Consider the following 144,179-nt stretch of genomic DNA (forward strand, 5'->3'; position numbering starts at 1 on the left):
GAAATTACAGGCCTGTTTGCTTAACATCTGTCACAGGGAAAATGTTAGAAGCCAGGGCAGCACGGTAGCATTGTGGATAGCACAATTGCTTCACAGCTCCAGGGTCCCAGGTTCGATTCGGGCTTGGGTCACTGTCTGTGCGGAGTCTGCACATCCTCCCCGTGTGTGCGTCGGTTTCCTCTGGGTGCTCCGGTTTCCTCCCACAGTCCAAAGATGTGCAGGTTAGGTGGATTGGCCATGATAAATTGCCCTTAGTGTCCAAAATTGCCCTTAGTGTTGGGTGGGGTTACTGGGTTATGGGGATAGGGTGGAGGTGTTAACCTTGGGTAGGGTGCTCTTCCCAAGAGCCGGTGCAGACTCGATGGGCTGAATGGCCTCCTTCTGCACTGTAAATTCTATGATCTATGATTAAAGAAGTTATAGTTGGGCACTTGGATAAACTCAAGCTCATCAGGCAGAATCAACATGGTTTTGTGAAAGGGAAATCTCATGTCTAAAAGTTATTTGAGGAAGTAACCTGGGCTGTGAATGAAGAACTAATGGATGTGCTATATTTAGATTTTGAGAAGGCATTTGATAATGTGCCAATCAAAGGTTATTGTGGGAAATAAAAGCTCAGGTTTCTGGGGGTAACATATTGGCATGCATAAAAGACTAGCTGGCTAACAGGAATCAGAGAATAGGCAGACATGGGTCTTTTTTCAGGTTGGCAAGATGTAATGTGTGGTGTGCCACCGGGATCAGTTCTGGGACCCCCCAAATATTTACAATTTATATAAATGACTTGGATGAAGAAATTGAAGGGATGATTGCTAAATTTGAAGATAACACCAAGACAGGTAGGAAGGTAAGTTGTGAAGTTGACATTCAGAAGCTACAAAAAAATATAAATAGGTTAAGTGAGCAGGCAAAGATATGGCAAATGGAACATAATGTGGGAAAATGTGAAGTTGAGCATTTTGATTTGAAAAATAAAAAATAAACATATTATCTAAACGGTGAGGGATTGCAGAACTCTGAGATGCAGAGGGATCTGGGTGTCTTCGTGTATGAATCACAAAGGCTAGTATGCAGGTACAGCAAGTGATTAGGAAAACTATTAGAATGCTATAATTTATTGCAAGAGGAATTGAATACAAAAAGAGGGAGGTTATGCTTCAGTTGTATAGGGTACTGGTGAGACTACATTTGGAGTACTGTATATAATATTGGTCACTTTATTTAAGGAAGGATGTAAATGTGTTGGAGGCGGTTCAGAGAAGTTTTTCCAGACTTATACCTGGAAAGGGTGGGCTGCCTTATAAGGAAAGGTTAGGCAGACTGGGTTTGTATCCACTGGAGTTTAGAAGAGCAAGAGGCAACTTGATTAAAACATACATCCTGAGGGGTCTTGACAGGATTAATGTGGACAGGATGTTTTCTCTTGGAGGAGAATCTAGAACTAGTGGTCACTGTTTAAAAATAAAGGGTCGCCCATTTAAGGCAGAGATGAAGAAAACATTTTTCTCTCAGAAGTCTTTGGAACGCTCTTCCTGAAAAGGTGGTGGAGGCAGAATCTTTAAGGTGGATAGATTCTTGGTAAGCAAGGGGTAATAGGTTATTGGGGATAGCGATTTGCAGATTTGCAGACTATTAGATCAGCCATGATCTTATTAATAGCGGAGCAGGCTTGAGGGTTTGCGTGGCCTACTCGGGCTACTTTTTGGAACATTCTTTACTCTGAGAAAAAGCTCACTCTGGTTTACTTAATTTTTAGTTTGGGGAAGGTGCAAGAAGGTTAGTCTGACGTGTGGGAATAATTAAGGTGCTTTGCTTTTGTTATAGGCAGAGTTCTGTGAGCTCTGGACTTAGATGATGAATTTCACATCGAGATGTCAAATGCAAAGGAGATCTCTTCATGGGATTACTTCTGGGCAGTAAAATACTTTCTTCTGGAAAATTTCCTTTTAAAGAAATGCATGACAATGTAATGAGGAACAGGTTGGCAAACAGCCAATTTAAATGCAATATAGGATTCTGTTATACTACACCTAGACATCATTTATTAAGCACCAGTGTTCTCGACAGGAGTTGAATACATGTAGGCAAAGCCAGTCGGAATAAACAGACAGCTTCATATGCAAGTGAACGGAAAGATGTTTGACAAATCTTTATGTGTTTATAGATGTAATACAGCTTTATCCCTGTGTCATTTTTGTCACTGAGGTAATGGTAACATAAATTTCAGCATAATTCACAGTAACGTGGAATGTATTTTCAGATGACCTTTCTCATGAACAGCAGGCTCATTTAAAGAGTGCCAAAATAACCTCACTGAATTTGCCATGTGGCAATAATGCAAATGCCATTTGACCCATAATACAACTTGTGGTATTTTGCTCTCACCAGGGAGTAAGTGGAAGGGGAACACTTAGCTCCTGGATTTTCTGTTTCAAATAGTAGTTCAAGTAAATGTATGAAATTCACATCAGCTGCAGGATTCTATTAGCATAATTCAATGAGTACAGAACAGATTTTTCATTTTTTTTATTGACTTCTCTCTTCCAGTCTGTCTGCAGTGCAGTTGAATATTCTTGCTTTACTCTCCAAGTTTAAAAACAATATATATATTCATTTTCAGAAAACACAGAAAATATTGTGCGTTTGGACAATAATGTTTTGCTCCGTGTCTGATGGCTTATTTTCAACTCCCATCAACTATCACTAAGGCATTTGAATAAAGCAAAATCTCATGTAATTCTTTGAACAAATGTACAAAGCGGACTGAGGCCAGCACTTGAACCATTTCTGTGGAAACTCCAGCTCGAATTAAGCAGAACAAGAAAGCCTGAGATTAACATATCATAACTACATTAGTCTTGGCAGTTAAAGCACTGCTATCTCCACAGCAGAATCTGTTAGACCAATAATCATTTTTCCTGTGTTATGGCATTCAGCTGACAGGACTTGTTCACAAATGAGTCCGTGTGGATGAGAAACGCAGTAGCCATGTGACTGCAGGGTGATCGATTGGTGGTTTGTTTACAGAAACACATCCTCATTGATGTTAGCCAGAACATTGGAAAAGAGCAGAAAGGAGGACTGCAGCTGTCATGCTGTCCCATGAGTCTCTGGGCTCAAGTTCTAATAGGCACCTAAGTAATCTGGTGCTACCTTGACATAAACAATATGGTCCAATTAACACACTGTGACTGAGGCCTAGCAGGTGTACAGTTGTAAGATGAGTGCAGAAGCAAAATCAGGACTCAACAGAAAAAGAAACATCGCTCCAACATCCATTCTAGCCTTTATCAATAGCCTTTTCCATTCTCTCCAGTTTTCTCTGAAGGCATGCTAGAATATGGTTCCATAGTACCAGCCATCTTGAACTACCTCACCACATGGCTCAGCAGAGAATTTCTGTCACGTTTTTAACCATGAGGCTTATTACAGCCAAGCTTGTTCCAGTTTATGGTAGTCACCACTAGCAGTATTATATGTATTACGGTAAGACATGTATAATAGAGGTACATGGGTAAATCCCTGCCTGCTGGCTCCGCCCAGTAGGTGGCGTATAAATGTGTGTGCTCGCCAGTGCTGCAGCCATTCTGGTGGCAGCTACAGGAGGCACAACACCTTTGCTCAATAAAACCTCGATTATTCCACTACTCTCGTCTTTGTGGGAATTGATGGTGCATCACAGTTGCCAGCCAATGCCTTGTTGACCCCTTTAAAGGGAGATTTTCTGAATGGTCATGGGACCCGCTCATCCAATCGGTAGTTGGTGCGCTGGATTCACTGGGCAGAGCGTGGGCTTTTGTTCAGTTCGATCCAGGAGGCTGATAGGCAGCTTTGACAAAGGGTCATCTGGACTCGAAACGTTAGCTCTTTTCTCTCCCCACAGATGATGCCAGATCTGCCGAGATTTTCCAGCATTTTCTCTTTTGATTTCAGATTCCAGCATCCGCAGTAATTTGCTTTGAGGCAGATTGGCAGCATCATGGGTACACCACTCTGTACAAAGCATGTTGTGTAAATAAACGTTCACTGTTTATACCTAACTGGTGGAGCCAAGTTACTACATTTGATGACGAGGTAAAAGAAACCAACAAGTGTGTTTTGTGAGGACCACGAAGAATCTAGCACGAGTTTGTAGCGTCAACAAGAAAGTAACTTGATTTACAACAATATGTGCACAGCCTCAGTAGTTCACCACTGCTTCCTTCTCTAGCCGCTACCACACTGGCCAGCTCTATTTATACAGCTGCAACTGCTAATGATTGCCCCTCCCCCTCATTGGGGGAGCTCATACACCAGAAGATAACCAATAGTCCCCAGCCAATAGGATTCAGGCAGGTTATAACAATGTGCTTGCGAGATCATCAGTTCAGAATCTGGTCCAGGTGAAATCAAGCTTGCTAAGTAGAATGTAGCTGTGGACATGCCTGTCTTCAGCTGAATGGATCCCTTGAGCACCTAAGGTGAAGATTGGTTCTGGTATGTTGAGCGATTGGAATTTTTCTTCAGAGCAAACAGAGTTGAGGAGGAGGAGAAGAAGAAGGAGATATTGTTAAGCACATATGGGACCCAAGCCTATCATTTGATCCATAGCCATACCTCCCCATACATGCCCGATGCAAGCTCGCTCATAGAGATCATGAATTTAATTAAAGGGCACGACCACAAAAAGCCCTGCATGATTTTGCAAAGATCCTAATTCAATTTGACAGGCAAAGCCCCAGGAGGCCTACGGGGACACCCATACGACATGTGGCACTAAATTAACAGTGGACAGTCAGCGGTGTTGCGCAGCCGCATGGCTGCCTTGCAGGCTGTGGCGATGGTGTTCTGTGCCTGTCCACCTCCTGGCTGCCCCCTGCTACTCCCCCTTGCCGTGACAGAAACCCCCGCCCAGCGGCATAACTCTCCGCACACTATGCTGTGGTGATGCTGGACACTTTTCATACCCCGCTCTCTCCCTCAGCAGCCATGGCACCTGTTTCTAGATTTTTGAAACCACAAATGAAACTCGCCATTGGTAATTCCTCCTGGTGAAGGCAGAGCATCAAGGAGGCCCCAGAGAATATTGGGTCATGCCTGCTAAAGAAATGCCAATGGCGTTTACTGTATGTGCCGAGTAGATCGCACTGACACCGCTGTCGAGGCACTGGAGCATGGCATTCTGTCGGGTGTTTGGTGCCGACCACGATTTTTTGCCTCATGCGCCATTCTCCGCCCAATCATATTTCTCGATTCCAGCATCGCCCGACGGAGAATCCCACCCATAGTCTCCCAAAAGGAGAATCCAGCCCATTGTGTTTATAAACTAGGTAAGCAGTTCACGAGATTTGAGTGTGATAAAGGTGAGGTAATTAATGGGACGTGCCGCGTCTGTAGCAGGAAGTTTAGCTTTTAGTTTTTCAAGGAGCTTTAAATTGAGCAGGAGCTTTTGCCAAAGGTTGCCAGTTTAAGCAGCAGTTTCCCAAAGGCAGCATGACTTGCAGCTGGTGTCTGAAAGACTTTCTCTCTCTCTCTCCAAGCAGTCTTTCCAAGAAATTTCTACCCAGGGAAGAGCAAGTATCCCTTCATTTGCTAACTTTATTTATATGTAGCTTTTGACCTGTGATGGACTTTGCTTAATCGGAGATCGAGAAGGTATTAGTTAGAAGTTAAAGTATTTCCTTTTATTTTAAGAATTGTTTAACTGTTAATTGTAAGCTAATTTCTGTGTTGTTAATGCAGTTTAATCCTGCATTCATAATAAAGTTTATTTTAATATAACACATCTCTATCTGTCAGTGGAATCGCTCCTGGAGTGAAGTATCCTTTCCTCACAGTTTTACAAATTTAGGAAAAGTGTGTGGCGCTTTTGTCCAGTTGGTGTCTGGTCCAGGATTTTAATACGCTCTGAATGGGAGGATGGTGAAGCCTAATTTCAAGAGTTGGGAGGCACCTTGATGGAGGTGGTGGCGGCACCCGAGAATGTTCTTGTTGCAGAGAAAGCACTGCCTCTGGTGGAAGCCTGCCTCTACACAGCCGGGTTCCTGTTGCATGGCGTATCGTCCATCCAGAGGTATTCGGGTGAGAACTAACGAGAGCCATTGAGAAGCTCGCTCATGTCTAGTGTCTCCGGCGAGGTGGTACAGATGTTCCCACCTGAATTTGAGAACTGGCTGCCATGTCTTGGTAGTCTTGACCTGGAAGCTGGGTACCTTGGATTCAATGGAGCTCACTTAATCCGAAGACTGGGGTTGGGTTGACCTTCCAGCCCTTGTTGGTCCAGTTCCTGGTGTTGGTCAAGAGGGATTGGAGTCGCCTGAGCTGGCCAGGTCACCCCCCCACAACCCCCGCCCCGCTCCAGCCTATATAGTTGACTGCCTGGGCTCGGTCAAGTTGGCATGTTGGAACTAATGAGGTTTGTGCTCTGTTTATTGAAATCCCTGGAAAATCCTGAAGATTTCTCTTTGTTTCAGAGGCTGCCTTATCCTTGATATGTGCTTTTGTCATGTCAGGAGTGGTCTTTGTCCTGATGACTGCCTCGTTGTTCAGTTGTTATCCTGAACTTTACTCCCTGATAATCATGTTGTTGTCTTATCAAAGATGAGACACAGGATATTAGTAGGTGGGCAGAATGAGAGGATTTTTAAAAAAAATGTTTTTATTAAGGATTTTTCATATTGTACAAAAGGGCAAGCGTGACCACACATTAAGAACAAAAAGAAAACGAGAAATATACACACATCGGTCGCCTTTAATTATTTCCTCAGTTGGCTTTTGTCATTTACAATGGCCACAGCTTCTGGCTTACTGTCTCCAGTCGGCATTCATTTCTAGCTGGGTCCCCTGCCTCCCTATCCCCCTTTTCTTCCTGAACCCCCTCCCCTTCTGATCTTCTGGCGTGAACTCTTCCGTCATCAGGTTTTAATGTCCTGCTTCTGTTTGGCTGGCATGATGCATGTATTATGATGTTTGCTGGGCATGGTTGGGCTCCATGCCTCTTTATTTCCCCCCCCCCACCCCCCCACCATCCCCTCCCTTTGTTTACATTCATTGTTGTACCGTGGCTTCCCTCTCCCTTCCTCTGGCTTATTAATTGTTGGCTACAAACAGGTCTTGGAACAACTGAGTGAATGGCTCCCATGTTTTGTGGAAGCCTTCTTCCGACCCCCGGATGGCGAATTTAATTTTCTCCATCTGGAGAAATTTCGATAGATTGGACAGCCAGTGTGTAGCTTTGGGTGGTGATGATGATTGCCAGCTGAGCAGGATCTTCCGGTGGGCAATTAGGGAGGCAAAGGCAAGGGACCAATGAATAGATCTGGCTGTTCAGAGACCCCCGAAGACTGCCACTCTCGGGCAAGGCTCCATCCTCATCCCCATGACCTTGGACATTGCCTCGAAGAAGGGTGTCTAGAACCTGACAATTCTGGGGCAAGACCAGAACATGTGGGCGTGGTTGGCTGGGCCTCCTTGACACCGTTCACATCTATCCTCAAGTGTTAGTTCCTCAAGTATTGTCAGTCTGTTGTCTGCGTAAAAATCCCGAACTATCAACTTCCCCTAACCTGTCTCCACCTTTTGAAGGTGGTGTCCATTCTGGCTGGCACGAACCTGCGGTTGTTGCAGTTGGGGGCTTTAATGGTCATTTTGGTTAATCTGAAGAGCTGTCGCAGTTGGTTCCACCACTGGGCCCGTTGAGTGTTTGTTTGGTGGGGATGGGAGCACAACCATGGCCAGGGCCGGAGGGAGGTCCCCGTGCAGGAACCTTCCTCCATAAGAACCCCCTTGGCTTCTGGCTCCTTAATCTACCCCTTTACCCTTTTTGGAGTTGCTGCCCAGTGATAATATTGCAGGTGTGGGAGGGCTTGGCCCCCCCATGGTTCCCATTCTCTACCGACCATTTTTGGGGATCCTCGGGTTCTTCCCCCCCCCCTCTCCTCCAACCCCCCTCTCCTCCAATCCCCCTCTCCTCTAATCCCCCCTCCTTCATTTGTGGATCCATGTCCAGTCATGGGCAATTTGGATCCCCAGGGAGCGGAATTTGTATCGGACTTGTTTGAATGACAGCGTCTTCAGCGCTGCCCCTCCCCATTCTTGCAATAAGCCTCATCGGCCAGGAGAGCCATGTCCAACCTTCATGGGGGAGCGATGGGCATAGTCCGTCTCCAAACTCACATCCACGCAATGTGGAGTATAGTCGGAGATTACAATCGCGGAATATTCCGCCCTTACTAACCCTGAATGCACTTCTTTTTCCCTGGGTGGTTGAACCGCCAGGGGTCCACTGACCCCAATTGCTCCATGAATAAGCCGAGTTCTTTTGCCAAAAGAGAAAATGCTGGAAAAGCTCAGCAGGTCTGGCAGCATCTGTGAGGAGAGAAAAGAGCTAACGTTTCGAGTCCAGGTGACCCATTATCAAAGCTAAAAGACATAGAAAGTGGGAAATATTTATACTGTGGAGTGAGGGAATGAAAGATGAGTCATAGGAGTTCTTTTGCTACGTTGGAGGTCTTTCCCGTTTTGGGGTTCGATCTGTCAGTCCATGGGTCCTGTACACAGTTAAATTCCCCCCCCCCCCCCCCACGATTAGTCGGTGCTTGTTGACATTGGGGATTTCCACCATGGGGCTGTCTTCTCCGATTTGGAGACTATGTCCCCATGCTGGCATGGGAACGTTGGTGTTACGCCACGAAAATTGGCACAAAACGGCCACCAATCCCTGTTTTGATGGGGGACAGCATAGGGCTCTAGCTGCCAATATGGCCTGGAGAATTGCCGAGTCCATGGCCGCGTATGCACATGGCGGTGGCCTGCAGCGGGCATGCCGTGCTTCATGGCGGATGCTGCTCGCAGACCCAGCCCGTGAAATAGTCCCCCCTTCGGCCTGCTCGCGTGCCCCGGACCGCCCCACCACAGTGCCCCCAGCCCCGAATAATGTCCCCCCTGCCTGCGGATCAGCCCTCCCCGACTGTGGCGGTGCTGGACTGAGTCCGCCCCGACGGGTGAGACCACACGTGACCCATGCTATCGAGAACTTGTCTGGTTGGGGGTGGAGCTTCGGGGAGGCGGGTGGATGCGTGGCGCGCCATACTCTGCGAGTAAGCCACTTTGGAGGGTGCGAAGCATTGCGAAAGCGGCGCTGTCCCTGATTCGTCAGGAATGTGGATTCTCCGGCCCGTCGCCGAACGCGATTTTGGCGTCGGCGACCGGAGAACCACCCTATGGTCTTCTTTATAAATTCAGTGTTGTCACGGTTGGGCGCGTACACGTTTACCAGGATTGCCGGTACCTCGTCCAGGACACTGCTGACCATGATGTACCGTCCCCCTGGGTCCGTAACTGTCCTCATCACAGCAAACATCATCTTCCTATTTAACAGGATGGCTACCCCCGGCCCTCATCCCATAGCAGGAATGGTAGGTCTGTCCCACCCAGCCCTTCCTGACCTGCAGTCAGTCCTTCTCCCTCAAGTGCATCCCCCCCACCCCTCCTCCCCCGGGGGTCAATCATAATTACCTGGTGGAGGTGCTGTTGGTTGCCCAGGAAATGAAATTTCTAATCAGTCTGTGACAGACTACAGTATTATTCCGACTGAATGAGAGAAGGTAGAAGCCTCAGTTCCAGAAGAGAGATCGACTGTGACAGTGTGTACAGGAAGTACCCCGACAGAAATATCCCAGTCGGGGCAGTTGCACTGGTTTACAAGGAAACGGAAGCCATGAAAAAGACTGGGTTTTTGATAGACAGATTAAAAAGATTCATTGTTGTACATTATGGGAACTTGTATAAGTTAGCTATCATTCTGTGTATTCGAGGTGGAGGGATGAAGTAGCTTGCCCCTTTAAGGAGGGGGTGATCGTCTGAAAGGTCATGTGACCCACTCACCCAATAGATATCGCGTGGGAATCGCTGAGCAGAACACGGGCTTTTGCTCAGTTCGATCCAGGAGGCAGACTGGCAGCATCGCGGCTACTCTGTACATAGCTTGTTGTGTAAATAACATTTGTTATTTGTACCTAACTGGTGGAGCCAAGTTACTACAGCCCATAAATGCTTTTCCAGCTGGAGTCATTAGCAAATCAGCCAGGATTCCCACCATGTATAATTACAATACGCACATCAGGTAGTTATTGTTAAGTTGACGGTGCATTCGGTGCATTGGGTAACATTGTTAGGATATGGGGCTTTTCATAGATTTCTTAATTGTGTAATCCAATCAAGTGTTTAAATGATCACTAAGTTGTTCTTATTCTTTTTCTAAAATTTGAACTACTGAATTCCTCGAGGACTTTCTTAAAATACATTGGTGTCACTGTGCAGTGCAATGTACTCTTCTTGTAAATAAACAGTTTTATTTTGAGCACAATCTGGGAAAATTCTTACACACATTTTCAAAATGAGCTTTCTTGGCATCAGAATGTTACTCGAATCAAAACAGACAAGAGATCCTTTTTCTCAAACCAGATGTTTATATAATTTACTTGGTCAACACATAGTGGCAATTTTACAAAATCACAATCCTGACACAAACCCTCGCCCACTGGGAGAACATGTCAAAGATTTGGACACTCAACAATATCACTCCCACCCATGATTTTCTGTCCAGGGAAACAATTTTGCAAAATTATTGGTAGAAATTGTGAAACTGCATGTCAGAACAGTTTTATAGTCTTCTTTCTCTACAACACTCAACTGTAACACTTAAAAGGTCAAATGTGTTATGAGGAAGGCTACAGAGTGAAAAAAGCAGACTTCCAGGTTACTTCCAAGTTTTCAAGACAATAAAGGGAATTAAATTGTTCATTTTGGAAAGGGGTTCAAACGTCAGGGGGCCTAAGCTAAAGATGAAGAATTTAGGGCTGAGAGGAGAGTCAGGTGGAATGTTTTGACAAGAGGCTTGCAGAGTAAATTACTGAGGGGAACCACAGAAGAAAATATGAAAGGGTTTATGAAGTAAGTCAAGGTGGATCTGGACAGACATAATATTGAGGGGTGCTAAAATAAAAGCTCACGTGGAGTGAGCTTGGGTAAAAAGAGATACCATTGTGGGTTTTATGACCTCTTTTGGCCCCTGATATCCTTTTTTATGTTTTTAATTTTTAGTATTCTGATTCAGGAACACATGGACGTGTAAATATTCCTGATTTTGTCAGCCTCACAAGTTATTTCAGTCCTTTTAAGTGTTTTTCTTCAAATTCTCTTGCGGCATCAAAAACACACAAGTCACACATTTATTTCTAATTTTACTGCATTTAAAATATTATATTTAAGTACTGTAGAGTGACATAATCAACGAGGAAGTGATCTGCACAGTGATCCAGCAAAAGAGTATTAGCATTTCCACATGGGACCCAGCGTTTGATGATGGAAGACATTTCTGAATTTTACTTAAAATCGCATGAAGCTTTTTTTTTTAGCTTTTGAGGTAACAAGTTACAGCTTTACACAGACAGTTAACAGGAAGATAGTCTCATAACAACAATTCTACCACACCTGGAATGCCGGGAACAGTTTTAGTCCCCTTTTCTAAGGAAAGATATACTGGCATTGGAGGCAGTCCAGAGAAGGTTCACTAGATTTCGGATATGGAGGGATTGTCGTTTGTGGCGTTCTTTGTGTTGTTAAATTCAGGATGGTTGGTGTAGTTCACAAAAGACCACAAAATAGCTTTAACTTAAACAAAGCTATAAATGTATTAACAATACTAAATTGGATTTGACTTGTACTCCTAAAGAATACACAGTTGATCATTTACATTTAAACTACATTCATCCACAGCTAATATCTGTACTGTTATAAACTATGATCGGCTCTTACTCACACTATCTTTCCTTCAGTCTGTACTCTAGCTAACTCTTTTACTTCTCTCCCCCACAAGGCTTAACATCAATGTACTTGCAACTCTAGCTCCCCCTCTGGTGGCCATTCTAGACATTTAATTAACCCTTGCAGTTCTTATATTTATGATAATACCACAACTTTGAATAAATTGGGCCTGCACTCATTGGAGTTTAGAAGAATGAGGCATTGACAAATATAGGATTCTTAGGGGACTTGGCAGGGTCGATGCTGAGAGATTGTTTTCCCTTGTGGGAGAGTCTAGGAGCAGAGGGTATAATCTCAGGGTAAGGGGTCACCCATTTAAGACAGAGATAAGGAGGAATTTCGTCTCACAGAGTGTAGTGAATCTGTGGAATTCTTTACCGCAGAGGGCTGTAGAGGTTGGGTCATTAAATATGTTTAAAGCTGAGACAGACAGATTTTTAATCAGTAAGGGAATCAAGGATTTGGGGGATAAGGTGGGGAAGTGGAGTTGAGGATTATCAGATCAGTCATGATGTCATTGAATGGCAGAGCAGACTTGATAGGCCAAATGGCCTACTTCTGCTCCACATCATATGGTCTATGGCTTTGCTTATAGATGAGCAACAATAATTAATAAACAACCATTAGGGCTGAAGTTTTCTGGTTTTGTCCTGGTTAGGTGATGTTTTCAGTCTATCAACTTAACGGGTGGAAAATTGCTGAGCAGATACCTCCTTGTAAATACATCCTACAACAATCAAGTAACTTTGTAGAGGGGTAACTATAGACCCAGCAGTTCAAGCCTATGACCAATGTCACAGAGTATACGCCCCTGGAGTCACAGTTGATCCTAAAAAATTGAAAGTAATCAGATAACTGAGTCTCAAAGATATCTCGGGATGATCACCCAAATAGGCGGGTTCCTATTAAATTTAGCAGAGATCAACAAGGCTTTAAGACAGCTGTCGAGACACGGTCAACAGTGACGCTGAAATGTGAACCAGCAAAATGCTTTCAAAAGGATTAAGCAACATTTGATCTCTTCTGAAAGCTTGGCATGTTATGACCCTGAATTACCAATTCTAGTAGCATCCATTACAGGTTTGGGGGCAGTTTTATTTCAAGTACAGAGAGACGGCAAGCATAGATCAGCCTAATATGCCTGTCACTAGCAGAAACAGAACAATCATACGCCAAGTCAGAAAGAGAAGCACTGGCAGTAATGTGGGTGTGCCATAAATTTTCAGACTATGATTATGTTTCAAAATCAAAACAGACCCCAAGCCACTTGTCACACTTCTGAACATGAAAGAAATTGTGAAGATTCCACCCGAATCCAGTGGTTCAGACTAAGATTGATGAGACATGACTCCATCACAGTGTATGTGCAAGGGAAATTTCAAACAATGGCAAACACATATTCATGAGTAGCATCAGAAGGAGCAAAACAAGAGGATGTATACTTCATCGAGAAGGTTACTTACTAGCTGCTGCAAAAAGCTGCAGGAAATAAAGCAAGCTCAACAATGAGATGAAGACCGTCAACAAGTCCGAGAATATTGTCTGGAAGAATGGCCAGACTATATCCCCACTGATCTGATTGTACAGAAGTACTTAGAACAGTGCATGCGCCTCATGGTCATTGATGACTTACTGGTCTTCAACGAGAGAATAGTCATACCGAGAACATTTTGACTTGATATTTTTCAAAGGCTTCACCAAGGCAACTGTTATAACCTGCCTGCTTACCATTGGCTGGGGACTAATGACAATCTCACAATCCTGTGGGACTTTGAGCTTCCCCAATGAGGGGGGCGGAGAAATCATTAGCAGACTCCCTGTATAAATAAAGCTGGCCAGTTTGGAACCAGCAAGGAAGGAGTTGCTGTTTTATATATATGTTATTGTAAATAAATGTATCCTTAAAACTCGTGCTGGATTCTTCGTGGCCCTCACAAAACTGGCGACGAGGGCTAAAGTGAATAGCTGTCTACACTGGTGAAGCCACCTCCCTGGATTTTTGTTGGATACAGGTTGGAAGTTGTTTTCTATCCATGCCTCTGTATGGACGTTTGGATGTTTTTGATGCTGCGCTGGAAAGCTGGAACCAGTATGCACAACGGATGCGTTACTATTTCCGGGCAAACAACATCACCAAAAACGAGTGCCAGGTGGTCATATTGCTCACCGCCTGCGGCCCGCATATGTTTGGGGTGATTAGGAGCCTTACGTACTCAGCTGCGCCAGACACCAAAACGTTTGATGAACTTGTGAACTTAGAGGGGCAACATTTTAACCCAACCCTGTCCACGATAGCCCAACGTTACCAGTTTAATACCGCTGAGAGGACCCCAGGAGAATCCCTTGCCGACTTTCTATCCAGGCTGCGCAGGATTGCAGAGTACTGTGACTATGGTGAGACCTTGTCAGTAATGTTACGCGACCGTTTGGTTTGCGGTATTAACAATGCGGCCACCCAGGGAAAGCTGTTAGCTGAGCCAACATTGATTTTACAACAGGCCATTCAAATAGTATTGTCCTGAGAGAGCGCAGAACGAGGAGTGCAGGAGCTACAGGGAATGGAGGTGCATGCCTTGGGGCGCAACCCCTTCCGTTCGAAAACGTCTCCCTGCGCTCCTGCGGTACCTTGGGCGAGGCGACGTCCGGATCAACGCCAGTGGCCATTGGACATTCCTCCCCGAAGGGAGCCTTCTCCAGAACCAATGGATGAGGAGCCATGTCCATGTCAGACTCATAGGCGCCGACCTCGTCGCAGACGCCAGTCCTGGGGGCGCCAGAGGCGCCGTCGTTCCGACCAAAACTGGGACCAGCCCAGGGGCCGTACCTTCCATGTGGATGAACCTGTAACGACTACTCCTGAGGACGTGGAGACGGAGGACAACTGCCTGCAGCTGCATTGTGTGGCAGCTCCCCGTGTGGCCCCCCATTAAGGTGACAGTACGGGTCAATGGTCACCCGCTTGAGATGGAGTTGGACACTGGTGCAGCGGTCTCCGTAATCGCCCTGAGGACATTCGACCGCATCAAGCAGGGTATACAGACCCTTACATTAACCGACACACAGGCCAGGTTGGCCACCTACACGGGGGAACCACTGGACATTGCAGGAACTACGATGACCCCTGTTGTTTATGGACGCCAGGAGGGGCGTTTCCCACTTATCCTGGTGCGCGGCCATGGGCCCAGCCTGTTGGGTCGGGACTGGTTGCGCCATTTGCGGCTGCAGTGGCAGCACATCCTCCAAACAGTTTATGGAGGGTTGACTGAGGTGCTAGGACGATACCCAGATGTATTCCAGCCCGGTTTGGGGAAAATAAAAGGGGCCGTAGCCCATATCCAAGTCGAACCAGGAGCCACGCCGCGCTATTTCCGGGCGCGCGCGGTGCCTTACGCCTTGCTCGAGAAGGTAGAAGGGGAGCTCACTCATTTGGAGACTTTGGGTATTATCAAGCCCGTCCGTTTCGCTGACTGGGCAACACCAATTGTACCTGTAATGAAGCCAGATGCCACAGTTCGCTTGTGCGGCGACTATAAACTTAGTGAATACGGCTTCCTGACTCGACCGATATCCAATGCCTCGCATAGAGGATCGCGACGCGAAGCTTGCAGGTGGACTCTCGTTTACAAAATTAGATATGAGTCACACCTACCTACAGTTAGAGCTGGACCCTGCCTCCTGACCATATGTAACGATTAATACACACCGGGGCCTGTACGTTTGCCCTTTGGAGTATCCTCTGCCTGCGCTATTTTTCAACGCGTTATGGAGGGCACTTTGAGAGGTATACCGCGTGTCGCTGTCTACTTAGATGATGTTTTGATCACAGGGACGTCGGAGCAAGAACATTTGGAAAATCTGGAGGCTGTCCTCAGACGCTTTTCGGAGGCTGGAGTCCGTTACGTCGCATAAAGTGCATCTTTCAGGCGAAGGAAGTAGTCTACCTGGGTTATCGGGTGGACCGCGAAGGTTTGCACCCCGTCGCAGAGAAGGTGCGTGCGATTCAACAGGCCCCCGCCCCGACTGACACTTCGCATCTTCGTTCTTTTCTCGCCCTCGTAAACTACTATGGGAAGTTCCTCCCCTATCTGGCTACTATGTTGGCTCCGTTGCACCTTCTGCTAAAGAAAAATCACACCTGGGTTTGGGGTCAGCCGCAAGAAACCGCTTTCCGGCAGGTAAAACAACAATTGTCATCGTCTAGGTTACTAACCCACTATGATCCTGGAAAGCCTTTGCTCGTCACATGGTATTGGGGCCATCCTGTCCCACAAGATGGAGAATGGGGCCGAGCGGCTGATAGCTTTCGCCTCCCGCACATTGACTGCAGCGGGAATAAAGTACATGCAGATCGCGAAGGAGGGCCTGGCAGTGGTCTTTGCGGTGAAACGTTTCCACCAGTATGTGTATGGCCGCCACTTCACTATCGTGACTGATCATAAGCCTCTGCTGGGGCTTTTCAGAAAGGATAAGCCAATACCGGCCATTGCTTCCGCACAGATCCAGCGCTGGGCTTTGTTGCTTGCTGCATACGAGTATTCTCTGGAGCACAAACCAGGAACGCAGATAGCGAATGCCGATGCACTGAGCTGATTGCCTTTATCGACTGGCCCCATGTCGACCCCCACGACCGGTGAGGTGGTTGCAACCCTATATTTTATGGACACCTTGCCTGACACAGCATCACAGATCCGTGAGTGGACCCAGACAGAGCCAGTCCTGTCAAAGGTTCGGCACATAGTCCTGTATGGTGGGCAGCATAGACAGCTCCCAGGCGAGTTGCGGGCATTTTCCTCCAAGCAGTCAGAATTCAGTGTGGAGACGGCATCCTCTTGTGGGGGACGCGTGTGACTGTCCCGGAAAAAGGCCAGGAGCTGATAATAAGAGACTTGTACAATGGGCATCCAGGTGTGACCAAAATGAAAATGTTGGCCCGGAGTTACGTCTGGTGGTCAGGCCTCAACACCGACATTGAGAAGGTGGCCCAAAACTGCTCCATTTGCCAGGAGCATCAGAAGCTTCCACCGGCCACACCCCTACATCACTGGGGATGGCCAGGGCGGCCTTGGGCGCGCTTGAATGCGGATTTTGCCGGCCCAAAAATCAGTCCTGGTCCACCCACGTCGACGCTACCACCAAGAAAGCACAACAGCGCCTATACTTCCTCAGGAAACTAAGGAAATTCAGCATGTCCACATTGACCCTTACCAACTTTTACAGATGCATCATAGAAAGCATCCTATCCGGCTGCATCACAGCCTGGTATGGCAACTGCTCGGCCCAGGACCACAAGAAACTTCAGAGAGTCGTGAACACCGCCCAGTCCATCACACGAACCTGCCTCCCATCCATTGACTCCATCTACACCTCCCGCTGCCTGGGGAAAGCGGGCAGCATAATCAAAGATCCCTCCCACCCGGCTTACTCACTCTTCCAACTTCTTCCATCGGTCAGGAGATACAGAAGTCTGAGAACACGCACGAACAGACTCAAAAACAGCTTCTTCCCCACTGTCACCAGACTCCTAAATTACCCTCTTATGGACTGACCTCATTAACACTACACCCCTGTATGCTTCATCCGATGCCAGTGCTTATGTTGTTACATTGTATATGTTGTGTTGCCCTATTATGTATTTTCTTTTATTACCTTTTCTTCTCATGTACTTAATGATCTGTTGAGCTGCTCGCAGAAAAATACTTTTCACTGTACCTCGGTACACGTGACAATAAACAAATCCAATCCAATCCAATCTATGTTCCTTCTATTAATCGATGCCCAGTCTAAATGGCTCGAGGTGCATAAGATGCTTGGCACAAAGTCCTGCGCAACAATTGAGAAGATGCGTTTGTCTTTCAGTACGCATGGCCTCCCAGAGGTGCTGGTCACGGATAACAGCACTCCATTCACTAGTGAGGAGTTTGCGAGGTTCACGAAGATGAACGGCATCCGCCATATCCGCGCTGCCCCTTACCACCCGGCTTCAAATGGGTTGGCAGAGCGCGCAGTGCAGACATTCAAATGAGGCCTAAAGAAGCAGTCTTCCGGATCAATGGACACGAGACTGGCTCGCTTTTTGTTTTCGTATAGGACCACCCCCTATGCGGCCACTGGGGTAGCTCCCGCAGAACTCCTAATGGGCTGGAGACTACGCACCCGCCTTAGCATGGTTTTCCCGGACATTGGCGCAAAAGTACGCCGCACACAAGAACGGCAGGGACATGGTTTTTCTCTGCATCGGCCGATTCGGCAGTTTGCGCCTGGTGACCCAGTGTTCGTTCGGAATTTTGCTGGTGGTGCCCTGTGGGTCCCTGGCGTAATCTTTCGCCAAATGGGCCCTATATCTTACCAGGTGCAAGCCCAGGGTCATCTTCAGCGCAAACATGTAGACCACGTTCTGTCCAGAAGACTATCCCTTCCAAAGATTCCCCACCCCCGGAGCTAATTTCTACAGCCACAGAGACCAGAGACAATGGAAAGTAGTCCTCACAATCTTCCTCTGCTGCCTCACTCAAAGCCTGTGCAGGTCATTACAGAACCGCGCGGAGATAGAGACGCCGAGATGACGGAGGCAGCAGACTCTGACTCCGAGATGGAGACACAGGACGCATCAGAGGGGGAATCCTCGGGCCCACGGGCCGTGGATGTACAACCGTTACGCCGTTCATCACAGAAGCGCCAGTCTCCGTCTCGTTACACGCCGCCCGATCCAGCGCCTCGTGCAAATGGTGTCTGGCCTGCGGCAAAACGAGACTGACGCCCTCCTTCGCCAGGGTCTTCGGTGGATTCCTTGGACTTTGCGGGGGGGGGGGGGGGGGGTGGTGGATGTTATAACCTGCCTGCTTACCATTGGCTGGGGACTAATGACAATCCCACAATCCTGTGGGAGAATGAGCTTCCCCAAAAAGGGGGCGGATAAATTATTTGCAGACTCCCTGTATAAATAAAGCTGGCCAGTTTGGAACCAGCCAGGAAGGAGTGAGGAACAAGCGAAGTTGCTGCTGCTGTTGTATATATGTTATTGTAAATAAATGTTATTTATTTATCAGTCTGGTGGCCAGGCCTTACTTGCTCTATAGAATAAATTATTTCTAACTGTCTTACTTGTGCTGCAAACCACTGCAAACCAGTATTACCATCCATTTTTCCATTCAGTATATCGGAGAGTCTGGAAATGGAATTATTTGTATTTAAGGGGGAAATCTTCCCTTATTATCATTGATCAGTATTCAGGGTAGATTGAAGTAAACAGGTTGCATTATATCACAGTAGAAGCAGACATCTAATCCTTCAGGGGAGTTTATGCATCATCTGGCATCCCAGACACTCAGAGTCCAACAATTGACTGCAATTTGCAAATAGGCCATTCTACAATATCTCAAATGAAATGGCTTCATTCATATAACCAGTTAATTTCCCTCCCTCAAGTGGAGGGCGAAGGTGAGAGGGATGTGAACTATTAAACATTTAGTGAAGAAATATAATTACCTTAATCTAGCTCTCCAAAGTTATCAAACCTCATCACTGAGATGTTCGGTGGAGGGAACGAGGTGATACTTTCAATTTCTACCTTTCCTCAGAAAGGCAAGCGACAAACTTGGTAAGGAGGACCTGCAAGGTGTGGAGACCAAGTCCTTGAACATTTTCAAGGCTGAGTGTGAAAGGCTTTTAACTTTCAGGAGCGGAGACAGCCAGACCTGCGAGGGACACCCTGTACTGCGGAGACAGCCAGTCCTGCGAGGGACACCCTGTACTGCAGAGACAGCCAGACCTGCGAGGGACACCCATTACTGCAGAGACAGCCAGTCCTGCGAGGGACACCGTGTACTGCAGAGACAGCCAGACCTGCGAGGGACACCCTGTACTGCGGAGACAGCCAGTCCTGCGAGGGTCACCCTGTACTGCGGAGACAGCCGGACCTGCGAGGGACACCCCATACTGCAGAGACAGCCCTGTACTGCTGAGACAGACCGACCTGCGAGGGACACCCTGTACTGCGGAGACAGCCAGACCTGCGAGGGACACCCTGTACTGCAGAGACAGCTGGACCTGCGTGGGACACCCTGTACTGCAGAGACAGCCAGACCTGCGAGGGACACCCTGTACTACAGAGACAGCCAGACCTGCGAAGGACACACCGTACTGCAGAGACAGCCAGAACTGTGAGGGACACCCCATACTGCAGAGACAGCCAGACCTGCGAGGGACACCCTGTACTGCAGAGACAGCCAGACGTGCGAGGGACACCGTGTACTGCAGAGACAGCCAGACCTGCGAGGGACACCCTGTACTGCGATGACAGCCAGACCTGCGAGGGACACCCTGTACTGCGGAGACAGCCAGTCCTGCGAGGGACACCCTGTACTGCAGAGACAGCCGGACATGCGAGGGAGACCCCATACTGCAGAGATAGCCCTGTACTGCGGAGTCAGCCGGATATGCGAGGGACACCCTGTACTTCAGAGACAGCCAGACCTGCGAGGGACACCTTGTACGGCGGAGACAGTCGGACCTGCGAGGGACACCCTGTACTGCGGAGACAGCCGGACCTGCGAGGGACACCCTGTACTGCGGAGACAGCCGGACCTGCGAGGGATACCCTGTTCTGCGGAGACAGCCAGACCTGCGAGGGACACTCTGTACTGCGGAGACAGCCAGACCTGTGAGGGACACCCTGTACTGCAGAGACAGCTGGACCTGAGAGGGACAACCTGTACTGTGGAGACAGCAAGACCTGCGAGGGACACCCTGTACTGCAGAGACAGCCGGACCTGCGAAGGACACCCTGTACTGCAGAGACAGCCAGACCTGTGAGTGACACCCCATACTGCAGAGACAGCCAGACCTGTGAGGGACACCCTGTACTGCAGAGACAGCCAAACCTGCGAGGGACACCCCATACTGCAGAGACAGCCGGACCTGCGAGGGACACCCTGTACTGCGGAGACAGCCAGACTTGCGAGGGACACCTTGTACTGCAGAGACAGCCGGACCTGCGAGGGACACCCTGTACTGCGGAGACAGCCAGTCCTGCGAGGGACACCCTGTACTGCGGAGACAGCCAGTCCTGCGAGGGACACCGTGTACTGCAGAGACAGCCAGGCCTGCGAGGGACACCCTGTACTGCGGAGACAGCCAGTCCTGCGAGGGTCACCCTGTACTGCGGAGACAGCTGGACCTGCGAGGGACACCCCATACTGCAGAGACAGCCCTGTACTGCTGAGACAGACCGACCTGCGAGGGACACCCTGTACTGCGGAGACAGCCAGACCTGCGAGGGACACCCTGTACTGCAGAGACAGCTGGACCTGCGTGGGACACCCTGTACTGCAGAGACAGCCAGACCTGCGAGGGACACCCTGTACTACAGAGACAGCCAGACCTGCGAAGGACACCCTGTACTGCAGAGACAGCCAGAACTGTGAGGGACACCCCATACTGCAGAGACAGCCAGACCTGCGAGGGACACCCTGTACTGCAGAGACAGCCAGACGTGCGAGGGACACCGTGTACTGCAGAGACAGCCAGACCTGCGAGGGACACCCTGTACTGCGGAGACAGCCAGACCTGCGAGGGACACCCTGTACTGCGGAGACAGCCAGTCCTGCGAGGGACACCCTGTACTGCAGAGACAGCCGGACATGCGAGGGAGACCCCATACTGCAGAGACAGCCCTGTACTGCGGAGTCAGCCGGATATGCGAGGGACACCCTGTACTTCAGAGACAGCCAGACCTGCGAGGGACACCTTGTACGGCGGAGACAGCCGGACCTGCGAGGGACACCCTGTACTGCGGAGACAGCCGGACCTGCGAGGGACACCCTGTACTGCGGAGACAGCCGGACCTGCGAGGGACACCCTGTTCTGCGGAGACAGCCAGACCTGCGAGGGACACTCTGTACTGCGGAGACAGCCAGACCTGTGAGGGACACCCTGTACTGCAGAGACAGCCGGACCTGAGAGGGACAACCTGTACTGTGGAGACAGCAAGACCTGCGAGGGACACCCTGTACTGCAGAGAAAGCCGGACCTGCGAAGGACACCCTGTACTGCAGAGACAGCCAGACCTGTGAGGGACACCCCATACTGCAGAGACAGCCAGTCCTGCGAGGGACACCCTGTACTGCAGAGACAGCCAAACCTGCGAGGGACACCCCATACTGCAGAGACAGCCGGACCTGCGAGGGACACCCTGTACTGCGGAGACAGCCAGACTTGCGAGGGACAACCTGTACTGCAGAGACAGCCGGACCTGCGAGGGACACCCTGTACTGCGGAGACAGCCAGACCTGTGAGGGACACCCCATACTGCAGAGACAGCCGGACCTGCGAGGGACACCCTGTACTGCGGAGACAGCCAGTCCTGCGAGGGACACCCTGTACTGCAGAGACAGCCGGACCTGCGAGGGACAACCTGTACTGCAGAGACAGCCAGACCTGTGAGGGACACCCCATACTGCAGAGACAGCCAGACCTGCGAGGGACACCCTGTACTGCAGAGACCGCCAGTCCTGCAAGGGACACCCTGAACTGCGGAGACAGCCAGACCTGCGAGGGACACCCTGTACTGTGGAGATGGCAAGACCTGTGAGGAACACCCTGTACTACAGAGGCAGCTAGACCTGTGAGGGATAACCTGTACTGCAGAGACAGCTGGACCTGGGTGGGACACCCTGTACTGCGGAGACTGCTGGTCCTGCAAGGGACACCTTGTATTGCGGAGACAGCTGGACCTGGGACACCCTGTACTGTAGAGACAGCCGGACCTGAGAGGAACACCCTATACTGTGGAGAAAGCCTGAAATGTGAGGGACACCCTGTACTGCGGAGACAGCCAGACCTGCGAGGGAGACCCTGTACTCCGGAGTCTGCCGGACCTTGGATAGACACATTGTATTGCGGAGACAGCCGGACCTGCGAGTGAGATCCTGTACTGCAGAGGCAGCCAGACCTGGAATGGACACCTTGTACTATGGAGACAGTCAAACCTGCGAGGGGCACTCTGTACTGTGAAGACAGCAAACCTTGCATGGGTCACCCTGTACTCTCTCATCTTCTGCGTGTTGTCTTTCTTGCTCCTTGACTGAGTACAACTCTTGATCTTCCAGTTCAATGACATTAACACCTGTTCCCATATCTAACATATGCACATTCAAAAATTTCTAGGCTCCTGAAATGGCTTTAGACCGACCTCAACCTCAACCTGTGCATTACTGCTACCTGCAGCTTTACTCCTGCATGTGAGCTGAATATGACAGACTTTCCTACAGGAATAACATTTTGACTGGAAATGAGCATAAGAATTATTAGTGGGAATAGACCTCCCTGAAGGGAAGAAATTGGTTTAAACTGACTTATTTACAGTAGGGATCAGTAAGGGTACATTTGACATTGAGAAAGTGTTAAGAGCACATGATGTGGTCTTCTGTTAAAAATATTTTTTATTGAATATTTTTTGAATATATAAATGCAAAAATACAAAACAGATAAGCAACCCCAAAAATAACCCTCCCCCCCCCCCCCTACCCTCCTCCAGCGTTTGGCGGTGACACGTTCCTTGAAATACATGACAAATGGCTGCCATCTTACATAAAACCTTCCAATCGAACCTCTCAACACTTATTTAATTTTCTCAAGTTATAAAATCTCCATGAGATCCCCCAGCCACGCAGAGGCACTGGGTGGACAAGCTGACCTCCACTCCAACAGAACCCACCTGCGAGCAATCAGTGAGGCGAAGGCGAAGATATCAGCCCCTACAACCGGCTGCAGCAAGTCCGACATCCGAAAGTGGCTTCTAGGGGACCAGGTTCCAATTCCCTTTGTAAGATCGGCAACATCGTGCTGACGAAGGAACCCCAGATGTTCTCCAGCTTAGACGTGCCCAAAACATATATGTACATGATTTGCTGGGCTCCTCCAACACTGCTCACCCCTGACCTCTACCCCCTCAAACACTCACCTCAACCTATCCAACAAAGAAGGAAAGTACAGCACAGGAAATGCCGTTCGGCCCTTCAAGCCTGCGCCGACCATGCTGCCCATCTAACCTACAACCTTCTACACTTCTGGAATATCCCTCTATTCCCATCCTATTCATGTCTTTGTCAAGACACCCCTTAAATGCTTCCACCACCTCCTCCGGCAGTGAGTTCCAGGCACCTTGTTAAATGTGCCTGATGTACCAGCTTTAATGGTATGAGCCCGAACCTTGCATATGATGAGGTGGCCTTCACCCTGCACAGGACTTCACAGCACACTTCCTCCTCCACTTCTCCCCTCCCATATCTTCCTCCCATTTGACCTTAATCACCCCCAGCTTCGCTACGCACTCCGCCAGCATCCTCCCATAAATTCCGGAAGTACCGTCCTCTTTGGTCCCGCCAACGACAGTACCCTCTCCAATGACGATGGCAACAACACTGGGAAAGTCACAAAAGTCCTTCCAGCAAAATTCTGAACCTGCAAGTAGCTGAACGCCTCCGACTGCTCTAACCCGTACTTCTCCACTAACTCCTCCAGACTTGCAAACAGCCCCTTGTTGCTCTTTCTAGCTTTAGTCTATTTGCTCTGTTTAGGTCACCTTTGCTCATGAGTCGCCAGGTATCTTTGTGATACCGCCACGTGGTTCAAGTTCAGGTTATGATTAATAACACAGCACACCGCTTCGTAAGGATTAAAACAACGGTCATTTATTATATACAACAAGCAATATTAATACCCTAATACTACTATTTATATAATAAACCTATCACTACTGGCCAATACTTAACTTAGGAAGAGCCCACCAGGTCAGGGAAACGAATGGCTTGTCCAATCAAATCTGGCCCGCGGGATTCAAAAGGCTGCTACAGGTCGGTGGCTAGGTGTCTCTACCGGATAGCGATCGTTGGATTCAAACTTACGATACACGGTGGCTGGTCTTGCGAAGGTCTCGAGCAGGCGAAGATGAGAGAGAGAGAGATCTGAACTTGGACCTTTACTTTTATAGGGCCCACGGGCTTCCCGCCTCCCGGGGCGGCCCTTGACCCTGAGTCCCAAGTGATTGGATTCTGTCCCCAGTCTCTGGGGTCGATGTGTCCAGTGGTGAGGCGATTCCTTGATCGGGGGGTGGTCGCTCACCTGTCTTTGTTTCGGCCACTGCAGGCGCCGACAGGTCTGGCCCGGTATTCAATTGCGAATATGTTGCAATTGTTCCCGGGGATAGCCGATTTAGCTGTGGATGTCTGAGTAGATTAGGTGTAAACAGTCCTGAATGAAACTGCGGATACCTGGGTTGATGGGCTGTTGATAGCCCTGAGTATCGATCTGGGCTACGTTCCCCGAGCTGAAGCTGCAAACCTGTCTGCAGCTGCCTGCTTGTGTCTTTTTGGCTGCTTTTCCCAGCAGTCTTTCGGGTTAGCCGTTTTAAACTGGGTTTTGGCCAGATTAATCGGAACACAGCCATTTTACATGGCTACACCCTCCAGGAATAAAACTCGTTTTGCTGCAACCCCCTTATCCTCCCAGCCTCTAAACCTAGCATCCAATTGATCCTCCCCCACCGTAAAATGCTGCCGTAACTGCCTCCATATGTTTAATGTGGCCAGAATCGCCGGATTTTCTGAAAACCTTCCAGGAGCAAACGGCAGGGGAGCCGTCACTAACATCCGCAGCCCTGTTCCCTTACACGACCCAGCCTCCACACTCACCCAGACTGCTCCTGATCCCCACACCAACCCAACACCTGCTCCACATTCACTGTCCAGTCATAGTACATCAGGTTCGGCAGCGCCAAATCCCCAGACTGTCAGTCCCTCTGCAGGACCCTTTTCTGAATCCTCACCACCTTACCCACCCATATAAAAGAGATCAAACCTTCCACCCCACAAAATATGCCTTTGGCAGGAACACCAGAAGGCACTGGAATAAAAACAAAAAACGTTGCAAAATATTCACCTTCACTGATTGCACTCAGCCGGCAAGAGACAGAGGGAGGCGTCCCACCTCTGTAAATCTGCCTTAACCCTACTCACTAAACCTGTAAAATGTAACTTCCAGAGCCACACCCGATCCTGAGCCACCTGCACCCCTAATAATCTAAAATGAGAGCTGTCAAACAAAATGGCAGTACTCCCACATTAAACCGGTCCTCGGCGGAGTGACTGGAAAACATTTGCTTTTTTCCCTCAAATTCAATTTGTAGCCGGAGAAAGCCCGAGAGTGCCTTAAGAGCCCCATTATGACCCCAGTAATGTGCACCGGGTTCGAAATGTACAACAAATGGCAATTGGTATAAAGAGACACCTGATGCTCCTCACCACCCCTCCATTATCCCCTCCACTTATCCAAACTTCTCAAAGCGATGGCCAATGGTTCAATCGCCAACGCAAATAGGAGGGGGGTTATGGGGCACCCTTGCCTCGTTCCCCTATGGAACTGAAAATAAACCAAGCTAACATTATTCATCCGAACACTAGCCCTTGGTTTCTTATACAACAGTTTGACCCACGCCACAAACTTAGACCCTATCCTGCACTGCTGAAACACCGTGAACAAGTACCTCCACTCTACCCTGTCAAATGCCTTCTGAACATCTAACGCCACGATCGCCTCTTGTTCCCCACCGCTGTCTAAGAGAGGAACACATTCAGTATGCGCCGCACATCGAAAGAAACATCTACCCTTAAGAAAACCCGTTTGATCCTCCCCGACCACCTGCGGGAGACACCCCTCCAATCTGAGCGCCATCACCTTTGCCAGACTTTTTGCATCCACATTTAACAATGAAATTGGCTGGTTTTTCATAGACCATAGAATTTACAGTGCAGAAGGAGGCCACTCGGCCCATCAAGTCCGCACTGGCTGCTGGAGAGTGCAGCCCACCCACGCCCACACTTCCACCCCATCCCCATAACCCCACCTCACCACTTTGGACACTAAGGGGCAATTTAGTATGGCCAATCCACCTAACCTGCACATTTTTCGACTGTGGGAGGAAACCAGAGTACCCGGAGGAAACCCACGCACACACGGGGAGAACGTGCAGACTCCACAGACAGTCACCCAAGACAGGAATCAAACCTGGGACCCTGGAGCTGCAAAGCAACCTCTGTGCTACTGTGCCACCCCTGTTTGACCACCCCAGTTTGACCCACAGTCCACCGGTTTCTTTTCCTTTTCCAACAGAAGTGAAATGGACGCCTGATTCATCATCTCTGGGAGCAACCCCTGGGCCACCAAGTCTTCAAATGCCTTTCTGCACTAATCAGTGCGCAAACTTTCAATAAAATTCCATTGGAAACCCATTCGGCCCGAGTGCTTTCCCCGACTGCATACTCCCCATCAACTTCCTAACTTCCTCCACCCCCAACAGCTCCTTCAACTCTTGTCGATCCTCTTCCTCCACCCTGGGACACTCCAAAAACTCCACCATGTCTGAATTATCCTCTGGCTGCCTCTGAACTGTACAACTTCTTATAAAAGGCTTCAAACATTCCGTACATTCCGGTGCTGATACCAGCTCCCCCTCCCTCCCGAACCTGGATACTTCCCCAGGAAGTCGCCCGCCACCTCAACTTGCACACCAGACAACGGCTGGCCTTCTCCCCGTACTCATAAACCGCCCTCTTCAACCGTCTCCACTGCTGAACCACCTAATCTGAGGACACCGGATCAAACTGTGTCTGCAACAGCTTCCTACTGGCCAAACGCTCTGGAGCAGGGTCCTTCAAATACTTCCCATTCCCCTCCAATATCTCATTCACCAGCTGCTCACATTCCTCCCTTTAACCCCTATCCACCTGCGCCTTGTGTGTAATTTCTTTCCTCCTTACCACCGCCTTCAGAGCCTCCCATACTACAGAGAGTGTAACCTCCCCATCCTTATTAAACCCTACATACTCATCCACCATCCATATACAAAATCCCAGGTCTGCTAGCAGCCCCACATCCAAACTCACGGCGGCCGTTGGCCTGGCCCCCACTCCAAAGCCACTTCTATCAGGTGCGGGTCATGGTTGGAAATCGCAACCAATACTCCGCTTTCCTAACCCCCGGCAACAACGACTTCCCCATTATTTAAAAAAAAATAGATCCAAGAGAGGACCTTGTGCATCAGTGAGAAAATAAACACCAGCCCCCCCCCCACCGGCAACCCCCGGTGCAAAGATCACCATGGGGCTGCCCTCCCCCATCTCATTCACCAATGCCCTCACACGGGTCAGCGACTTTAGTTTGGAGCAGTCCACTTTTGGGGTTAAGACCATATTCAGGTGTGTCCCCCCGTCCCCCCCCCCCCCCTCCCCAGGATCAACTGATGGGTGTCGGGATTGCCGCAACCATCTTCTTCATAAAATCTACGTCATCCCAATTTGGGGCACAAATGCTCACGAAAACTACCGATTTACCCTCCAGCACCCCTTAACCATAACATACCTCTGCCCCCGATCTGTCACCACCTTCTCCATCTGGAAACAAATTATTTTATTGATCAAGACTGCCAGCCCACGGGCCCTACTGTCAAACCCCGAGTGGAACGGCTGACTTACCCAATGTTTGCGAAACCGTACCTGGTCCTTCACTCGCAAATGGGCCTCCTGCAACAACACCACAGTGGCCCTCAGATTCATTTAACGCGTAAAAACTCTCGCCGTTTCACCGGGCCTCCCAACCCTCGGACATTCCATGTAATCAGCCAGATCGTGGGGCTCTCACCCCGCACCCTCTCCTGCTCTCAGCCATCACCTCTCCGGGGGATGCTGCCATTCCACCCCCCCCCACCCACATTCCACAGCCTGAAGCCCACACAAGATGGCACGATGCCCCACCCATGGAGACTCATCCCTCACCACCAGTCACCATCAACCCAATGCCCCCTCCCCTCCTCCACAACCACTTCCTCTTTAAATCACCCCATTAGGTTGATAGGGTTGTGAAGAAGGCCTATGGAGTGTTGGCCTTTTTTGGTAGAGGGATTGAGTTCCGGAGTCATGGGGTCATGTTGCAGCTGTACAAAACTCTGGTACGGCCGCATTTGGAGTATTGCGTACAGTTCTGGTCACCGCATTATAGGAAGGACGTGGAGGCTTTGGAGCGGGTGCAGAGGAGATTTACCAGGATGTTGCCTGGTATGGAGGGAAAATCTTATGAGGAAAGGCTGATGGACTTGAGGTTGTTTTCGTTGGAGAGAAGAAGGTTAAGAGGAGACTTAATAGAGGCATACAAAATGATCAGGGGGTTAGATAGGGTGGACAGTGAGAGCCTTCTCCCGCGGATGGAAATGGCTGGCATGAGGGGACATAGCTTTAAACTGAGGGGTAATAGATATAGCACAGAGGTCAGAGGTAGGTTCTTTACGCAAAGAGTGGTGAGGCCGTGGAATGCCCTACCTGCAACAGTAGTGAACTCGCCAACATTGAGGGCATTTAAAAGTTTATTGGATAAGCATATGGATGATAATGGCATAGTGTAGGTTAGATGGCTTTTGTTTCGGTGCAACATCGTGGGCCGAAGGGCCTGTCCTGCGCTGTATCATTCTATGTTCTATTACCCACAATCCCTTTCCCCACACCATTCACACCTCCTAGACTCACCAAAACCTGCCTAAACAGGTTCAGCGAGCCACAGCCCCTCCCCCACCTCGCTCCTGTTCACCAGCAAACTGCAGCAGGCTAGCGAGGGAGGGCCTGCACCAGAGTCCTCCTCCCCCACCCAAACCAAAAACTCTCCACCGCGCCCAACCACCCTGCCGCCAAGAAGCACCCCACCAAAACACAACCCCCACACTCTTCCACCCCCACCAAGCACCCATATTCAAAACAAGAGCATCCAACCACCGAGACTAACAGAAAAAAAACAGGAAAATACAACTTTGTCACAACATTTGTCCCCAACCAATCCCAACAGCAACAACGTCTCTCTTCCACCATACTCAATCCAGTCCCAGTCCTTCTGCTTTTATGAACCCCTCTTCCAACGCAAGGAAATGGTCCCTCGAGTTGTCCGCAACCCTAAATTTCACCGGGTGGACCACACCAAAGCGTACTCCATTCTTGTACAAAGCCGCCTTTGCCCTGTTAAATGCCGCCCGTCTCTTTGCCAGGTTCACTGTAAGATCCTGGTAAATAAGAATACCGGTGCCTTCCCACGTCACCTCTCATGTCTGCTTGGTCCACCTCAGCACCTTTTCCTCTGACTGATACCAATGGAAGCAGACTATTACTGCCCTCAATGGCTCGTTCGCCCGTGGGTTTGGCCGAAATAACCTGTGGACCCTCTCCAACTCCACGGGGGCCCTCCCCCATCAGCTTATTCAGCATCGTCACAATAAACTCTTTCGGCCTCTGGCCCTCTACTCCCTCGGGCAGACCCATGATCCTCAAATTCTGCCGCCAGTATCCATTCTCAAGGTCCTCCACCTTGGCTCTCAGGCCCTTGTTTGTCCTCCAGCGTGGCCAGTACAACTTCCAGCAAAGGAAGCTGGCCACTGTGCCTCGTCAATGTCTCCTCCATCCTTTCAACACCTCACCATGCTCCCGTACCCTTCCGCTGTGCTTCCAAGTGACTTCCTGATCGAGGCAAGCAGACCTTCCACCAACTGCTTGAGCGATTCCAGCATCTCTCTCCCATGCCTGTTGAAATGCTTGTTGAACTGTCATTCAAATTCTGCCACCATCACCTCCGCCCGTGTCTCAACCATTATAAAGGCAGCCCCACCTGGCGAGCTTGACTCCGGAATCTTCCCTGCCAATGCACACTTTGCTGTGCCCGAGCCTGCCTCTAGACTGGCATTCGAATCCTTCTTTCCAGTATTCGTTCGCTGGTTTTTGGACATTCTTTGTCAACTCAGTCTCACCTGGGACAAATATTTGTGAAGACTTTCCCCCCAAAAAGCAGGTGGAAAGGACCAAAAACCTAGGATTCTAGAGGGAGCTACCCAACATGCAACCTCCTCCTACATGTTGCCACATGAAGGAATACCACTCTCACCAGACTTATCCACACTGGCATTCCTAAGCCTCTATCTCACTCAGTCTTCGTCACTAAGGTAGGGTTAGACTGGAGCAACGAAGCGCATCCCTGGCAACATCGTCGTGGAGTAACGGAGCGCAGAGAGTAAGTCGCTCCTCCTGTTTACTGCAGTAGCTACCTTAAAATGAAATGAAATGAAAATTGCTTATTGTCACAATTAGGCTTCAAATGAAGATACTGTGAAAAGCCCCTAGTCGCCACATTCTGGTGCCTGTTCGGGGAGGCTGGTACGGGAATTGAACCGTGCTGCTGGCCTGCCTTGGTCTGCTTTAAAAGCCAGCAATTTAGCCCAGTGTGCTAAACCAGCCCCTATTCCCCTGGAAGGGGAAGTTTAAAGGGACACTTTACAGGGAGCAGGTAAGTTGTGGGGTTGGATTCTCCGCAGCCAGCGCCAAAATCACGAGGGCGGAGAATCAAATTAAGAAGGTGAAGAGCAGTGAATGGGCCACATTCAATATGGTGACTTAAGAAGCAAACTGGTTCATTCTGATTTGTGGAAACTATAAGCAATCAGTAAATAAGGTGACCGAGAATGATACCCACCAATGAAAATTTGTTTTCCAATTTAGCGAAAGGAGGGGTATTCATTAAGATCGATTTGTCAAATGCATATCTGCAGTTAGAGTTAACTGCCAATAGCAAGAAACTTAACTCATTCATGCACACAAATGTTGGACCAGTATGAAAGGGCGTAATCCTGCTCCCGTAATCCAGGGTGTCATGGATCAGGTACTAAGTGGGAGGAAAGGAGTGTGTTGCTTCAGATTGATGACTTGAACCATTTCAGATTGGTCGTTTGGGATTCTGCATCAAAATGAATTGAAGATTTTGATGGATGATTTCTACCTTCTGAAGTCAGCGGGTGCTGGGTTGATTTTTAAGATGCTGCCCACGGCCTGTTGCTGGTCAAACAACAGAGGAGGCAAAATTTGCAGGGTGGCTCGGGAGAGAGAATGAGGTTGCAGGCAAGTTCTGCTGCAGGGGGTTCAGATGTGAACTTTGAAGGACAGTGCACAGGAAGTGACTGAGGGGCATGCATACAAGAATGCTTGTTCTACTGGTAGACCTACCAGAGAGCTTATTGCCACTATCAAAGTGCATGGAGGGGTCTGGCTCCAACCTGGCATAGGGCTTGCACAAAGCTTGGAGTCTATCATTTCTAGTGTGGAAGTGATAACCAATTACATGAGAACCCTTGCAGACCCAATACAACATCTAATGGCCAATGCACATCTTCCATTGCAGCACAGACTAAAGGCACCCAATGTCTGAGTACTGCAGTAGAAGCTCAGACTAAGATCATGACATTTCTGTTTGGTGCCATGCAAGCTTACGGGGGGAGGGTGTGTGTGTGTGTGGTGGTGGGGGGGGGGGGGGGGGGGGGAGGCATAGGATTGGCATTGGTACACAACCCTACAATACTCTCTCAAGGTGACAGAGTTCATATTCCCATCACTGCCAACTTGACAGCGTCCTTCCTAATTATTGTCTATCAGCCAATCAGCCTCAAGGTTCAGGGCTGAGGGTGTCCTGCTGCAAGGCCATCTGCAGTCTCCTCCACTGAAAGTCAGCAGCCTTCCTCCATGTTGCAGGCGTGTGTGTAAATGGACGAGGCCATGCGATAGCACTGACAAGACAAGCACTAGAGAAATCACAAGGGTGAATGGTTGAACATTGTATGCATTTTTGGAAGTATTGGATAAAGTTGGTACAGAAAGGTACTTTGTGGTGTGTTTTATTTCAGGATTTTGGCCAAGAGCCTACAACAAAGTTTAAACGGTGCAGCAATATGATCTTGCATTTTCTTCAGGAAAATCGGAATCTCATCGGTCACTGATGGAAAGTCCGTTGAGTGTGATAATGGGCTGGATGATTCCTCCCTTCCCCGATATCCCTCAGCATTATCTCCCTCATACATTTGTTATGCTTGGGATTGTCTGTATAATGCAAGGTAAAATAGAATAGTGAAGGGGTCATGCAACCTACTCTGAATCCTTCTCAGCAACAAACCTGGGTGGCTTGGCTGCTACGAGAACAGTGAGGCTCAGATTGCTTTACTGAAAAGATGCAAGGAAGTCCACACATGTGGACAATGACATGGGCAGCTGAATCAGGTTAGGCTCAGATTTTTATTCTCGAATAAGGTGCACAGAGATGGGAAAATTCTGTAACTTTTAAAAATGGCGGCCTGGAGTTTTGATTTTCCTTCCAGAGGGGCAGGCTGGATTAGACGTTGGGCCCTCAGCCCCCAGAAAAGTATGAAGGCTACCAGGTGTAGAGAGGCAGGCTGAGCAGAATTCCCACCTCGCTGCTTCCGCACTTTGTTGAACTTAAAAAATTATTAAGACAAATAACATACCTTAGCCTCACTCCCCAGGCCCCACCCATGCCAACCTGTGCCATCTTATGCCTCCCTCCCACCATTCATGGCCCCTCATACCCCCATGCAAACACATTTCTCTACCTAACCAATGGTTAACCTCATAATCCCTATGCCCTCCGCATCACCATGCCCCTGCCAACTTTGTGCCAACTCAACTCAACCCATGGGCTTAACCCATGCCCTTCCCTTTCCATGCCAACTCATCTAGTACCCACCATGGGCAAACCTCAGGAGCCTTGCTAATATAAAATAAAGTTGTGTCTATGTATCTGTCACCATTTTAAAAAGTTCTCTTAGATAACAAAGACATTCAATATATATAAATTTCTCAATTAACCTGTTGTGAAAACAAATATTTATATTCTATAACCACTTAAGAGCTGTAAACCAAACTGCTCACTTAACTGGCACCCTACTGTGATAAAGTTAATTTATAAAAACAGCCCTTGCAGCACAACTCCTATAATGATAACCCTCAGGCTGTCAACAGAATGAAATATTAAACACTGATTTTTTTTGAACCCCAGATTTATTTTAAATTTAAAATCCAGCAGAATTAAATCCATTTGACAGCTCCAATGCGTTGACGTTCATTTGACAGTTCTTTAACAAATTCGACAATTCTCTGACAGCAATGACAGTTCCAATGAATTTATTCACTTTCACACACAATAATGTTTACTTTTAACAATCCCAAAAAGTGCCTTACCTTTTCTAAAGGATGCCTTACTTCTCCCAAAGATGTCCCGGATCCATATTCAAAGGAGTAACCTGCCAGTCCAGACTGGCTCTTACCTAGTCTAATCTGGACGACTGGGTTTCAATTCTGGGCTACCAAAATCCCACTTTAGTGGAGGCACCTGATCATCTAAATGGCCAGCCAGCTCCGTAAAATTCACATGCGAAATATCCAGCCCGACTACAGTCCACCCCTGTGAAAACAGGAAATTACGTCCGTTGGAGAAAATCTGGGCCTTAATAAGTCATAGGAAGGGGTGCTAAATGTCAGGTTTTGTGAACAGGTGTACTTTAAATTGGGTATGTAATTTCAAGACAGTATGGAGCTGGTCTAAAAAAGTTAATCAGCATTTCTACCTGGATACAAAGTCCATATGATTCACATTGCCATGGAGATAGGCTTTTAGGGGACAAGAGTCCATAGTAGACCTTTGTCATGTCATATTCCAGAGTTTATCTTCTGGTATCCCTGAACTTCAAAGACGGGTCAGTCTACAAGAATCTGAGAAACAGACAGAAAGAAAGGCAACCCATCTCCATTGGTCATCACAAGAATGCAGCGGGAGCTCGAGCTTGGATTGAAGAAATCATGTTCATGAAGATCTAGATAAGGCTGCCTAGTTTGCCTAGAGCAGGGGGTTCTGAAAATGGTGTCCACAGAACCCAGGGTTTCTATGGCAGCCTCCCAAGGGGTCCTGTGACAGGATTTCCTACTTCTGCGCTACAAAAATCCCTCTTTATTGGAGGTATCTGATGATCTAAATGGCCAACTATCTTTGTAAAATGCACATGAACGGCACCTCAACTCCAGTCCACCTCAACTCCAACTCCACCACTGTGAAAATAGGAAATGACTCTCATTTGTACAATGCTGCAGAGCTGGTGTTCAGTCAGAAGCTTGATTCTTCAGAAGCCAGACTCTGGATGAGCTGGGAACAGCACGAAACTCAAATCCCCACGTCAGGTCGATCATGGACAGCGGAGTTTTGGGAAGAGCAGGGGGTCAGAGCGAGGGTGCTAGAGCGAGCCTCATAGCGTGAGAGAGAGTGAGGCAGGGTGGAGTGTGTGTGTGAGAGAGAGATTAGCCTGTGTGTGAGAGAGGGAGGGTGCCTGTGTGTGAGAGAGGGGGTTGGGCATGTGTGTGAGGGAGAGGGGAGTTTGGGGCATGTCTAAGAGATGGAGTGGTGCCTGTGCGTGGGCGGGAGGGTGGTGGTGCCAGTGTCTGAGAGGGAGAGAGGGGGGTGCTGCCTGTGTGTGAGAGGGAGAGAGGAGGGTGGTGCATGTGTGCGCGTGAGAGGGAGTCGGGTGGGGCTGTGAGGGCCTCAAGAGATTGGGACGCCATGTAAAAATGGTGAGCGGATTATTGTAAAAATAGGGGCTATCTGCAGCCTCAGCTGCGCGTTCCCCGTTCAGAACCCTTATTCAACCCGAATTGCATTGAATAGGCACTGTGCGTGCCGGAAACTAGCGGCTAAATTCACTCACTCGGGGACTTTGTTCCCTTTTCGGAAGATCGCACCTTGAGAGAGAAGAGGTTGGGTGTGTGTGAGAGAGAAGAGGCTGTGTGTGTGTATGAGAAAGAGAGAAAAAAGTTAATTGGGGGTTCTTATTGGTGATTTAGACTATAAGTCGAATACTATTAGTGAATAGTGTCTAGACAATATTGCTTTTAGCTTATTACGGTAAAAGTATTAAAACTTGAAATCTTGTGTGATCCTTCAAGTCAGTTACTGGATATTTTAATATCTTTCTAAAAGTTATCGTTCTCTGGGGATAATGAGACTAGGACAGCCTGATACTAAACACAGTGCAAACAAAAACTGCATTCCCTAGAGTGATAAGATAATTCCTTCAAAGTTATATGTCTTTTTAATACATTTCCTGGATTTATTTCTGTTATCACTTTATACATATTGGAAAATAAGATATAATAGCTATCATAAAACATGCATTAGCACTGTTCTTCCTGTGCTCAATAAAATAAAGTGCAATTCAACAACATCAAGTTATTTTCTGCCTTTAACATAATAAAATACCCCAAGGTGCTTCACTGAAGCTCCAATAACAAACTGATATAGGGTTCAAAGGGAAGGGTATAAAAAAAACTATACAAATTATTTAGTCGCTTTGAGATAAAAATTAAGCTTGCATTTGCCGAGAAAGAATTAAAAATAGAAATCATGAGCCAATGCACAAGATTAAAGAATGAGTGGGTTATACAGTCACATCGTCACAATGGTGTTTATTTCCCAGTAAACCACTGCTCACAAATTGTTTATCTAGTCCATAATACAAAGAGTACATCCAGCACAGACTTCAGGGAGAAATAAGCTACTGCTGGAACCATTGATGGGCAGTATAAAAATACAACATTCATCAGGGAATAGTGCCTCTGACCAAAGAATATATGTACAGCACCAGCAGTACTGGACATGCACCCTTCATTAGAATCTCGGGTTCCTCATGTTTTTTTTTAAGTAGAAAATTCAAAAATATCCAAAGAATAAAAAATGCAAGTTTTTAAAAATAAATTTAGAGTACCCAATTCATTTTTTCAAATTAAGGGGCAATTTAGTGTGGCCAATCCACCTATCCTGCATATCTTTGGGATGTGGGGGTGAAACCCATGCAAACACGGGAAGAATGTGCAAACTCCACACGGACAGTGACCCAGAGCCGGGTTCGAACCTGGGACCTCAGCGCCGTGAGGCAGCAGTGCTAACCACTGTGGCCCCGTGCTGCCCAAAGTGCAAGTTTTTAAAAGGACTTGCAAAGGACTGTGGTTGCATGTCACTGACCTCAAGAGGAAGATTGGGAGGGGGGGAAAAGGCTTAAAGTCTTTGTAGAGTTGATTTCTAACTGTGAGGCAGTTGGAGGAAGGTGGTTGCTCAGCATTTAACCAACTGCTCAAGGTGTTCACAGAAACCTATTTTTCCAGAGAAACATTGGCAATAATAACAAATGAAATATCTCGGTACAGGTGGAACCTCCTACTTTTAAGGCTTATTTTCCCCTTTCACAGTTGGATACCACGGTATCAGCCATTTTCACTTTATTATAGAAATATCATCCCTCCCCCTACCCATTTCCAACTGTTAAGATACAGACACACAAGCATATAACCGTGCACGTGTGCTGTAAAGAATTGGAGAACACAATAGCTGGAATTGAATGCAATGATATGAAGCAGAATTAATATTGGCAGAGAGAAGTACTTCCGCGAATTGTCACGAGTTAGATTGGTTACATCAGCTCCTTCAGTCAGATGGGCTTTGGTAAACCCTCAAAGACAATTCCCCTATGAGATTGTCAAAATTTACTGTATATTTGTGAAAAATCTTATTAAGTACAGGCAGAGTAAAAATTTATCGTGTTAAAGTTACCATTTGTAACTTCTAAATAAAGAAGTCCTAACAACAATGTTCATTCCTTTACATGGACTAATTAAATGCTTCATGCCAATAAAGGTTTATAAAACTTTGTAAAAGTTTGGGCCACGATAATTTGCTACTTAATTTTTTTTAAAGAAAGTAAGTATTTTCAGCTATTTGGTTAAAGCAATGCACAGCTGGAAATATATCTCTAGTTTCATGTTAAATCCGCAATTTACTACTTTTACAAGCAATTAGTGACACAACAATCAAATGTGCTCCTCGAAGTAAAGACATTAAACTTTTTGCAGGCGAGACAGCACTCCAGGCTTTGTTCACTCCTTCTGCTCAACAATCATGTACACAGGGTCCCCTACTCGAATCACTCCGGGTTTTTCAATTCCATAGTGTGAACCAAACACAGGAACAGATTTGTAAATGTGTTTCTCAGCTGGGTCACACTGACGGTACCTGAAAAAACAAAACAGAGAGCTACTGACATAGGCAGTCCTCGCAAACTCTTTCATACTCCCCAAAAAATGAGTAACATAAATTACACGATCCATATTTAGATAGAACCCAAATTCATCCAGACAAGATTAATGTAAATAGTGACAGCAACTCATATGAACATCTGTTATAAGAACTAATTTTTAAGGCAAACCCATTTTTGGGATATAGTTTTAAATCCTAGAACTGCAACAATTAATGTATATACCAGATGTTTCTTTCTTCAACTCCACCACAGGAAAGTATTTGTGAATTTTCCATACTTGTTGCAATACTTCAGCTGTTCTGTGGATGGCAGGCTGGTACAGTCCTGAGTTCTGCAGCATTAAAATATCTACTTTATTTGGCAACATGAGGCAGACGTTAGTGCTACCAAATAAATATAGATAAAAATTAAATGCCTTTCCAACATGCAATCACCTGGGTACCACGTAAATCACAAACAACAGAAAGGAATAGTGCTGTGCTGCATGGGAAGTCAATAGGACTAATTTGTTCAGATTAAAGGGCTGTATTGTTACTTTTAATGCAACATGTCAGAATTAAGAGTCCACAGATAGATAGATAGACAGATACCACTTTCCCGGTACTTCTCTGTTAAAAAAGATCCATGACAGCGCTTCACATGCTCAAGTAATAGAGAACATCTTCTTGTTCCTAAACGCCTCCAAAGGTACTGCAAACATATATCACACGGGAAAGGGGAATAAATTACTAATTAAATCTTACCCCATAACCCCCAAGGTGTCACCAACCAGAAAACTCATTCTTGGTGTGCTTGCACTACTGGATAACCTCATTAATTCATGAGTTATCTGTGAACCAGCTGAAGTTCAACCGAGCCACCTACGATATTAGCCATGGTAAACATGACTCAATTTTCAACTAGTAAAAGAGTATCCTTTGATTCATGTTCAGGATCAAGTTATAAGATAAATTTGCGGCAGTTGCAGGAAGGAATGTATCCTCAGTATCTACCATTAATAGGTTGCAGAGAAGTGAGCAGTAATTGCTGAAGCTTAGTATTTCCAATGGGTGGAGCGTGTGATGTATAGTCTGCAAGTGCTGTGATGAGGAAGCATAGTTAAACATCTCATAGGTTATGTTGCTTACTAGAGCACTCGAAAAGTTCTTGGCTGCTGCTGCCCACTTAGTTATTACTCAACCCCCTTACAATTGATTAGTTGGAGTATTGCTGAGCAAAGAAGTGGTTGGAGGAAGGGAGACATAACTCCAAGACTTTCCATCTCACTTGGCTCCAGGTAGCCCAGAGAGGCCAGGTGGTCCTGACAGGACAAGTTGCGGTAAGCTGGGCAATATATTGTGATGGTGGGCTGCACAGTTTTATTTGGCCAAGTGTCATAAATGCCAGTAGTACTTCTGGTAGGGTCTAGTATCTGGATTCATGAGGGTTATGATAATACACACACTTCGCAGGTGAGCAGCTGTGATAATGACTATCTGCAGAGAAGTTTCCTGGCTTCTATCCAAAAAGAACTGCCAAAAGATGTCTAACCTTTTAGCACCTTGCATATCCTTACTGCTTTCTCCTCTCAGATCTTATTACCTGAGCAAAATCGGGTATAAGCCCAATGCCCACTTCTTCAAGGTGCACTTCCTTATGGGCGATTGGTCAGCTAAGGTTGAGGCAGGAGAATAAATCAGGAGGTGCCATCAATCCTTCGCTCTGCATAATTTCCATTATTGCACTTCTTGTAGGCACACGTAATCTGTACCACTCAAGGAATTCTCAGGAAATGACCAGGCCACATAAAAATAGGTAAAAAGCCAATAGCATAGTAATTTGTACCTTTCGTCTCCTTCTCAGTGTAGGGAATACTTGTTCTGGATTGCAAAACAAATGGAAAGCAGCCTTTTTTTTTTTACAGATTTAGAGTTCCCAATTATTTTTTTTCCTATTAAGGGGCAATTTAGCGTGCCCAATCCACCTAACCTGCACATCTTTTTTGGGTTGTGGGGGCGAAACCCATGCAAACACAGGGAGAATGAGCAAACTCCACACGGACAGTGACCCAGGGCCGGGATTCGAACCCAGGTCCTCAGCACTGTAGGCAGCAATGCTAACCACTGTGGCACCGTGCAGCCCTCGGAAAGCAGCCTTTTAATAGGAGAGACTATTCAAGGTATTTATCTTTTTAAAGTAAATCCAAGATTTTTTTTTGCCACAGTAAGTCAAGCTATTAGAATAGGAAATCAAAATAAGACTGATGAAGAACATGCTTTAATTTTGCTCAAAAGCTGCTTAAAGATGGAATTATCTGAAAGGTGGAAATGCAGAACTAAAAAATCAAAATGGATATTAGGTTGAGGAGAATTAGGAAATGGGGGGTGAATTCAATAGTCTAAATTACTTTTCTCGTGTTATGCTTTTATTCTGTGCTTCCAAATAGCTCCAATAATGACATCTAGTGGTAGAAGCATTAGCTGCTACTTGACCTAATTTTCCAGCTAGCACTTGGTATGGAGACAGACAAGTTCAGTTCACTTGTGTGACATAATCTCGGGCCTTTCTGGTTTCACAGACTTCCTCAATGCTCTGTGAGAGTGTATCCATAGCTAATTCTATTATATCATCAAACGCAACAATCCTTAAAATATATTTTGAATCATTAAGTGCCAGTTCACAAATGACATAAATGAATTATTCTTTGTGATTTATTTTAACAATTGGTGACGTGCAACCAACTACGGCCCATATTCATTAAAATTTTCTTTTGCTAATTTTCTGTCCCCTTCTGAAAATATAAACCGCTGGTACCTATCTGAATTGCTAATCTTCATGTGTGATACTAGACTACGGATGCTAACAGGGGGCGGGATTCTCTGATCCTGGGGCTAAGTGTTGACGCCGCCGTAAACGCCAGAACGTTTTATGCTGGCGTCAACAGCCCCCTAGGAGCAGCGATCCTGCGTCGCTCGCACAGAGGGCCAGCACGGCACTGGAGAGCCTAACACTGCTTCAGCTGCCGATACGGCCGTCAGAACGGGCGTCGCGGGTCCACGCATGCGCGCTACAGCCAACGCGAGTTCGCGTATGCGCACTAGGCCGGCGCGATTTTGCGCATGCGCATGGATTGTCTTCTCCGCGCCGACGCAACATGGCAGAGAGCTACAGGGGCCCGGCGTGGAGGAACATAGGCCCCCACCAGGATAAGCCCACCCACCAATCGGTGGGCGCGTTTAGCAGGGTGCTTTTTGACGCTGCAACTCCGCTATCAAACGGGAGAATGTTGAGAATAACCCCAGTATCAAATGGGACTCTTTTATTATGGCCTCAGTGAGGAAAGCCCCGCCGAGGCCACACTTACCTTCATTTGCAGGAAGAGATCATGCTGCTCCGATCTCTGGAAACCCTCCCCGTGGCCTCCGGACTCCCCCCCCCCCCCCCCCCCCCCCCGCAGCTCCCCCCCCCGCAGCTCCCCCCCCCCCAACACTCCAACTTACCTGCTAGGGAGTCCTCAGCCCCCCCCCCCCCCTCTCACAAGGGTAGTGGCACCCCCGGGCTCGATTCCCAGCAGTGCCAGGGTGAGACTGCAGACTCATCAGACAGCATAAACAGAAGCCAGGAAACTGTGATGTCAGTCACATTTTTAAACTTCAGTTGGTATTTTTTCCAGAGATCATCGGTGAAGTATTTTCAGCCGTCGGGTGCAATGGGGATGACGGAAAAATGAAAACTTTGTTACGGCCCATCTGCGAGCTCTGATCCACCTTCTTTTCCTATCAAAAACCTCAACAGTAGTTTAATCAGGATGCTGAATCCAGCATACAGACGGCAATTGTCAATTTTTAATTAAGGACAGTGTTCGAAAATAATTTGATAACGAGTTTGCAGTGCACCAAGTCCAAATAGTGAACAGAAAGGGTGACAATATATATAAGCTCAACTGAATTCAGCCAGTTAAAAAATCTTGAACGAGTAAAATCATGATATACATTAATGAACAGAACCAGAGTGTTGTGTGGACTCCTTCGTTGGCCTAAAAAACTAGCAGGCTTGACCATTGAAATATCACTCACCCATCTAACCTTCAATTTGCTGTTCATTTTGTTTAAGAAAGTATCACCAAGCTAACATCAATAGAAGTACATGGCAGTCTCTGAGTACTCTTCTGCACCGGTGGAGTCTGCAGTAGTGATCTTACACACATTATTGGAGATAAATAGGCATGGTGGTGAGTGCTTCCTCATGTGTCAAACAATGAGGGAAGATGTTACGTTGTGGTATTATTACTGGACTAATAATCCAGAAACCCAGGGTCATGCTCTGGGGACCAGGGTTCGAATCCCATCACAGCAGGTGGTGAAATTTGAATTCAATAAAAATCTGGAATTAATCTGGAAGGATGACCATGAAACCATTGTCAATTGTCGTAAAGGCCCACCTGGTGCACTAATGTCCTTCAGGGAAGGAAATCTGCCATCCTTACCCAGTCTGGTCTGCATGTGACTCCAGACCCACAACAACGTAGTTGACTCTTAAAGAAATGCACTCTGAAATGGCCTGGAAAGCCACGGAGTTCACGGGGCAATTGTGGAGGGCAATAAATGCTGGCCCAGCCAGTGAAGCCCACATCCAACTAAAGACTTTATTTAAAAATCAAGTAATGTTGTTCCCTGTAACTTTCTCTTCATTTTTTGTTCCCTTCCTTTCAGATCTTTATCTCAGATGTTTCTTTCTATGTATTCATTTTGACCTTTATTTATTCTAGTTTGGGAAATATAGAAATTCCAGTTTGATAATCCAGTACTCAAAAGAACGGGACAAAAGTAAGAAGACACTTATTGTTATAGCATTCCTTACTAATTTTTAAGCAAGGAGTTTGTGCACTCTTACTCTTTCTTGGAATGATGTTAATAGGTTGACCTTCTGAATGTACACTTCTATCTCTCTCCACATCAGCCCATTGAATTTCTCAGTCCTTCACATTGTAAGGGTTCTTCCTGTTTATTCCCTTATTTCTACTTTCTTTTATTTTGCCATTATCATTTTTGATCCATGGATGATTAATGGACACATATTTTTAAGTCAAGCAGCAGAAAAGAGTGAGGAATTCAGAAGTTACAGGAATGAATACTCTGCTGATCTGAACAGGAGATGTCAGACTTTTCGTCACAAGAGAGATGGGGTGGGACTCATTTGATTGATTGGCTGGTGGCCAATGAATTGGCCAAAAGGCCGCATTCCGCCCGATAACAGGTGGTCATTGGATCTTATCCCAGTGGTCCTCGGAGACCTCAGGGAGCAGTTGAGCCCTAGATGCACAAAGACACGGACTTACTTAGTCTCCTCCATGTTTTCTCCAGAAAGGCAGTGGGTGTTGTATTTTTGAAGCTGCAGACAACCTGAATGAATGAATCTACAGAGAAACCTTTACAGGCTGCAAACAAAAACAAGGACCTGCTTTCACTCTCACTCTCTCTCCAGAAAGGCTGTGAGTGCTGTATTTCTGAAACTACAGAGACCTGAAGGAATCTGTGTAGCCTGCATACAGTACATCCACTGGTTCCTTTTTATTCACAGCATGTGTTCCTTCTTCAAAGAACTACAATATATTAGTTAAATATGATTTCCCTCTCACAAAACCATGTTGACTCTGCCGGATAACCTTGAATTATCTAAGTGCCCTGTTATAATGTCTCTAATTATAGCTTCTAACATTTTGCCTATGACAGACATTAAGCTAGCTGGCCTGTAGTTTTCTGCTTTCTGTCTCTCTCCCTTCATGAATAAAGGAGTTACATTCGCTATTTTCAAAACTAATGGAACCTTCCCTGAATCTAGTGAATTTTGTTTCTTAATGCTTTCTTTCTGCTTTGCTTATTCCTGGCCTTAACTTCTTAAAGACCTGGTGAAATGTGCTGGATTTGTATTTTTTGAATACTTGCTTTTTACCAAACATGAAATTTCAACCAATCGGCACACTGTGACTTTGCAGATTCATTGGACACTTGTTTACACCTTATGGGCATATCGGACACACACTAGATAGACAGGCACATCAATAAATTGTGCGATGCCACAGCAAGTTAAAATCAGAAAGTTTTACAAGTGGTACTAAAATAAATGATAGATAATGATATATAATAAAATTCAGAGGATTAAGATCTTCTTGGAAACTAGCTCAATAAGTGACAAAGAAGTTCAATCTGGTCGATGCAAACTGATTAATATGTGGAAAGGAGTCAAAAGAGAGAGCATGAGAAAGTGGGAAAAGATTCAAATTGTAAAAGAAGATCTAGAGGTTTTAAAATCTATGAAACCACCATTGTAGTAAATAGCAGCAATAAAATTGCACTTAAAATCTTGAAATGATTTAGCAGCAGTGTAGATTATAGATCTAAAGAAGCTTTCATGATATTGTTCAATCTCCATCTGGAGTACCTTATACAGTTCTGATCGTAGAGGGGTCAATAACCAGGGTGGAGGGGGGGGTGAGGGGGGCATGGAGCTGGAGATTTAAAGGGGATTTAAGGGAAAACCTTTTCACCCAGAGGGTGGTGGGAATCTGGAACTCACTGCCTGAAAGGGTGGTGGAGGTGGGAACCCTCACACCATTTAAGAAACATTTAGATAACCACTTGAAACACGATAGCTATGGACCAAGTTCTAGAATGCTGTTTGATGACTGGGCCAGGCATATTGGGCCAAAGGGCCTCTTTGCTGTAAAACTCTTTTGACTCTATGAATGGTTTATAGTTTAACATTTTCCATGTAAAATCAATTCATCTCCTTAGTCACTGATTGCAGCTCAACTATGAATCTGGGATACGGATGGTTCTATTGAAACTCAGCGTTCTACAATTTCAACCGATTGTACTTTTCTATACTACAATGTACATCATGGTTATTGTATAACGTTTTTCATAATTTGTACATTGCTAGGTCAGGGCGAAAACCAGAAGCTTCTCACTTGTGCTTGATGCTGTCTAGAGATTAGTCAACTTCATCCAGCTTCTGGTCATCTGAATTTCCTTTGTGGTTCCGTAACCAAGAAGCATAATAAATTATTGCGCCTCATCAATGTGTGAGCTAGTCACTGATTGTGACTGCCCAAAATAACTGGTGTGTTTACACATAGTAAGCAGCAACTTTGTAATTTGACAAGAAATGAAAATGGCAAATGGTTAGCATTATTTCCCAAATTTAAACTGCAGCTAAATTCTAGCAGGGGTTATTGGATAACAATCAGGAGCATTTTACCTCCTTAATACAGAGGGTACAAAGGCTAGCTATAAAACTATCTGACACCAGCTAATTCAGCACAGAATCCACCCTGAAACTTGCTAGGCCACATGGTTCAGTTTCTCAAACTAAGCTCACTGAGACATCAAGAGCTTGTGCACTTTGTTAATAATTGACTGCATGAGTTTATCATATGTACCTCTTTAGTGTCTCCAGTGGCTCCTTCTTGTCTATGATTCCAGTATCCGGATCTACTGTTGTGAAAATGCATCTAAAAAGGAAGAAAGAAGTAAATATATTAGAATATCAAACATGGAAAAGAATGACAGTCGTAATTTGCAGCGATGCAATGACAATGCATTGGAGGATCAATGTCTAGCGTAAAGGATTGCTGAGACACAGATTAAATTGAAGAATGGTAGTTATCAAGAGGAGGGAAGAAAGACACTACATGTAATGGGCGGGATTCTCCGGCCTCGTTACGCACTCGCTCAAACGAGAGGAGGCTGGTGAATAGCGGAAGAGGCACAAAACGAGAACCGTGGACTTCTGGTGGCTGCCATGCGTTAAACGTCTGTTTACTTGGTGGCTCCCACATGGGGAAACCTTTACCTGCCCATAAGTTCCGATCGGACCTTCGAATGCAGTCCCGAAGTCTTGATTCTTGCTGGTGAGGGTGTCGGCTATTTTTTGTCCACGGTCCGGAAATGCACGCGATGACGAGTACCAGGGGTACAAAAAAGCAGCTGCAGGCAGGCCGCGCGGCACTGGAGAGCGTGGTTGAAGGCACGATGGCGGTGGGCTCAGAGTCGGCACTTCCGGCCCAATGGTCAACTGCTCAGTTCCAGGAGCAGAAGTTGGAAACCTTTGAAGATCTTTTAAGGGACGTTAAACCGATTAAGGCGGCAGTGGAGAGAGTTGAGCAGCGTCTAGAGGCTCAGGTCGCCTCACTCCAGAAAATGGAGGAGTCAAGAGGACCGGCTAGTCTCGGTAGAAGCAGAGCTTTCCTAGATTGCTGACAGCTTCAAAAAGGTACGTGACAAGGTTGACGAGCTGGAGAATCGAGAGCAGCGGCAAAATATCCGAAAGTGGGTCTGCCGGAGGGGTTGGAAGGCTCGCAATCCTCGGAGTACGTCGCACGGTTGCTGCAGAAGCTGGTAGGTGAGAACATTTTCAGTCGTTCCCCCCACCCGCCCCCCCAAAGATGGATCGTGCACACAGGGCTGAGGAGAAAACCAAAGGCGGGTGAGCAACCAAGGGCGATGGTGTGGTGCGATTGCACCATTTCCTGGACAAGGAAAATATTCCGAGGTGGGCCAGGCAGGTGAAGAAGAGCTCGTGAGAGGGAAGCGTAATCAGAATATACCATGGTTGGGGTACGGATCTGGCTAAATGCCACGCTGGATTCACAAAGTCAAGGCGGTCCTGCACAATGAAGGTGTGAGATTTGGAATACTGTTTCCGCCCAGTCTGTGGATCACCTTTCGTAAACAGGAGTACTTTTTAGACACCCTGGAGGAGGCAGGCAAGTTTCTTCGGGACCAGGGGATTGGGAATCTGTAAATAAGTTAAAATGTTGTTCTGTGCCGTTGAGGATTTTGTTGTTAGTTTGATTGCTGTGCATCCTTGTATCGTTGCTATGTTCTTCTGTCTAACACTCTCCCTCCTTTCGTTTTAATGAGGTGGGTCTGATGTTCGGGAGCTGGGGAGATATGGAGGATGGGATAGGGGTTATTTATTTATTTGTGGGGTTTTTTTATGATCGAGATTAGGGAAGTCGCAGGCCTCGTGCGGGGGCCAACATACTGGTGTGAGAACCAGTAAATGGAAGGGATGTGGTGGCTTACCAACTGCCCACCCATAAGGAATTCAGATACCTCCAGATAAGGGCCTTTTTGTGTAAAGAGGTGAGTTTGTTCCTAATGTTGCCGCTCTTGGGTCTACAGGACAGGCTCCTCTCGGAGGATGATATTGGGGACGGCAAGATCTCTCATGTGTAGGTGGAGTTGGTCAGGAGGAAGCAAGTTTCAATATGGCAATGCAGCAAAAATGGGAGGAGGAATTGGGAGGCACGGTGCGGGGTTGGATTTGGGAGGAAGCACTATGCAGGGTTAATGCATAGAGCACATATGATGCCGATAAGGCTGAACTGGTTCTTCCCAGGAGTGACCGATCAGTGTGTAGGATATGCCAAGTCCCCTATGAATCATGTCCACATGTTCTGGTCTTGTTCCAGAAGGGTGTTTTGGATGTATTGTCTCAAGTGGTGGGAATGGTGGTCACGCCTTCTCCATGGGTAGCTATTTTTGGAGTGTCTGAGGATCCGGGTGCCTTGGTGGGAAAGGAGGCCGTGTCATGGCTTTCGCCTCCCTATCAGCCCAAAGGAAATTTTGCTTAACTGACGGTCCTCGGATCCACCAATTATCAGGTCCTTGCTGAGTTTCTTCATTTGGACAGAATTAAGTTCGCCATAAGAGGTATGGATGAGGGAATCTTTGTGAGGTGGTGCAAGCTATTCATCGGCTTTTTCAAGAGGTATTAGAACATCAGCGGTGGGGGGGGGGGGGGGGGGGGGGGGGGGGGAGAGAGAGAGAGAGAGAGAGAGAGAGAGAGAGAGAGTAGGGGGGTGATGCAGTACAGTAACCATTGGTTGTTAAGGGATAGGGGGTACTCTATTTTGTTTTTTTAAAAATTCTTTGGGGGTGTGGCTGATGTACTTGTACATATGGGGCTTCTACTGTGTCACATTGCTATAGTGTTATATGCATTATTGATATGTAATGGAGTGTTCGGTATTGTTTTGTATTATAGACTATTCCTGTTTTTGTATATTTTGTATTTTCTGGATATACCTTCAATAAATTATCTTTTCAAAAAAACGAAAGCTGTACCGGGCGCCAAACCATTGGCAACGGCCCACTCCCCTCGGCGAAATCGGATCTCACCGGAGTGAGGCGAGAAACCAATTATCACCACTCAAGCCCAATTTCCATATAATTAACTGGAGTCACCCCATAACTAACGGCCTCCCGTGATTCAGCGGCCTCCTCAGCAAATGGCCACGCTGGCACCAATTCGTAGTCCTTTTGAAAAATGTGAACTTGGTGGATGGGCTGCTGCAGGGAGCAGAGGAGGTGAGCAGCCATCTTCGCTCACAGGCAATGAGCCCAGGGGCACTGCCCCTGTGCTCTGGGATGGGGGGGCAACCAGTGAGTGCAGCCCGGGTTGGGGGTGGGCACCATGGGGGTTGCGAGCATGCGCAGATCCGCCATGCCAACCACTGTACCGTGTTTTCCCGTACCGGGGGGAAGCCCTAGCCTCTGCCCCATTGACCAGCCACAACTCCCACTGACCATGGAGGCCTCTGGTCATGCGGCCGAAGACAATTGCTAATAGGGAATTGTGGTTAAGTGAGCACTTCACACATCCCAAGTGGATCCCCGTGGGTGGGCGGGACAGGTAGCACGTGCGGCTCATTGCCTTGCATCCCAATCACACCTTGATGCATGGACATTGTGCTTGAACACTGCGGGAGGCAGCACCACAGCCACAGCTGCCAACCTCGGAACGTCCAGGGGATGTGGCACAGCCGCGGGCAACATGTCTGTGACCGGGTGTGCGTGGGCAGGGTGTGACAGGGGGCAAGTCTGGGGGATGCTATTGGTGGTCGGCTTACATTGCAGAACAAAGAGCCAGAGGTGTCATACTGGTTGTGATGAGGGGTTATGATGGTGGCACTGTTGCTTCACAGCTCCAGGGTCCCAGGTTCAAATCCTGGCTTGGGTCATTGTGCTCTCCCCGTGTCTAAGTGGGTTTCCTCCGGGTGCTCCGATTTCCTCCCACACGTCCCGAAAGACATGCTGTTAGGTAATTTGGACATTCTGAATTCTCCCTCTGTGTACCCAAACAGGTGCCGGAATGTGACAACTAGGGGCTTTTCACAGTAACTTCATTGCAGTGTTAATGTAAGCCTACTTGTGACAATAAAGATTATTATTATTAATGTTCCTCGTCCAAGTGTACACCAGAGCCCCACTATCCTGATGGTGCTGCCCCACTATCCTCCCCCTCCCCGTCCTCCCCAAAAAGCCCCCTCCCCCAAACGCCCACGCCATTCCTTGCCCCCACCCACCCTCGCCAGTGCCCTCAGCGATCCTCAATATGCTTTGGCTTCCTACCTCTATCGCTACGTCTCGGTGTGCCCCAGGGTGCACATCAGAAGTGAAGCTGCTTACCTTGTCCCGTGGCCTTCAATGCCCCTGGCGGGCGTCCTCTGGGGCCAGAGGGCCCCAAGGCACTTGACGGCAGTACATGCACAGCCGTGTCGCCCTGTTCCGGGTGCTGGCTGTGAGACGCGGCCTCATCAGAGGGGTGGAAACCAGTGGAGCTGGTGGCCACTATTGCCGGTCCACAGGAATGGTCCGGGTTGCCACCCAGCACCCCTTCCTCCCATATGGTGTCCACAGGGATGGTGGGGCAGCTGAATTGATTCCCAGCTGCCCCTGCGTCATTTGGCTGTGCCAGGCCTGGTGGCTCCCCATTGTCTGCACCATGGTATCGACACCATCGGTGATGAAACTCAGTGATTAGGCCATGGTCTGTACTGACTCGGCAATGCCCACCTGCGACTGGGGCAAACTCTGCAGTGCCTCGGCCATTCCCGTCTGAGAGTGGAACATGTCCCGCAACACCTCAGCATCTCATTAAGGTCAGCCTGGTACTGGGTCATGTCCCCCAGCGGGTTGGACAGTCTGCCAAGGCCCTCAGCCATGGCCGGCACCGACTGCGCCAAGGCCTTGGACATCATACTGCCGACATCATGCACCAGGCTCTCCACTTCGGTCGCCACCAGTGTTGACCTTGGTGCCAAGCATTGCTGGCGACATCTCCTCCATATGTAACCTCTGGGTCTCCTCCAATCGGCTATGGACCTGCTGGAGTGCCACTGACATCTCCTTCTGAATGTCCTGGTCGCTCCCCAACATCTCCATCAGCCGGCACCCCGGATGGGCCGTCGCCGTCGGCAGGATGTCCTGCCAGAGAATGACCATGTGGTCAGTGGGAGGGATGGGTCAGTCTGTATGGCATTAAAACTCACGTGTGACAGTCCACCCAGGTGGGGCCCGGTGGATCCTCACCTCTGTGGTGTGTGCCGACCTCTCCATTGGTGGCCTCTCTGTTCTCGGCCACGCCATCACCTCCAGGACCCCTTCCTCAAATGTAGTGAGGATTCTTATGTCCAGCACCCCTCCACCACTCTGTGCCCTCTCCCAGCGATTCTGGGAGAGCTTCTGAGGAGATTCAGAGAGGGCATCATTAGCCACATGCGTGGATCACAGTGTGGGTGGGTGCGGGGGGCGGATGGGGGGTGCGAAGGGTACCGGGGGGGGGGGGGGGGTTGCTGTCAACTCACCCTTGCTGCCCGTTGTAGGTCGTTAACCAGTCCCCCTGGTCACACTACCCAATCTTACGGCCGCTGCCACTTTGTCCCAGGCGGCACTGGCTGCCCTGTGGCTCACCCTCCGGGACCCTCGGGGGAACAGGACATCACTGCTGGCCTCCACTGCATCTTGGAGCCTCCCCAGCTCCGCATCCCCAAATCTTGGTGCCGGTCTTCTTGGCTCCATGGCTACGAGCTGAGTGGGGCTGACCATGCAAGTGCTGCTTAAGTGCTGCTCAACCTTGATAGCTGTGGGGGGGGGTTGGATAGTGTTCTCGGTCTCACCGCATCGGACGGGAGGAAGCTCACAGCAGTTCCCGCTCGCTACCACGCTTCAAAATCTTTCTGGTGAATCACGCCAAGTGTTTGTTGCTGTTTTTGCACACTTCCTTACATTCAACCAAGAGTTTAACTCGCAGGAGGAGTCAGTCATCTTTTCCTTCCCATAAGCTACAGAAATTGTGCAGCAAGTACTGTTAAGACAAGAAAATCAGAAGAAATGGCTAAGTACAAACCTGGTGCAAGCCATTCTACGGTACAATTTTGTAGTCCCAATCTGTAAACCTTTCCATGTATCCTAAAAATTAAAAACATAGAAAGTAATTACAGTGAAAATGTTGGAGCATGTCTGTGTATAATTATTACCGAATCCCCTTCTACACCATTTCAGGCCAGGCATTCCAGATAACAAATTATAGGAACATAGAAACAGGGGGAACATAGGAACAGGAGTAGGTTGTTCAGCCCCTCAAGTCTGCTCTGCCATTCAATGATGGTTGATCTGTGGCCTAACTCCATATGCCTGATTTTGGCCCATATCCCTTAGTACCGTTGCTTTACAAAATTCATTGATCTCAGACTTAAAATTAACAACTGATCTAGCATCAATTGCAGTTTGTGACGAGAGTTCCAAACCTAGAAGTACTTCCTAACATCTTTCCTGAATGGTCTGACCCTAATATTTTTAACTAATAATATTCTTTATTATCACAAATAAGCTTACATTAACACTGCAATGAAGTTACTGTGAAAAGCGCCTAGTCACCACATTCCGGCGCCTGTTTGGGCACACGGAGGGGGAATTCAGAATGTCCAAATTACCTAACAGCACGTCTTTCTGGACTTGTGGGAGGAAACCAGAGCACCGGAGAAAACCCACAGAGACACGAGGAGAACGTGCAGACTCCGCACAAAGCCGGGAATCAAACCTGGGACCCTGGAGCAGTGAAGCAACAGTGCTACCACTATGTTGCCTGGTTCAGGAATCTACAACCAGTGGAAACAGTTTACCGGCTGTCTTTTCCTGTTACTATCTTGAAGATTTTGATCAGGTCCCCCCATAATCTTTAAATTCTAAAGACAGGCCTAATTTGTATAATTTCTCCTCATAGCTTAACACCTGAAAGTCCAGGAATCGCCCTTGTAAACCTACGTCATACACTCTCCCAGGCCAAAATATCCTTCCTAAGGTGTGGCCCAGATCTGTTCACGGTATTCCAAGTATAACCAGAGTTTTGTAAAGCTACAGCATAACTTCTGCATCCCTACACTCTAGATATAAAGGCCAGCGTTCCATTAGCCTTCTTCATTATTTTCTGCACTGGTTCGTGACATTTTAAATATCACCTGAACCTCCATGTCTCTTTGGCCACCCACTGAATTTAGCTTCATACCATCTGGAAAGTACCCTGATCTATTCTTTTTTGGTCCAAAATGGATAACCTCACACTTGCTCACAATGAAATCTATCTGCTACAGTTCTGCCCATTCACCTAGTCTATCAATAACCCTTTGTAATTTTATGCTATCATCTACACGGTGTTCAATGCCACCCAACTTTGCGTCATCAGCAAATCTGGATGTATGACTTTCTAAGCCATTGTCCAAGTCATTAATTAATGTGACAATTGAGGCCCTAACACAGATCCTTGTACAACACCACTAGTCACATCCTGCCAATTTGAGCACCTACCATTATCCCTACTTTCTGTTGCCTGCCGCTCAACCCAATTTCCCAGCCATGTCAATAACTTGTCCTCAATTCCATGGGCTTCTACCTTAATTGACAGTCTCTTATGTGAGACTTTATCCAATGCCTTCTGGAAGTCTATACAAACAACATTCTCCTGTTCACTACCTTAGTCACCTCTTCAAAAATTCAATGACGTTTGTCAGGCATGGCCTACCTGTCATGAATCCATGCTTCTAAGGTGTTCAGTTAGCCTATCCTTGCTTATAGATTCCAACAATTTCCCCACCACAGATGTTAGGCCAGCTGGTCTGTAATTCCCTAGTTTTCCTCTTTCACCCTTCTTAAAAAGCAGAGTGACATGAGCAATTTTCCAAACCAGAGGGATGACTCCTAAATCTAGGGAACTCTGAAAGATTATAGTTAGGGCATCGACAAATATTTTCTCCTATTTCCTTTAATATCTTCTGATGAAATCCAGCAAGTCCTGGGGATTTGTCACTCTTTCGTTCCAAGAATTTCCTCATTACCAATGCTTTGCTTAAGGTAATTTTATTCAGTCCATGTCCCAATCCCAATCAATGTCCTCAGGACCTCCGGCAAGCTTTCCTCATTTACTGCTGTTAAATACTGAGGCAAAATAATTATTCAACAAGTCTGCCATTTCCCCAGTCTTTAGCAGGCCAACATTGTTCCTGCTCACCTACTTTCCCTTTATGCAACTATAAAACATCTTCTTAATGATTTTGATGTCCCTTGTAAGTTTTCTTTAATAATCCTTCTAGTGGCTCTTATACATTGTTTTATGGACTTTTACTGGTCTCTGTATCTTTCCCATTCAACTAAAATCTGTGTTGTTTTTTATTTTCCAAGCCCTTTTTTTTAGTTTTATGCTTTCCCGTATCTCTTTAGTTGTCGATGTCTGTTTTTTCTGTGAAGTGGCGCTTTTCCCTCTCAGGGATATAAACTGGCTGTGTATTGTGTTAAATGTTTCTTTAAAGACTTCCACTGTTCTTCAGTTGCTTAACCCATTAGCAGATTTTCCCAGTTTACTGTGGACAGTCTCTGTCACATCTCTTTGTCACTGATAACACACGCAGAACCATACATTCAGCACGGTAGCACAGTTGATTCACAGCGCCAGGGTCTCAGGTTCGATTCCCGGCTTGGGTCACTGTCCGTGCGGAGTCTGCACGTTCTCCCTGTGTCTGTGTGGGTTTCCTCCGGATGCTTCGGTTTCCTCCCACAAGTCCCAAAAGATGTGCTGTTGGGAATTTGGCTATTCCGAATTCTCTCTCTGTGTACCGAACAGGCGCCGGAATGTGGCGACTAGGGGCTTTTCACAGTAACTTCATTGTAATGTTAATGTAAGCCTACTTGTGACAATAAATATTATTTTAAAAAATCTAAATTTCACTTTCAAACATTGCATTGTACTTGGTCATGTTATGATCACTATTTGATAATTAGGTTACTAATTAAATCCGGCTCATTACTAAATCCAATATTGCTTGCCCCGCCCCCCCTTGGACATACTGTCATCGGAAATTATCCCTGACACACTCCAGAAATTTACTACCTTTCCGATAGGTGCTTGACTACCTCTCCCATTGTATGTTAAAGTTAAAATCCCTCATTAATACTCCTTTGTCTTTGCAACACACTTGCGTCATTTCTGTATTTATACAATCTTACACTTCCAAACTGCTGCCAGAGGATCTGTACACAACACCCATTACAATTTAGATCCTTTACTCTTCCTGTATCCACACTATCTCACCTGGATACTTTCCCTTCCTCTCTTACTAATGAATTGATTCCGTTTCTAATCAGTAAGGCTACTCCCCACCAAACCACCCCTGTACCCTGCCATTTTCCCTACCATCCGTAAACTTTATAACCTGGTTTATTAAGTTCCCAGTCCTGACCATTCCGCAGCCATGTCTCAGTAATAGACACTATATTGTAATCTCCAATTTGCATTTGAGCCTGCAGCTCATTTAATTTATTCTTTACACTCCATACATTTGCATATTGAACTCTATACACTGTAACCGGTCCCTCAGCACTGATGCCTTATTCATCCATTTTATTATTTCTTTCTTCTGGTTTAATCGATATACTTATTATAGCTTTGCTATTACCTGCGACCTGAAGTAGGATTCCTGACTTTCTTTACTCTCGGTCCTGTGACTTGTTTTTGAAACGGTTATTGACTTCCCCAGAGGCCTCCCCCCATTTACTAAAGTCCCTGTGACCACCCTATTTGGTCTTTCTGCTAGGACATTGATCCCAGACCTGTCCCAATGGTACAGCTCCTTTCTGTCCCAATACTGATGCCAGTGTCCCATGAAATGGAACCCCCTCTTTTCCGCACCACTCCTATAGCAACGTGTTTACTTCCCTGATTTTCTTATCTCTATGCCAATTTTCACATGGCTCGGGTAATATTCCAGAGATTAAAACCCTTGAGGTCCTGGTCATTCATTTTGTTCCTAGTTCCTGATAATCTCTGTGGTGAATGTATTATACCAATAATCCACCATTGTATTTGTATCTGTGCTGTTGCCCTTGTATTTGTATCTGTGCTATGCTGTTGCCCTTGTGGGCTTCTCCTCTGGGCGATTGTATGGTATTATCCATAGGGGAACATGTTGGGGCATGTATGGGCTCCGCCCATGGCTCCTCCCCTTGAAGGGAGGTATAAAGAGCAGTCGACCTGTAGGTGGCTCTCAGTATTGGATCAGTCGCAGGCAGGCACTGTTCTAAGTTGATTAAAGCCACGGTTTACTTCTACTCATGTCTCGAGTGAATTGATGGTCGCATCAATTTAATCAACTTAAACGCAACTATGGAATCGGCCCTCAAACCTGACCGACTGGAACTCGATCCACCTGCCGCGGAGGCGAAAGAAATTTTTTCGCACTGGCTCCGCTGCTTCAAGGCCTATCTCGCAGCCACCTCCACGCCTTCCGTCACCGACGAACAGAAGCTGAGCCTCCTCCACACACGGGTGAGCCATCGAATCGCTGTTCAACTCGACGAGGCCTCCTCCTACGCAGACACCCTCGCGATGCTCGAACGCCTCTATGTATGGCCCGTGAATGAGGTCTAAGCGCGACACATCCTCACCACTCGCCGCCAGCGTCCCGGGGAATCGCTAGATGACTACCTACGCGACCTCAAAGTCCTCGCACGCAGCTGCAACTACCAGGCCATTACGGCCACTGAACATATGGAACTCGCCGTCCGAGACGTCTACGTGGCGGGGGTCTGGTCCAACTACGTGAGACAGCGCCTACTCGAAAAGGGCCCTGGACCTGGATCAGACGGTAAAGTTAGCCTGCTCCCTGGAAGTAGCATTCCAGAGCCTTAACGCGTTCCCGGCTGACCACGCGACCCCCTCGTGGACCCCCGACCAAAGACTACCCCAGGCCTGTGCCGCGCAGCCGTCCACCCACCATGGGGGGCTATCCTGCTATTTCTGCGACCAGTCCCAACACCCCCGGCAGCGCTGCCCGGCCTGTAACGTGAACTGCAGCAGCTGCGGGAGAAAAGGACATTTCACCAAAGTTTGCCTGGCCAGGTCCAAGAACTCTAACTCACAGGCCCGATCCTCAGACTCTCAGGCCCGCAGACCCCGCTGTGTGGCAGCGTGTCTGCCGACTCCACCCCCTGTAGACGCGTCATCAGCCTCGTGCTATCCGTGGGGGCGGCCATCTTCCAGGCCTCACAGCACGTGCGACACACGGAGGCCGCCATCCTGGCCATCCTCCCCCACGCGGCCGGCCACATGCGATCCATGGGGGCCGCCATCTTGGCCATCCTCCCCCACGCGGCCGGCCACATGCGATCCATGGGGGCCGCCATCTTGGACACCATCTTCCTCACTGCCCGCCACCCTCCACCAACGGGGGCTGTCACCTTGGCCGCCAGCTGCTACGCCGCTCGACGTGTACGATCAACAAGGGCAGCCATCGCGGAGCCACCCCAGCACCTCCGACCACCCCGGCTACCCGCAACTTAGCGTGGTCACCCTGGACCAGTCGCAACCCAAGCACCTCCGGAGCTCCATGATGACCGTTGGGGTAAACGGGCACGAGCCGCCTTGCCTTTTCGACTCCAGGAGCACAGAGAGCTTCATTCACCCGGACATGGTAAGACGCTACTCGCTCCCAATTTTCTCGGGCGCACCAAACCATCTCCCTCCCCTCTGGGTCGCACTCGGTGCAAATCCGAGGGTGCACTACCGCAACATTAGCAATACGCCAATTTTAAATTATATGTGCTCCCAGACCTCTGCTCTCCTCACCTATTGGGACTAGATTTCCAATGCAACCTCAGGAGCTTAACCCTGAAGTTCGGGGGGCCCCTACCCCCACTCATCATATGCAGCCTCGCGACCCTAAAAGTCGACCCTCCCTAACTCTTCGCAAACCTCACCGCAGACTGCAAACCAGTCGCCACCAGAAGCAGGCGGTATAGCATACAGGACAGGACTTTTATCAGGTCCGAGGTCCAGCGACTCTTGCGGGAGGGAGTCATCAAGGCCAGCAGTAGCCCCTGGAGAGCTTAGGTGGTGGTCATCAAACCCGGGGAAAAGAACCGGATGGTTGTAAATTACAGCCAAACCATAAACTCGATGCGTACCCCCTTCCCCGGATTGCAGACATGGTAAACCAGATCGCACACTACCACTACCACGGTGGATCTGAAGTCTGCATACCACCAGCTCCCAATCCACCCGGAGAACCGCCACGACACGTCTTTTGAGGCAAACGGCCGCCTCTTCCACTTCCTCCGGGTCCCCTTTGGCATCACGAACGGGGTTTCGGTGTTCCAAAGAACAATGGACCGAATGGTGGACCAGTACGGGCTGCGGGCCACATTTACGCACTTGGACAATGTCACCATCTGCGGCCATGATCAGCAGGACCACGACGCCAACCTCCACAGATTTCCCCAAACCGCCCAAAGCCTAAACCTCATGTACAACAAGGAGAAATGCATTTTCCGCACAACCAGACTCGCCATCCTCGGCTACATCGTGGAAAACGGGGTTCTAGGACCCGACCCTGACCGTATGCGCCCCCTCCTGCAACTTCCCCTCCCCCACTGCCCCAAGGCCCTGAAGAAGTGCCTCGGGTTCTTTTCATATTATGCCCAGTGGGTCCCCAACTATGCGGATAAAGCCCGCCCACTAATCAAGGCCACCATCTTTCCACTGGCAACTGAGGCTCGCCAGGCCTTCAGCTGCATCAAGGCAGACATCGCCAAAGACGCGATGCTCGCGGTGGACGAGTCCGTCCCCTTCCAGGTGGAGAGCGACGTATCAGAGGTCGTTCTCGCCGCTACCCTCAATCAAGCAGGCAGACCGGTGGCGTTTTTTCGCGCACCCTCACCACCTCTGAAATTCGGCACTCCTCAGTCGAGAAGGAGGCCCAAGCCATCGTGGAAGCCGTACGGCACTGGAGGCACTACCTCGCTGGTAGGAGGTTTATCCTCGTCACCGATCAACGATCGGTAGCCTTCATGTTTGACAATACGCAGTGGGGCAAAATCAAGAACGATAAGATCTGGAGGTGGAGGATCGAACTCTCCACCTATAATTACGATATAGTATATCGTCCTGGGAAGCTCAACGAGCTCCCAGATGCCCTGTCCCGTGGCACATGCGCCAGCGCGCAAGATGACCGACTACGGGCTATCCACGATGACCTCTGCCACCCGGAGGTCACACGGCTTCTCCACTACATCAAGGCCCGCAACCTGCCTTACTCCACTGAGGAGGTCAGAGCCATGACCAGGGACTGCCCGATCTGTGCGGAGTGTAAACCGCACTTCTATCGACCGGATAAAGCCCACCTGGTAAAGGCATCCCAGCCCTTTGAGCGCCTCAGTATCGATTTCAAAGGGCCCCTCCCCTCCAATAACCGCAGTACATATTTCCTCAATATTATTGATGAGTTCTCCCGCTTCCCCTTTGCAATCCCTTGCCCCGACATGATCACGTCCACCGTCATTAAAGCCCTACACAGTGTCTTCACCCTGTTTGGTTTCCCCAATTATGACCACAGTGACCGGGACTCGTCGTTCATGAGCGACGAACTGCGTCAGTACCTGCTCAGTAAGGACATCGCCTCGAGCAGGACTACCAGTTATAACCCCAGGAGAAACGGGCAGGTGGAGAGGGAGAACGCGACGGTCTGGAAGACTGTCCTACTGGCCCTGCGGTCCAGGAATCTCCCAGTTTCTCACTGGCAGGAGGTCCTCCCCGATGCACTCCACTCTATTAAGTCCCTATTTTGCACGGCCACAAACGAGACCCCTCATGACCTCCTATTTGTTTTCCCTCGGAGATCCACCTCAGGGGCCTCGCTTCCGTCCTGGCTGAAGACACCGGGGCCAGTCCTACTCCGAAAGCACGTCAGGAGCCAAAAGTCCGATCCTCTGGTAGAGGGTCCAGCTCCTACACTCCAACCCCCAGTACGCTTATATCGAATACCCTGATGGCCGACAGGATACTGTCTCCCTCCGGCACCTGGTACCCGCCGGTTCCACCACCACCACCGCCCCTCCACCATATCCCGCCCAACCTACCATGACCAGCGCCCCCGCCCCTACATGGCTCCCGCGCTCCCTCTCGCCCGCCATCCCCCCTTCACCGATCCACAGGAATGAAGCTCCAGAAGAGATGCTCCCGGAGTCCACGTCTGTACCCGCACCGGCGCCCTCACTACCAATGCCAGCACGGTCGAGTTCGACACCCGGGCCAGCAACAACGCCAGAGCTTCGGCGATCACAGCGCACAATCCGTGCGTCGGACCGGCTGAACTTATGAACCCGTCACCCCAGCCGGACTTCATTTTTTTAACAGGGGGTGAATGTATTATACCAATAATCCACCATTGTATTTGTATCTGTGCTGTTGCCCTTGTATTTGTATCTGTGCTATGCTGTTGCCCTTGTGGGCTTCTCCTATGGGCCATTGTATGCCATTATCCATAGGGGAACATGTTGGGGTCTGTATGGGCTCCGCCCATGGCGCCTCCCCTTGAAGGGAGGTATAAAGAGCAGTCGACCTGCAGGCGGTTCTCAGTATTGGATCAGTCGCAGGCAGGCAGGCACTGTTCTAAGTTGATTAAAGCCACGGTTTACTTCTACTCATGTCTCGAGTGAATTGATGGTGGCATCAATCCCCAAACAGGACTTTTGCCTACTCTTGCGTATGTTGATGGTCCCAGCATGGACCACAACAACTGGAACCTCCCCCTCCCTCTCCAAAAGCCTTTCAAGCCGGTTTGAGATGTCCCTCACCTTGACACCAGGTGGCAACACACCATGCGTACTCTCAATCCTGTTTACAAAAAATGCTATCTATACCCCTGTTAATAGAATCCATTACCACTTGTCTTTTTACTCCTCCCCTCTGGAATGGCCTCCTGTACCATGGTGCAATGGTCAGTTTGCCCATTCCCCCTGCAGTCTTTTTCTTCATCCACAGAGGGAGCACATACATTTTACCTGTTAAGACAAGATCAAGAGCTGAGGCTCCTCTAATGTTAAATTCAGGATCTCTCGACCAGACTCACTCGCAGTTACACCCTCCTGCCCCGAACCACTGGCCAAGTTTTAAGTACTTAACCTACAGGGCGTGACTGCCTGAACACAGCGTCAAGGTATCTCTCCCTCTTCCTGATATGCTGCCGTGTCCGCAGTTCGGACCCCAGCTCAACAGAGCCGAAGTTCCTCCATGCTAACACTGGTTCTCTTGCCAATTACTTTCAGCTTTTTTATTTTATTTACTGCATCAACACCCCTCATGATTTTGAATACCTCATCTTGTCTCCTCATCCAATGGACATCCCTTCAAACAGTGCAGCATTCCTGCAGCACTGCGGTGAACTGCCAGGCCAAATTCTGTTCACGAGTTTCCAGGAGAGGGATATGAACCTGCGAACTTCAGATTCAGAGGCAGGAATGCAACAAAGCTGATGCTGCTTTGGGAGCAACCCCAAAACAAAACGCATCATATAATTTGTTGCAAGATTCTCTGGTCAACACTGATTGGTTTTAAAAACATGAAGTCAGAGTACACATTAATTTTTATTCATTTCCATGCAAATGTAAGTAAACTCTTCACCTCTGCATACGGTTTGCAATCCTTCACTACTACCACAGGCCTGAAATTTTCCATTTTAACCTTAATCTCCAACTTGGTATTAAAATCTTCTACAGTCGCCTCAGACATCATCATGCAGGAACTGGTATCGTTGTAGACAGTCTACAATAGGGAGTGAAAAAGATTGACCTCATTACAGTGAAAGATTTCCACAGGGGTGACAATAGAGAAACAAGAGATTCAGAGGAGCAAGATATCAGTTTCACTCATGTTAATAATGCATCATTAAACCCTCGGATGAACAGCAAATATCCATTTGGAGCAATAAGAGACTCCTACGGCCTCGACCTTTACCCATTAAATTATTCATTTGTATTTCAAACTACCTAATCTCCCATTAGGGTTTCCCACAATTAGCTGCATTTAGCGGTGTTTAATCTGGCCTGCTCTTCCAAGTCCATTAGTTAGGAGATCCTCGAGTAAACTTTATTTTATTATATTTGTTCATTGGATGTGGGCGTTGCAGCAAGGCCAGCATTTAATTGCCCTTGTGAAGGTGGTGATGAAGTCTTCTTGAACTGCTGCAGTTCATGTGATGTAGGTGCACCCACAGTGGCACAATGGTTAGCACTGTTGCTTCACAGTGCCAGGGACCCGGGCTCGATTTCTGGCTTGGGTCACTGTCTTTGCAGAGTCTGCACGTTCTCCCCGTGCGGCATGGGTTTCCTCCGGGTGCTCCGGTTTCCTCCCACAAGTCCTAAAAGACGTGCTGTTAGGTGAATTGGACACTTTGAATTCTCCCTCGTGTACCCAAACAGTCTGTGGCAACGATGGAATTTTCACAGTAACTTCATGCAGTGTTAATTCATAGAAGTGTTCCTCAGTGTTGCTGTGACTGGAAGTTATTATTCATAGAACATACAGTGCAGAAGGAGGCCATTCGGCCCATCGAGTCTGCACCAACCCACTTAAGCCCTCACTTCCACCCTATCCCTGCAACCCAATAACCCCTAACCTTTTTGTTCACTAAGGGCAATTTGTCATGGCCAATCCACATAATCTGCACGTCTTTGGACTGTGGGAGGAAACCGGAACACCCGGAGGAAACCCACGCAGACACGGGGAGAATGTGCAGACTCCGCACAGACAGTGACCCAGCAGGGAATCGAACCTGGGACCCTGGTATAGAACCTTATAGAACCTTAGTTAGGCCACACTTGGAGTATAGTGTTCAATTCTCGTCGCCACACTACCAGAAGGATGTGGAGGCTTTAGAGAGGGTGCAGAAGAGATTTACCAGAATGTTGGCTGGTATGGAGGGCATTAGCTATGAGGAGCGGTTGAATAAACTCGGTTTGTTCTCACTGGAACGAAGGAGGTTGAGGGGAGACCTGATAGAGGTATACAAAATTATGAGGGGCATAGACAGAGTGGATAGTCAGAGGCTTTTCCCCAGGGTAGAGGGGTCAATTACTAGGGGGCATAGGTTTAAGGTGAGAGGGGCAAGGTTTAGAGTAGATGTACGAGGCAAGTTTTTTACGCAGAGGGTAGTGGGTGCCTGGAACTCGCTACCGGAGGAGGTGGTGGAAGCAGGGACGATAGTGACATTTAAGGGGCATCTTGACAAATACATGAATAGGATGGGAATAGAGGGATACGGACCCAGGAAGTGTAGAAGATTGTAGTTTAGTCGGGCAGCATGGTCGGCACGGGCTTGGAGGGCCGAAGGGCCTGTTCCTGTGCTGTACATTTCTTTGTTCTTTGTTCTTTGGTGCTGTGTAGCCACAGTGCTATCCACTTGTGCTATCGTGCTGCCCGTTAATGTAAGCCTACTTGTGAGACTAATAAAGATTATTGTTATTATTACGGGACGGAGGTTGTTGGTTACGCTCGCCCAGAGACTGAACATTTCCGCCAGAGGTCAACAGACCTTCAAATGGTCGTCAAATTATCATCCCGCCTGAAATGGTTCCCACGGCACGGGGGGTTGGGCGTGAAATGTATCGCACTACCTTGTTGTTTAGGGAGTTTCAAGTTCCAGGATTTTGATCCAGAAACGATAAAGGAAATACAACATAATAGGCATATTCTGCGGCGAACTAAAGGCTAACTGCAGATTATTTGTTTGATAAGGGAGCAGCATTAAGGGAAAGCTCCAGCGTTTTGGAAGCGGCCATGAGACGACGATATTAAGGGCTAAAATGAAAACAAGAGGGTGCATGAGTTTTACAGATTTTTTAAAACTCTCTCATTTCAGAAGTTATTTACTTGAAATATACTAGTTGGATACTGGATGCAAGTGTTTTTTTAATCTTAACAGATATTTCACGTTATTATTCATGGTGAAGGTCACAGGTTATACTGTTGCAAAGAGCTGTTTAGACATGGAAGGGGAAGAGGTTATAACTTCAAAGATTTGGAAAGAAGCCTGTAAGATATCAGTTTGAAAATGTGTGTGCTCTTTGACTGCTTTTAGCAAAATAACACTTCCCTTTCCCATTGTATACAGGTAGAAAAATAAATAAATGTATTACTCACATAATGGGAACAAAAAAGTTGTATAAATAAGCAAGTCTCTGTATATCTTATGGGTGTGGTTAGCAACACATCACCAAATTTGCACTCCATTTCATCTGCCCAAGAGTGTGGTCTTTATAGGAAGTGACAAAAAGTTTAAGCATCAAAATTTCATTCCCGAAAACGGGGGCCAGCAATTACTGCAGAATCATGTCCACTGATGGCCTCTGAACTGCCACAACAGGAGCTTCGGTTTCAGCAGGCACCAACATCACAATGGAGCCGGCCTCAGACACAAATCTGAAAGTCTAGCATAACTTGTCAGCTCCAGGGGACACAGGGCATTGAGACAACCACCCCGCCAACCACCATAAAAGCTCTACAGTGACCCTTGTGCAAAAGGTAAAGAGCTTGGAAAGGAGTGGCTGAAACATAACTATTTTTTAAATTTTAGCCTTCAACTAGCTGGTCCATTGTCACTCTTTTCGTCGCACATTGTCACTATTGAAAAGAGTGGAGCTCTCAGAGGGTCAGCAATAAAACAACTTTTGTTGTTGGGTGTCTCCTCCCTGAACACTGCACCAATAGGGGCCAGTAGAGGCTTAGCCTCCAAGGCCCTGCAAGAACCACAGTGCCTCGCTGAATTCCAGCAAACCAGATTCCTCCCCCCTATTTTAGAGCCCTCCTAATGCATTCTCAATGGAATTTCTGCATCAGTGTGCTGGAAGGGTGAAAGATTTTCTGCTGCTTTCTTATTTCTCAAGTATTCTTCGAAAGTACTTGTTAAAATCTTCTGCTCGAGTTGGAACCTGAATTCCTCCAATTTTCTCCAAATGTGAATAGCCAAACTGCCTTTGAGTATTTTCTGTTCTGTAAACTTGCTTCATGTTGTTTTGATGTCATAATATAAAAAAAGTTCCAATCACTGTAACTGCTTCTAATAATGGCTTTGAACAACAGATTAAAGCAAGCCATTTCATACTGCTACTAAGCTTTGTCTATGTGGGTGGTATTAACCACTAACACGATGTTGCCATCAGCCCAACAAGACATTCAGCCTTCCGTACAATTGGGAAATTAATTTTGGTTTTGGTGCAATATCAGGTACATAGGTCTCAGCAACTGGCTGGTCAAATCAAACAGCATGATCCTTTGGCTGTTCCCAATAGGCAGAGTACAGACTGTGCTTAACCAGTTCACACTTGCAAAACCCAAAGAAAACTCTCAGTGTGCAAATAGCTACACTAACACCCAATTCAGTTGAACCCAAGTAGCTCATTATGCTTGCTAGAAGGACATACATTCATACGTATTGACTTGTTCTCTGCAAACAAAGGAATATGTTCAAGCCTTGCATCTTTTCTGAATTAACAGGGTGCTTAGGGAGCCTACAGTTTCCTGTTGCTTTCTCAATGGTCAATCTAAGTCAACTTGCCAAACAATCAGCATGGTTTACTCCCGTAGCATACGTTTTGATCATTTGAAATTTAGCATTCTTACATTTGTGCTAACAAGTGCTAGATGAAAAGCTTCAGCAACATGTTCCACTTTTCAGCAATAATAGTGGCTTTATTAAATCTGTAAAGTTGACAGTGATGTCTCTGGTATCTCATGGCCTTTCAGGGAGGCACAAGTTGCAATAGAAAACATTGTTTATGTCATATTAATCACATACTGTTAATGGATAGGTTAGTTTAACAATTTCTTGGAATTTTATTGTGCCATAACCCATAATCTTATGATCCTTCTGGGATATGGGGGTGGTGCCTGAAGATTGGATGATTTCAAATTTTACACCCCTATACAAAAAAAGGGAGTGCAATCAGTGATTGCAGTTCAATCAGTGTATTGTCAGTGGTGAGAAGACTATTAGAGAATATTACCAAGGAAAAAAAAAATTTCTCTTGGGGAAACATGGGTCAAAGGGACAGCCAACACAAACTGCTAAAGGCAAAACATCTCCTAATAACTCTGGAGTTTTTTGATGAATGAACAGGGAAGGATAATAATGGTAGTGTAGTAGATGCATATATGAACTTTCAAAAGGCATTTGATAGAAGTACCATACAGCCAAGCACGAGTCCAGACCAATAAAAGCAATTATTTCAGCAGGGGGTTCTGCTTTGACAAGTGAGTTGAATTGTTGACTTTGATTGAAACCTTTACGTGGTTATAACAAGTTGTTCTTTTTGTGATCTCTTTTGTCGATTTCTCAATGTTTATTTGGACAACATTAAGATGTGTGAAATGTTTAAAGTCTCTAAATGATACATTAATGGACTGCCTAATTGACACTTATGGGAAAATAAATTATGAATGGGCGTTTTATTTTCTCTTAACAGTTCTACACTTGCCAATGTTCTTATATGGTTCATTGGTTATGTACATCGTGCATACTGGGTGAATGGGCACAGAAGAGGCAGGAGTTTGCACTGATTTGGAATGGATAGTATGGGGTACCATGGAGAGTGGCTGAGAACAGAGACGGCATTCTGTGGTATGGGAGCAGGGAATGGGCATGCAGGGCATGAGGTACCGGAGGAGTGGAGAAATGCAAATGCAGTTCCATTGTTTAACAAGCGATCGAAAGAATTATAGGCCAGTTAGTCTTACGTCGATGGTGGGCAAATTAGTAGAATCAATCCTGAGAGATAAGATAACTGACACATAGAAAAGCCTGGAATAGTTAGGGATATTCAGAATGGATTTGTTAAAGGTCGGTGGTGGGCAAATTAGTAGAATCAATCCTGAGAGATAGGATAACTGACACATGGAAAAGCATGGAATAGTTAGGGATATTCAGAATGGATTTGTTAAAGGAAGGTCTTGCCTCACAAATTTGATTGACTACTTTGAGGAAGTGACAAGAAGGGTTGACAAGAAGGGTTGATGAAGTTAGTGCAGTGGATGTTGTGAACATGAATTTTAGCAAGACTTTAGTCCCATATGGCAGATTGGTCCAAAAAGTAAAAGTCCAGGGGATACAGGGCAATGTGGCAAACTGGATAAAAAGTTGGCTTAATAACAGGAAATAAGTAGTTGATGATTGTTCTTGCAAATGGAAAGTTATTTCAAGTGATGTTCCAAATGGCTTGGTGTTGGGGCTCTTATTGTTTGTGTTATCTATTAATGATTTGAATGTTAATATCGGGGGGGGGGGGCACAATTGGGAAATTTGCAGATGACGCAAAAATTAGCCGAGTGGTGGACAGTGTAGAGGATATCTATAATCTCCAAAATAATATAGATGGATTGGTATTGGCGGATGCAGTTTAACACGAGAAGTGTCAGGTCATGCTTTTAGGGAAGCCAAACAGTTATAGGGATTACACAATAAATGGGAATAACTAAAAGGGGCAGATGACGGGAGAGATCTTAGTGTACAAGTACACAGGTCCATAAAAGTAGAAGGTTCAAGTAGACAAGGTTGTAAAGAAAGCAGAGGTATAGAATATAAAAGGGTATAATGTTAGAATTGTATAAAACACTGGTGAGGTCACAACTGGAGTATTGTGTGCAGTTCTGGTCACCACATTACAGGAGGAAGGGCCGAAGAGATTTACAAGAATATCTCCAGGGTGAAAGTGTAACTACGAGGGGAGATTGGATAGGTTGGGGTAATTTTCCTTGGAACAAAGACGGCTGAGGAGAGACTTAATTGAGGTGTACAAAATTATGAGGGGAAGAGATAGAGTGGACAGGATAAAATTGTATTCCTTGGTGTAGAAATCTAAAACCAATGGACAAAGATTCAAGATAAGTGGCAGAAACTGTAGAGGGGACAAGAGGAAGAATATTTTTTTTAATTTTTTTTTTTACACAGAGGGTAGTGGGAGTCTGGCATTCACTGGGGTTGGTAGTGGAGGCAGAGACTCTAAACTCTTTTAAAATGTACCTGGATCTGCACCTTAAGTGCTGCAAGCTACATTACTATGGGCCGGGTGCAGGAAAGTGGGATTAGAAAGAGCACCTGCATGTCCTCAGGCTGGCATGGGCAAGATGGACCAAATGGCCTCCTTTTGTGCCGTAACTTATGTATGATCCTATGGCATGGGTAAGATTATTTAATTTACCTTTCAAAAGGTTCCTAAATCCAGACTATGATTCACAATTCCTCTGAGGGGCATGAAGCACAAATCCTGGAGACGCTGCCACAAGTCCATGAAATTGCAAGTGGCTAGGAGATGCCTACCATTAGCCAGATCAAGATTGCAGCATGTGGGCTCATGACTCACAACCTTATCCCATGCCAGCAAAAACTGAGGCACTGGCAACGGGGACGGGACTCCCAGAATCAAGTCCCATCAGCCATTTCTAAATGCTTAAGTGCTGCACAATCAAAAACTGAGCAGACATTGCAGTACAGTGTCAGGTAACAATGTCAATTTCCCACCAGGTGAACCATCATCCGCAACTCTAGTACGGGATGTGTGTGTGTTGGGGGGGGGGGGGGAGGAAAGAGAGAGAGAGAGAGAGAACAGAAAGGGAACTCAAGACCAAAGCAAGTTCAGAGGACAGTCCATTTCATACACATTTTAGCAGCTGGTCATAAATCAACATAGGCAGAAGCCCAGGTGCAAGTCTTCTGTCCTCAAACAACAAAGTGATTTCAAGTAATCAAAATTATTTCTTATAAGACGAAGACAAGCCTTAAAAGTACTGCAATTTCATCTGTGCGATATGCTGCAACAAATTACCTTATCATTGTCCAGGAAAAGTGTGTCCTTTTCTTTGAGATATCTTGGTTTCATTGAAGGTTCAAAGCACACCAGTCGAAAAGCCCTGCTATGTTGTAAGTAGGTACTAAGCCAATCAGCAGCTTCATCACCACAATCTCTACCTTGTATATCGCATCCCCACACACTTTGCAAAAACAAAAGGTTTTAAAAGTAACTCAAATGCGTTTAACATGATACCATTTGGGGTCAAGAATTCCTTTGGTCCCCACGTGTTTGGCTGCTTCGTGAAGACTTCTTCTGCTTGGAATTCAAAACTGTAAAAATGACCAGAGGAATTCTCACCCTTTTGTTACTACAAAATTAGATTTAAATCAAGTTCCATTTTGAAGCTCATCCGTTTGTGTTTTTCCGTCAAAACCAACCAAAAACGCGCACCTGCAAGAGCTTTCTACACTGTGCTAAGATTACCATTGTCTCGTACTCCCATTAATGGAGGCTGCTGGCAACGGTGATCATAAACCAAAATGGTGTTTTCCACTGCCCTATAATATGATCTGATTATGATCCACCTCATCACACAACAATTTTATTGTGGTGAGGGTCTTCCTTTTAACAAATGCCATTTCTATCATCTTAAGTCGCGGCAGCACAAAGGAAATTTTACGACAGTATCCTCCTCGGCCGTAAAATTTACTGGTTATGTAATAAAAATCTGAAATTGAACCGATAACTCTTGACTATTGAGTCATGAAGTCAAGCATAATTAATCCCAATTAGAAAGTCATAGGAAGCATACCATGCAGTAGTCTATGCAAACCTCTATCCAGATTAGATTTAAACTCAGGCATCAGAGGTGAAGAAAAGATATTGCCTTCAGTAAGGTGATCTAATTCACTTTGCGACAAAGTCCACCACTGTATCAAGTGTTTTTTCTCCTCCTTTAAAACATTCACAACTGATAAGTCTGCTTAATGATTCCTTTGAAGTAAAGCATACAGAGCACACACCATTTAATCTGATTTGGCCACCTGTGGCTATCGGCAGCAGTAACCATCAAGCAGAAATATATGGAGAACTCAGTGAGGGCATCCGATAGTGGCTATGAGGTGAGCAGTCGCACACGAGGTGGCTAGTCAGGGGATTTGGTTTAATTGGCCCTTTTTACCCTTATAACGGATGATTTTTAGGAAGAAATTGGTACAATGTGACAGAATTAGATCCCCTCTGTTGAGTGATGTCTAAGGGGTTTAATACTAGGAATAAGTCAGGCAAGCGATCTTCATCTGATTCAGATGTCTCTTGAGCGTCAGAAAGGAGAAAATAGCAGCGGTCTCTGTGGCATCATAAGACCATAAAACATAGGAGCGGAAGTAAGGCCATTCGGCCCATCGAGTCCACTCCACCATTCAATCATGGCTGATTTCAACTCCATTTACCCGCTCTCTCTCCATAGCCCTTAATTCCTCGAGAAATCAAGAATTTATCAACTTCTGTCTTAAAGACACTCAACGTCCCGGCCTCCACCACCCTCTGTGGCAATGAATTCCACAGGCCCACCACTCTCTGGCTGAAGAAATATCTCCTCATCTCTGTTCTAAAGTGACTCCCTTTTATTCTAACGCTGTGCCCCCGGGTCCTAGTCTCCCCTGCTAATGGAAACAACTTCCCTACGCCACCCTATCTAAGCCATTCATTATCTTGTAAGTTTCTATTAGATCTCCCCTCAACCTCCTAAACTCCAATGAATATAATCCCAGGATCCTCAGACGTTCATCGTATGTTAGGCCTACCATTCCTGGGATCATCCGTGTGAATCTCCGCTGGACCCGCTCCAGTGCCAGTATGTCTTTCCTGAGGTGTGGGGCCCAAAATTGCTCACAGTATTCTAAATGGGGCCTAACTAGTGCTTTATAAAGCTTCAGAAGTACATCCCTGCTTTTATATTCCAAGCCTCCTGAGATAAATGACAACATTGCATTTGCTTTCTTAATTACGGACTCAACCTGCAAGTTTACCTTTAGAGAATCCTGGACTAGGACTCCCAAGTCCCTTTGCACTTCAGCATTATGAATTTTGTCACCGTTTAGAAAATAGTTCATGCCTCTATTCTTTTTTCGAAACTGCAAGACCTCACACTTGCCCACGTTGAATTTCATCTGCCATTTCTTGGACCACTCTCCTAAACTGTCTAAATCTTTCTGCAGCCTCCCCACCTCCTCAATACTACCTGCCCCTCCACCTATCTTTGTATCATCGGCAAACTTAGCCAGAATGCCCCCAGTCCCGTCATCTAGATCGTTAATATATAAAGAGAACAGCTGTGGCCCCAACACTGAACCCTGTGGGACACCACTTGTCACCGGTTGCCATTCCGAAAAAGAACCTTTTATCCCAACTCTCTGCCTTCTGCCTGACAGCTAATCGTCAATCCATGTTAGTACCTTGCCTCGAATACCATGAGCCCTTATTTTACTCAGCAGTCTCCCGTGAGGCACCTTATCAAAGGCCTTTTGGAAGTCAAGATAGATAACATCCATTGGCTCTCCTTGGTCTAACCTATTTGTTATCTCTTCAAAGAACTCTAACAGGTTTGTCAGGCACGATCTCCCCTTACTAAATCCATGCTGAATTGTCCTAATCCGACCCTGCACTTCCAAGAATTTAGAAATCTCATCCTTAACAATGGATTCTAGAATCTTGCCAACAACCAAGGTTAGGCTAATTGGCCTATAATTTTCCATCTTTTTTCTTGTTCCCTTCTTGAACGGGGGGGTTACAACAGCGATTTTCCAATCCTCTGGGACTTTCCCTGACTCCAGTGACTTTTGAAAGATCATAACTAACGCCTCCACTATTTCTTCAGCTATCTCCTTTAGAACTTTAGGATGTAGCCCATCTGGCATCATTGCCTCCTCAGTGGACGACCAAGACGTTGGTGGAATTCTTGTCAGGGGAATTTAGGAAATAGCGACAAGTGATTGCTGAGGTTCTGATGAAGGCGATTGAGGGGGGCTGGGGCACCAATTTGTGCGATTGAGGGGGCCGGGGCACCTATTTGTGCGATTGAGGGGGCCGGGGCACCTATTTGTGCGATTGAGGGGGCCGGGGCACCTATTCGTGCGATTGAGGGGGCCGGGGCACCTATTCGTGCGATTGAGGGGGCCGGGGCACCTATTCGTGCGATTGAGGGGGCCGGGGCACCTATTCGTGCGATTGAGGGGGCCGGGGCACCTATTTGTGCGATTGAGGGGGCCGGGGCACCTATTCGTGTGATTGAGGGGGCCGGGGCACCTATTTGTGCGATTGAGGGGGCCGGGGCACCTATTTGTGCGATTGAGGGGGCCGGGGCACCTATTTGTGCGATTGAGGGGGCCGGGGCACCTATTTGTGCGATTGAGGGGGCCGGGGCACCTATTTGTGCGATTGAGGGGGCCGGGGCACCTATTTGTGCGATTGAGGGGGCCGGGGCACCTATTTGTGCGATTGAGGGGGCCGGGGCACCTATTTGTGCGATTGAGGGGGCCGGGGCACCTATTTGTGTGATTGAGGGGGCCGGGGCACCTATTTGTGCGATTGAGGGGGCCGGGGCACCTATTCGCGTGATTGAGGGGGCCAGGGCACCTATTCGTGCGATTGAGGGGGCCGGGGCACCTATTTGTGTGATTGAGGGGGCCGGGGCACCTATTTGTGTGATTGAGGGGGCCGGGGCACCTATTTGTGTGATTGAGGGGGCCGGGGCACCTATTTGTGCGATTGAGGGGGCCGGGGCACCTATTTGTGCGATTGAGGGGGCCGGGGCACCTATTCGTGTGATTGAGGGGGCCGGGGCACCTATTCGTGCGACCGACCAGCAGGTAGAGGCACAGGGAACGACGATTAAGAAGGTGGAGGAGGTGCTCAATGATCAGAGTGAGCAGATTGTCTCGTTGGAGGTGGAGATGGCATTGTTGGCGCTGGAACAAAGGTGTTAAAAGGCCAAAGGTGTCAACCATCTGGAAAACTGCTCCAGATGACAGAATTTCAGGATTGTTGGAGTGCCGCAGGGCCTGGAAGGTACAAGTACCACAGACTACGTATGTAAGATGTTTGGGAAGTTGGCGGGGGAGGGGATCTTTTCAACGCCTCCTGAATTGGAACGGGCTCATTGATCACTGAGACAGAAGCCCAGATCAGGGGAGCCACCACAGGCGATAATTGTCCCGTTCCATGGGTACCTGGATATGGAGCAGGTCCTGAAATGGGTGAAGGACATAAAAGGGAAAGCTATCCCATCCGAATATATCAAGATGTCGGGGCAGAGTTGGCAAGAAGGTATGAAGTGTTTAATAAGGCCAAGGAGACCCTCTACATCAGCAACGTGCGTTTTGGGATGGTGTCCCCAGCTCACCTTCACATTACTTTCAGAAACAGATTATTTTGACGCGCCGGAGAAAACGAATGAGTTTGTTAATAAACACGGATTGGGGAGGAACTAAAGGCTTTGAGCACTCTGATCCTTTTTGTTTGAACATTTTTGAGTTCTCCTGTATTTATAAAAGTTTTTTTCTCTTGTGTGTGGGATGGTTGTAAAGTGGGGTAAGGGGTGTTGTAATGGGGATTGTTAGTGGGGTTGTTTCTGGGTGTGTATGAGGGTTGTTTATTGTACTGCTGGAACTGTTGAAGGGAGGGAGTTTTCTGTTTTCTTCCTATAATGCTTGATCTTAGAGTTGGGTATGGGTTGGGGGGCTGTTATGGATACATGGTTTGAAAGAGTTTTTTTTTACCCGAGATGGGGGTCACTAGCATGTTTTCTAATTAACAGGAGCGGAGTTACAGCTGGTTACCTATAGGGAGGGGGTTCTTTTGTTTCTTAAGGTAACAAGCTTAGGTTTTGGGTGTTTGTTTTGCTGGGGGTGGGGAGGGTTTTTTGGTTTTCATTGGATTGTTTGTCTGGTGTCTGGGGGTGGCTAAGTAGAAGGGAGGGGGAGGAGCTAGGGACAGGTTCCTATGTTTTTGAACTCATTTGATAGGGGTGATGGTGCCCATTTTGGGTAGGCCTGAAGCTGGTGCAGGTCTGGGTCTCACCAGACTGAGGGGAGGGAAGAGAGAGAGAGAGAGAGACCAGAGACCCTTGGTTCGGTTGGTTACATGGAATGTGAGGGGGTTAAATGGACCAGTTAAAAGATTGCGGATATTTGCCCATTTGAAGGCTGAGGTGGTCTTTTTACAGGACACCCATTTGAGAGTTCGGGATCAAACAAGGCTGGGGGGAGGATGAGTTGGACAAGTGTTTCACTCTATTTTGATGCCAAGGCACGAGGTCGCAGTGTTGCTTAATAAGAGGGTGGCTTTTTCTGCGGTCAACATTATGGCGGACCAGGAGGGAGATATGGAATAGTAAGTGGTGGTTGTATTTATGTATATGCGCTGAATTGGATGACATGGAATTTATTCAGAAGGTACTGTTGTATATTCCTGATCTTACATAGATACATATACATAGAAGATAGGAGCAGGAGGAGGCCTTTTGGCCCTTCGAGCCTGCTCCCCCATTCATCACGATCATGGCTGATCATCCAACTCAATAGCCTAATCCTGCTTTCTCCCCATAGCCTTTGATCCCATTCTCCCCAAGTGCTATATCCAGTGGCCTCTTGAATATATTCAAAGTTTTAGCATCAACTACTTCCTGTGGTAATGAATTCCACCGGCTCATCACTCTGTGAAGAAATGTCTCCTTATCTCTGTCCGAAATGGTTTACCCTGAATCAGCAGACTGTGACCCCTGGTTCTGGACACACCATCATTGGTAACATCTTGATACCCATCAGTTAGTTATGCGGGTGATGATGGCCGGGGGGGGGTTCTTCAATTATGTGTTGGTCACGAGGCTTGGGGAGGGGCGGGGGAATGACTTCAATTGTGTGTTGCACCCTAGGCTGGACAGGTTGAGTCCCATGTTCATTACATTGGGGGTGGCAAAGGTACTGTTGGTGTTCATGGAGCAGGTGGGGGGGGGGGGGGGGTGGCAGGGGTGACCCATGGAGATTTAGACATCAGAGAGATGTCTTTTCTCCACATCGGGTTTACTTCCAGATTGATTTTTTTGTGTAAGTCTTGAATTTCTGGGGTTAGGTGGGTGGGGTGCTCTGGCAATAGTAAAATCAGATCATGCCCCACATTACATGGATCTGTTTTTGTAGACGGGCCGCTTTCAGTGATCCCCGTGCAGATTGGACACAGCGTTGCTTGCAGAGAAGGGTTTTTGAGAGCAGCTATCCTCTGCTATTGGAAAGTATGTGGAGTTAAATAAGAACAGAGAGAGGTCTCGCCCTCCATGTTCTGGGAAGCATTGAAGCAGTAGGGGGGGGGGCGGGGTAGATTATTTCATACAAGTCATATCGGGATAAATCTGGAAGCATGGACTAGTGGACTCTATTCCGGAGGTGGACCGCCAGTACTCAAATACCCCAATACCAAAACTTTTGTAGAGATGAAGAAGGTACAGTTCGACTTTGAGTTGTTGTCAATGGGGAAGGCAGTGAGCCAGCTTTGTTGTATGAGGGGGACGTTTTATGGTATGGGGAGAAGGCTAATCACTTGTTAGCCCACCACCTGAGGCGGCAGACTTCCTCCCGGGAAGGTCAATGAGACCTTTTACTGTGGGCTATACAAGTCAGAGCTTCCTACGAGGAATAAACAATGGTACAATTTCTAGATGAGTTGACTTTTCCGGAGGTGGAGTGGGGTAGAAGGCAGATGCTGGAGGCAAAGATTGGACAGGAGATTGAACTGCATTCCGCCAATGCAGACAGGTAAGGCACCGGGTCCGGATGGATTCCCAGTGAGATTTATGAATAGTTTGCTGGGCTGCTGGTTCTGCTTTTGTTGGAGATGTTTAACAAATTTGTTGTCTCAGGGGGTACTGCCAGCCATGCTGGTGCAGACATTGATTTCCCTGATCTTGAATAAAGACAAGGACCCCACGAAGTGTGGGTTGTATCAACCTATTTCTCTGTTAAATGTTGATGCAAAACTGTTGGCTAAGGTGTTGGTAACTCGTTTGGAGCCTTGCCTGCTGGGGGGTGGTTTTGGAGCAGCAGACAGGGTTCGTTAAGGGCCGGCAGCTGTCACCGAGCATTAGGAGACTTTTGAACGTGATGCTGTTGCCCTCTTCAGTGGCCATGCGAAAGGTGATTATCTCAATGGACAGGGAAAATGGTTTTGATCAGGTTGAGTGAAGGTACCTTTGCGAGGTGATGGAGAGATTTGGTTACGGGCCTAAATTTATATCCTGGGTTCGGCTTTTGTATAGTGCTCCCACTGTGAATGTCCGTACCAATGCCTTGAGCTTCAGGTACTTTCAATTGAACAGGGGTACGAGGTAGGGGTGTCCATTATCCCCGCTGCTGTTTGCTTTAGCAATTGAGCCGCTGGCCATGGGTCCCTATGGATGTATGCGGACGGTTTGTTATCGTACATTACGGCTCCTCTTTCCAATGTGGGGGGAATAATGGAGATGCTCAGGAAGTTTGGTTCCTTTTGGGGGTCGAAGTTAAACCGTGGCAAAAGTGAATTTTTCCCAGTGAACCCGCCAGGGAGGGGAGCTGATCTGGGAAAATGACCGTTTTGTCCGGCTAAGACTAGTTTCCGGTATCTGGGAATTCGGGTGGCTCATGATTGGGCCTCACTCCATCAACTTAACTTGACTAGTCTGGTTGATGGGGTGAAGGTGGATTTGAAAAGGTGGAATGTCCTCCCTTTGACTTTGGCTGCAAGAGTCCAGACGGTGAAAATTAATATTCTGCCAAGGTTTTTGTTTCAGTGTCGCCCAGTCTTTCTTTGGCAGTGTTAATAAATTAACATCTACGTTTGTTTGGGCAGGCAAGACCCCTCGGGTGTAATGGGCTTTTTTTTTTATACAGAGGAATAGATAGTCGGGGGTGGGGGGGTAGCACTACCTAATCTGCTGTTAGTACTGCGCAGCAAACATTGATAAGGTACGGGAGTGGTTTAAGAGCTTGGACACTATATGGGGATAGATGGAGGAGGCTTCTTGTATTGGATCGAGTTTGAGGGCTCTTGTTGCCACTCCTCTCCCATTCTCGCTGGTAAGATTTTCGTCGAGCCCAGTAGTAATAGCCTCTTTGCGAATTTGGAACCAATTTAGGCAGCATTTTAAATTAGGCTCCATGTTACTGTTGGCACCCACCTGTAAAATGACGCTGGTAATTTTGTGATGGGAGACAAGGAAATAGCTGAGGAACTGAATAAGTACTTTGCGTCAGTCTTCACAGTAGAAGACATGAGTAATATCCCAACAATTCCGGAGAGTCAGGGGGCAGAGTTGAATATGGTAGCCATCACAAAGGAGAAAGTGCTAGAGAAACTAAGAGGTCTAAAAATTGATAAATCCCCGGGCCCAGATGGGCTACATCCTAGAGTTCTAAAGGAGATAGCTGAAGAAATAGTGGAGGCGTTAGTTATGATCTTTCAAAAGTCACTGGTCAGGGAAAGTCCCAGAGGATTGGAAAATCGCTGTTGTAACCCCCCTGTTCAAGAAGGGAACAAGGAAAAAGCTGAAAAATTAGAGGTCAATTAGCCTAACCTCGGTTGTTGGCAAGATTCTAGAATCCATTGTTAAGGATGAGATTTCTAAATTCTTGGAAGTGCAGGGTCGGATTAGGACAAGTCAGCATGGATTTAGTAAGGGGAGGTCGTGCCTGACAAACCTGTTAGAGTTCTTTGAAGAGATAACAAATAGGTTAGACCAAGGAGAGCCAATGGATGTTATCTATCTTGACTTCCAAAAGGCCTTTGATAAGGTGCCTCACGGGAGACTGCTGAGTAAAATAAGGGCTCATGGTATTCGAGGCAAGGTACTAACATGGATTGACGATTGGCTGTCAGGCAGAAGGCAGAGAGTTGGGATAAAAGGTTCTTTTTCGGAATGGCAACCGGTGACGAGTGGTGTCCCGCAGGGTTGAGTGTTGGGGCCACAGCTGTTCTCTTTATATATTAACGATCTAGATGACGGGACTGGGGGCATTCTGGCTAAGTTTGCCGATGATACAAAGATAGGTGGAGGGGCAGGTAGTATGGAGGAGGTGGGGAGGCTGCAGAAAGATTTAGACAGTTTAGGAGAGTGGTCCAAGAAATGGCTGATGAAATTCAACGTGGGCAAGTGCGAGGTCTTGCACTTTGGAAAAAAGAATAGAGGCATGGACTATTTTCTAAACGGTGACAAAATTCATAATGCTGAAGTGCAAAGGGACTTGGGAGTCCTAGTCCAGGATTCTCTAAAGGTAAACTTGCAGGTTGAATCCGTAATTAAGAAAGCAAATGCAATGTTGTCATTCATCTCAAGAGGCTTGGAATATAAAAGCAGGGATGTACTTCTGAAGCTTTATAAAGCATTAGTTAGGCCCCATTTAGAATACTGTGAGCAATTTTGGGCCCCACACCTCAGGAAGGACATACTGGCACTGGAGCGGGTCCAGCGGAGATTCACACGGATGATCCCAGGAATGATAGGCCTAACATACGATGAACGTCTGAGGATCCTGGGATTATATTCATTGGAGTTTAGGAGGTTGAGGGGAGATCTAATAGAAACTTACAAGATAATGAATGGCTTAGATAGGGTGGATGTAGGGAAGTTGTTTCCATTAGCAGGGGAGACTAGGACCCGGGGGCACAGCCTTAGAATAAAAGGGAGTCACTTTAGAACAGAGATGAGGAGAAATTTCTTCAGCCAGAGAGTGGTGGGTCTGTGGAATTCATTGCCACAGAGGGCGGTGGAGGCCGGGACGTTGAGTGTCTTTAAGACAGAAGTTGATAAATTCTTGATTTCTCAAGGAATTAAGGGCTATGGAGAGAGAGCGGGTAAATGGAGTTGAAATCAGCCATGATTGAATGGTGGAGTGGACTCGATGGGCCGAATGGCCTTACTTCCACTCCTATGTCTTATGGTCTTATGTAAAAGTCATTGGCGGGATTCTCCATCGGCAGGATCCTGCCAGCAGCGCACTCACGCCCGCGGATTTCCTGACGGTGTGGAGGTGGCCACAATGGGAAACCCCATTGGCCAGCTGTCGGGACAGAGGATCCCACTGCTGGCGAGGGCACGCCGTGCCAGATGAGTCTGGCGGGACAGAGAATCCCCCCCACCTTAGGTTTGTGCCATTTGGATTCAACATTCAGGGCATGGGAGAGGGAGGGGTTACAGAGATTTAGAGACTTGTTTTCGAAGGGGAGATTTTCAGGGCTGGAAGAGATTTCAGAGAAGTTCCAGCTTCCGGGAGGGAATGTACTTAGGTATCTGCAGGTGCAGAATTTGTGCGGAAAGAGCTTCCTTCGTTTCCCTGGGTGCCAATGCCGTTGCTTTTGGATAGGGTTCTGTATTTGGATGAGCTAGGGGAAGGAAGGATTTCAGACATATATGGGCAGATGAAATGAAATGAAAATCGCTTATTGTCACAAGTAGGCTTCAATGAAGTTACTGTGAAAAGCCCCTAGTCGCCACATTCCGGTGCCTGTTCGGGGAGGCTGGTACGGGAATTGAACCGTGCTGCTGGCCTGCCTTGGTCTGCTTTCAAAGCCAGCGATTTAGCTGTGTGCTAAACCAGCCCCTGTTGGTGACAGAGCAGGCTTCTTTGGAAGTAGTAAAGAGGAAGTGGGAGGAGAAGTTGGGGGTGGTCTTGGGGTGGAAGTGTTAAGTGAAACTCTGCATCAGGTCATCTCCACCTCCTCATGTGCAAGGTTAAGCTTGATACAATTTTAAGGTGGTGCATAGGACGCACTTGACCAAGGCGCATACGAGTGGGTTCTTTTCGGGAGAGGGGGTGGTGGGGATGACAGGTGTGAGGGATGCTCTAGGAAACCAGTGAACCATGCACACATGTTTTGGTCTTGCCCAGGCTTGTTGAGTTTTGGATCTCCTTTTTCAAAAAAATACCAGGGATTCTAGGGATTAGGGTGGAGCTGTGCCCAATGGTGGCTATCTTTGGTGTTTCAGACTTGGGCCTCCCTGGAGGTTACCGGCGCCGCCAAAGTCTTTGGCTTGGTTATGGGACCTGGTGGATTTTTGCACCTGGCGAAGATAAATTATGCTAGGAGAGGGTGGTGGATGGGTTTTACTCAAGGTGGCAGCCATTCATTACATTTTTTAACGAGCTGGTTACCATAAGCTGTTGGGGGGGGGGGGGGTGCTGGTTAGTTTGGTAGGGCTTTCTTTGGTGGTAGGGGTGGTTAGCCTTGGTACGAGGCTGGGTTAGGTTGGATTGGGTTGTGTTGGGGATATTGTGGTTTTGTAATACTGTAAAGTTTTGGTTGAATGATTGGAATACTTTGTATGCTTTAAACTGAAATATCTGAATAAAATTATATACTTTTAAAACTCAGAATAGGTTACCTGCACATCTTCACAGGATTTGACATTGGCAGTTTCAAAGGGATCTGCAATTCTTCCATTTCTGGTGCATTAAGACACAGAAAACCATTCTTATCGGATACGGTGACAAGCACCAGAGAAGGCTCCACCCTACCAGTAATCATACGCCATTTCTCATCAACTATAAGCCATTGTCTGGAAGATAAAAATATATATATTTAAAAGGACATCTTGATTCATCTAAATGAAGTACGAGAGCACAGACTGGGAGCATGAAAAACCAAAAAGAGCATGTCAGTTTTCTTTGCTGTGTGGCTGCTAAAACCCACCTCGTTTGCCTTGGGAGAAAAGGTAAAGTTTAAAGAGGCTATTAATAAAGCAAGCAATTTGGTATGATGCCACACTCTGCAAATTTCCATATTTAGCACATTGTTCTGCACGTTCTAATTAAGAAATCATTTGACAGGGAAAAATGCTGCTTTAGTGGGCCTGACTGCATCAGATCTTCTGGGTCTAGAAATATATTTAAACAATTAATGCGGTAGTTTAAGGTTTTGTATTTTGGAGCTATTTATCATATTGCCTTGCTGAAAAGGTGCATATCCTTTGAGATAATTAGTTTCTCCAAAGCAAAAATCATGCACAATTCCTTAAGCATGAAGTTCGTATTCGGAAGCATTTTTACCAGTTTTAAATCTAGTCTCTTTAACCACTCAATAACGTGTCTAAACCAAGCATAATTTTAATTTCCACTCTCTTGATTTTCACTCCTCCGTAGGCCTTTTCCTAGTGTTTCTCCAAATCATCTTCATCTTATCTATATTAAAAGAAACCAGCAAAATCAAAATGAGTTTTGGGTGCCGAAATTGTCAAATCCACCATTTATGCAAATAAATATCCACTCTGCCCATAAACCACTCTTAATTCAAAAGAAATTTTCACAGTATTCTGGTTCTCGTCCCATTACTTGGATAAAAAAAGTTAACAAACACAAATCTCTGACTTGCTAGATACCCTTTCTATCTACACAGCATTACATCATGTATCATTATGGCTAGCACGAGGGGACATAGCCTTAAACCGAGGGGTAATAGATATAGGACAGAGGTCAGAGGTAGGTTCTTTATGCAAAGAGTGGTGAGGCCGTGGAATGCCCTACCTGCAACAGTAGTGAACTCGCCAACATTGAGGGCATTTAAAAGTTTATTGGATAAACATATGGATGATAATGGCATAGTGTAGGATAGATGGCTTTTGTTTCTTGACTTCCCATGTCGGTGCAACATCGTGGGCCGAAGGGCCTGTACTGCGCTGTATCGTTCTATGTTCTATGTATACCATATACCAAGAATTCCTCATCACATCATAATGGAGCAAATCCAGACATGAGGTTTACTCTTGATCATTCCTGATACACTTGGTTCACTAACACTTGGATCACTAATACCAGTCTTTCATAACACAGATCTTCCTATTTCAAACTCCTATTCACCTTCCATTACTTTCCAAGATGTCATCGGCAATTCTTCCCCAAGCTATTCCAATACCCTCCTAACTGAAGAACAAGGTAATATGGGCTAACCGGAAGCTCTTGATCCCCTTTTATTAGATATTTCCATCTGTTTTTCAAATAACTTTACCCATTGTCTCACACTGTAGATCCTCCCTGAAAAAATCCACTATATTCCTGTTAACTCTTGTGATGCAGTCTGTAGGCGGAGGCAATGAAGTCATTCCATTGAATGTTATACTTTTTAAGACAGGCCCATTTATTCAGAGCAGCCACATGGTTTATGGATAGTTAAATAGTTGCAGGTTATTGAAAAATGCATTAGCAATGAGGATTTTTAAGTGATTGTCACTTTGAGTGAATTATGTTTTTGAATTGTTCAATGATGCATCGGGCTTCAAAATTATTATTTTGAGGCTGCTCTCATTAAGGTTTATTTTTAAACAGTCAGTGACTCAGCAAAAGTAGATTTGTTATTCCACCAATGTTGTTTACATTCTACTTTCCATCAAAGTGAGATAAAAAGCATGTATCATGTTATGTCTCAGCCAAACTGGCAGGACTTGCATTTATATAGCTTATTTCATTACCTCAAAACACTCTACACACATGAAAATATGTTTTAAAGTGTAGCTATTGTTGTAATATAGGGAAAGATGTGTTGAAATACTATGTTAGAGCACTGGAGGATGACATTTGGCTTGTTGTGTCCCTACTGGGTCAATACAGGACTGACTCAGTCTCACTCCTCTGATAGAATCATTGAACAGAATATTGTGCAAACCAAACTAGAATATTTAGGGTCAGGAACCTGGTTAAATAGGTACAGGAAACATCTTTGACTATCTGTGCAATGAAGCAGATAGTCAATATTATTATACAAGTAAAGGCAACATTGATATGTGTTACGGCAGAGGGGTCGCATCCCTACCTCTAGGCCAGATGCTTTGGGTTCAAATCCCACTTCAAGAATTGGTGATCTTGTAAGGTACATTCATATTGTAGCCAAACAGATTGATTGTCAACCTGTAAATCCTTCCAGTACCCCTGATGGCAGGCGGTAAGAGAGTTTCCTGATTAGCCATACTGCAGAAGGCAATGGCAAGCCACTGCAATACTTTGTTAAGCATAATCAAGTACCAATCCAATCAAAGCCCAAGGCCCTCAGAGTGTGGTACCTGAAGGAGGTACTTAAATATATATTTACAAGAATTACAGAGAATTTACAGTGCTGTACAGCGCATTATGTCCAAATGGCTTATGCTGGTGTTTATGCTTCACAAGATTCCTATCATCTACCTTCATCTTTATTTCCTTATATTTCTGACTCCCTACTGCATTCATCCAGCTCTCCTTCGAACATATCTAACTTATTCACCTCATCCGCTCTATGTTGTGATGAATTTAATATTCTATTCTATCTGTCTTGATAAGGTTTTTCTTGAATTCTATAATTGATCTAGTAGTGACTTTCCTGCATACTTTCCCTAATTTTGGTCCATATGATGTGATATCTTTGTAGGATAGCCAAAAGTGTATGTACAAAACATGGAGTTTCAAAGCATCCATCTGAAAGACTAGTTTTTTCTGTTTTAACTTTATATACGTACATACAAACACAAAAATGGCACAAGAGGGCGCTATTATACTCCTCCCTCCTTAATAAAAACATTAAACAAAGGTTCAAACACACACAGCTTGTAGACATTTCATGTCTTTCATGGGCGGCACGGTAGCACAGTGGTTAGCACTGTTGCTTTATAGTGCCAGGTTTCAGGGTTTGATTCCCGCTTGGGTCATTGTCTGTGCAGAGCCTGCATATTCTCCCTGTGTCTGCGTGGGTTTCCTCCTGGTGCTCTGGTTTCCTCCCACAAGTCCCGAAAGACATGCTTGGATAATTTAGACTCCTTTGATTCTTCCCAATCCCCTTCTTCTTATGTGAATCTCTGAAGGTAAGATACTATCTATACGTGCAAACCAAACCTTTCCATTACCAAACATCTTGACCAAATATGTATGGGAACAACATATTTTCATGACTCTTCCTGGTAACAACTTTAATCACTTATGATGATGTTCTTCCAACTTAATCTACTGGTTCAACTTTAGACTTTTTTCTTCACTCTACCCCCATTGTTACTCCCATTTTGCCTGGATTTATTCTCTTCTAATGCTTGTGCTAAATGTGGCTTCAGTGATGAAAATCTTATTTTAGGCTGTCTTCTAAGAAACAATTCAGCTGGTGTTCTGCAGGTAGTGTTGTGTTAAATAAACAAAAGGGAAAACAATTGCCAGTGTGATTCACTGCAAACTGCCGTTTTTTCCAATTTGTATCTAGCATTTTCTTAACAAGAGCACATTTGACAATTTTACTGTGCTCTCTGCTGCTCCATTTGGAGAATGATGAAATGGTGGAATTCTAATACATTTTACACTGCTCATTCTCAGGAATTTTACAAACTCTTCTGTGTAAAATATCTACAGTTGCTGTTTGATTCATTGGGAACCCTTCAACCCACTTCAGATGAGTATCTTTCACATAATAATCTCTATTAGTGTCACAAGTAGGCTTACATTAACACTGCAATGTTTATACACATTGCAGTTAGTTTCACAGCTGACCAATTCAAAGTTACTCATCCATGAAGGGGGATGAATATAATAATGCTGCCAGCTGGTGTGTGTGGAAGCTGTCAATCACAGCCGAGTAAAATCAATATCAAACAGAAATGAATGAATGGCTTGCAGATCAAAGATCTGAGGGGGTTTAAACCCAGCTGACTGATTTTCTCTTTCCAGGAATTGACAGGTGCTGCTTCCTCTGCCTGAGCCAGCAGGTGTATTGCCCAGGTGAGTGTTAAAGCAGTGATGATTTTTCACAGCCTCTGTCTAGATTATTCTCTAGTTTCCAGACAAGGGTCTCTCTTCTGGGAGTGTTCCTGACAGGGGCCACTTTATTTAGGGGGTCTCTCGTGGGGTCTCTGGAGGGGGGGGGAGGGAGGGCAGGCACAGTGGGGTCAGGTCACCCTGTACTGAGGGGAGGGTGACCCAGAAATTCCTGGGGGGGGGGGGGGGGCGGGCTGAATTGTGTTGGGGAGGGCCTGCCACGGGACCCCGCTCTCGGCCCACCTGCTCAAATTGGCAGCCCAATAGCGGGAGTCCCGAGGAAATCCTTGCAACTCTGCATGGCTAAGGATTGGGAATTGCTTCCGGATTTGCACTTCCGATTTCAGCTCCAGCGGAAGAAAATAGGGTGGAATTTAATAGCCGTGTTGCACTCAAGTCAGAGCGTGACGAGGCCATTAAATTGTGGGCGAGGCCAAAATCGAGAACCGCGCCGGGCGGCAATCTGTTTGCAATCTAACCATCCTGCTCCCGTTGGTAAAATCATGATCCCGCAGTAGCATGGCAAGAAACCAATAATCACCACTTCAGCCCAATCTCCATACAATTAACGGGAGTGACATCTTATCTAACGGCCTCCCCAGCAAGTGGTCACGCGGGTGCCAATTAGTGCTACTTGTATATAGCCGAGGGCTGCTGCAGGGACCCGAGGAGGTGACTAGTCATCTTCGCTTACAGGCAAAGAACCCAGGGGCACTGGAGACCGGGGGCCAGCCTCAGTCGGGGTGGGCCACCATTAGTGGGGGGGGGGGGGGGGGGGGGGAGTTGCGGGGTGGGGTGGCGGCACATGTCCTGGGCTGGGGAGGGGGGTGGGAAATCTCAGCACCTGCGGGTTCACCATGCCAATCCCTGGACTCTGTAGTCCCGTTCCAGTGGCCATCCCAGCACGCCTGCCCCACCGACCACCCATAACTCCCACTGACCGCGGAGGTTTCTGGCTGTGTGGCTAAAGGTTGCTAATAATAGGGAATCGCAATCGTAGTTAGGTGAGCACTTCACACATCCCAAGTATATCGCCATGGGCAAGGGTGCAATGTAGCATGTGGAGGTTATTGCCTATCATCCCAATCATACCATGATGCCGCGACACTGTGCCTGAACACTGTGGGAGGCAACAACTAGGATGTAGCAGCCAATATCCGAACACTCAAGGGCTGGGCCCCACCACCAGGGACATTTCTGCGACAAGAGGGTGAATGTATGCACTGGGGAAGGGACCAGTGCCCAGTCCAGATAACGTTACGTGGAGGTGTCTGGGGTACAGGGTATGCAGTCCAGTGAGCAGGGTCCCCATCTGGCTGAGGGTGCATGGGCAGGGCGTGTCGGGTGCTGGGGGAGCAATGGGGGTGGGGGGGAGGGGGGGGTCTGGATGGAAGTCACCGCTGATTGTCCGCCTCAGAGAATTTACAGTGCAGAAGGAGATCATTCGGCCCATTGACTCTGCATTGCCTCTTGGAAAGAGCACCCTATTTAAGCCCACGCATAACACCCTGTTCCTGTAACCTAGTAAACCCACTAATCTTTTTGACACAAAGGGGCAGTTTAGCATGGCCAATCCACCTAATCTGCACATCTTTGGACTGTCACCCCTGCTTTGAAACTAAAGAACAGTCCAGGCAGTAAAAGTGAAAATAAATCACTGCTTTTTCCACTCACCTGTCCCTTACACCTGCTGCCTCAGACAAATATCTGGAAAGCAGCAGTTCTGACTTCATAGAAAGCCAAAACCATATCACAAGGCTTTAAACCCCCTAAGATCCTTCAATCTGTAAGCCTTCCAAGGGATATTCAAAGAGATACAGCTTTTAGTAGGTTGTAATTGTAGGTTGTAGCTGGAATGTTTATTTTCACTTCCCTTCATGCTTGAATGTGTGTCAAGTAGCATGCTGTGAACCTAACCACAAATGTTTATAAGTATCTAGCATTGATTCACAAGCCCTGACTATATCAAAGTAGATAAGTGCTTTCTTCTACGAATTAGAGGAATTGAAAGCCCTTAGTTCCTAAATGTTTACGAACATTGAGGCTCAGTTCAATCACGGCATCTCGAGGGGTAGGGTCACTCACAGGTCTTAACGGCCTTTCATGACCATGAGATTCTAGGTTTCAAGGATCTGGCGGCTAGTGTGCAGGCAGTGTTTCCCTGTCCTCATTGCCGAGCTTGTGACGATGTTACCATTGCAGGATTGCCCTTCTAGAGTGGCACTTTGAAAATACGTGCTAGCAGGTAAATTCACAGGGACAGCACAGAGGGTGACTGTGAGGTCTCTTGTGAAATGGGGAGAGTGGGGAACTCTGACAAAGGGTGGTTCCCAGCCTCATGAGGGCTGAAGGCCCTCCCATCAAGGGGGAGTGTGTGAACCCCACACACAGGCTGCACTTCTAAGCCAGAGGGCATGAAATGTTTGGTTATGGAGGCCAGGCTCTCAGGGATCAGCGTTTGATGGGCTGGCTGGCTAAGTTGGAAGACTCATTTAATCCGCAGCCCATGAGTACCAGGGGAATGAGGCTGCCATCTAAGGATGAAGCTGACTGAATAGCAGTCTTCAAATAATAATAATGTTTATCTGAGCTGTACGCAGAACAATACTTTTCACTGTACCTCGGTACACGTTACAATAAACCAATCCAATCGAATATTATTGTCATAGTAGTAGTAAACTGAAGCATCCGGAGGAAACCCACAGTCACGGGAAGAACGTGCAGACTCCGCACAGACAGTGACCCAAGCCAGGAATCAAAATCTGGGTCGCTGGCGCTACGAAGCAACAGTGCTAACCACTGTGCTGCTATGCTGCCTATGAATCAGGTGTGCCCCACCTGCCACAAGGGAAAGCCAGTTGCCTAATCAAATCCCAGATCCTTCCTTGGTGAGTCAATGGTGCCAATCTAGTCAGCACTGCAATGTACGAGTGTGCCACTGAATGGTGGCCAAAAGCTAATCCTTAGCTCAGATGGTTAGAACATGGTTCTCATAACAACAAGGTCATGGGTAGTCACGCATCCTGCTGAGGCTCCCAAGGGTCAAAAGCTCTTCATTCAGGTGGAGTCGAGATGGGCAACTATGGGGATGTGGTTATTCTGTGATGGGGAGGGAGTGAGGTTCATTGGAAAGATGCTCACAAAGGGGGATGTACATGGCGGATGTCCCAGATCCTGAAAGGGTTGTGGATCAGGGCATTGTCAGGACTCATCACTCATTTTGATGTTCTCTTCCTTTTGAGAGAATCACGGAGCTGGAAATTCTTTGGATAGCTGAGGAGCAGCAACATCGACATGCGGCTGCCCGCTGCCAGGGCCAGTGCCTTGGAGAATAGGGAGAAGCAGGGCATACTGATCTTCCAGGAGCAGGGCCACAGATGGCAGAGCCTTGGGAGGAGACACTACTGGATCCAGGTATATCACCGTAGAACTGCCTTCCTCCAGATGTCAGAGGTCCAATGCACAACTTGAGACTGCAGCAGGGCGAGCAGCTGAACCAGAAGGAGATGTGCCACATTTCCTTGGATGACGTGAATAGCGAGGAGCAACCCACGGAGGAGGCAGAGGAAGGGCCTGGGGCGAAGGCCACGGCCCGATGTGGGCCTAGGAATGCGCTCATAGCCCATAGATTTGGGGACAATAAAGACTAGGTTGTGAACACATCTCCCACCATGGGGTCTGACATCCTCAGTATTGTGGTGCCTGTGGGAGGTCATTGTGATGGTCGCAACATTCATGGGCAGGGAACTAAAGTGATTGGCCAGATGCTGCAAGAGAATGATGGTGACTTGCAGTGAGGGTAGAGCAACACTCCACTTATCCTCTGTGAAATGTCTTGCTGATTCATGTAGGCAGGTGAAGATCTCGCGACAGCAATGGCACAGCTTTACTGCGTTGGCAGTGTGGGAGGTGGGAGCGACATAGTGCTGCCATCCTCTCACTGCACAGGGAGGAAGCACTGAGTTAGCACAGGGGTTTGAGAGCATGGTGCCATGATGTCATCGTGTGGTGTAGCACTCCCACCGTGCTAAGTGGGATAGACTTTGAACAGATCTAGCAACTCAAATCGAGGCATCCATGAGGAGCAGTGGGCCATCAGCAGCAGAATTATACTCAACCACAATCTGCAATCTCATAGCCCAGCATATTGCCCACTCTACCATTACCACCAAGACAGGAGATTAATCCTGGTTCAATGAAGACTGCAGGAGAGCATGCTGGAAGCAACATCAGGCATACCGAAAAATGAGGTGTCAACCTGGTGAAGCACAACACAGGACTACTTGTGTGCCAAACAGAATAAGCAGCAAGTAATAGACAGAGCAAAGCGATTGCACAATGAACGCATCAGATTTAAGTCCTGTAGTCCTGCCACATCCAGCTGTGAATGGTGATGGACAATTAAACAACTCACTTGAGGAGGAGGCTACACAAATATCCCCATCCTCAATGATGGAGGAGCCCAGCACATATGTCCAAAAGACAAGGCTGAGGCATTCACAACGATCTTCAGCCGGAGGTGCCGAGTGGATGATCCATCTCAGTCTCCTCCGGATGTCCCCAGCAACACAGATATCAGTCTTCAGCCAATACAATTCACTCCATGTGATACCAAGAAATGGCTGAAGGCATTGGATATTGCAAAGGCTATGGGCCCTGACAATATCACGGCAAGAGTACTGAAGACTTGTGCTCCAGAACAGGCCGCACCCCTAGCCAAGCTGTTCCAGTACAGCTACAGCACTGGCATCTACCCGGCAATGTGGAAAATTGCCCAGGTGTGACCTGTACACAAGAAACAGGACAAATCCAACCCAGCCAATTACCGCCCCATCAGTCTACTCTCCATCATCAGCAAAGTGATGGAAGGAGTGATCAACATTGCTATCAAGCAGCACTTACTCAGGAATAACCTGCTCACGGACGCCCAGTTGGAGTTCCGCCAGGGTCACTCAGCTCCTGACCTCATTACAGCCTTGGTTCAAACATGGACAAAAGCTGAATGCCAGAAGTGAGGGGAGTGTGGCTGTCCTTGACATCAAGGCAGTATTTGACCGAGTATGGCATCAAGGAGCCCCAGCTCAACTGGAGTCAATGGGTATCAGGGGGAAAACTCTCCACTGGTTGGGGTCATACCTGGCACAAAGGAAGATGATTTGGTGGTTGGAAGTCAATCATCTCAGCTCCAGGACATCACCGCAGGAGTTCCTCAGGGTAATGTCCTTGGCCCAACCATCTTCAGCTGCTTCATCTATGACCTGCCTTCCATCATAATGTCAGAAGTGGGGATATTTGCAGATGACTGCACAATGTTCAGCACCATTCGCGACTCCTCAGATAATGAAGCAGTCCATGTCCAAAAACCATTGATCAGAAACTGAACTGGACTAGCCATACTAATATTGTGGCTACCAGAGCAGGTCAAAGACTAGGAATCCTATGGCGAGTAACTCACTTGTTTCCTCCAGCTGCTCCGGTTTCCTCCCACAAGTCCTGAAAGTCGTGCTTGTTAGGTGAATTGGACATTCTGAATCCTCCCTTAGCATACCCTAACAGGCACCGTGGCAACTAGGGGATTTTCACAATAAATTCATTTGCAGTGTTAATGTAAGCCTATTTGTGATAATAATAAAGATTATTATTACTATTATCACCTCCTGACTCCCCAAAGTCTATCCACCATCTACAAGATGCACTGCAGTAACTCACCAAGGTTCCTTAGACAACACCTTCCAAACCCACAACCACTACCATCTAGAAGAACAAGAACAGCAGATACCTGGAAACCCCACCACCTGGAGGTTCCCCTCCAAGTCACTCACCACCCTGACTTGGAAATATATTGCTGCTCCTTCACTGTCGTTGGGACAACATCCTGGAATTCTCTCCCCAACAGCAGTGGGTGTACCTACACTTCGAGGACTGCAGCGGTTCAAGAAGGCCAGTCACCACCACCACCTTCTGAAGGGCAACTAGTGATGGACAATAAAGGCCTAACCAGTGACACCCACATCCCGTAAATTAATTTTTTTAAAAGGTTGCTTATGGGTGAAAAAAAGTGAATTTTGATACCAGCGCGTTACTACAATGGTGACTTACCTGTATGAGTGCCCAGGTTCACCCATGCCCACTCGGTGCCTATCATTTCTTAATCTTCCTCACCCTCCTATTATGTCTCGGTGCATCCCCAGGATCCACAGCTGAGGTTGAGGCAGTGTGCTGACTTCCACATCCTGCCTGAAATGGCCTTGGTGACATCCCCTCGGGGACTGGGACTTCGAGGGTCCCGGCCTGCTTTTGGACTGCACAGGTATTGCAGTGCTGTCCTCCTCGGTGTGAGAGACTGGAGGTGTGCCGTTCACAAGGAGAGGGGGCGTTAGATGGGCTGGACACACCCAGGGTGTCCTAGATTAATGTCCTGGAGTGCTGAATTTGGTGCATTTGAGTGCTATAGTGAGAGTTTGGTGACTGGGGCTTCATTTTTATCTAAAGTCTAATCTTTCTTTTATTTAGTTAATTAACTTAAAAGTTGCTGTTTGGTTTAAAAGAAGATGAATTTTCAATCAGCTTTAAACAAAGCTTCTACTTGTAGGCACTTGCAGCTGGAGCTTGTTAATTATTTAATTGGATTAGGCCAGTTTTCAGAGGCTAGGTTCACAGTATAAAAGTGATCCCCTACAGTGCAGACTTTGCACTGAGTGCTGAATTTGGTGCATTTGAGTGCTCCAGTGAGAGTTTGGTGACTGAGGGAGTGCTGAATTTGGTGCATTTGAGTGCTATAGTGAGAGTTTGGTGACTGAGGGAGTTAGGTGAGGAGGGAGTACGGTGCTCCATTCATTTTGTTTCCTAAAGAGTGAGAAGAGAGCCAAGAGTTTACAGAGAGTGCAGCTGACTGGGAGCAGAGCCGGAGGGCGGAGTTCCAGTTGGTCCACAGGGCAGCTATATTCTGTAAAGTAAGAGGGGTGGAGGCTAGGGCAGTTGCATGCTCCTCCTGTAGGATGTGGGTGGTGAGGGATACCATCGGTGTCCCCGCTGACTATACCTGCGGGAAGTGCACCTAACTCCAGCTCCTCAAAGACCGTGTTAGGGAACTGGAGCTGGATGAACTTCGGATCATCCGGGAGACAGAGGGGGTGATAGAGAAGAGTTACAGGGAGGTAACCACACCCAAGGTACAGGACAAGAATAGCTGGGTTACAGTCAGGGGAAAAAAAAAAACAGGCAGACAGTGCAGGGATCCCTCGTGGCCGTTCCCCTTCAAAACAAGTATACCATTTTGGCTGCTGTTGGGGGGGGGATGACCTACTGGGGGAAGGCCCTAGCGGACAGGTCTCTGGCACTGAGTCTGGCTCTGGGGCTCAGAAGGGAAGGGGGCAGAATAGAAAAGCAATAGTTGAAGGAGATTCAATGGTTAGGGGAATAGATAGGAGATTCTATGGTCGCGAGCGAGACTCCCGGAAGGTATGTTGCCTCCCGGGTGCCAGGGACAGGGATGTCTCGGATCGTGTCTTCAGGATCCTTAAGGGGGAGGGGGAGCAACCAGAAGTCGTGGTGCACATTGGTACCAACGACGTAGGTAGGAAAAGGGGTGTGGAGGTAATAAATGAGTTTAGGGAGTTAGGCTGGAAGTTAAAAGCCACGACAGACAGAGTTGTCATCTCTGGTTTGTTGCCGGTGCCACGTGATCGCGAGGCTAGGAATAGGGAGAGAGTGCAGCTGAACACGTGGCTGCAGGAATGGTGTAGGAGGGAGGGCTTCAGGTATTTGGATAATTGGAGCGCATTCTGGGGAAGGTGGGACCTGTACAAGCAGGACGGGTTGCATCTGAACCAGAGGGGCACCAATATCCTGGGAGGGAGATTTTCTAGTACTCTTCGGGAGGGTTTAAACTAATTTGGCAGGGGAATGGGAACCGGATTTGTAGTCCAGCAACTAAGGTAGCCGATATTCAGGACGCCAAAGCATGTAATGAGGCAGTGGGGAAGGGAACACTGACAAAGGAGAGTACTTGCAGGCACAGAGATGGGTTGAAGTATGTATACTTCAACGCAAGAAGCATCAGGAATAAGGTGGGTGAACTTAAGGCATGGATCGGTACTTGGGACGACGATGTGGTGGCCATCACGGAAACTTGGATAGAAGAGGGGCAGAAATGGTTGTTGGAGGTCCCTGGTTGTAGATGTTTCAATAAGATTAGGGAGGGTGGTAAGAGAGGTGGGGGGTGGCATTGTTAATTATAGATAGTATAACAGCAGCAGAAAGGCAGTTCGAGGAGTATCAGCCTACTGAGGTAGTATGGGTTGAAGTCAGAAATAGGAAAGGAGCAGTCACCTTGTTAGGAGTTTTCAATAAGCCCCCCAATAGTAGCAGAGTTGCGGAGGAACAGATTGGGAAACAGATTTTGGAAAGGTGCAGAAGTCACAGGGTAGTAGTCATGGGTGACTTTAACTTCCCAAACATTGAGTGGAAACTCTTTAGATCAAATAGTTTGGATGGGGTGGTGTTTGTGCAGTGTGTCCAGGAAGCTTTTCTAACACAGTATGTAGATTGTCCGACCAGAGGAGGGGCAATATTGGATTTAGTACTTGGTAATGAACCAGGGCAAGTGATAGATTTGTTAGTGGGGGAGCATTTTGGAGATAGTGACCACAATTCTGTGACTTTCACTTTAGTAATGGAGAGGGATAGGTGCGTGCAACAGGGCAAGGTTTACAATTGGGGGAAGGGTAAATACGATGTTGTCAGACAAGAATTGAAGTGCATAAGTTGGGAACATAGGCTGTCAGGGAAGGACACAAGTGAAATGTGGAACTTGTTCAAGGAACAGGTACTACGTGTCCTTGATATGTATGTCCCTGTCAGGCAGGGAAGAGGTGGTCGAGTGGGGGAACCATGGTTGACAAGAGAGGTTGAATGTCTTGTTAAGAGGAAAAAGGAGACTTATGTAAGGCTGAGGAAACAAGGTTCAGACAGGGCGTTGGAGGGATACAAGATAGCCAGGAGGGAACTGAAGAAAGGGATTAGGAGAGCTAAGAGAGGGCATAAACAACCTTTGGCGGGTAGGATCAAGGAAAACCCCAAGGTCTTTTACACATATGTGAGAAATATGAGAATGACTAGAGCGAGGGTAGGTCCGATCAAGGACAGTAGCGGGAGATTGTGTATTGAGTCTGAAGAGATAGGAGAGGTCTTGAACGAGTACTTTTCTTCTGTATTTACAAATGAGAGGGGCCATATTGTTGGAGAGGACAGTGTGAAACAGACTGGTAAGCTCGAGGAAATACTTGTTAGGAAGGAAGATGTGTTGGGCATTTTGAAAAACTTGAGGATCGACAAGTCCCCCGGGCCTGACGGGATATATCCAAGGATTCTATGGGAAGCAAGAGGTGAAATTGCAGAGCCGTTGGCAATGATCTTTTCGTCCTCACTGTCAACAGGGGTGGTACCAGGGTATTGGAGAGTGGCGAATGTCGTGCCCCTGTTCAAAAAAGGGAATAGGGATAACCCTGGGAATTACAGGCCAGTTAGTCTTACTTCGGTGGTAGACAAAGTCATGGAAAGGTACTAAGGATGGGATTTCTGAGCATCTGGAAAGACACTGCTTGATTAGGGATAGTCAGCACGGATTTGTGAGGGGTAGGTCTTGCCTTACAAGTCTTATTGAATTCTTTGAGGAGGTGACCAAGCATGTGGATGAAGGTAAAGCAGTGGATGTAGTGTACATGGATTTTAGTAAGGCATTTGATAAGGTTCCCCATGGTAGGCTTCTGCAGAAAGTAAGGAGGCATGGGATAGTGGGAAATTTGGCCAGTTGGATAACGAACTGGCTAACCGATAGAAGAGAATGGTGGTGGATGGCAAATATTCAGCCTGGATCCCAGTTACCAGTGGCGTACCGCAGGGATCAGTTCTGGGTCCTCTGCTGTTTGTGATTTTCATTAATGACTTGGATGAGGGAGTTGAAGGGTGGGTCAGTAAATTTGCAGACAATACGAAGATTGGTGGAGTTGTGGATAGTGAGGAGGGCTGTTGTCGGCTGCAAAGAGACATAGATAGGATGCAGAGCTGGGCTGAGAAGTGGCAGATGGAGTTTAACCCTGAAAAGTGTGAGGTTGTCCATTTTGGAAGGACAAATATGAATGCGGAATACAGGGTTAACGGTAGAGTTCTTGGCAATGTGGAGGAGCAGAGAGATCTTGGGGTCTATGTTCATACATCTTTGAAAGTTGCCACTCAAGTGGATAGAGCTGTGAAGAAGGCCTATGGTGTGCTAGCGTTCATTAACAGAGGGATTGAATTTAAGAGCCGTGAGGTGATGATGCAGCTGTACAAAACTTTGGTAAGGCCACATTTGGAGTACTGTGTACAGTTCTGGTCGCCTCATTTTAAGAAGGATGTGGAAGCTTTGGAAAAGGTGCAAAGGAGATTTACCAGGATGTTGCCTGGAATGGAGAGTAGGTCTTACGAGGAAAGGTTGAGGGTGCTAGGCCTTTTCTCATTAGAACGGAGAAGGATGAGGGGCGACTTGATAGAGGTTTATAAGATGATCAGGGGAATAGATAGACAGTCAGAGGCTTTTTCCCCGGGTGGAACAAACCATTACAAGGGGACATAAATTTAAGGTGAATGGTGGAAGATATGGGGGGGGGGGGGAAGTCAGAGGTAGGTTCTTCACCCAAAGAGTAGTGGGGGCATGGAATGCACTGCCTGTGGAAGTAGTTGAGTCGGAAACATTAGGGACCTTCAAGCAGCTATTGGATAGGTACATGGATTACGGTAAAATGATATAGTGTAGATTTATTTGTTCTTAAGGGCAGCACGGTAGCATTGTGGATAGCACAATTGCTTCACCGCTCCAGGGTCCCAGGTTCGATTCCGGCTTGAGTCATTGTCTGTGCGGAGTCTGCACATCCTCCCCGTGTCTGCGTGGGTTTCCTCCGGGTGCTCCGGTTTCCTCCCACAGTCCAAAGATGTGCAGGTTAGGTGGATTGGCCATGATAAATTGCCCTTAGTGTCCAAAATTGCCCTTAATGTTGGGTGGAGGTGTCGACTTTGGGTAGGGTGCTCTTTCCAAGAGCCGGTGCAGACTCAATGGGCTGAATGGCCTCCTTCTGCACTGTAAATTCAATGATAATTTATGATTAATCTAGGACAAAGGTTCGGCACAACATTGTGGGTCGAATGGCCTGTTCTGTGCTGTATTTTCTATGTTCTATGTCCTGATCTGCGCCCCTACTGATCCTCTTTCCTCAGGAGCGTCGGGGCCATTGGGCTCTTCCATGGTATAGAGGGCAGCTGGAATGAGATCCAGAAGCCCCACCATCCTCTGACGCTGACATTCGTGCCTGCACCATGCACCATGGAGCTCATAAGCTGAACCATGAAGTGGACATCTCCACCATCGAGTGCACGTCCTGCACCAAAGTCTCCCCTCTGCTAGCCACTCTCGTAGTGTTGGCCTCATTGCGTCGGAGTGACAGTACCATCTCCTCAGACAGTAGCAATGGGACTCCTTCAAATCGGCCTTGCAATCTGAGAGATGCTGTCATCCGTTCCTGATGTTCACAACTCTGCCTTTGTAGCTCCAACAGCTCTGGGATGACCATACCCACTTCATCAGCCTGAAGCTCAGTAGAGTCCTGGGCTTGGGCATCCCTCCAAGTGCCAGATCCCTGGAACGTCCCTGCCTCTGCTTGCTGTGGATGTGGTGTGAGATGCTCACCAATGAGTGACCTAGAAACCTGACTGCTAGTTTTTAGGGGAAAATAGATTGCAAGATGAGATGGGAAAGAAATAAAATTTACAAGTATAAAACATAGGGTATTAAAAAGGAAATTAATAGATCACTATCTTTGTCCCTAATAGAACCCATCCTGCCTCTTGCTATCTGTTTAGTACCCACATGCTGCTAGCAGACTTTTGGGTTCACTTTTGTGTTAACTATTACTCTATTCTCATACTCTGGGTGGGATTTTCCACACCACCTGCCACATGTCTCACAATTGTAGAGGTGGCACACCATTGGCCGGCTACGGGATCTTCTGCTCCCAGCTTGTCAACGAGGTGTCCCGTTGTATGGACCCGCCTGCTGCGAGGAAACCCATGGCGGGGGTACACCGGCAGTGACCAGAAGATTCTGCCAGAGGAAACAGCTGGAAAATTGCATCCTATGTCTCTACCAGTCTTTATTTTTCTCTTCACTTCCCCACACAATTTATTATATCTGGCCTGGGTCTTGCTTAAAGAATTCACTCAACATGTATTCTACACCCTTCTTTTTAGTTTCATCATATTCTCTGCCTCACTTGCCATCCAAAGAGCCTTGAAAAGGTTCCCCTATTTTTCACCCTTTTTGGAATATACCCAGCCTTTACCTAAATAGCACAGTAGGTAGAACTGTTGCTTCACAGCTCCAGGGTTCCAGGTTCAATTCCCGGCTTGGGTCACTGCCTGTGTGCAGTCTGCACGTTCTCCCAAGGCTGCGTGGGTTTCCTCCGGGTGCTCCGATTTCCTCCCACAAGTCCCGAAAGATGTGCTGTTAGGTAATTTGGACATTCGGAATTCTCCCTCAGTGTACCCGAACAGGTGCCGGAATGTGGCGACTAGGGGCTTTTCACAGTAACTTTATTGCAGTGTTAATGTAAGCCTACTTGTGAAAATAATTATAATAAAGATTCGTAAAAAACAAAATCTCCTCAGATTTTCCTGTCAGTCTTTGGTTCCATTTTAGCTTGGCTAGATCTCTACTCATCCCATTGAAATAAGTTCTCCTCCAAATCAGAAGATCTACTTTAGATTGTTCCTTTTTATCTCCGTTACTAAGCTAAACTTTATGATACAAATTCACTCTCATCCAAGTGTCCCCCACAGACACTTAATCCATGTGGCCCACCTCATTCCCCAGCAGCAGATCTATCAATGCCTCCTTCCCTGTTGGACCGAGAATATACTGGTCAACAATGTCCTCCTTTCCCTATAGTCTTAATATTATCCTATCTGATATTTGGGTAATTAAAATACCACAATATTACCACTCTTATCATTCTTGCACTTCTCTATGATTTCCTTGCAGATATGCTCCTCTATTTCTCTCTCACACTTGGGAGGCATATGGAATACCCCAGGACCATGACACTGCCTTTATTGCTCCTCAACCATAACCAAATAGATTCTGTACTCAGCCCTTCAGGTACTATTGCCAATTTGAACCGGAGGCGCCAATAAGGTTGCCCTTTTTAATGTTGAGTGATATTGCTTTTCAGAGTCGCCAGGTATCAGATGATACCACCACAAGATTAACCGGATATTGATCAAAGACCCAACAACCAGTCAGTTAGTTCAAGTTCAATAATAGTTTATTTACACACAAGATTAACTCGCACATGCAACAGAAAAACACTATAAGCTAAATTATACCTAACACTACAACAACCTGTACTTAACTTCAGACACCCGGCTTTGACAGAGGAACAAGGCCTTTGTTCGGATCTGGAGTGGCTGGGTCTGGAGAAGTAACTTTGGTTCTGCTGGGCTCATCCGTCTGGTAGCGATCGTTGATCTTGAACTTGCTTCTGGTCGTGGTGCTGCAGTTGGCTTCAGGTATAGGCCAGGCCGAAGAGCGCCGGTGTGCCAGGGCCAAAATTGATCGAACACATGGCAGTGCCTCTCTTTATCCTTTGGAGTTTCACACTCTTTTGGGCGGTCCTTAGCTTTGGACCCAATAATTTGGCAGGCTTCGATTTGAGCCAATAAAGGGGAGTGGCGCCAATGTGTCTGGAATTCTATCTGATACCTGACAACCAGTCCTTCGTCCTGGGGAAATGGGCCATTAGAATGCAAATCGGCTAGGGTTTCGATACTGTCTGGTTCTCTGTTAGCAAATATACATTTGGGCTCTGAGTTTGTCTGAATCCTGTGTTGGCCATATTTCGTTTGAGTCTTTGCGAGTATCCATGTTTCCTTTGTAAGTGGCCATCCCAGATGGCTACAGTCCGTCCTCTTGATCCTAAACGCGAAGCGTGGTGGATCACAATACTGATCCTTCATCTGTTCTTTGGTGTGCAGGGTACCCTTGGTCAAGGACAGGTTCTATACTACTCTGTCCTATGTATTGGAGTATTTACCTAAGTTTTTAACATATCACACATTCATAAATTCTAAAGGGGCACTATAAAACATTTAATCGTTACACATTTAGCTTATTTACACAAAGGGGAACCTCTAACTGTCCTTACCTAAACTACACTTATGCTGCTAGCTAATAACCAAAAAGAACTATTATACTACAAAAATTTTAAACGATAGCAGCATCACATTCCTACTTAACTTATTACATTTACCGAAACGCAAACTTTATTTATCAGAAAAGGGTTCAAAAAGAGTGTGGGGTCTGTTGAAGTCCAACAAAGGGGGCTCGGAGTGTATATAATCGGGGAGCGGGAGGCTCTCCTTCGCCATTTTCGAAGTCTAAGTGTCTGAACGACACTGCAGAGTATTGCAATAACTAATAGGGCTTCTACCGTGTATGAGAGGGAATACCATTTTACGATATTAGCGCACCATGTGGGGGTATCAGTGTTTATTTTCATGGGAGGTGTGGTGTCCGGGCTAGGGGTATTGTGTGGTATGGTTGTATTTGGAGACAATGTGGTGTGGGTTACAGGGGCCATCGACGTGCGCAACTGTAGTGATCCAACGATGATCATAATGGAGGTCATCAGTTCTGTCTTCATCTTGTCTTTTGTTCCTTGTATCCTCGTATCTTCCTGGGGGCGCAAGCATAATATCTTTTAATACCTTTGTTTAATATCTCGTTTGACCGTCTGTTTCTCCTTAATATCAATTTCCCATTAGAATTGTCACCATGTGACTCTCATTTTTTTTTTAAACCAACCATTTTGGAAACAAGGCATCCGAAAAGAACATTCTGTTAAAGTGCAAGGAATTCTAGCAGCTTGTGGTCGATGCGTTGTGTGGGCGGACAATTTCTTCGACCAGTCTTTCTTAAATCACAACCATGGGAGGTTGAGGCTAATCTTAACCAGCCGAATTTCGGTGCGGCCAGTTTTATATATTGGTTAGCCGCAATCACATTTGGCCTGGGGTGTAACTAGCATATGGAGCCGGTGTAGTGTGACCGAAGGAGAGAAACAAAAATGAAGTGGCATTGCTGAGGTGTCCCTGCCATGAGAAGTGGCGGGTAAGCGCTCACAGTTTGCATGGGGCAGCTGGGACCTTGTAGCTGCTGTGGGTAGTGTTCTCTTTCATATCTGGGAGCTAGTCTAGCTGGTGGTGGGGGTCTCCTGCAATCTGGGGCGAAGTGTCCTGACTGCCCACAGTTGTAACATGACCCCTGGGGCACATGAGGTGGAGCAGGCTCTCTGGTGTATTGCTCCCTTGGGTACAGTTCCCTGGGTGGGGGGTTGGGCTGTTGGTGTCGTTGCTGGTTCGGGAGGTTTTGTCAGCATTCAGTGGCGTAATGTCCCTTTTGTCCACAATTATAGCATCCCTGTGCTGTGGTGCTGTCCATCATGTCTACCTTTGTTTACCCATGCGGGGTCCTGATGTGTCCTTACTGGATTTATATTTGCTTCTGCCTTCTTCTGCTCTGTCTTTTTATGGAGGGATTGTTCCCAAGCTCTAGAAAATCTCTTCAGAACACACACTTCATTATGTGTGGCGTCTGAGGGATCATAATTCCCACAGGCTTTCTGACCTGCTTCTGTGGCGTGGCAGACTAAAATACGGGTCCTTTTGGTTGTATTTTCAACATTTACATGTGCGCGGACTAAATCTCCAAATACCGCTTTGAAGTGTAGCCAAAGGCGTCCTGCGTATGCGGTCGGATGCTCTCCTTTCTTTAGTCAGCAGCGATCCAGACCTTCTACGGGATCTCCTCTGTTATAACCAATTGCATTAAAATAGCTGCCTTCATGTTCTGGAGGCTTCCTCCTCCTACATTCTGTGGATCGGGTAGTATTGAACTAACGGATGGGTCAAGGCTCATCACTATAAGTTCCACTTCCTCTGGTTCATCCAGACCGTACATAACTGTCTGTTGTCTTACTCGCTCAAAGAAATGGTGTGGGTCTGCTGTGGGTTGGAATGGTTCAATTTTGGCGCAGGCATCTCTCAATTGTGTGATGGATAATGGGGTGGTGTAAACAAAATCGGGCTCCGCGCGATCCTGCGACGTGCGCTGTGTGGTAACTGGATTCATGGGGTTGTGTGCTGCCTGTGCAGTCAGTGGTGCGGGTGCTTTCCTTTTCGGGGCCTGGGGGGCTCTATTGTGATTTTCGGTATTTTCTAGATATCTATAGGCAATTTCATTGAGTTCCTGCCAATCGGGGCCATCTTCCTGGTCTAAACTTGGTCCAAAGGTGTCTCTGAAACCATTTTGCACTGAGAGCAGTGACTGTAACCTTGAAATTTGAACTACTGAACTCTGCTTTTGTTCCGTTGTGGAACTGTGGCGTGCTCGTAAAGCTGCCTTCAAGTCTGCGCATTGCTTCTTTAACTGTTCTACCTGTTGTTCCGTCTCTTCTCTTACCAAGACTGTGCGATGTGTATCTTGGTAGGACTTATCGTATTGTGTCTGAAAGCTGCTTAGGTGGCCTAAACAAGATTGGTGTGCCCGTTTGACATCAGCCATCTCCTTGTCTTTTGCTGCTAGCTGCTCTCGGAGTTGCTCATTCACGTTTTCACACTTGCTAACGTTTCCCTCACTCGTCTCCTCTTTCTCTACAAGCTGTCTGCAGAGCGTCCTCATGACCTCCTCTGTGCCTTGCAATTGTGCCAGACAGGACACGATTGCCATCGGCTTACGAACTTTCCCTAAACTCTTCTTGTGAATCTCGGTTAGGTTGTCCCACCAAGTTTGTCCCATGCTACCAGGACCTGACTCTTCATTCGAACAAAACTCAGACCAAAGGGGCCATCCTTTCCCCTTGAAGTGTTTCCTTAGTTCCTCTTCCCATATGGGACACTGCTCTGCTCTACTGGTCACTGCAACCTCGGGTTCCTGTGGGTTCATAAGGCGTTCCATTGCCTTTGCTGCCATTTCTACTGGTATCTCTTTTCCTACCGTAATCTCTGTTTCTCTACCGTAAATTTGGGACAGGGGGGGAAACAGGGCGTCGATTCGAACAGCCATTTTCCGGTTCACAAAGCTCCCGATAGTTTTACGCAACAAAATCTAATGAGTTTACCTTATATCCCTGTTCGTACGCATGCAAATTACTACACATTTTCGAATCTTGGAGGTTTGATCAATACGGGTCTTACACTTGTGGTTTCTTTCACTTTTCCAATTGAGTTTCTATTTCAACGTTTTGTGGGTTCTCTCGGAGTGACAAATCACTTCTAAATCGAGTCCCGGCAGAGTCGCCAATAACTGTTGCCAATTTGAACCGGAGGCGCCAATAAGATCGCCCTTTTTACTATTGAGTGATATTGCTTTTCAGGGTCGCCAGGTATCAGATGTTACCACCACAAGGTTCAACCGGATATTGATCAAAGACCCAACAACCAGTCAGGAAGTTCAAGTTCAATAATAGTTTATTTACACTCAAGATTAACTCGCACATGCAACATAAAACCACTACAAGCTAATTTATACCAAACACTACAACAACCTGTACTTAACTTCAGGCACCCGGCTTTGACAGAGGAACAAGGCCTTTGTTCGGATCTGGAGTGGCTGGGTCTGGAGTAGTAACTTCGGTTCTGCTGGGCTCATCAGTCTGGTAGCGATCATTGATCTTGAACTTGCTTCTGGTCGTGGTGCTGCAGTTGGCTTCAGGTATAGGCCGGGCCGAAGAGTGCCGGTGTGCCAGGGCCAAAAGAGATCAAACACATGGCAGTGTCTCTCTTTATCCTTTGGGGGTTCGCGCTCTTTTGGGCGGTCCTTAGCCTTGGACCCAATAATTCGGCAGGCTTCGATTACTGCCTTCGATTTGAGCCAATAAAGGGGCGAGTGCCTTGCTGGCTGGGTGTGTCCTGAGCGGTCACTGACCTAGGCTGTTTGGGCTTCCTGCATGAAGGGAGTGGCGCCAATGTGTCTGGAATTGTATCTGATACCCGAGTACCAGTCCTTCGTCCTGGGGAAATGGGCCATTAGAATGCAAATCGGCTAGGGGTTTCGATACTGTCTGGTTCTCTGTTAGCAAATATACATTTAGGCTCTGAGTTTGCCCGAATCCTGTATTGGCCATATTTCCCTTGAGTCTTTGTGAGTATCCATGTTTCCTTTGTAAGTGGCCATCCCAGATGGCTACAGTACGTCTCTCTTTCCAACAGTACAGGGCATTCCCCAGATACCCAGTGCCCTTTCTTCCTGATCTATCTTTTCTGAATTTTAATTTTGTATCTTAAGTCACCATTTTAAGTCAAGTTTCCATTATTGCCACTTCAGCATATTATCAATGAATATTTGTGCTTGTAACCCATCAAGTTCATTTGGGCACATTAAGATGCATTTATTCTAAACCTGTCTACACATTTACTTCTTAGTTGACTCCTTCTTTGTCTTCTCCTTTCTAATATTGTATTAATTCCTTGGCATCCTGGATTACTGCTTGATGTGCCCCACCTTCCGTGACCCATGTCCACCGCTCTTCTCCCCCACCAATAATGCCAAAACCCAAATTCATGCATTTTTTGTCTCAAGAATGGATCTCAAAATGTTCCCTTGACAAGCTCTGCTCCTCCATCCCTTCACAAACTAATCAATCTTGAATTCATTGATACAAGTCTCCAGCACAATGTCTGCATATCCATCATTCTTATTCTTGTACACCCATTGCATTCTAACTTCCTGTTCTCACATTCCAACCTCTGCACTTGACCTTAACTGAGCAATATTCTCCAGTTGTATGCCATATCCTCTACATTTCTGACCCCTAATCATTGCTTCTCCGCTGCTGGGTCAACCCCACAACGTAGAATGAGCTTTCAGTGGTGTGCTGCTGAATTGTTGGAGGTGCTACCTTTTAGCTGAGATTTTAGCCCGGAGGCCCGATCTGCCTACTCGGTGAATATATAAAAGATCCCATGGCACAATTTCAAACAGCAGGAGATTGATCCTTGGTGTGTCGGTCAATATTTATCCCTCAAATCAAAAAGGCTGAAACACATTACCTGGCCATTATCACATTGCTGTTTGTGGAAGATTGCTGTGCACATATTACGTTTTCTGAGTTCCAAAGCCAGGGCTCAGAGTGTGGGCAGGGGCGAACACCTAATCCAGCTCCTCGCCTGCTCCAAAAACCAATTCAAATTCAAATTGAATCCAATTCATGGCCCCACAAGAGAGACATGCCAGATCTGAGCCAAGAGGCTCCTACTACACTTGATCTATTGAATAGCTGGTGCGTTTCCTACCCCGAACAGTGACCTGTGTTGGCTGCAAGGTGCTTGGAGATGTCCGGTGGTCGAGAACAGTACAATATAGGTCTTCCTCCCACCCCCGAAACACAACTACCCTGCTCCTTCATTCAAAAAAACGCTTTGACCTTGGTGTATTTAAATAAATCACACGTGGGGCATTCTCCGTCCAGTGTTAGTAACTGGACTGAAGGATATTATTCAGCACAATGGCGAACAGGCCATTGTTAACGAGCACCTTCATTGAAACAAACCTCACACAAAAAGTACCCTGGCACAGGAGCAGCGTGAATCACTGAGGTGATCAAACGAGTTAAACACTGCAGCAAAGTAGCTTAATTAAAACTGGTATTTGTGTTGAAATTATTTTCCGGCGCATGTTCAATCATGTTGTAACTAATATGCCAGCAGAAGAGCGAATCTTTATGAAAGATATTATTTTAACAAAGCACCGCCAAAGCTGTGACTTGCTCTGTTGGTGACGGTGTTAAAAGAGTTGGTGGAAAGGAAAATCACGTTACGGTTCTGTTGACTGCCGTGTTAATGTGAGCCTACTTGTGACACTGATAAAGATTATTATTACATTAAAAATGCATGAGGCCAAACTTAGCCAGTCACTGAAAATTTCAAAAATAAGGTTATCCACAGAACATTTCAAAGCAGAGACTGGAAAGTAAAGATTTGTGTAAAAGAGAAGGGAGTGAAGTACCTGTCCTTCAAAGGGCCCTTCTTCATTCCCAACTCATCGACCTCCACCTCGGTCAGGGGGATTCCTTTGCATGACTTGACCGGGTAAATGAAGAGCCTGGAGATTTCGCCCACTCTGACCAGTTCGGGGTGGCTCTGCCGGTAGGCGCCCCAGAGACGCCCGACCCCAAGCGCCGCCAGCCCCAGCCCGACGGCTACCCACAGGCCGGCGACCACCCCAAGGCCGGTGGCCAAGGCCACCCCCAGCCCGGCGGCCGCCGCCGCCGCGACCCTTGAGCTCATGGGCTCCCGGGCCTCAGCGAGGTGAGGACAGTGCCAGCACAGGTCAGTCACAGGGCGAACTCTCCTCTCCCTTTTCTTCACTCCGCAGAGACTCGGCTCACCGGCGCTGGGCTTCCAGACACAGAGAAAGTCGCGGCAAACTCCACTCTTCAACCCGACTAGCTTTGTGTCAGAAAAGTGGATGTGTTATCGACCTCCACCGCCTTTCAGTCTGCGATAGATGGACTCAAGGTGGGGTATAAACAAACTGCCCCAGTGTTTTGGCACCGCCCAAATTTAGGATTAAACATTAAACAAGCCTGGGTTCTCTGTTCAGCAAACTCTCTCCGCGGGGCCCAAATCTCCTCCTGCAGTCCAAATTTCCAAACTGCGCCGAAGTTATCGGGAATACTTGTGGCAACCAAGTTTCAGTAAATGTACTTGAAAAAAATGTTCCTCTCAACACATGACGCAGCCGTATCTTTGGATCTGATCAACGGTCGTGCTGCACAGGCACCAGAAAACCCTTGTTATTGCAACAACATCGGGAAAATCCTGAGATTGTTTTCCATCAACAGGCGAGAAGGCTCGAAATCCCTGTCAGGAAACCTAACGTGGCAAAAGGACAGATTGTACGTTTTGCTGAACAGTGCCGGACCAGGGTTTACCCTGTCTGCTGCTGCAAGTCACAAATTTCCGTCAGTTCCAGTCAAAACAACCAAATTATCTGTTCTTGGTAAAGCGATGCCCTCTCTAAGGGCAAACAACCATGAAAGCTGCCTGGCCGCCCACCAGCCTGAGTTTGACAGTTTAACCAGAGACGAATGGGTTTGCAGTTCGCGGAGCCCAGCTCATACCTTCGTTTCTGCCCCCCCCCCAACTCTCCCAGCAAACCCTTATTTAACCCCATCGCAAACTCTCCCTCCCACCAAAATGTAACCCGTCTTCAACCGTGGCTAACCCCCTCTCACACTCTCCTGCCCTCACAGCCTCCCCTACATCCCCTCAGTCTTCCCCCATCCCCTCCCCTCCTAGTCTCCACCCAATCGCCTCAGTCTTCCTCCCCCCCCCCCGACACTCTTCACCCCTGATGCAACCATCAATTCACTCGAGACAAGAGTAGAAGTAAACCGTGGCTTTAATCAACTTAGAACAGTGCTTGTCTGCGACTGATCCAATATTGAGAACCGCCTACAGGTCGACTGCTCTTCAAGGGGAGGAGCCATGGGCGTAGCCCATACAGGCCCCAACATGTTCCCCTATGGATAATGCCATACAATGGCCCATAGGAGGAGCCCACAAGGGCAACAGCATAGCACAGATACAGATACAATGATGGATTATTGGCATAATATATTCACCACAGCCCCCACCCCTCACATTCTTCCCCCCACCCCTCACATTCCTCCCCCCAACCCTCACATTCTTCCTCCCCCACCTCTCACATTCTTCCCCCCCACCCCTCACATTCTTCCCCCCCACCCCTCACATCCTTCCTCCCCTCACCCCTCACACTCTCCCCCCACCCCTCATACTCTCCCCCACCCCTCACACTCCCCCCACCCCTCACGCTCTTCCCCCCACCCTCATACCTCCACCCCTCACACTCCCCCCTCACACTCCCCTCCCCCATCACACTCCTCTCCCCCTCCTCACACTCCCCTTCTCACTATCGCATTCACCTCGCTCACCTGGGGTCTTCAAGATAGTCCCCTGCCTCACTCGTTATCTCCCCGTGGCTAAGGCTTGGTTTGGGACATCCTGCCTCATGTCTCGCAGTTGCTGGCTGCCCTGGTGCAGTCGCAAACCTGCTCACCTCACCTGTTCAGCGGGCTGACCTTACCTCGTGATGTCTTTCAGCGCTTGTTGCTGGCCTGCCTTGGTCGAGTCGCTAACCGATTTGTGCACACATGCCTCAAGTTAAACATTTTCAAAATGTGTTCTTGGGATGTGGGCATCGCTGACTGGGCCAGCATTTATTGCCCATCCCTAAATGCCCTTAAATGGAGTGGGTTGCTAGGCCATTTCAGTGGGGAGCAGATAAGTGTCAACCACATTGCTGTGGGTCTGCAGTCACATGTAGGTCAGACCGGGCAAGGACGGCAGATTACCTTCCCTGGGGACATTAGTGAATCAGATGGGTTTTTACAACAATCGACAATGGTTTCATGATCACCATTAGACTTAATTCCAGATTTTCAAAAAATTTAGTTCAAATTTCACTATCTGCCATGGTGGGATTCGAACCCAGGACCCCGAAGCAAACCCTGGGTCTCTGGATTCGTACCACTCATACATTTTTGGACCAGTGTGATGCACGATCAATGACCACTAACGCGAGGTTGTAGTCCAACTGATGGCTTTAATAAGCTAGATGTTTCCCCCAGCAGCTCAGGTACAGAATGAGGGCTGCTGGGGCGGCACGGGTTCTTATACCCCACCTATCAGGGCGGAGCTATTATACACTCTAGCCAATAGCAAGCATACAGGTTCTACCAATGCTGCTTTAGCCTCTCAGGTACCGTAATACCTATAATACCACATTCACCCCCTGTAAAAAAAGAGTCCAGCGGGGGTGGTGGCTAGAAACTACAATACATAACAACATGGTATAATTCGTTATGGAGGTACCGTAATACCTCCGTACAGTGTTTAGTAACTATTTACAGGTCTGGTAGCTATGTACATTCGGTGGTTTATATTTACAGATTACAGTTAAAATGAAGCAATCAGTCGATCGGGGGCCCTGGTCGTCCTCTGTGATCGTCGGAGCCTTGGTGGTGACTCCGGTGGAGGCTCGGGCGTTTGTGACTCCGGGAGCGTGGCTTCGATCTCCATGGCAGCTTCGTCACCCCTAGACGGTGCTGGTGGGGAAAACAGCTGACCTGGGAAGGGAGTGCCTGCGGGAGGCGTCGGTGGGTGGGGCGGCCTTGACGGGGGCGGCGGAAGGACCGATCCTCCTGTAAGGTGCTGCGGTGGAGGGGAGGGTGGGACTGGTGGCTGGAATGTGCGTGGAGTTCCGGCGGGCGCCAGATCCCGTAGGGAGACTGTATCTTGGCCATCGGGGTACGCCACATAGGCGTACTGGGGGTTAGCATGGAGCAGATGGACCCTCTCGCCCAAGGAGTCCGACTTGTGCGCCCTCACGTGTTTTCGGAGAGGATGGGTCCGGGCGCTGCCAGCCAGGTCTAGAGCGAGGTCCCAGAGGAGGACTGCCTAGGGAAGACCAGGAGATGTTCGTGAGGTGTCTGATTGGTGGTTGTACAAAGTAGTGATCGGATGGAGTGGAGGGCATCCGGGAGGACTTCTTGCCAGCGGGAGACTGGGAGATTCCTGCACCAAAGGGCCAGTAGGACGGTCTTCCAGACCGTTCCGTTCTCCCTCTCTACCTGTCCGTTACCCCGGCGGTTGTAACTGGTCGTCCTGCTCGAGGCGATGCCCTTGCTGAGCAGGAATTGATGCAGTTTGTCGCTCATAAAGGAGGACTCCCTATAACTGTGTATGTAAGCGGTGAAACCGAACAGTGCAAAGATGCTATGGAGGGCCTTGATGACGGTGGTGGCGGTCATGTCGGGGCAGGGGATGGCGAATGGGAACCGGGAGTACTCGTCAATCACGTTCAGGAAGTACGTGTTGCGGTCGGTGGAGGGGAGGGGGCCTTTGAAGTCCATGCTGAGGCGTTCAAAGGGACGAGAAGCCTTTATCAGGTGCGCTCTCCCTGGCCGGTAGAAGTGCGGTTTGTACTCCGCGCAGATTTGGCAGTCCCTGGTGTCAGCCCTGACCTCCTCAATGGAGTAGGGCAGGTTGCGGGTCTTGACGAAATGGAAAAAGCAAGTGACCCCCGGGTGGCAGAGGTCCTCGTGGAGGGCTCGGAGGCAGTCCACTTGTGCGGTGGCACATGTGCCGCGGGACCGGGCATCAGGAGGATCGTTTAGCTTCCCGGGACGATACAAGATCTCGTAGTTGTAGGTGGAGAGTTCGATCCTCCACCGCAATATCTTGTCGTTTTTTATCTTGCGCCGCTATGCATTATCGAACATGAAAGCAACCAACTGTTGGTCAGTGAGGAGAGTGAATCTCCTGCCGGCCAGGTAATGCCTCCAATGCCTCTGACCTAATAAAGATCCGGTCCTGGGCACTGTAGCATCTGCTCCTGGTGGCGACGGGTTTGCAATCCGGGGTGAGGTTCGCAAACAGGGAAAGCGAGGCCGCAGACAGTAAGGGGGGGTATAGGGCCAGCCGAATTGGAAGGTCAGACTTTGAAGGTTACACTGGAAGTCTAAACCCAGGAGCGTGGGGAAGGACGTAGAGACGGAAATTTCTGAACTCCCTTCCCTGGACTGTGAGGTTTGCGACACAAAACCCCTTTATCGCCACTGAGTGGGAACCGGAGGCCAGTGAGATTTTTTGATTAACAGGGTGGATGAGGAGGGAACAGCGCCTTACCGTGTCGGGGTGTATGAAGCTCTCCGTGCTCCCAGAGTCAATTAGGCAGGATGTCTCGTGCCCGTTGATGAAAACGGTCGACGTAGCGGTTGAGAGTGTTCGAGGTCGAGACTGATCCAGAGTCACCGAGGTCAATCGCAGTAGTTGGGAATTCTGTTCAGGCAGTGTGTGGTCGGCCGAGCTGGGGTCCTGGGGGTTCATCCAAGATGGTGTCTCCCATAGGTCGCACATGGCCGGGGGTGCACAAAATCGCGGCGCCCATCCCTCAAGCGTGGCGTCCGCGGAACAAGATGGCGGCGCCCGGGGTCCGCACGTGGCCCTGGGATATGGAGATGGCGGCGACCGCTGGCCGCACGGAGCCCGTGGAGTCGTTTGTGGTGGCGGTCCGGATTTGCCGCTGGAGACCACGGCCACCGCTCGGGCCTGCATACCCCCACAAAATGGCCCTTTTTGCCGCATCCCTTGCAGGTGGATGCGCGGGCTGGGCAACGCTGGCGGGGGTACTTGGCCTGCCCGCAAAAGTAGCAGCGGGGCCCCTCGGGATTGCCAGGCCGCCTTGCAGCGCAGGCCTGTGGAGGAGCGGGGGATGTCTCGGGGTCGGCCGCTGCGGGGTTCCACGCTGCCCAGGGGGCTGCCGCGCGGTCGGGAACATAGGCGCGGGAGTTCCTGGAGGCCACGTCCAGGGAGCCTGCAAGGGCCCGTGCCTCCCTGAGACCCAGGGTGTCCTGCTCTAACAGGCGCTGGCGGATTTGTGACGAAGGTATACCTGCCACGAAAGCGTCCCGGACTAAGAGTTCCGTGTGTTCGCTCGCCGAAACTTGCGGGCAGCCGCAGCTTCTTCCCAGCACCAGGAGTGCGCGGTAGAATTCCTCCAACGATTCCCCAGGGGTTTGTCGCCTTGTTGCAAGCAGGTGCCGGGCGTAGACCTGGTTTACTGGGTGAATATGGTGTCCTTTTAGCAGCTCGATTGCTGCATCAAAGTCATCCGCTCCCTTGATGAGGGTGTAAATCTCCGGACTCACCCTTGAGTGCAGGACGTGCAGTTTCTGCTCTCCCGTGGGTGCGTTTTTGGCCATCTCGAGATACCCTTTAAAGCACGCCAGCCAGTGCTTAAAGATTGCCACTGAGTTCGCCGCGTGTGGGCTAAGTTTAGACACTCCGGCTTGATCCCGGCTCCATCCTTTCTCCTTAAAAATCTAGCTTATTAAATTGATGCACGATCAGTGACCACTAAAGCAAGGTTGTAGTCCAACTGAAGGCTTTAATAAGCTAGATTTTTCCCCCAGCAGCTCAGGTACAGAATGAGGGCTGCTGGGGCGGCACGGGTTCTTATACCCCGCCTATCAGGGCAGATCTATTATACACTCTAGCCAATAGCAAGCATACATGTTCGACCAATGGTGCTTTAGCCTCTCAGGTACCATAATACCTATAATACCACAGTGTTTTCCTGCTCTTTCAGACTCACTAATCAGAGTCTGATTTTGCTCTGCATTGCCTGCTGATAGACCATTGTGCCTATCAGCAAATGCAGAGTAGGCAGGCCCTGATTGGATACCCAGTGCACCATGTAGGCAAAACCCCGCACCTCACCCCAACCCCCCCCCCCCCCCCACACACACACACACGCATTGGTCAGGGCCTGTGTGTGTTTCATTGTAAATCGGCCTCTGAAGGAGCTTACTCCACTGTCCATCCCCAAAGGTCACTCACCCCTTAAACAACACCCCCTCCCCCACCACTCCCCAACACAAACCCACACATCCGTCATCCACTTAAAGTCACCTCCCTTCCACCCACACATTATTTTCACCACCTCACCTTTCATTTATCCCCAACTTGGCACTCCACCACATCTCCCCTACCCCCCACTTTACCTTGATTCAGTTCACTTCCCCTACATCCCCAACCCCTCTACAAATTCTTCGTGATTATAACTTTAGCAAAAAGGTCAGTGTGACAACAAAATACATTTCTTATTTGTATTCAGGCCAACCATCAGGTAACATTATCAACAGGAAGAATGGCTACAATTCATTCATTCATAATGTTAAATTATAAGCTAAGTTAGAAAAAAATAACCTTGACCCTCCAATTCTCCATTCTTGCAAAGTACCGCTCAATCTCTAACCACTCTTTCGTCGCCAAAGTCCGTGAACATATTGTCACCTCCCAAATTCATGTCCATCTTTCCCCAGATGTCCAGGTCTGAATCACTCCAATCAGGGTTCCAACACTACCACCACAAGTCACAGATGATATCCTATGTGACTGACAAAAGTAAACTACCCCTCATCATTCTCCTCGACCTGTCTGCAGCCTTCAGCATGATTGATCACACCATATTTTTCCAATGACTGTCCACATCAACCAGCTGGGTGGAATTGCATTTTCCTCATTCAATTTTTATATACCTGATCATAGCCAGAGAATCATCTGCAAACGATTCTGTTCTTCGTCCCGCTCATCTCCTGCGCAGTCACTCTGGTGCCCTCTCCTCTTGACATCGGCCCAAATCTTCCAATGGACAGAACAGCGAAATTTGGTCTTAAGTTGGCTGCGCGTCACAACACTTTGGAAACCTTGGAGCACAAACTTGTGCTGTAATTGTCTGGGAAGTTTAAACTTCCAATGGGTGATTTGTGCTGCCATGAACACTACACAAAAGTGCCTGACACTGTGTGGTAAACCACGGTATTGCATTGTATGGCATTGTGTTGTGTCGTACATGCCTGGGCTTGTCCAGGCTGGCTCCGCCTGTGGCCCCTCCCCTCGGGCTAATGTATAAAGGTGGCAAGTCTCCACCTCTGACCCAGTTCAGGTCCAGAGGCAGGAGGCTTGCTGTTTAGTGTATTAAAGCCTCAGTTAAGTTCATCACTCGTCGTGTGTTATTGATGGCATTTGATAAAATACACTAAACTTCTAAAGATGAACTTATTACTCAAGCCCGATCGCTTGGAGCTGGACCCACAGGCAGCCGACGCCAGAGAAACGTTTGAGCACTGGCTAAGCTGCTTCGAAGCGTACCCCGCATCCTTCACCGAAGACTTCACAGACCTCCAGAAGAAGCAGATCCTCCACGCACGGGTGAGCCCAAGAGTCTTTCTCCTCATCAGGGACGCCCCCTCGTACGCGGAGGCAATAACGCTGCTGAAGGGACAATACGTGAAGTCCGTTAACGAGGTGTATGCTAGGCACCTCCTCGCCACGAGACGGCAACGCCCTGGGAATCACTTGCAGAATTCCTGCGTGCCTTGCGTATACTCTGCCGGAACTGTGATTGCCGGGCGATATCGGCTACCCAGCACGCGGAGCTGCTGATCAGGGACGCTTATGTCGCGGACATGAACTCAAACTATATCCGCCAGCGATTACTAGAAGGGGGGACATTCGGCCGCCCAGAGACAGTGTAACTCTCCAACTCGCTGGAGGGGGCCTTTCAGAACATGGGGGCCTACACCTCCGACCGTGCGGCACCCTCGTCGGCCTCGTGGGCGCAGCCATTAACTGACCCGGGTGCGACGCAAGCCTGTGCCGCGCAGCGGCCCGCCATTGCCGGAGGCCCGAGGTGCTACTTTTGCGGCCAGAGTAATCACCCCAAACAGCGCTGCCCGGCACGGAACGCAACTTGTAATGGCTGTGGGAAGAAGGGCCACTTCGCTAAAGCCTGCCAAGCCCGATCCCCCCCTAAAACTTCTAGGCCCAGCAGCGTTGCCTGCTCCCTGTCGGGGCCGCCCCCAACTGCCACGCTACCCACCATGTGCGACCCGTGGGCGCTGCCATCTTCGCCACCATCTTCAATTTCGGCCGCCACGTGCAACCCATGGGGGCCGCCATCTTTAACGCATCCTCCAACCACCAGGTGCGACCCACGGGGGCCGCTATCTTGGATGCCATTACCGCTGCCACCCGCCCCGCGCGACCCATGGGGGCCGCCATCTTTGACACCATCTCCGATGCCATGCGCGACCCATGGGGGTCGCCATCTTGGGACCACTCTGTAGCCTCCCGGGAGCCCAGCTCACCCGACCGTACGCTGGCCGCCGCTACCTCCGACCGGCCTACCAACCGCCTTCCGAAGCTCGCCTCCATCACACTCGACCAGTCCCGGCCGCATCACCTCACAAAATCGACGATGACCATCCGGATCAACGGGCACGAGACGGCCTGCCTTTTCGACTCCGGGAGCACAGACAGCTTCATACACCCAGATACGGTAAGGCGCAACTTCCTCCCAATCCTACCCGCGACCCAGAAAATCTCCCTGGCTTCCAGATCCCACGCAGTAGAAATCCGGGCTTACTGTCTCGCGACCTTTACTGTACAAGGCGTAGAGTATGCTAACTTCAAACTCTACGTCCTTTCCCATCTCTGCGCTGCTCTATTGCTGGGGCTCGACTTCCACTGCCACCTCCAGAGCCTTACTTTAAAATTCGGCGGACCCCTGCCCCCCTTCACCATCTGTAGACTCGCGACCCATAACGTCGCCCCACCCTCCCACTTCGCAAACCTCACCCCGGACTGTAAGCCCGTCGCTACCAGAAGCAGACGCTCCAGTGCCCAAGTCAGGGCCTTTCTCAGGTCGGACGTTCAGCGACTCCTGCGAGAGGGGATGATTGAGGCTAGTAACAGCCCCTGGAGAGCCCAGGTTGTGGTCATCAAGACTGGGGAGAAGCACCGGATGGTCATCGATTACAGCCAGACCATCAACCGGTACATGCAGCTCGATGCATACCCCATCCCCCGCATATATGACATGGTCAATCAGATTGCGCAGTATCGAGTCTTCTCCACAGTTGACTTGAAGTCCGCGTACCACCAGCTCCCTATTCGCCCGGAGGACCGCCAATACACTGCCTTCGAGGCAGATGGCCGCCTCTACCACTTCCTCAGGGTCCCCTTCGGCGTCACAAACGGGGTCTCGGTCCTCCAAAGGCAGCACGGTTGCCTTGTGGATAGCACAATTGCATCACAGCTCCAGGGTCCCAGGTTCGATTCCGGCTTGGGTCACTGTCTGTGCGGAGTCTGCACATCCTCCCCGTGTGTTCGTGGGTTTCCTCCGGGTGCTCCAGTTTCCTCCCACAGTCCAAAGATGTGCAAGTTAGGTGGATTGGCCATGATAAATTGCCCTTAGTGTCCAAAATTACCCTTAGTGTTGGGTGGGGTTACTGGGTTATGGGAATAGGGTGGCGGTGTTGACCTTGGCTAGGATGCTCTTTCCAGGAGCCGGTGCAGACTCGATGGGCCGAATGGCCTCCTTCTGCACTGTAAATTCTATGATAATCTATGAAATGGACCGAATGGTTGACCAGTACGGGCTGCGGGCCACATTCCCGTACTTCGACAATGTCACCATCTGCGGCCATGACCAGCAGGACCACGACGCAAACCTGAGAAAGTTCCTCCAGACCTCCATGACGAGAACCTCCGGCACTTCCTCCACACCGCTAAACTCCTGAACCTCACCTATAATAGAGAAAAATGCGTCTTCCGCACAACCATCCTCGGCTACGTCATGGAACACGGAGTCCTAGGGCCCGACCCCAACCGCATGCGCCCCCTCCTGGAACTCTCCCTCACCCACTGCCCCAAGGCCCTGAAGAGATGCCTGGGGTTCTTCTCGTACTACGCCCAGTGGGTCCCCAACTATGCTGACAAGGCCCATCCACTGATCAAATCACCATCTTTCCCCTGATGGCTGAGGCCCGACTGGCCTTCAATCGCACCAAGGCAGATATTGCCAAAGCCGCGATGCACACTGTGGACGAGTTCATCCCATTCCAGGTAGAGAGCGATGCGTCGGACTTTGCTCTGGCCGCTATACTCAACAGGCGGGCAGGCCCGTGGCTTTCTTCTCCCGTACCCTCCATGCCTCTGGAATTCAACACTCCTCCGTCGAAATGGAAGCCCAAGCCATCGTAGAAGCTGTGCGACATTGGAGGCATTACCTGGCCAGCAGGCGATTCACTCTCCTCACTGACCAACGGTCGGTTGCCTTCATGTTTAATAATACACAGCGGGGCAAGATTAAGAATGACAAGATTCTGAGGTGGAGGATCGAGCTCTCCACCTACAGCTATGATATCTTGTATCGACCCAGGAAGCTCAATGAGCCCCCAGATACCCTATCCCGCGGTACTTGGGCCAGCGCACAGGTAGGCCGACTCCGGGCCCTCCACAATTACCTCTGTCACCGGGGAGTCACCCTTTTTTTTCACTTCGTCAAGGCTCGCAACCTGCCTTACTCCATCAAGGAGGTCAGGACCGTGACCAGAGACTGCCAGGTGTGCGCAGAGTGCAAACCGCACTTCTATCGGCCAGACAGAGCACACCTGGTAAAGGCCTCCCGCCCCTTTGAGCGCCTCAGTTTTGACTTCAAAGGGCCCCTCCCCTCCACTGACCGTAACATGTACTTCCTCAACATTGTTGACGAGTACTCAAGATTCCCCTTCGCCATCCCATGCCCTGACATGACCTCTGCCTCCATCATCAAGGCCCTGCACAGTCTTTTCATCCTGTTCGGGTTCCCCGCCTACATCCACAGTGATCGGGGTTCATGCTTTGTGAGCGATGAGTTGCGTCAGTTCCTGCTCAGCAAGGGCATCACCTCCAGCAGGACGACCAGCTATAACCCCCGGGGAAACGGACAGGTGGAGAGGGAGAACGCGACGGTCTGGAAGGCCGTCCTTCTGGCCCTACGGTCTAGAAGTCTCCCAGTGTCCCGCTGGCAGGAGGTCCTCTCCGATGCGCTCCACTCCATCCGGTCGCTCCTGTGCACAGCCATCAACGAGACTCCTCATGAATGTATGTTTGCCTTCCCGAGGAAATCCACCTCCGGGGTCTCGCTCCCGTCCTGGTTGGCAGTCCCAAGGCCTGTCCTTCTCCGGAAGCATGCGAGGAGCCATAAAACCAACCCCCTCGTCAAGAAAGTCCTGCTCCTCCTTGCAAACCCACATTATGCCTACGTGGCACACCAGGACGGGCGGCAGAACAGTCTCCCTTCGGGATTTGGCACCTGCAGGTTCCCCAGCGACCATCACCACCACCCCCGACCCTACACCGTCTTCCCCCACCCCTGCCCACCTACCTCATGAACTGGCATCCACAGGCCCACCGGCGACAATCATCATCACCTCCGCCCATACACCGCCTCCCCCTTCACCGACTCAACATCTGGGTGAAGAAGAAGACAACACGCTCCCGGATGCGCAGGTCTCAACACCGGTACCCACACCACAGCCGGGACTGAGGCGATCACGGCGGAAGGTCAAGGCCCTCGACAGACTTGACCTTTAAGACCACTTCACCCCCGCTGGACTCTTTTTTAAACAGGGGGTGCATGTGGTAAACCACGGTATTGCATTGTATGGCATTGTGTTGTGTTGTACATGTCTGGGCTTGTCCAGGCTGGCTCCGCCTGTGGCTCCTCCCCTCGGGCTCATGTATAAAGGTGGCAAGTCTCCGCCTCCGACCGAGTTCGGGTCCAGAGGCAGGAGGCTTGCTGTTTAGTGTATTAAAGCCTCAGCTACGTTGATCAGTCGTCATGTGTTTATTGATGGCATATCACACTGATTTCAGTGTCAGCGACTTGGGCCAGATACCTACCTGAATACTTACCCTGGAATGTTATGTAAGCTAATAACTGATATAACTTGGTGATTAGTCAGTGCAACTGAACTGAGAACTCCAACTGACCTTCCCCTCCACACGATCACCTCCAACACAGCTCGACATTGCTATACCCCCAACCTGACTACCAGCCAATCTGACCCAACTGCATGCCCCTTCACTCACCCACCCAGTCATCCACCGACTCACGCATCCATCCATTCACTCACCCACCCACTCACTCACCCACCCACCCACCCACTCACACCCATCCGCCCACCCACACACACCCACCCCCACACCCATTCACTCACCCACCCACCCACTCACTCACCCATCCACCCAACCACTCACACCCACCCACTCACACCCATCCACCCACCCACACACACCCACCCACCCACTCACTCACACACCCACCCACTCATTCACCCACCCACCCACCCACTCACCCACCCACTCACTCACCCATCCACCCACCCACTCACACCCACCCACTCACACCCATCCACCCACCCACACACACACACCCACACACCCACTTACCCACCCACTCACACCCACCCACACACCCACTCACTCACCCACCCACCCACTCACTCACCCATCCACCCACACCCATCCACCCACACACACACATCCACCCACACACCCACTCACTCACCCACCCACCCACTCACTCACCCACCCACTCACTCACCCATCCACCCACCCACTCACTCACCCATCCACCCACCCACTCACACCCATCCACCCACCCACTCACACCCATCCACCCACCCACTCACACCCATCCACCCACTCACTCAACCACCCACTCACTCACCCACCCACCCACTCACACCCATCCACCCACTCACTCACCCACCCACCAACTCACTCACCCACCCACTCATTCACCCATCCACCCACCCACACACACCCACACACACCCATCCACCCACACACTCATTCACCCATCCACCCACCCACACACACCCATCCACCCACACACTCATTCACCCATCCACCCACCCACTCATACCCACACACACCCATCCACCCACACATCCACCCGCTCACTCATCCACTCACTTATCCATTATTTTATGGAATGACTTGAGACCTTTAAAATCAACTATTACCTTAAAAAGCAGGCATGTCCACTCTTCCTCCAGCTTCTATTTCTGCTGCAAGGTCGGAAGTCACGGCTGAAAATTAACAATATGGCCAAGGTGCACAATGCTTCGCAGCCAGTGGCATTGCACCCAGCAGGGTACGGATGTCATTCTGGAGTGGCCCCTGCCTCTAAGGAGAGCCTCTGTGGGCCACATGGCTCCCAAACAAGAGGGTGCTGCGCCAAGCCTGCAGACAGGCCACCAACTTTAACTGAACTCACCTCCGAGGGTGTGGTATAAAATTTCAGTCATGTATTTGAAAACACAGGATGTGTCTCAGTAAATATAGATCCTTATTGTAGCATTCATTGGCAAGGCAAATGGATTATTAAATGACAAACAAACTCAATATCTGTTTACATTCTTCCACAGTTAATTTCAAATAATGTAGCATTATTCACATTGTTGGGATATAAAAATAGCTGACGCTGAGTTAGTTTTGATCACATTGTGACAGTGTTCAATGAAGAACAAACATGAGGAATTTCTGATTTACAAGTTTGGAGTTCCGACATTTTTACCGGGGCCAGTTTTTGGGAGTTATTTAAATGATGTGGTCTTTAGAATTTCCTTTATCTTCTGCAGGATTTTGAGAATATTTTCAAAGTAGAAATCTGGATGTTTATTTGTGTAATAGTTCAAAATGTAATTGTTTGGAAGATTCTGATGTCTGCTTTGGCTTTTGTGGTGTTGGGCACTATCCCAACTTTCTAAAGTTGTCCTTATTTGACACAGACTTCCTATTGAGTATTCCACAGTTGGAAGTTATTTAATAATTGGCAGACCAGCAGACTAACATTGAGACTAACTGATAGTCCTCGACAGCAAAGGGAACAGGAGATTATTTTATAGCACAAACCATTCCAAACTAGAGATTTTGCAGCTTGGGTTTTCTGATCAGGGTTTGCTTGATTTCAAAAGGAAGCAGCTTTTTTTTTGGTGAAAGTAAGCAGCCATTTTTTTAAATAAAGGAAGCAGCCATTGTTTTGGCTAAAGGAAGCAACCATTGTTTTGGCTAACAGGAGCAGCCACTTTGAACCGTTGCATGCAGAAAATTGCACCATGGTGTCATGCACTCCATTTTCCATAATTTGCAGGATTTGTTATCCTTGCTGCTATAAAATATCCAGTATCTGAAGTGAAAAAAAGAGAACTTAAAAAGCCTTGTATCAACATATAGAACATCAGTTTAACGATTATTTCGGACTGATGTTTTTATGTGTCGTCAACTGTCTCAGTAACTGGCTTTGTGCCACAGGACTTTGTGACATTTTTCCCCTCAGCATTTCAGAGGAGACAAAATTGGTTATCCAATAGTAATTATTTTATTTGTTGGAAGAATGAGGAATGGTGGCTGAGCAGGCTGGTCAGAAATACAGCACTCACAGTACACCCGCACACCCAAATCGCTTGACAGGTTTACCTTGTATTTGCATTTCTTAGAGGTGCCGTGCCTGAAGAGGCTTCAATTTACAAGGGATCTCTCATTTGCTTATGTATCACATGTGGCACCCGGACCTATGACTGCCTAGACCACAGGCACTGCACTGTCATCAGCTGATAAGGTTGTAGATGTTCTTCTGTGCTATTCCAGGCCAGGGACATGGTTAAGATTAGACAATCAATTAGACACAGATGCATTGTGCAAGCCACGGACAACAGAAGGCAGCAACTCATTACATTGCAGTTTAATAATGTGCCAATGTTCCCAAACGTTTAACAAATCATTGCATCCACGTAGCCAATCTTTCAATGTTCAGAATAGTTCAGTGAGTAGCAATCTCGCCGCTGAGGCAGAAAGTTTTGAGCTTGAGTTGCACTCAAGGCTGACACTGCAGTGCTGCATTGTTGGAAGTGCCATCTTTTGGATGAGACATTAAACCGGGGTCCCATCCATTCTCTAAGGTAGACTAAAAGATCCAATAGAACTATTTTGAAGAAGAGCTGGGAATTATCCTTGGTGACCTGGCCAAAGTGTATCCTTCAATCAATATCAAAAGACCATTGTGTGAATCAGTTTTCATTGAACTTATGCACTCGGAAACTCATGCAGTTGAGTTTAGTTTTAATGACACTGTGAATGCCCAAATAGATGGTGTTGCAATGGGATCCTTTCTAGGCCCAGCTCTCATAAACATCTTTGTTGTGTGAGAAACTTGTCTTCAATGGCATGATACCCAATCTCCTATCCCTTGCATATTTCTGATATGTGGATGATAGGCTTGTTATATTTAGATCGGCAGCTGCAGATAATAATTTCCTTCCTTGTCTTAAATGGCTCATCCTGCTCTCAAATTCACCTTTGAAATGGAGCAGTCAAATTACCTCACTTTCCTTGATGTACTAGTTGAGACATCTGCCAGGAGGTTCTCAATCACAGTTTACCACAAACCTAGTTTCACTGGTCAATATACGCATTGGGATTCTTATAGTTCCACACGCAAAAGCTTGGCATTATTGACATCCTGTAAATAGCATCTGAGCCATTATCTCATCATGATAGCTTGAAATAGGGTGCATCAAAACATCCTGCGGGATAAAGATCAGGGGCGATATTCTCCGGAAACGGCGTGATGTCCGCCGACTGGCGCCCAAAACAGCGCAAATCAGACGGGCATCGCGCCGCCCCAAAGGTGCGGAATGCTCCGCATCTTTGGGGGCCGAGCCCCAACATTGAGGGGCTAGGTCGGCGCCGGACGAATTTCCGCCCCGCCAGCTGGCGGAAAAGGCCTTTGGTGCCCCGCCAGCTGGCGCGGAAATGACATCTCCGGGCGGCGCATGCGCGGGACCGCCAACGGTCGCTGACAGCTTCCCACGCATGTGCAGTTGAGGGAGTCTCTTCTGCCTCCGCCATGGTGGAGACCGTGGCGGAGGTGGAAGGGAAAGAGTGCCCCCACGGCACAGGCCCGCCCGTGGATTGGTGGGCCCCGATCGAGGGCCAGGCCATCGTGGGGGCACCCCCCCGGGGCCAGATCGCCCCGCGCCCCCCCCCCAGGACCCCAGAGCCCGCCTGCGCCGCCTTGTCCCGCCGGTAAGGTAGGTGGTTTAATTTACGCCGGCAGGACAGGCATTTTAGCGGCGGGACTTCGGCCCATGCGGGCCGGAGAATCGAGCGGGAGGGGCCCGCCAACCAGCGTGGCGCGATTCCCGCCCCCCGCCGAATCTCTGGTGCCAGAGGCTTCGGCAACCGGCAGGGGCAGGATTCACTCCAGCCCCCGGCGATTCTCCGACCCGGCAGGGGGTCGGAGAATCTCGCCCCAGATCATTTTGCACTGTATATCATGCAAACTCACAGATGGGCCTAAGGCTGTCATTTTCAGCCCTGAAAAGTGCCCAGTCTGCCTCAGATTACCCTGAATGCATCAGGTGAAACTAGCTGTTTCACACTGCTACGATGCAACAGCAGCATGAGTGCTATTGATCAGTAACAGGTGCTACCATAAAACCAAAACGATATTCTGCCTACCACACAAATGAATGGTATATTAATTTCAGTGAAAGTATGAAGGCTGTCCCCAAGCCTGGCAGATCTAAACAAACACCATGTCCTAGCTACTGTTTGCAATGGGCAAGGTACAGATTGTCTCCAACCAGCCCTTGTTTGCTAAACTCAAAGCACAGTGTGCAACATTAGATGTGATCCTGTGATTGGACAACATTTGCTCAATAATCGTCAGTGTGCTCAGAATTATGCTGACAATCAATTTAAGATTATCAATCAGGCTCACAGGGTGACACATTTGTGTGTTCTTGAAGCTCCATATGTTAATACACAATGTGGGCCCTGTTCTTTGCAGATAGAAACAATATGTATACGTCTGTTTGAGCTAAACAAAATAAGCGACAACCATTCGCTGTCTCATTCCTCAGGGCAATGCCTTGACCAATCAGGGTCACACCACTTGGTTTAAATTTCAAAAAAGCTTGGCAGTTGACTGCCAGTCACCTGGTGCATTCTCCCAAGGCAACGCCTCTACCAATCAGAGTCGACTTGCTAACCAGTCAGCACTTTCTTCTCATACAGTATAAATTATTGTTTCCCCCTTAAATCTGATTTAGTGTGATTGTTCTGATGAGTGAAAAATTCAAAACTTTGACATGTCTTTTTTCAGCAATACAATAGACAGATTATTTTCTCATTGTCACATTATTGTATGTGGGAGCTTACTGTATGCAGAATGACTTCTGCTATCTGTGTTTTCTACATTACAATCTTGGCTCCATATGAAAACATTTCTTCAATGGCTGTAAAGCACTTTGGGGGGTCCTGTGGTCATGAAAGGCACTATGCAAATGCAAATTTTTATTTTTTTTGTACTCTTCACTATATTATAGAAGTGAATGCTCATTTCCCTGGAAACTGCTTCAAGACTTTTAAGTCTTAATGACTTTCCCTGATAACAACTTTCTTTGCTCCAGAAAGGTGTTGTAGATTAGATATGTCCTCGGCAGCCGTGACTCATGACACCGATGTGGTTTCCCACAATGTGTGCCGGGTTAATAAGGTGCATTCATCCATCATAAAATAACTGAATATACCACTGGCATGTTGCAGGCAGGCTTTAGGGTGCCTGAATCTACTTCTCATCCAACTAGGGTCTCAAGGATCATTCATATATGGCTGTGTGCTATAGAACTTGGCCAAATAAAAAATACCTCATCACAGAACCCTGGGGAAGCAAAATTGTTAAAAGCCAGGAGTAAAATAGGAGCTTTATTCATTGCACCTTATGTTCCTTCTAGTTAACTCAATGGCAGGAGTGTATGGCTACAGTGGTCCAATCGGAATATCCTATTAACGAGATGGACATAAGCTCAGTCATAGGGTGGAATTTTCCAGTCTGCGTCCGGTGGTGAGCGGGAAAGTTGGCACAATTCCTGCTGGACAGTGTGACGGCTGAACATGCACAAACTTCCGCTTCAGCTCATTAATTATGCATCTGTAAGGAACTCGGTGAATCTCGTGGCCGGTGGGGTGGGGTAGGGGGGAAGGTAGAAGATCGCCAGCCCTGCCATTATCTCACAGGGCCCCAAGATCCAGGCACAATATTTAAAGGGAACTCAGAAAGCCATCCACTCACCGAGGGCCAGGATCTCCGCACTACCCCTCTCTTTGGGGCTGCAGCTCAAACTGGAGAAGCTGGCAGATCTGGAACAAAGAACAGAGAAAAGTACAGCACAGGAACAGGCCCTTCGGCCCTCCAAGCCCGTGCCGACCATGCTGCCCGTCTAAACTAAAATCTGCTACACTTCCTGGGTCCGTATTCCTCTATTCCCATCCTATTCATGTATTTGTCAAGATGCCCCTTAAACGTCACGATCGTCCCTGCTTCCACCACTTCCTCCGGCAGCGAGTTCCAGGCACCCACTACCCTCTGTGTAAACAAACTTGCCTCGTACATCTCCTCTAAACCTTGCCCTTCGCACCTTAAACCTATGCCCCCTAGTAATTCACCCCTCTACTCTGGGAAACAGCCTCTGACTATCCACTCTGCCTCTGCCCCTCATAATTTTGGAAACCTCTATCAGGTCACCCCTCAACCTCCGCCGTTCCAGTGAGATCCTGATAAATCTCTTCTGCACCCTCTCTAAAGCCTCCACATTCTTCTGGTAGTGTGGCGACCAGAATTGAACACTATACTCCAAGTGTGGCCTAACTAAGGTTCTATGCAGCTGCAACATGACTTGCCAATTCTTATACTCAATGCCCCAGCCAATGAAGGCAAGCATGCCGTATGCCTTCTTGATTACCTTCTCCACCTGTGCTACCCCTTTCAGTGACCTGTGGACCTGTACACCTAGATCTCTCTGACTGTCAATACTCTTGAGGGTTCTACTATTCACTGTATATTCCCTACCTGAATTAGACCTTCCAAAATGCATTACCTCACATTTGTCCGGATTAAACTCCATCTGCCATCTCTCCGCCCAAGTCTCCAAACAATCTAAATCCTGCTGTATCCTCTGACAGTCCTCATCGCTATCCGCAATTCCACCAACCTTTGTGTCGTTTGTAAACTTACTAATCAGACCAGTTACATTTTCCTCCAAATCATTTATATATATCATGAACAGCAAAGGTCCCAGCACTGATCCCTGCAGAACATAGAACATAGAAAATACAGCACAGAACAGGCCCTTTGGCCCACGATGTTGTGCCGAACCTTTGTCCTAGATTAATCATAGATTATCATTGAATTTACAGTGCAGAAGGAGGCCATTCGGCCCTTTGAGTCTGCACCAGCTCTTGGAAAGAGCACCGACCCAAACTCAACACCTCCACCCAACACCAAGGGCAATTTGGACATTAAGGGCAATTTATCATTGACCAATTCACCTAACCCGCACATCTTTGGACTGTGGGAGGAAACCGGAGCACCCGGAGGAAACCCACGCAGACACGGGGAGGACGTGCAGACTCCACACAGACAATGACCCAAGCCGGAATCGAACCTGGGACCATGGATCTGTGAAGCAATTGTGCTATCCACAATGCTACCGTGCTGCCCTTAAGAACAAATAAATCTACACTATATCATTTTCCCGTAATCCATGTACCTATCCAACAGCTGCTTGAAGGTCCCTAATGTTTCCGACTCAACTACTTCCACAGGCAGTGCATTCCATGCCCCCACTACTCTCTGGGTAAAGAACCTACCTCTGATATCCCTCCTATATCTTCCACCTTTCACCTTAAATTTATGTCCCCTTGTAATGGTGTGTTCCACCTGGGGAAAAAGTCTCTGACTGTCTACTCTATCTATTCCCCTGATCATCTTATAAACCTCTATCAAGTCGCCCCTCATCCTTCTCCGCTCTAATGAGAAAAGGCCTAGCACCCTCAACCTTTCCTCGTAAGACCTACTCTCCATTCCAGGCAATATCCTGGTAAATCTTCTTTGCACCTTTTCCAGAGCTTCCACATCCTTCCTAAAATGAGGCGACCAGAACTGTACACAGTACTCCAAATGTGGCCTTACCAAAGTTTTGTACAGCTGCATCATCACCTCACGGCTCTTAAATTCAATCCCTCTGTTAATGAACGCGAGCACACCATAGGCCTTCTTCACAGCTCTATCCACTTGAGTGGCAACTTTCAAAGATGTATGAACATAGACCCCAAGGTCTCTCTGCTCCTCCACAATGCCAAGAACTCTACCGTTAACCCTGTATTCCGCATTCATATTTGTCCTTCCAAAATGGACAACCTCACACTTTTCAGGGTTAAACTCCATCTGCCACTTCTCAGCCCAGCTCTGCATCCGATCTATGTCTCTTTGCAGCCGACAACAGCCCTCCTTACTATCCACAACTCCACCAATCTTCGTATCGTCTGCAAATTTACTGACCCACCCTTCAACTCCCTCATCCAAGTCATTAATGAAAATCACAAACAGCAGAGGACCCAGAACTGATCCCTGCGGTACACCACTGCTAACGGGGATCCAGGCTGAATATTTGCCATCCACCACCACTCTCTGACTTCTATCGGTTAGCCAGTTCGTTATATATACCACTAGAACACCACTAGTCACAGCCCACCAATCAGAAAAGTACCCTTCCATTGCTACTCTCTGCCTTCTATGACCTAGCCAGTTCTGTATCCATCTTGCCAGCTCACCCCTGATCCCGTGTGTCTTCACCTTTTGTACCAGTCTGCCATGAGGGACCTTGTCAAAGGCCTTACTGTAGTCCATATAGACAACATCCACTGCCCTACCTGCATCAATCATCTTTGTGACCTCCTCAAAAAACTCTATCAAGTTAGTGAGACACGACCTCCCCTTCACAAAACCGTGCTGCCCCTCGCTAATACGTCCATTTGCTTCTAAATAGGAATAGATCCTGTCTCGAAGAAATCTCTCTAGTAATGTCCCTACCACTGATGTAAGGCTCACCGGCCTGTAGTTCCCTGAATTATCCTTGCTGCCCTTCTTAAACAAAGTAACAACATTGGCTATTCTCCAGTCCTCCGGGACATCACCTGAAGACAGTGAGGATCCAAAGATTTCTGTCAAGGCCTCAGCAATTTCCTCTCTTGCCTCCTTCAGTAATCTGGGGTAGATCCCATCAGGCCCTGGGGACTTATCTACCTTCATATTTTTCAAGACGCCCAACACGTCGTCTTTTTGGATCTCAATGTGATCCAAGCTATCTACACACCCTTCTCCAGACTCAACATCCACCAATTCCTTCTCTTTGGTGAATACTGATGCAAAGTATTCATTTAGTACCTCGCCCATTTCCTCTGGCTCCACACATAGATTTCCTTGTGTGTCCTTCAGTGGGCCAACCCTTTCCCTGGCTACCCTCTTGCTTTTTATGTACGTGTAAAAAGCCTTGGGATTTTCCTTAACCCTATTTGTCAATGACTTTTCGTGACGCCTTTTAGCCCTCCTGACTCCTTGCTTAAGTTCCTTCCTACTTTCCTTATATTCCACACAGGCTTAGTCTGTTCCCAGCCTTCTAGCCCTGACAAATGCCTCCTTTTTCTTTTTGATGAGGCTTTTGGACAAACACATCCCGAGACATACGAGGGCACCTCCGACACCTCCGGCATTACCACTCGCTCATCTCTAGATAAGAGCCCGGCTGGCAATATATCAATCACTGAGGCAATGCTCGTCATTGCAGTTGCCCATGTTTGTTAGAATCTTGACCTCCAGCGGCCCTGCTGCCTCTTGCTGATCAGGCCCATGCTCTTCCTGGCCCTGTGTTAGTCGGCAATGGTCTGCCTTAGAACATAGAACATAGAACGATACAGCGCAGTACAGGCCCTTCGGCCCATGATGTTGCACCGAAACAAAAAGCCATCTAACCTACACTATGCCATTATCATCCATATGCTTATCCAATAAACTTTTAAATGCCCTCAATGTTGGCGAGTTCACTACTGTTGCAGGTAGGGCACTCCACGGCCTCACCACTCTTTGCGTAAAGAACCTACCTCTGACCTCTGTCCTATATCTATTACCCCTCAGTTTAAAGCTATGTCCCCTCGTGCCAACCATTTCCATCCGCGGGAGAAGGCTCTCACTGTCCACCCTATCTAACCCCCTGATCATTTTGTATGCCTCTATTAAATCTCCTCTTAACCTTCTTCTCTCTAACGAAAACAACCTCAAGTCCATCAGCCTTTCCTCATAAGATTTTCCCTCCATACCAGGCAACATCCCGGTAAATCTCCTCTGCACCCGCTCCAATGCTTCCACGTCCTTCCTATAATGCGGTGACCAGAACTGTACGCAATACTCCAAATGCGGCCGTACCAGAGTTTTGTACAGCTGCAACATGACCTCATGACTCCGGAACTCAATCCCTCTACCAATAAAGGCCAATGCTCCATAGGCCTTCTTCACAACCCTATCAACCTGGGTGGCAACTTTCAGGGATCTATGTACATGGACACCTAGATCCCTCTGCTCATCCACACTTCCAAGAACTTTACCATTAGCCAAATATTCCGCATTCCTGTTATTCCTTCCAAAGTGAATCACCTCACACTTCTCTACATTAAACTCCATTTGCCACCTCTCAGCCCAGCTCTGCAGCTTATCTATGTCCCTCTGTAACCTGCTACATCCTTCCGCACTGTCAACAACACCACCGACTTTAGTGTCGTCTGCAAATTTACTCACCCACCCTTCTCCTCTAGGTCATTGATAAAAATGACAAACAGCAACGGCCCCAGAACAGATCCTTGTGGTACGCCACTTGTAACTGAACTCCATTCTGAATATTTCCCATCAACCACCACCCTCTGTCTTCTTTCAGCTAGCCAATTTCTGATCCACATCTCTAAATCACCCTCAATCCCCAGCCTCCGTATTTTCTACAATAGCCTACCGTGGGGAAACTTATCAAACGCTTTGCTGAAATCCATATACACCACATCAACTGCTCTACCCTCGTCTACCTGTTCAGTCACCTTCTCAAAGAACTCGATAAGGTTTGTGAGGCATGACCTACCCTTCACAAAGCCATGCTGACTATCCCTGATCATATTATTCCTATCTAGATGATTATAAATCTTGTCTCTTATAATCCCCTCCAAGACTTTACCCACTACAGACGTGAGGCTCACCGGTCTATAGTTGCCGGGGTTGTCTCTGCTCCCCTTTTTGAACAAAGGGACCACATTTGCTATCCTCCAGTCCTCTGGCACTATTCCTGTAGCCAATGATGACATAAAAATCAAAGCCAAAGGTCCAGCAATCTCTTCCCTGGCCTCACAGAGAATCCTAGGATAAATCCCATCAGGACCCGGGGACTTATCTATTTTCAGCCTGTCCAGAATTGCCAACACCTCTTCCCTCCGTACCTCAATGCCATCTATTCTATTAGTCTGGGTCTCAGCATTCTCCTCCACAACATTATCTTTTTCCTGAGTGAATACTGACGAAAAATATTCATTTAGTATCTCGCCTATCTCTTCAGACTCCACACACAACTTCCCACCCCTGTCCTTGACTGGCCCTACTCTTACCCTAGTCATTTGTTTATTTCTGACATACCTATAGAAAGCTTTTGGGTTTTCCTTGATCCTACCTTCTCCTCACCTGGTTGAGAACCATTACCACAGCAGGGTTGCCTGCAGTCTGCTTCATTGAGGCCTCAGTGGATGTGTGAACAAATTGAAGGGATACAATTAGTGAGCATGTCCTTTCCAAGTTTCCATCTCAAGGCCTGTAGGCCAGTGCTAAGCCCTTTGATTTGCCCCTGTCTCAACGTGGCATCCTCACCCTACCCCGAAGTGAAGGACAACCTAGAGGACCAGAGATGGTGTTCCTCCCATTGGTACATGAATATTTATGGGGACATTGCTCTTTGAGCAGGGTGATGCGAGCCACGTGTAAGAAACCTTCTTCTGACACTATCCTTCATTACCCTTGAGACACTGAAGAGAGACCATTGACTTGGCAGTGTAGAAAACTAACCACATGCGCCCTTGTTATCCATAACCATTCAACTGGGAGGATGGAGGTTTTGAGTCAAAGGTTGGCTGACTTCCATTCGCCGTGCCTTTGGAGGTAACTATGTCCCTCCCTCCTCTTCATCCCTGCCTGTGATTGCAGTTGATGGAAAATGGAACTGAATAAAGGACAGCTCCACACCTTGCTGGGATCTGAATGTCATGAGACCCATGAGATTGGAACAAACCTGCTACCTTGTGGGCTTCACCACAGAGAGGAGAATACAACTGAGCATGGCTCACATCCAGTTGCCTCAAAATTATTAAGATGTCCCTTTAGTCAGCCACTTCAGCTGATTTGGAACTCCAACCTCCTGAAAAAGTCTTGCTCCCACTTTGAGGAATCTCATTGGCTGACTGATTGACTGCATGGTCAAGGTCACATTTGAAAAATGGTGTGTGTCACCTTTCAAACTCACTCTATCACCTTCTACCTTCCCCCGTCACACAACAATTTTCCCCATCACTCTTGACCCATCCAATATCACCATTCCTCTCCCTTCTGTCAACCTTGAACCTCCCCCTTTACCCTGGACGAGTGGTTCCCAATCTGTGGTCCACGGACCATTGGTGGTCCACAAGAGTACTGCAAGTGGTCTGTGGGGGAAAAATACAATTGCCTGTACCTCGTATGTATCATAATCAATGTTACATTATTATTCAGTGTAATGCTTCACAAACATCCTTGTATAATATAATCCACAATGTATTTGTGAGTATGTATTATAAACTATTAGAAATAGTTGCATTTTTAATACCCAGCGATATATAAGTTTGACTCCAGGTGTAGGCTATGTAAAAAATAATGTTTAAAACAGCTTTTGTATGTTGTGGTCCGCAATAGCTTTTGATGACAATCTGTGATCCGCATAAAGGGAAAGGTTGGAAACCACTGCCTTAGACTCTATCATGATCCACCTCCACATGCCTTTCCTCTCCTTAGAGCCGACACCCATTCCCATCCCCATTCCCAACCTGAGAATTCTTATCTCAGCCACCTTAAAACACCCTACATTGAACCCCCCCATCCCCATGAGACCTTCAACTACAAACTCTCACCCTGGACCTGCCAAACCCCCACCCCTTTCTGACTGTGACGATTCCCTCCTATCACCAGTACCCTGAGTTCAAACCCCAGAACCACATCGTCGACACCAGTGATCCTTCCCTCTAAGACACTCCCCTCCCCTTTCCCCAGGCAATCTTTCAATGCTTTTCCCAGTAAGCCTGCCTGCACTGTTCAGCCTTCGCTCTCCCAGTCCACTCCATCCCCTCTTCCAGCCTTCGCCTGCCTCCTTTATACAGCTTTGGTGCATCTTTTGCTACCGCCACTCAACATGAATGAAGTTATGCGAGGTCCCCATGAAGGAGAAAACAACGTGACAGTCTTTAAAGTTGTGGAAAGGGTAAAACCTGCCAAGTACACGCCACTTATATACAGTCATAAAACTGATGATGATGAAATGATGATGAAATATGCAGTAAACACACCTAGATCATGAGAAGCTAACCTACTGCCCCCTTTAACTGTCCCACCCTCTATCCACACACACAAGACAAACTCAGAGAGGGGCAAAAATAATAATGATGAAGGTCAAAAGATAAGTCTTAAAATGGTGATCCTTCAGCGTGATTTATTCACAGCACCCTGGCGGCACGGTAGCACAGTGGTAGCACTGTTGCTTCACAACTCCAGGGTCCCATGCTTGAGATCCGACTTGGGTCACTATTTGTGCGAGTCTGCACATTCTCCCCGTGTCTGCCTGGGTTTCCTCTGGGTCCTCCAGTTTCCTCCTACAGTCCAAAGATGTGCAAGTTAGGTGGATTGGCTGTGCTAAATTGCCCTTCGTGTCAGGAAAAGATTAGGTGGTTACTGGGTTACAGGATAGGGTGGAGGTGTGGGCTTAATTAGGGTGCTCTTTCCAAGGCCAGTGCAGACTCAATGGCTGAATGGCCTCCTTCTGCACTGTAAATTCTATGATTCTATGATACAGCTGATAATGGTCTTCCTTGCTGAGTCATGCATTCAATACAACACTTACAGGCAGCAGGATTTCTGGAGAGACACTTTATTTCATATCAAATTGGGCCTTCAGCTCCAGGTTCACATCCGGGCCTATATTTTTCTGTGTAGACAATTATTTTCACATCAAACCTTGCTTTCTGTTCATGGTTTGACTTCAAGCCTTTGCAGTCTCGAGAGAATGACACCCAGTCTTGCTGGAGAGAGAGTCAGCCCTCACAGTGGCCTTATGGAGAGGATTAGTTAGATCTTTTTGGAGAGAGTTAGTTGGATTCCTCCATCCAGGCTGCAGATCCAAAAGTGAAACCAAACTGGAACCTCTTGATTTTAAAACAATTCAGTGGGATTAGAACCAATCACTACCTGTTACTGGGCAGAACACAGCCCCTTGAGCTAATTCATTGTCCACCAACCAAATCAATCAAACCAAGTCATCACTGGTGTCAGCAAGTCTGCAAAAACCAGCCTAAAACAACATAACATTCTGGATCCTTCTGTTTGAATTAAAGGCACAGATTGACTTACAGACAAATGCCCACAAATCATCGATATAACAATAATAATAGTAATATTTATTTGTGTCATAAGTAGGCTTACATTAACACTGCAATGAAGTTAATGTGAAAATTCCCTAGTTACCACATTCCGGCGTCTGTTCAAGTACACTGAGGGAGAATTCAGAATGTCCAATTCACCTAACAAGCATGTCTTTCGGGACTTGTGGGAGGAAACTGGAGCACCCAGAGGAAACCCACGCAGACACAGGAAGAACGTGCAGATTCCACACGGACAGTGACCCAAGCCGGGAATCGAACCCGGGACCCTGTCACTGTGAAGCAAAAGTGCTAAGAACTGTTCTACCCTGCTGTCGAAAAAATGTAACACCAAAAATAAATGGGGAAATAAGGGAATGGACAGGGAATAAACAGGAATGCACAAGAAAGACCCTTACAGTATTGGTAAGAATAGAAAGTTGTGTTGCAGAACTTAATGGACTACGGTTGGCAAGTCTCAGGACTTGATATTCTTCATCCCAAAGTGTTGAAGGAGCTGCTATGGAGATAGATAGGAGATGCATTGGGGATCATCTTCCAAAGTTCTATAGATTGTTGAACGATTCATGCAGATTGAAAGGTAACATATCTCTCCCTTGTATTTAATCTAATAAATGGGTCCGATCGCAGGCCAGGTCACATCGGAGGCCCCCCCCCCCCCCCCCCCCCACCACACAGGCCGCCCCGGACCCTTCAACGCCGACGTCCCGCCGGCTCAGAGCATGTTAGAACGGCGCCAGCGGAACTTGGGGTTTTTTTTACGGCTGCTCGGCCCATCCGTGCTGGAGCATCGCCGTATAAAGCGGCCCCCGACCGGCGCCACGCCAACCACGCAAATAAATTGGGCGGGGTCGGAGAATCCCGCCCAATGTATTTTTGGTTTGATGGCAGCATCCTGTTTGTTAATGTTCGCAATAGACAGAATACTGACTGTACTCAAACAACTCAGGCTTTAAAACTCAGAACATAATGTTGAATGTTAGATGGGATTCTGTGATTGGGCAGCACTTACTAAACAAGTGTGCTAAGAATTACACCAACGACGAATTTAAGATTATCAGGCGGGCTTGCAATGCAGATCAGTTAAATTTTCTAGAAGTTACATATGTCCATATGCAGGAACCTGTCCTCTCCAGGCAAAATGAATATGTCCAAACATTGCACCCCCCGTTTGAATAAGCAAAAGCATGGTGGGACAATAGCTCCCTGGTGAATTCACCAAGGCAATGTCTCAACCAATGAGAGGACAATCAATCAGCAATCAGCTACCCTTTTCTGATGCAGTATAAATTGTGGCTCTCTTTAAAATTTGTCATTCTTACATCTGTCCTAATCAGCGCAAGATGAAAAACTTCAACAGTATGTCTCTTTTTTCAGCAATACTCCCGTTTTATACTACCAAGCAACTATTTGAACATTTTTTTTCTGGAGCAAAAACAAGTCTGATGAATCATGTAGCAACAAATAATTTACCCCCACCCCTTCAAAAATACATATTTCCAATCAGGGGTATTTCTGAGGACTGGAACTTGCTCAAGTGACCCTGGAAATTGTGGCAAGACCTGTGGTCAGGCTGATGCAAATTTGCCTCCAACTAACCTCTGAACAGATCTGCATGAAGGCCCTATTCCAATGCTGGCATGGTAACCTCATTGCAGACCCATTAGGTAGGGTCTGCATGTACAAAGGTCACTGGATTATAGTAAAAATAACGTAGATAACAACCACATATGAGCAAAATAAATCAATAGTAAAGACAACACCAGTATCACTAATGCATTTGATTCAGGGAACTGGCGCATGGATGTAAATCTCCAACTGGCCAATATAAAGAAAAGTTAGGAACATTTTAAAATAAATTAATATTATAGTTTGTAATCTTTGCCTGATGTTAGCAATATTTTGCTGATGTGGGAAGGCTCAAAGTTCCATCTAGTCAGTTAATTTTAAATTGGAGTCAATCAATATTAAGTAATTACGAGGTTCAATGATCAGTCATGTAGTTAACTACTACAATGACAGTGCATACACTTCACAAGGATTATTCAGTATTGAAGTATGTCTGTTACACATGCTTTACACATGCTTTCAGACTCATACTTCCTGTAATATTGCAGTTTGGTGTAATTGTGTAATAATGGGTGTCATGGTACACACTGTTAGCACTGTTGCTTCATAGCATCAGGGACCCGGGTTCGATTCCCGGCTTGGGTCACTGTCTGTACGTTCTCTCCGTGTCTGCGTGGGTTTTCTCCGGGGGCTCTGGTTTCCTCCCACATGTCCCAAAAGACGTGCTTGTTAGGTGAAATGGACATTCTAAATTTTCCCTCAGTGTACCCGAACAGGCGCCGGAATGTGGCGACTAGGGTATTTTCATGGTAACTTCATTGCAGTGTTAATGTAAGCATACTGGTGACTTTAATAAAGATTCTTCTTATTATTATTATTTAAAAGTAGTAGAGATTAATAAGTGGACACAAATGTGGCCAAGCTTGACTTTGGCCAATTCCATTCAGATTGCTAATAATTTCAGTGCAATTTCTCTGCATCATTGTTAATATGCTTCAGTGAATAGATGTGGTATGTCTGATTCATGTGTTGTTTTCTAAGTGCCTTTTCTAGTCGTCAGTGAGAAATACGGTGCGGGCTCAAAATCCGAAAAGAATTGAAAACGCGATTCCCTCTGGCGTGATTGGGATTTGCAATTTCACCCCACCCAACACGGTGGAATAGAACGAATCATGCCGTGGGAGCCTGGGAAACTAATTTTACTACATAGCATGACATTTGTGACCACTCACTCCGGATCGTCCCCCTCACTGAATATTTACCAGAAGCCAGCGTGATATCACACCGGCACCATTTACAGCAGGTTTACGTAAATGTGAACCAGGCGGCCTCACCTCCGAGGGGGTAACTCAGGCAACCATGATTCTCCAGGGTCTTCAACGCTCAGGGTGCACCGGAGAGGGCATGGGAGACACAGATACGTTCAACCCGGAGCTGGGGCTGGGGTTCAGTCTCTCATTCGCGGGGGGACGAGTTGCTCGCAGGCCTTACCTTTCCTTTATGTCGGGGAGCCCTTGCCTTAAGGGGGTCTGGAGAATGCTATCAGGCATCGTTTCCTGTGCCCTGCTTGCTGGGCTTGTGCTCAAATCACCACTGAGGGAATGCTTGTCCTTAGTGGGAGCTGAAAAGTTGGTGGGAGCAGGTAAAGACTGAGGCTCAGCACTGGGGTGACGTGAGATTCTTGGGTGGTGTTCTATGAGAGACCAGGATGCAAGGGGAGAGTGGGGATACAGGAATGGATTGCATCCCTGCCTCATGAGGAATGAAGACCCTCTCATTTGGCCAAACATGACTGCAATGTGAATAGAACCCCGCACTCATCCAGCACTGTGAGGACAAAGGGGTGAAGCTGTATGGAATTTCAATTCCACTTTGCCGTGTTGGGTGTTCCACTATACAAATGAACCAACACGGTTGTAGATGGTACAACTCTGTTTTATTATTCTTAATAACATCTACTGTATACTTCTGGCTGTGATTCGTACTTTACCAGTTAACCTGTGGACCCAGCCCTTGCACTATCTTAGAGAGGCACTCAGCACATGGTGTATGTCTGAGTGCCGCTGTGAGCTCTGTGCCCTGAGCTATCTCCTGCTGGAATGAGCGGGAACTGTGGTGTTCCCCGTTTTATAGTGCGTGTGCTCTCACTGGTGATTGGCTGTGATGTTGTGTGTGTTGATTGGTCCGTTGATCTGTCCATCAGTGTGGGTGTGTAATTGCACCATGGTATGTTTATATGAATATCATGACATCCCCCCTTTTCACAAGAATATGTGCCTATATGGTAATAAATATTGGTGTGAAATGAGTGCAGCTGAATATGTGTGTGCAATATCTACAACATGTACATGAGGCTAAACTACATACATAGGAAGGTGTCAGGTGCAACAGAACAACGACGTTGTACCATAAACAAAACAAGTGCAATCACCAAACACCGAAAGAGAACTCCTGTAACGACAAAAAGAAAAACACATTTACATTGTTGCATAGCAAGTCAGTGAGTCCAATGTGCAAACAGGCTCATAAGTCCAGCCTAGTAGGTGGGTGACGAATTCGGGTTGACCGCCTCAAGGGTGGGTCAGGATCCACCAGCTGAGGAATGGGCCTGGCCACGGGCGATAGAGGAATAGGCATAGTGGCAGGAAGCTCCACGAAGTTGGCATCAGGGGCAACAGGAGGGCGTGGCACTGGTGCATGATCACGTAGCGAGCGCGGAAGCAGCCGAAAGGCCCGCCTATTACGCCGGCGAATGGAGCCATCAGGCATGCGAACCAGGAACGAGCGGGGAGCCACGCGGCGGAGAACCTTGGCAGTTGCCGACCAGCCACCCTCTGGTAGGTGTATGCGGACGTTGTCTCCAGGCGCCAAGGCAGGAAGATCAGTTGCCCGAGTGTCATGTGCCACCTTCTGCTGAGCACGCTCCTGCCGCATCCTTTGCAATACTGGAGCATGGTCGGGTTTTGGAACATGAATGGACGGTACAGTGGTCCTGAGGGCGCGACCCATCAACAGCTGGGCTGGTGAGAGGCCTGTGGACAGTGGGGCCGAGCGATAGGCCAGCAGGGCTAAACAGGAATCAGATCCAGCATCAGCAGCCTAGCATAGGAACCGCTTCACGATATGGATGCCATTTTCCGCCTTGCCATTTGACTGGGGTTGCAGAGGGCTGGGCGTCACGTGTGCGAAGCCATATGAAGCGGCAAAAGATCATTCTTGGCTCGCAAAACAGGGCCCATTGTCCGACATGACGGTGAGCGGAATGCCATGGCGAGCGAAGGTTTCTTTACATGCTCTGATTGCAGCTGATGATGTCAAATCGTGCAGGTGTATGACCCCCGGATAATTTGAAAAATAGTCAATTATGATGACGTAGTCCCTGCCGAGCGCATGAAAAAGGTCCACACCCACCTTTGCCCAGGGGGACGTTACCAACTCATGGGGCTGAAGCATCTCAGGGGGTTGCGTTGGCAGGTGGGGCAGTTGAGCACCATGTTGGCGATGTCGTCGCTGATGCCCGGCCAGTACACAGCTTCTCGGGCCCTCCGCCTGCACTTCTCAACCCCGAGATGGCCTTCGTGTAATTGTTCGAGGACCAGCCTGCGCATGCTGTGTGGAATCACAATCCGGTCCAACTTTAGGAGGACACTGTCAATGACGGCCAAGTCGTCCCGGACATTGTAGAATTGTGGGCACTGTCCTTTGAGCCACCCTTCCGTCATGTGGCGCATCACACATTGTAGAAGGGCTCAGCAGCAGTCTCCCGGCAAATACGGGCCAGACTTGCATCATTAGCTGGCAGATTGACTGATGTGAAGGCCACATGCGCTTCGACCTGACAGATGAGCCCCCCCGATTCGGGCGGTGTGCTCACTGCTCTGGACAGGGCATCCGCGATCATGAGGTCCTTACCAGGGGTGTAGACCAGTTGGAAGTCGCACCTCCGAAGCTTGGGCAGAATGCGCTGGAGGCGAGGGGTCATCTCATTAAGGTCCTTTTGTATGATGCCGACCAGGGGGCGATGGTTGTTTTCCACGGTGAACTGAGGGAGACCATACACGTAGTCATGGAATTTATCTATGCCGGTTAACAAACCCAGGCACTCCTTCTCAATCTGCGCATAGCGCTGTTCTGTGCGGGTCATGGCCCGCGAGGCACAGGCGACCGGGGCCCATGATGCAGTGTCGTCCTGTTGCAGGTGTACCGCCCCAATGCCGGACTGGCTGGCATCAGTCGAGATCTTTGTATCTCGAGTAGTGTCGAAGAACGCCAATACCGGGGCTGTGGTGAGCTTGATCTTGAGCTCCTCCCATTCCTTCTGGTTTGCGGGCAACCACTGGAATTCCGTAGTCTTCTTCACTTGGTGGCGAAGAGCTGTTGTGTGGGAGGCAAGGTTGGGAATGAACTTCCCCAGGAAATTGACCATCCCGAGAAAGGGTAGCACTGCCTTTTGTCTGCCGGCTGTGGCATGGCTGTAATAGCTGTCACTTTGTCTGCATCCGGACGCACCCCTGACCGGGATATGTGATCCCCCAGAAACTTTAGCTCAGTCTGGCCAAAAGAACACTTGGCTTGGTTGAGGCGCAGGTCGTGTTCTCGTATCCGAGCAAAGACGCGCTGGAGATGACTGATGTGCTCCTGTGGTGTGGTGGACCAGATGATGACAACATAGACGCGCACCCCTTCGATGCCCTCCAGCATCTGTTCTATGATCCGATGAAACACCTCGGATGCCGAGATGATGCCAAACGGCATCCTATTGTAGCAGTACCTGCCAAAGGGAGTGTTGAAAGTGCACAGCTTCCTGCTGGACTGATCCAGCTGAATCTGCTAAAAACCCTTTGAGGCATCAAACTTGGTAAAAATTCTAGACCGGGCCATTTCGCTCGTGATCTCTTCCCGTTTGGGTATGGGGTAGTGTTCCCTCATGATGTTATTGTTCAGGTCTTTCGGGTCGATGCAGATCCGGACTTCACCGGAGGGCTTTTTTACGCACACCATGAAGCTGACCCATGGCGTGGGCTCCGTGGCTCGGGAAAGCACTCCTTGGTCCTGGAGATCCTGCAGCTGCTGCTTGAGGCGGTCCTTGAGTGGTGCTGGGACTCTACGAGGTGCGTGAATGACCGGGGTGGTGTCCCGTTTGAGCCGTATTCTGTAAGTGTAGGGCAGCGTGCCCATGCCCTCGAAAACCTCCTGGTTGTGGGCGAGGAGCGAGTGGAGCTGCGCCCTAAAGTCTGCATCCGGGAAATCGGACGTGCTTTCTGGAGACAGAGTGTGTACCCGCTGAATGAGGTGGAGAACCTTGCACGCCTGTGCGCCTAGCAGGGAGTCCTTCGAGGATCCAACTATCTCAAAAGACAGTGTGGCTGCGTGTGAATTGTGTGTCACCTCGAGCTGGCAGGATCCCATGGCCGGGATAACATTACCGTTGTAATCGACCAACTGACAGCGGGATGGCCGAATCGGTGGTTTGACCTTCAAGGTGTGGAAGGCTGACCATGCAGTGAGATTGGCGGAGGCACCAGTGTCTAAACGGAATGTGATTGGTGATCGGTTGACTGTTAGGGTGGCACACCATTCATCACCCGGATTGACGCTGCGCACTGGCATCGGCTGGTGGGTCCTACTTGGGGACATCGATTTCTGTCAATTACCGCAACGCTAAGGCTTCCCGGTTGTCGGTATCACTGGTCTGTACGTCGTCAGGGTATGATTCGGTGTATGGAGGCTGAATGGCCCTCACGTCCCTGCGAGGCTGGCGGAATTGGGGAACGTTGGCAGGTTGAGCTGCTCGACAGCAGGCAGCGTAGTGGCCCATCTTGCCACAGCGGAGGCATTGTTGATTTTTCGCTGGACATTGCCGCTTTAAATGTGCGGATCCACAGTTGCCGCACGTCGTGACGTCATGGCGTTCGTTGCGCCACCGCGCATGCGCAGTTCGGTCCTGCGTAGAGCGTGCCTGCGCATCACGTCCCTCTGCGTCGACGTCTCTTTTGGCGCGTACAAGCGCGGGAGGCCACGGAAAGCGCGCGAAATGGCCGCCCTCGTCCGGGCTGCGGGGCGGGAGGAACTCGATGGAGTGGACCCGCTCAGCCTCGTGGGATCCGTGCCGTGCCGATTCGGCCGCCTGGAATTGGGAGTACTGGCTGGTCGCGTTTTCGTGGAGGACGCAGGTTTCGATGGTGGTCGCTAGGGTGAGGCTCTTTATTTTGAGGAGCTGCTGGCGTAGGGTGCCCGAGAAGACCCCAAAAACTATCTGGTCCCGAATCATGGAATCGGAGGTGGCCTCATAGCCGCAGGACTGCGTGAGGATACGGAGGTGTGTCAAAAACGATTGAAAAGGCTCATCCTTACCCTGCAGGTGCTGCTGGAAGAGGTACCTCTCGAAGCTCTCATTCACTTTGACGCTGAAGTGTTGGTCAAGTTTTAGAAGGACCGTCTTGTACTTCGTCCTGTCCTCGCCGTCCGCGAATGCCAGGGAGTTGTAGATGTGTATGGCGTGTTGCCCTGCCGTGGAGAGGAGGAGGGCGATCTTCCTGGTGTCGGATGCATTCTCCCCGTCTGTGGCTTCTAGGAAGTGCTGGAAGAGCTGTTTAAACAGCTTCCAGTTGACGCCGAGACTTCCAGCGATTTGGAGCGGCTGCGGTGGGCTGATGGTGTCCATGGCGCAGGATGGCGGATCGCTGAAGATGTGCAGGTAGGTATCACAGTTGCTGGGTTCCAATCCTGGTACTATGTCGTGTTGGGTGTTCCGCTATACAAACGAACCAACACGGTTGTAGATGGTACAACTCTGTTTTATTATTCTTGATAACATCTACTGTATACTTCTGGCTGTGGTTCGTACTTTACCAGTTAACCTGTGGACCCAGCCCTTGCATTATCTTGGAGAGACACTCAGCACATGGTGTATGTCTGAGTGGCACACTGTGAGCTCTGTGCCCTGAGCTATCTCCTGCTGGAATGAGCGGGAACTGTGTTGTTCCCTGTTTTATAGTGCGTGTGCTCTCACTGGTGATTGGCTGTGATGTTGTGTGTGTGTTGATTGGTCTGTTGATCTGTCCATCAGTGTGTGTGTGTGTTTGCACCATGATATGTTTATCTGAATATCATGACACACTTGTCTTGGAAGTTTGACTGCCACAAATTAGTGTGCAACTTCTCAGCACATCCCCGTGACCGGAAGTCGCTTAATTGGTCCATTTAATCACATTTTAGTTTGATGTTTTCAGTTTCATTTGTGGTTTTTTTAAGGCTGTATCCCTTTAAAGAGCTACCCTTTTCGATTTGTTCCTCAGTTTATTTAATTTAGCTTAATTGGTTTTGTATCAAATAGTTGGGAATCCCAAGCATTGAACTCCAATGTGAACTAGAGTTAGCCTCACACAGATTACACTGAGGTGTACCCCAGTGCAAGACTTCATGGTTAAGTCTATCATCACTCATGCTGTTCTTGGTCATGACAGGGGGGGCCTGTTAGGTGCCCCGTGAAGATACAGATGCTAGTCCCTTGCATCCACTGACTGCCTGAAGCCTAATGCAAGGTTGGGGAGGGGAGGTTGGGGAGATGTGATATTGTGACTCTCAAGGATCCAGGCGACTAATCCTGGTAGAGCTGAGAGGGACAGTTGTGGGATTTGCAAACGTGAGAGGCGAGGGAGTGACGTCTAGTGGAGAGGCACTCATTTAAGGGAAAGCACGTGGATCCAGGTCCCAGAGCAGTGGAGGGCTGAGGGACATGGCTCTGTCATGAATCCTCATCGCTCAATTTGGCGTTCTTCTCTTTTCAGTGTGTGATTCTGGAGAATCATGGAGCCTGTCGAGTTGGCTTTTCAACTCAAAGCCATCGAGCAGAAGCAGAGACAGCGACATGTCGCTGCATGTGGCCAGGACCAATGCCCCGCAGAAGAAGGGGAGGCTGTTCTGGGAGCAGCACCACAGTTGGTGAACCCCCGTAGGAGACACCACTGACAAAGGGTCTTCCGACATCGGACATCCTACCTACAAATGTCAGAGTCTCAGTGCCGGAGAGGCCTTCCAGGGAACGTTGGACCAGCTTTGCTATGTCCTGCAACAGCTGGCACAACATGGAGTGAGAGAACACCCAGTGACCATGGCACTTAAAGTCACCGCTGCTCTTAACTTCTGTGCAACCGGTTTATTTCAGGCCAGCACTGGTGATCCATGTGGTATCTCCCAGTCAGCCACACACAAGTGCATTAGGGAGGTCACAGATGCCCTTTATGTGAGGGCCTAAATGTATATCAACTTGGACCGGGGCCAGGAGAGCCAAGGCGCCAGGGCTTCACTTGTTTAACAAACATGCCCCAGGTGAAGTGTGTGATCAATTCCACCCATGTGGCCCTACAGTCTCCATGGCACCATTCATGAACCATAAGGGATTCAACTCCCTCAACATCTAGATGATCTGTGAACACATGATGAGAATCAAATAGCTGTGTGACCAATTCCTGGGGAGTGTCCATGACAGTTACATCTTGGGGTACTCTCAGATCCCTGGAGCTTTTGAGGGAGAGCCTGTGGTTGGAGGGATGGTTCCTCGGGTACTGGGGGTAGCCAATAAAGAGGTGGCTGATGACGCCAGTGCGGATGCCACAAACATGACAATGAGTCTCATGCATCAATACGCATACTGGTCATACAAGCGATAGGACTGCTCAAGATGCAGTTCCGGTGCCTGGACCGGTCAGGGGGAACCCTGCAATGCAGCCCCCTTAGGGAGTCCACTCTCCACAACTTGACACTGCAGAAGGGAGACCAGCTGAACCAGGAGGAGTTGGAAGATCGCTACATCTCCTCGGATGAGGGGGAGGTCGTGCAGGGCAGTGAGGGGCTACCCCCAGAGGAGGAGGAGGAGAAAGGACCTCAGGTCATTGACAGGGCCCATATGGGCCGACGAGCTAGGGACCTCCTCATAGCCTCTTGGTTTGGGGATGACCAGGAGTAGGGAGTGAGGGGCTCTCCCACCCTCGGGAGTGACATCTCATCTGTGGTGCCAGCAGTAGGTTCTCATGATGGTGCCCAAGTTCATGGGTAGGGCACTAAAGCCATTGGCCAGAGTCAGCAGGAATGGTGATGATTTGCATTGAGTTCAGAGCGATGCCTCTCTCATCCTCAGAGATATGTCTGACTCCTGCCTGACAGAGAGCTGACCACGTCCTGCCAATGAACGGAGTTATCATGGAGTTTAGAGACGGGGGATGAGCTCTGAATTGTTACAGCCCCCTTCGAGGTCAGCGGTGCTGTTGTGTTCCTCCAACTAACCTCCGGGGTGTGTCAGCCTCTCTACAGTTTGTCAGCCCATGGCATCCTCATCACTGGAGAAGAGTGACTACAATGAGAGGGCTGAATGTTGATGCTGGGGTGGGGTGGGGGGTGGCACAGGGAGCGTGGTGGCTGGGCTTCCGCAAGCAGCATAGTTTTACTGAGTCAGCTGTGCAGGAGGTCGGAGAGACATAGCACTACCATTCTCACACTGCAAATGGATGAAGCGCGGAGTGTGCGCTGGGGGTTTTGGAATATGGCACCAAGAAATGACAGGGTGGAGGATCTGTTGATGATCAAGATGTTTATTTACAAGTTCCATATTGCAGTGTTTCAGTGGTTACTTATCTTAACTAGTGTCTATATTCACCTCTGCCCACTGGTTGCTTATTGTTTCTTACTTTTTCTCACCCTCCCGCTTTGTCGAGGTGTATCCCCAGGATCCACAGATGAGGTTGTGATGGTCTGCTATCTTACACGCACGATTCCTTGTGTTGCTAATGTTTGGTTGGCTCTTAATTTGACTCTGTTTAATTAAGTTTGCTCAAGAGTCGCCAGGTATCTTTCGACACCGCCACAAGGTTCAGAACTGAATACTGATCAATGACTCGATACACCAGTTAGTAAGTTCAGAAGCAATGCTCATTTATTTACACACAGTCAAATCTACTCATGCATAGTGGGATTCGCCGTCGGAGAATGGCCGTTGGCCGCCGTGAATCCCGCCCCCGCCCCCAGCCGAAGTCTCCGGTACTGGAGATTGGGCGGGGGCGGGAATCGGGCCGCGCCGGTTGGCGGGAACCCCCGCTGGATTCTCCGGCCCGGATGGGCCGAAGTCCCGCCCAGAAATTGCCTGTCCCGCTGGCGTAAATCAAACCTGGTATTTACCGGCGGGACCAGGCGGCGTGGGCGGGCTCCGGGGTCCTGGGGGGGGGGCGCGGGGCGATCTGACCCCGGGGGGTGCCCCCATGGTGGCCTGGCCCGCGATCGGGGCCCACCGATCCGCGGGCGGGCCTGTGCCGTGGGGGCACTCTTTCCCTTCCGCCTCCGCCACGGCCTCCACCATGGCGGAGGCGGAAGAGACTCTCCCCACTGCGCATGCGCGGGAAACTGACAGCGGCCACTGACGCTCCCGCGCATGCGCCGGGAAACTGACAGCGGCCGCTGATGCTCCCGCGCATGCGCCGCATTTCCGCGCCAGCTGGCGGGGCAACAAACGCCATTTCCGTCAGCTGGCGGGGCGGAAATCCCTCCGGCGTCGGCCTAGCCCCTCAATGTTGGGGCTCGGCCGCCAAAGATGAGGAGCATTCCACACCTTTGGGCCGGTGCGATGCCCGTCTGATTGGCGCCGTCTTTGGCGCCAGTCGGCGGACATCGCGCCGTTGGGGGAGAATTTCGCCCATGTTCAGGGAACATGTGCGCAGGGAAAGCCACAAAAGAGGAAAGCGCCCCAACCTCCCTCAGAGCAGATAGTTCAAGCTCCAATGAACCCAGTCACCACCCACCGCGCAGCCACATCGGACGATGCGGAATTTCTATACTCCACCCCCTTAACAGTGACCCAATTACGGGACGCGTGCGATAAGATCACATCATTCCTCCCCACCTCAGACCCCCACCATTTCTTTGCCACAGTTAAGCATCAGGCGACCATGTATGGCCTGGATGAGTGAGAGCACGTAAAGCTCACCGTTTAAGTTTAGACCGGTCGGTAGCAGCAGCCCTTTCCGACCCACAGAATGTAGGAGGAGGCACCCTTGCAGAAATGCATACCGCGATCCTGGATGCGATCGGGTATAACCGGGGTGACCCCGTAGATGGCCTCAACAAATGTATGCAAAAGAAATCCGAGCACCCCACAGCGTTTGCTGGACGCCTGTGGATCCACTTTGCAGCAGTCTTTGGAGACTTAGACCGCACCCATTTGTCCCCAGACAACATGGCCAAATGGACCCGCACCCTTATCTCCCATGCCACAGAAACAGGACAGAAAGCCTGCGCAAGTTATGATCCCTCAGAGGAGGCCCATAACGAGAAGTGGGCAGTGAAAAGATTGTCCCGCTCTTGGGAGCAATCTGGTCAAAGTAAACCCGCAGTTAAGAATATTGAGGAAAAGCAGGCCGGCGCAGATATGCAGGCAGTAAAGACAACACACCACGACCCCGCATAGGTGAATGAGGGAAAGAACAGCCCCCCACCCAAGTCACAGGAGTGTTACAACTGCGGACAGTTGGGACACTTCGCAAGAGAGTGCAATGCCCCTAAAAAGCCACAGAGAGCCCAGCAGACAGGCACTCTGAGTAAGAAAAAGACAGAGCCCATTGATAGCGTTAGCGCCCGTTCAGATCAGACAGGCGTGACCGGAATGGACTGACGGTGTACAGGCTCCCCAGTTGGGTCTGCGACACCCTTTGGGATAGATCCGGACGACCGGTAGTTGCAGCGAAAATTCGGGGGCAGCCCATCGAATTTCTCTGGGACACAGGAGGGTCCCGCACCACAATAAATTCCTCCACCCTGTTTCAAAAAGACACGTGGCCCACTACAGCCACTATCACCCTCAGCGGCTTTACAGGCCACTCACAGCAGGGACACATCACAGCCCCTGTACCCATTCAAATCAGTACCATCACCACCAAGCATCCCGTAGTTTTAGTTGACCTGCCCCACACAGCAGAACACATTCTGGGAATCGAT

The 144,179-nt window shown here is 48.2% G+C and overlaps 1 protein-coding gene across 1 annotated transcript; it reads right to left on the reverse strand.

The window, feature by feature from the left end:
* Positions 1–36,159: 36,159 nt before the first annotated feature.
* On the reverse strand, positions 36,160–104,448 carry marc1 (mitochondrial amidoxime reducing component 1). The gene is made up of 7 exons (XM_072508376.1): positions 103,609–104,448; positions 79,142–79,315; positions 67,768–67,933; positions 60,575–60,715; positions 50,978–51,039; positions 45,222–45,293; positions 36,160–37,776 (listed from the first exon to the last, which is right to left on the reverse strand). The coding sequence occupies exons 1-7, from the start codon at positions 103,887–103,889 to the stop codon at positions 37,641–37,643; spliced, it is 1,032 nt and encodes a 343-aa protein (XP_072364477.1). The 5' UTR covers positions 103,890–104,448; the 3' UTR covers positions 36,160–37,640.
* Between the last annotated feature and the right edge of the window lie 39,731 nt (positions 104,449–144,179).

The sequence above is a fragment of the Scyliorhinus torazame genome, chromosome 1, assembly GCF_047496885.1.
Source record: "Scyliorhinus torazame isolate Kashiwa2021f chromosome 1, sScyTor2.1, whole genome shotgun sequence".
NCBI classification, from domain to species: domain Eukaryota; kingdom Metazoa; phylum Chordata; class Chondrichthyes; order Carcharhiniformes; family Scyliorhinidae; genus Scyliorhinus; species Scyliorhinus torazame.

Bases quoted from the DNA above. Each gene is read 5' to 3' on its own strand.
- marc1 (XM_072508376.1), bottom strand. From the start codon at position 103,889: ATGAGCTCAAGGGTCGCGGCGGCGGCGGCCGCCGGGCTGGGGGTGGCC. The intron at 60,716-67,767 runs GTAATTTGTTGC...TCCCTATTGTAG, and splicing joins TTTTCCTGGACAATGATAAG to ACTGTCTACAACGATACCAG. The intron at 45,294-50,977 runs GTTTGTACTTAG...CTTCCTTTTTAG, and splicing joins CGTAGAATGGCTTGCACCAG to ATGCATTTTCACAACAGTAG.